The 115,260-nt window shown below is 51.0% G+C and overlaps 1 protein-coding gene across 1 annotated transcript; it reads left to right on the top strand.

Moving 5' to 3' along the window:
- The first annotated feature begins 19,059 nt into the window (after positions 1 to 19,059).
- On the top strand, positions 19,060 to 106,735 carry FAM120A (family with sequence similarity 120A). The gene is made up of 18 exons (XM_055309605.1): positions 19,060 to 19,585; positions 34,524 to 34,770; positions 37,595 to 37,677; positions 52,309 to 52,437; positions 53,057 to 53,153; positions 62,949 to 63,046; positions 63,277 to 63,557; positions 71,001 to 71,088; positions 72,703 to 72,930; positions 75,263 to 75,437; positions 82,814 to 83,063; positions 88,853 to 88,967; positions 93,654 to 93,863; positions 95,149 to 95,332; positions 95,761 to 95,898; positions 97,851 to 97,992; positions 98,413 to 98,509; positions 104,827 to 106,735. Exons 1-18 carry the CDS (start codon positions 19,112 to 19,114, stop codon positions 105,136 to 105,138), a joined length of 3,348 nt encoding a protein of 1,115 aa, XP_055165580.1. The 5' UTR covers positions 19,060 to 19,111; the 3' UTR covers positions 105,139 to 106,735.
- The last annotated feature ends 8,525 nt before the right edge of the window (positions 106,736 to 115,260 follow it).

Here is a 115,260-nt window from a genome sequence, read left to right as displayed (position 1 = left end):
AAACTAAAGAAACAGACATGATTTTAAGATGATTACAAAAAATGCTTCCAGGATACCTTTTCTTACCAAAGTTTGCTTCATTCAGTATTTTGAATAAACAGAGTAGTGGCAAAGTAGTCTTCATCTATCTTATATCAAATTTAAATATACAGCAGAAGCCAACTTGGGATTTGGAAATACAGTACATGATACTTTGAAAAATCAAAACTTTTCAGAAACATCATTAGGAAATGCTAAAGTTAAGTTCTACTGAACTGAGGAGCAAAGGGAGCAAAGGGAAAGTTTGGTATTTTCTCATTTAGTAAAAAAAAATATCACAACATTGAGGACTCACTTGCCAAACAAACTGTTCTAAAAATCCCTGTTGCTAGGGAAGGACATAAAAAAGAATGCTGAAGCCACTTAGAAAAAAATACTTGATTATCTTAAAAAACAAACTCAAGCTTAAATTTTATAAGATTTTAAAAGTTTTGGGACTTCTTGTGCTGACCAAAGTAGTGTAAGCACACTATATCCTATTTCTCCCACTTGTTACAGTTACATTTCTGGACAAAATTACATATCAACTCCCTGTGGACTCTGAAAAGTAAATAGTGACAGGAAAATTGGGGAGCACAAGCCAAAAATCAAGGAACACCCTGTACAGGAATGAGTTTCCCAATATTGTTAACTCTTCCAGCTTTGACATGGAAATGGCCCCACTTACAGAACTCCCCCCAGTTGGCATGTGCTGCAAGAACTCCAGTAAAATCCCTGTCTTTCTAGCCAGAGAACCAGAAAAAGGGTTTTTCTGTGAGCCAAAGAGATTTTAGGGAGAAATCTCTGGAAGTTCTCCCTCTCTCCCCAATAGGTAGGTAGGTAGGTAGACAGACAGACACACAGATACAGGTACAGGTATAGATGAGATTAGAGATGGAGATAAAGATAGAGATATCTCTTGCTTTGTTTCTTTCTCAGCCCTGCTTGAGGAGGACCCCAGTCCTGGAACTATGAGAAGACAGGATGGGCAACAAAACCTCCAGAAAGTTCCTGCGATTCAAACAGTGTATGTTGGGGAACTATAGGGGAGAGAGCTAGGGGAGAGGAGTCCTTGATGCTGCACAAGAAATGTTCAAGTCCTGGGCTCAAACCTAAGCTGTACACAGGTGGACAGACCCAAAGACATGAGCAAAAGCTTTGAAACCAGAACAGCCGTTGGAGCCACTGTCTGTGGAAGGAGAGACCTAATTTTTCAGCCTGTGTCTAGCTGGGTTAATTGCCTACTTAAAGTCAATATTCTCCAGAGGATTATAATAGGTTGCAGAGTCTCACAACATAGTATTAAAAATGTCCAAGACATGGGATCCCTGGGTGGCGCAGTGGTTTGGCGCCTGCCTTTGGCCCAGGGCGCAATCCTGGAGACCCGGGATCAAATCCCACATCGGGCTCCCGGTGCATGGAGCCTGCTTCTCCCTCTGCCTGTGTCTCTGCCTTTCTCGCTCTCTCTGTGTGACTATCATAAATAAATAAAAATTTTTAAAAAATGTCCAAGATATAAAAAACATTCCTGGACACACAAGGAACCAGGGATATATCCTTATTTCACAAGGGAAAAGACAATCAACACATGCCAAGTCAAAAATGATCTGGATATTGGATTATCAGGTAAAACTTAAGAGCAGCTATTATAATTCAATATTATAAGCTCTTAAAATAAATAGGAAGAATTCTTGGCAGAGATGTAGAAATCCCAAGTGGGGGGACGCCTGAGTGGCTCAGCGGTTGAGTGTCTGCCTTTGGCACAGGTTGTGATCCTGCAGTCCTAGGATCGAGTCCCACATCAGCCCCCTGGGAGAGACTGCTTCTCCCTCTGCCTATGTCTCTGCCTCTCTCTCTGAGTCTCTCATGAATAAATAAAATCTCAAAAAAAGAAAAAAAAGGAAATCTCAAGTGGGAATTTTAGAACTGAAAAATATAATTTCTGAAATTAATAAAAAATGTAATAGGTGGTTTTCATAGCAGAATGGATGTAACACAGAGTCATGAATTCAAGACAGATACATACACATTAACCAATCTGAGAAACACTGAGAAAAAAAAATCAGACAAAATGAACTGAGATTCAGGAATCTGAGAAACAATATCTAAAAGTCTAGTATTTAAGGAAAATAAAACATATGAACACACAGGGGAAGGAAAGGAAAAATAAAATAATTTAAAGACAGAGAGGGAGTCAAGTCATAAGAGACTGAACTCTAGAGAACAAACTGAGGTTCCCAGAGGGGAGGGAGTAGGGGTACAGGGTTACTGGGTGATGGGCATTAAGGAGGGCACTTGAGGTAATGAGCACTGGTGTTATATGCATCTGATGAATCACTGAATTCTACCCCTGAAACTAATACTACATTATATTTTGAACTAACTGGAATTTAAATAATTAAATTTAAATAATTTAAATAATTTTTAAAGGTTTTATTTATTTATTTATTTATTCATGAGAGACATAGAGAGAGAGAGGCAGAGACACAGGCAGAGGGAGAAACAGGCTCCATGCAGGGAGCCTGATGCAGGACTCAATCCTGGGATTCCAGGATCACGCCCTGGGCTGAAGGCAGGTGCCAAACCACTGAGCAACCCAGGGATCCCCTAAATAATATCTTGAAAGAAAAAAAAAAGTCTATTATTTTTGTCATTTGAGTCTCTGAAAGATGGGGGGGGGATTGGTGCAGAAAAAAATATTTTGAAGAAATAATTGCTGAAAACTTAAAATCTGGTGAACAAAATAAAAGTACATGTTCAAGAGACTCAGAAAAAAAAAGAGACTCAGAAAAATCCAACAAAATTCCCAATATGTCATAATCTAATTGATAAAAACCAAAGATTAAAAATCTTGAATGCAACCAGAAAGACAAAACAACATATTCAATACAGGAATATCTAATAAAAAATCATGCAGGCTGGAGCACAGTGAAACAATATCTTTAGAGTATTAGCAGAAAAGAATCATCAACCCAGAATTCTATATGCAGTGAAAATGTATTTTGGGAATGTAGTGGTTCTAAAACGCATCCACAGATCCCTTGACTTGGAGCATAATTTCCAATCCCCTTGGGAGTGATCCAGTACTAGTGATTCACACCTCATGCATATTATATACTGGAGGTGATGTGATTGTGAAGTGTCAGGCACCACCCTTGTGATTGGCAGTAGTACCCCAAGGTCATGGTTCAAGTACCCCAAGATCATGGTTCAAGTTTTAATTAGTAGCATGTTTTCTAAGTAACTTCATAAAGTACAAGCGCTGCAAACTACTCTAGCTCCTCATGAAACCACTTAAAAGTGTAAAGTTGAACGAAACCCAAAATAGCTGCACTAATGCTTCAGTGAAGCTCCATTTTAACTAAGTAATCCTTTCCCTCTCTTCTGCAAACCTCCCCATATTCTTTCCTAGCCTTTTGTTTTGGGAACCTGGTACCACCCTGAAGGATGAATGAGGTTGGCCACAAGTACACAATTCCTAAAACCAATCTAGACCCCGTATTTCCCTCTAAAATACCCTACCCCTTCCTTCAGGCAGGCTTGCTGTTTTGAAGACCTTAGCCTACTGCAGCCTCCTTTGGCTGGCAAAGCAATAAAGCTACTGTTACTCTTCATCCCAAACTCTGTCTTTGTGTTGTATTTTGGCTCCAAAGTATGGAGATCTTTTTTTTTTTTTAAGATTCATTTATTTATTTATGATAGAGAGAGAGAGAGAGGGAGAGAGAGGGAGAGAGGCAGAGACACAGGTAGAGGGCAAAGCAGGCTCCATGCCGGGAGCCCAACACGGGACTTGATCCCGGGACTCCAGAATCGTGCCCTGGGCCAAAGGCAGGGCCAAACCACTGAGCCACCCAGGGATCCCCTAGAGGTCGGTTTTTGATGACACTCAGTTCCCCAGTCCCCTGGGGGCAGATGGCATCATGCTAAATGACCAGTGATGTTGCTTCTTGCCGAGCCTGCTGGTGACTGATGGTCACAGCATATCTCAGTTTATGCACAGACAGCGAAGTATGTAGTTGTGTTGCCTCCTTGTCTCCGTTGAGAAAGCCACATGACAGTTTACCAAGTGGACCAATGAAAGCCGGAATTGAAATCCAACATAAATAGGGTTGTTGAAGACGTAGCCAATTGTGGCAGGCCAGCACTGCTGCACTGCAGATGCTCGGATATGCAGCCAGAGGGACCCAGTCAAGGCGAGTTGATCAAACATGTCAGGAACTGCTTGTGACAAAAAGAGTGAAGGTGTCACAGAGGAAGTGCATCAGCAAATACACATTCAAGGCACATGGAGGTATTTCATGACATTAAAAGCTCAAAGTAGAACATGTTGAAAGCTGATCCAGACTTAGTAAGGATTATGACAAGTTTTCAAATAAGTCATACAACTTAAGAAAAAGGTGGGCACTGCTCAAAAGAGTCTCAATGTACTTTTTGCAAAAAAAGACAAAAAGCACTTTAATTCTGTGTTGCTAATGGGAGGGTACAAAATAAATATTAATTTTACTATTTTAATCATTTTCTTATATATTTACAACTGACTATATGTTTTTAATGTTTTGATGAAGGTTTCTAGACATTACAGAAAATCATAATTTTACTCATTGGTTAGTAAGATTGCACGACACAGTTTAGTATGCCTGCCTGGTCATTTTTACAGGTTCATACTGCCATGCGAAGCAAAGACTGTCTGCTTCATGTCGGGAGTCTCCGTGTGCTAAAAGTCTAGACAATTCTCTGGAGGGGGTGGCTGTTTTTGTCTCAGCAGGCCATCACTGGGTTAGCCTCACACCACACAAACCTGTCTTGCCCTCTCTTGGTGGTGGTTGCCTCAGATGTGCAGCTCTGGGCTGAGCATGTACACATGTCTTCATACACAGAACTGGGGAGCCTCCTTTCCAGCTTTCTCCTCTCTTCAGGAAGTCCCCCAGACTCTCTGGCTCCCAGGGGCCGTTTTCCCTTGTGCTCTGGCTAGAAAGGTGGGGTTTCTCTCTGATTATTACCTGCCAACACGTCCCATGATTTTGCCAAAAGGAACTGCTCTCAGGAAAAATAACAGAAAACAGAAAAAAAAATAAGCATACATTTCCTTCACATTCTTCAGACCACAAGTCACTTCTTCCTGCCTCCAGGCTAATGAGACAGGTTTTTTCTCAGAGTTGAGCTTATTGCTATCTAGTTGGTCTCTGCAGAGCTTCTCCATGACTAGGGTAAAGTTCAGGTCTCGGGGTGGGGGAAATCAGGAAAAAACAGGGATTACTGACACATTCTCTGACTTACAGAGGCCCTATTACCAGACTTTTAAAAGAAAGTTCCAGACTCTTTTTCTAACAACAGTATGAGAGTCCCAGTTCCTCCACACCATCACCAGCACTTGGAAATAAGCACTCTTAATTTTAGCCATTCTAACAGGTGTGTAGTAGGATCTCATTGTGGTTTTTAAAAAGCTTTATTGACACATAATTCACAGATGGTTCATCCATTTGAAGCTTGGAGTTTAATGGTGTTGGTATATTACAATAGTAACTTTAAAAAATTGTGGTATGGTAAAATACATATCATAAAATATTCTTCATTATTTTCAGCCTTAATTACATTCATGATGACATGCAGCCATCACCACCAAAACTTTTATCACCCCAAACAGAAACTGTACCACTAAGCAATAACTTCCAATTCTTCCATCTCTCCAGCCCCTGGCAACCTCTAAACTAATGTCTATCTCTATAAAATTGATCATTCTTCACATTTCATATAAAAGGAATTTAAAATATCATTTTGTCTTTCTACTTTCACTTAACATAATGTTTTCTAGGTTCATCTGTACTGCTGTGCATTTCCATGCTTCATTCCTTTTTATAGCATAATAGTATTCCATTGTATTTATTTACCACATTTCATCAATCCATTCATGTGTTGATGGACATTTGTGTTGTTCCCACCTTTCAGCTCTTGTGAATGATGCTGTTGTGGACATTGGCATATTTGTTTGAGTTTGTGCTTTGAATTCCTTTGGGTAAATACATAGGAGTGGAATTTTTTTTTTTTTTTTTATTCATGATAGATACACAGAGAGAGAGGCAGAGACACAGGCAGAGGGAGAAGCAGGCTCCATGCAGGGAGCCCGATGTGGGACTCGATCCTGGGTCTCCAGGACCAGGCCCTCGGCTGAAGGTGGCGCTAAACCACTGAGCCACCGGGGCTGCCCAGGAGTGGAATGTTGAGTCATAAGGTAATTCTATTTTTTACCTTTTTTTTAAAAAATATTTTATTTATTTATTCATGAGACACACACACACACACACACACACACACACAGAGGCAGAGACACGGGAAGAGGGAGAAGCAGGCTCCATGCAGGGAGTCCGATGCGGGACTCAATCCCGGGTCCCCAGGATCACGCCCTGAGCCAAAGGCAAACGCCCAACCGCTGAGCCACCCAGGCGTCCCTATTTTTTACCTTTTTGAGGAACCAACAAACTGTTTTCCACCGTGGCTGCAACATTTTATGTATCCACCAGGTATATTATGAGTTCTAATTTCCCTACATTCACATCAACATGTAATATTTTCCATTTTACAAAATTGTAATCATTCTAGTATGTTTATTGCAATGTGGTTTTAGACTGCATTTCCATCAAGACAAGTGATGTGGAATATCTTTTCATGCTTATTTTCCATTTGTACATCTTGTTTGGAGAAAATATATTCAAATCCTTTCACTTTTAAATTGTGTTTGGGTTTTTATTTGTTTGTTTAGTTTTTATTTACATTCCAGTTGATTCACATACAGTGTAACATTAGTTTTGGGTGTACAGCATAGTGATTTGACACTTCCATACATCATCCCCATGCGCATGATCAGTGCACTCCTTAATCCCCATCACCTATTTTCCCCACTCTTCCAACCACCTCTCCTCTGGTGATCATCAGTGTGTTCTCTATAGTTAATGGTCTGTTTCTTGGTTTGTCTCTTTTTTCCTTTGCTCTTTGTTTTGTTCCTTAAATTCCACATTTGAGTGAGATCATATGGTATTTTTCTTTCTCTGACTGACTTATTTCACTTAGCATAATATTCTCTAGCTCCATCCATGTCATTGCAAATGACAAGATTTCATCCTTTTTGATGGCTGAATATTCCATTGTATATATACACCACATCTTTATCCATTCATCACTTGTTGGACACTTGGGCTGTTTCCATAGTTTGGCTATTGTAGATAATGCTGCTATAAATATCAGGGTGCAGGTACCTCTTCAAATCTTTTATATCCTTTGTGTCTCTGCCTCTGTGTGTGTGTGCGTCTCTCATGAATAAATAAATATAATCTATTCATGAAAGACACAGACAGAGATGCAGAGACATAGGCAGAGGGAGAAGCAGGCTCCATGCAGGGAGCCTGATGCAGGACTCAATCCAGGGACTCTGGGATCATTACCTGACCCAAAGGCAGATGCTCAACCACTGAGCCATCCAGGTGTCACAGATTTTATCTTGATGAAGTCCAAATAGTTTATTTTTGCCTTTCTTTTGACTCTGATGATGTGTATAGTAAGAAGTTGCTGTGGCCAAGGTCAAAGAGGTTCCTGCCTGTGTTCTCCTCTAGGATTTTGATGGTTTCCTGTCTCACATTTAGGTCTTTCATCCACTTTGAATTTATTTTTGTTTATAGTATAACAAAGTGGTTCTGTTTCTTTCTTTTGCATGTTGCTGTCCAGTTTGCCCAACACCATTTGTTGAAGAGACTGTCATTTTCTATATACTAATAATGAAGCAGCAGAAAAAGAAATCAAGGAATTGATTCCATTTGTAATTGCACCAAAAATAAGATACTTAGGAATAAGCCTAACTAAAGATGTAAAAGATCTGTACTCTGAAAACTATAGAACTCATGAAAGAAATTGAAGAGGACAGAGAAAAATGGAGAAGCATTCCATGTTCATGGATTGGGAGAACAAACATCATTAAAATGTCTATACTACCCAAAGCTATCAACACATTTAATGCAATCTCTACAAAAATAACACCAGTTTTTTTCACAGATCTAGAACAAACAATCCTAAATTTATATGGAACTACTGAAGACCCCAAATAGCCAATGCAATCCTGAAAAAGAAAAACAAAACTGGAGGTATCATGATTCTGAATTTCAAGCTATATCACAAACCCATAGTCATCAAGACAGTATGGCAGTGGCACAAAAATAGACACATAGATCATTGGAACAGAATACAGAACCTAGAATTGGACCCACAACGATATGGTCAACTAATCTTTGACAAAGCAGGAAAGTATACTTTTTGACCTAAAGCCTATTTTGTTTGCTGTTTGTATAACCACCCCTGCTCTCTTTTGATTACTATTTGCATGTAATATCTTTTCCATTCCTTCAAGCTGTGCCTTTGGATCTCAAGATCTGGTAGAAGCATATAGTTAGAGCATGTGTGTTTATCATTTTTCTGATCTTTATCTGTTGTTTGGAGAGTTTAATCCATTTACATTTAAAGTAATTACTGATAAAGAGGCACTTAACTTCTATCATTATGCTACTTGTTTTGTGTATTCTCTGTAGGGTTTTTTTGGTCATTTTTCTGCATTACTGCCTTCTGTGTTTGGAGTTTTTGTTGTTGTAAAGTTCTTGAATTCTGTATTTCTTTTTGTGCAGTTGCCATGGAGATTACATTCACCATCCTAAAATCGTGACTTTCTAATTGTAGTTTATGACAGCTTATCTCCAATAAAAATCTTTGCTCTTTTAGAATTTCATTCTGCCTCTTTTAGTAGCTGCTGTCACAAAATTGCATCTTTATAGATTGCCTGCCACAAAACATAATAATTTTTTTAAATGCGTTACTGTCCTCAGTCATGTAGAAAACATTATTTGGAGTTACAAATCAGTAGTACAGTAACACTAGCTTTTACATTAATAGTTTTTTTCTCTTTTAATGCACTAACCTCTTAACTCATGGAAGAAACAAAAATTACAGTTACAAACTATTCCTACAATAACACTACCTTTGAAAGATGCATTTGTATTTACTTTTATTGAGATCTTTATTTCTCCATATGGCTTTGAGTTACAGTCTAATATCATTTTTTTTCACTTTGTAGGACTCCTTTAAGCAGTTCTTGTAGGGCAGGTCTAGAGGTCTTGAACCCCCTCAGCTTTTGTTTATCTGGGAATGTCTTGATTTCTCTCTCATTTCAACAGTTTTGCTGGATATAGGATTCCTGGTTGATATTATTTTTCCTTAAGCATTTTGAATATATATGGCCTCTATGGTTTCTGATGAGAAATTTGCAGATAAACTTATTGACAATCGCTTTATGTGATTATCTGCTTCTCCCTTGCTGCTTTCCATATTTGTTCTTTGTCTTTGTTTTTTGAGAGTTTGAGTATGTGTTTCAGTGTGGGTCTGTGATTTCATCTTATTTGGAGTTTGTTGAGCTTCTTGGATGTTTATATTTATGTATTTCATCAAATTTAAGAAGTTTTCAGCCACTATTCAAATGTTCTCTCTGCTTCTGTCTCTTCTCCTTCTGGTACTCCCATGATGAGTATGTGGATACATTTTGTGTTGTCCCATATTTCCCTTGGGCTCCATTCCTTTTCTTCAATCGTTTTTATTTTTGTTCTTCAGCTTGGTAATTTCCATTGTTCTCTCTTCAAGTTCACTGATTATTTCTCTTGCCTGCTCAAATCTGCTTTTGAATACCTCTAGTGATCTTTAAAATTTCAGTTATTGTACTTTTCAGCTTCAGAATTTCTTTTTTAATAGGTTTTCTCTTTATTGATATCCCTATTTTGTTTACACCTTGTTTTCTTGACTTTCCCTACATCTTCCTTTAGTTCTTTGAACATATTAAGACAGTTTTTAAAAAATTATTTATTTAAAATATCTTTTTTTAAAAATTTTTATTTATTTATGATAGTCACAGAGAGAGAGAGAGAGAGAGAGAGGCAGAGACACAGGCAGAGGGAGAAGCAGGCTCCATGCACCGGGAGCCCAACGTGGGATTCGATCCCGGGTCTCCAGGATCACGCCCTGGGCCAAAGGCAGGCGCTAAACCGCTGTGCCACCCGGGGATCCCTATTTAAAATATCTTATATTAAGTTTATCTCAGGGACAGATTCTGTCAAATGGTTTTTCTTTTTTTAAAGATTATTTATTTATTCATGAGAGAGAGACAGCAGAGACATAGGCAGAGGGAGAAGCAGGCTCCATGCAGGAAGCCTGATGTGGCACTCGATCCCGGGACTCCAGGATCACACCCTGGGCCGAAGGCAGGCACTCCATCACTGAGCCACTCAGGCATCCCATGGTTTCTCTTTTGAATGGGCCTTGCTTTCTCAGTTCTTTCTATGCTTTGTGTGGTTTTTGTTTGAACACTGGAATTTTGAAGATAATAATGTAGTAAATCTGGCAATCAGGTTCTCCCCATTACCCAGGGTGTGTTGGTTGTTTGTTATTGTTTTGTTTGTTTGTTTCAGGTTGTCTCAAACAACCAGGGATCAGCCTGAGGTATAAACATAATGTCTTCTTAGATATTTTCTGAGATTTTCCTGGGCAAACGCAGTCACTTTTAAATTTTCTTTGTACATGCAGTTGTTTTTGAATATCCAGTCTTTAATGTCTGGCTCATGACAGTGGAAAGGTGAAAAATGAAGGTGAGAAAAAGGCACTTCCCTTTACATTTCCTGGAAGTCAGCTCAGCCTGGGTGTGTGTGTGGAGAGGGGCTTGCAGTGGGAGGGGGAGGTGCAACAACAATGGCTACCTACATCTTTGCACCTCTGTGATCAGAAGTAGCAACCAGCAGTGAGACTACAGATCACCAATATTTGGAGGGCAGTGCCCTTTTTGTCCATCCTTGCTCCTAAAGCCTGTATGTAAGCTGCTCAAGGAACGTGTGCACAGCTGCCTGCCATGTGGCTGGAGGTGGAGATGGGTAGCTGCTGCTGTATTAAGAGCTAAAATTGACGAAAATTAACAAACATTTACCATCCAAGCGTTCCTCTGGAAGTTTCAACGCTTCAACACATTCCAGAATTCCAAAATAGTTACATTAGACAGATTCTCCAAGTGCCATTTTTGTCTAGATGGGAGACAGATTCCTGGTGCTTCCTTCTCCACCATCTTCCAGAGTCCTGTCTAGGGTTAATTTTATCTCACTATCGAGGGAAGACCTTTTCTAGTGCTCTAGCTGATGACTTTTTAATGATGTGATTTTCCAGTCTGTTGGGAATAGGCACTGTCCCCTCCCATCCTTTCCAAATGTTTCCTCTGCCTTGGGCAGCTTGCTCACATCCATGCACTAGTGAATTCTCAGGTGAATACTTCAAGAGGATCATCTGCAGATCTCTCTTTATAGAATTCCTCTCTCCAGTACTCTGCCCTACGAATCCTAGCCACTTTGTCCAACACAAATTCCTAGTTCCATTCCCTCAACTTGAGGAGGCTACCAGGCTCTGTGGGGATTCGCTTCCTCACATCATGGCCCTGAAACTTCTACCAGGCAGTGAGCTGGGTCAATTGTCATCCTTACTCCCTTTGCTTCCCATCTTTCAAAGATCTCTGTTCATCAGCCAGTGATGTTCAATGTCTAAGAAACATGGTCTCAATTAACTAATTTTTTAGAGAGTAAGAGCAAGAGTGAGCAGGGGAAGGAGCAGGGGGAGAGGGAGAGAGAATCTTAAGCAGACTCCATGCCCAGTGCAGAGCCTGATGTGGGGCTCAGTTTCATGTCTCACTTATTTTGTTTCAGTTTGTTGTTTCAGGTTGGAGGGTGGTCAGTCCCTACTGATGTAATAATAGCTGACAGTGAGGCTGAAGCTCCAATTTAAAATTAGTGTCTTCCTCAAATGAATGTACTAATGGTACTAATCACTATCTTTCTTGCTAATAGAAGTTATATTTTCTTTGTAGACTGAGCTTCTGGAGAGGAAGATACAAATCTGAGTCACATTAAGTACTTGACAAAATGAAAAATATGAATGCTTAATATGTATCTACCTAATCAATTAAAGTAATAAAGGTTAACCTTATTTAGCATAGGATTGCTAGACTTATAGGTCATGGAGGTGTCATGGAAATATAGCATGTGTTGATAGCTGTAGAGTTCCATGACGTTTCTTAGGAGAGCCTTTGTGATAAAATACAGGTCTTAGTTTCTTAATTAAGTGAATCTGTGGTGAGTTAAATAAATTAAAAAAAAGACAGATGGATCAAATTAGAGCTGGCCAGTTATTCAGACATGTGGCTCAGCAGTGATTCAGTATATACTGGCTTAAGATTTTAGAAGGCGTGACTTTATAGTATCTGTGTCTTTTAAGGACAGGGTATAGGAAGGGTCTTATCACATATGTCATGAACACGTCTATTTTGGACATTCAGCTTCCTCTTACTTTCCTAAAGGCACACAGAGATCTTTCTCAGAGTTGTATATCGTTTTGGTGAGATGGTCAATCCAGGTACATGCTTCTTCATATTAAAACCAAAGGAGCCATATTCTTTTCACTGTGAGGTTGGAGGCATTTTACTTAAGCTTGATCTATTCAACTCTTTTTTTCTATAACTTTGCATCTTGGGCAGCCTGGGTGGCTCAGCGGCTTAGCGCCTGCCTTCAGGCCAGGGCACAATTCTGGAGACCCAGGATCGAGTCCCACATTGGGCTCCCTGCATGGAGCCTGCTTCTCCCTCTGCCTGTGTCTCTGCCTCTCGATCTGTGTGTCTCTCATGAATAAATAAATAAAATCTTAGAAAAAATTTTGAATCTTAAGCAAGTGACTACAGGACACAGGAATAATTGCAGTTATGTCATCCTCAGCACCCCAGATGTATTTTCACATGTACTAGTGCCTGCCCTCCTCTTCACTTCTGCCCACTTCTAGTCCTGGTCCCTCAACTTCATGAGTTCTTAATATCCTTATAATAAATGCCATTTTGCTCATATTATAGGGAGCTGTGTCTGTTGTTTGTGACATAAGAGCCCAAACCCATACAGTATAATATGCTATCCTGCCTGTCTGGACATGGGGTTTTAGACAGTCTTTTTAGTTGATCAGGCCATGCAGTTGGCTACAAGTCAACATGAGCAACATGGGAGACAGGTCTGCTGCAATGGTTAACACAGGCTTGGGCTGCACTCATAGACCTACCCAGACCCCAGGAAGCCGGTCTTAATGTACACTGTGTTGAGCAGGCAACAAGTTGGGTATGGCATCTGGTGTGAGTAAAGTATTCCTAAGACTACTGACACACTGGAAAGGTATCTCTTGGGATGTCCTAGATGGTAGGAACTCTAACAAACTATATGATAGAAATGGTGTGGGCTGGGAAATTAAAAATGCAGGGTAGGAGCCTTATTTTATGATGTCTGTATTTCTGCAAGTAGCTAACCATTCATCAGAGCCAAAGAGATTTTTTTAAGAGAAGGCAATTTATAAACTATAGAGCACTGTGCAAATGTGATGTTAGATTGAAGTGTTACTAAATAATTTACTGAATACATTTCCTTAAATGTAAGCCAGTATGAGGCAAGGCTGATGCAACTTCTCAGCTCTTTAGGAATTAAGTTCTTTTGATATAGTAGCCACTAGCCACCTGTAGCTACTTCATGAAAACTAAATGAAATTTAAAAATTTAGTTCCTCAGCTGTATACCTCAAGTGCTCAATAGTTATATATAGCTAGGAGCTACCATACTGGATGGTACAGCTCATTTTTCCTCCATCACAGAAAGTTCTATTGGATATTACATCTCAGGAAAAAGTAAATGCTAGGATAAGATTACTGGTCCCAGGGGCGCCTGGGTGCCTCGGTTGGTTAGGTGTCCACATCTTGATTTCAGCTCAGGCCGTGATCTCAGGATCATGAGATCAAGCCCCATGTTGGGCTCCATCCTGGGCATGGGGCCGGCTTAAGATCCTCTGTCTCTCTCCCTCTGCCCCTCCTGTTTGCACATTCTCTCTTAAAAAGATTACTGAGTCTATAATCTTTTCTATTTTAATCCTTACTCCCAGTCACATTGACGTGGAGATGGGCATCCTAGCCACTCAGCCAGGGCTGGTGCTGCCCGCACCCCCATCTGAGACCTGCTGCAGAGAGGGATGTGAAGAGGCAGTGGTGACCAGAGAAGGAGCAGCTATTCCTTGCTTTCAGCTCTTTCCCAGGCTCAGGCTATTGCTCCACCCTGAGGGCATCCGCATTTAAGGCAGGACTTCTTCCCTGCCTTCCCAAGGCACCTGTATCTCTGCAGGCAGCTCTGACTTCCCTAGACAGCAGATCTGCACAGGGAGCCTCGGCCACGTGCCAGAGAATGACTGTGTTTTACTGTGTTTGAGGCTACAGAGTCCCCGGAGGAGGTGAGGTTCATGTGTTCCCACCTGCTCAGGCCTGGGTGCTCTTCCTATTCTGGTGTGAGGGAAGTGTTCCTTCTAGAAAGATTTTTAATGGTTTGTGCAAATGTAACAGACCACTCAGTGATAACTAGACTCTAAATAATTAAATCTTAACATGTTTTTGTGCTATGAATGGGACTTGCTGGTTTAAAAAATTTTTCTCATTGGATATACCATACTGAGAAATAAAATTTAGTTTGCTAAAAAAATAAAGAATTTTGAAGATTCCATCAGGAGTATTTAAGGGATGACTGCAAAGGTCCTCTATCCAATTAAGAAAGACTATACGCCAACTCGCCAACTGCATCCCTTGGATGTTTGTTTTCTCTTCCTCAGCAGCTTGCAGCGGTAAGGGTGGAAGTGAAGACAGAGTGTGGTGCCTGAGTGTCTTGGTTGGTCAGGATGGGTCTTGGGAGGAAGAGGCCTTAGATGCCCAGGCCTTGCGGGGAAGGACGCCGGGCATTCCCACAAGTGGTGATGTGGGGATAGAGGGAGGCAGTTCTTCGTAGACTTCACAAAGAATGGACAGGAACAGCTGTTGCAGATGGGGAAGGGCAAGCGTGGTGATAAGGAGTACAGGGCTGCTTCGGCGGACGTGGTCACCAACTGCCTACAGACAATGTCACCATGCATTTGGGAACTCCTGCTGCACTTGGAGAGGGCCAGAAATGTAAATTTATGGAAAGCTACCCACACTTTTCCAGTGACTTACAGTTTATAACTGTATACCTGTTTATAAAAATTATGGTTGAAAGAGAAAATAAATCCACACCTGTGAAAAAAAGGACTTTTAATCCACATAACTAAAAACGAAAAGCACTTTCTATGTAGAATACCAAAACAACAACAACAACAATGAAATCCTCAAGACTGCAGAGGTATCTCTGTGCTCTTCCAGGTCATTGCGGTTGACAATTAGGAGATTAGAGCCTTAGTGCAAGGTAAACATTATAGGTTCAAATCCCAAGCAGGGATTACTCTGTTCTCTGGCCAGGTCTCAGATCCTGTGCTTAGCTGTGCCCACCTGCTGCTCTCCCAAAATATGCCAGTGATTATACGGGTGAGAGCAGAGCTCCAGCTCACCTTCCTTGAAGCAATGAAAACTTACCTTTTATTACCAGTGGATAGAAACCTGAATTAAGTAGACTATTAATTAGATGTGTTATTCTACTATAAAGCACTTCACTTTTGAAAGAGTCATTAAATAAGACAATATTTTTCTACTTTGAGCTGTAGATGAGTTGATCAGTAACAGATTGGCTGAAATGTAAAAGAGCTGAAAATAGTATTTCTGTCATTGGTTTTCCACGCATTGATAATTTCTGCACACCATGGGCTGGTTCTCTCTGTCTGTTAATCACAACAGTTTTCCTGAGATTTCATTTTGTAATTTTTGTGAAGCATAGGACCATGTCCTTTTTAGCGCTTTTGTTTATTTTTTAAAATTTTTTCCTCGCTTGTGCGGCACTCTCTTGGTGAAATGTAGATTTATTCATATGCTCTCAGTGAATTGTCCAAAGATGAACTGGTTAGAAATGAAAAGTCTCCAATCATTAGTTGTCATGTGCCATGAACCTGATTTATAATTCTTTAATGAATTTTAAATACAAAAAAAAAGAATTTTAAATACAGATGTTTAAAAGTAATGGTATTTTAAAAAATTTAACTTTAACCAACCCACGAATTTGAGCTAAGGATGCAAATTACACAAACATTTGTCAGCCAAACATTTTGACAGCCATTTATAATATTAGTTTAAAAAAAATGAAAGAAAAAAGAAAAAGAATTAGCTTTTTTAAAATGATGAACATAAATAGGGTGAGTAAGCATAAATGAATTTTTATGCTTTCTACTTGTGAAAATGAATTTTAAAGTTTCAAAAAGTAAAATAACTTGTCCATGTTTTCAAGCATGAAGTCAGTATAATTATAGTTATGTGGAAGTAATAGACGTAAGAGCCAACATTTACTGAGCATTTGCTGTGTGGTAAGCACACAAATTATCTCATTTTAGTTCTGTAACAGCCTGGGAGGGAAGTACTATTAACGTCCTCATCGTACAAGTGATAAAACCCGAGGTCTGAAAAGACTGAGTAATTTTTGGCACAACAGGGTGGCTCAGTGGTTGAGGGTCTGCCTTTGGCTTAGGTCATGATCCCGGGGTCCTGGGATTGAGTCCCACGTCGGGCTCCCCACAGGGAGCCTGCTTCTCCCTCTGCCTATGTCTCTGCCTTTCTCTGTCTCATGAATGAATGAATGAATGAATGAATGAATGAATGAATATATGAATGAATGAATGAATGAATGAATAAATAAATAAATAAATAAATAAATAAATAAATAAATAAATAAAAAGACTGAGTAATTTTCACAAGGGCACAGAGTTGGGAGGAGACGGATTTGGCACCTGGCTTCAGAAACTTAGTGCTCCACACCATTTTAAGGTGAGAGAAACGTATTCCCTGAATCCAAGATACTGGCCTGAAAGCATCTACAAAATTAAAAAACAATCGTGTTTAAAATAAAAACAGTACATGGTGAGGGTAAATACACCGAATGCAATGCGATGAATTAAAATACGCATGATTAAAACTATCCTTCCACTGAGCCCCGCGAGAGGACATGTGGATATTTCTGGGGTGTCAGAATTTAATGCAGTCTGAAATGGTTAATTGCATCTCCAAGTAACACACAATCCTGGCTTCATTACCAATTCTGTGCCTGGGTAAGTGGCTTAACTTGCTACGGTCTGTTTTTAAAAAATTAAACATACTTATCAAAATACCAAGAGCATTTCGCTTGTGTATGTATCACACTGGCTTGTATTTGAGGTGAAGCTATAAGAAAAGACATGAAAAAATTCAACTTGCCTTTTCAGGGACAGAGAGTATGGGGGCTTCTTGAAGCCGGCATGGGGCGGGCTCCATCTGCTCTGCACCTGCTGTCTGGGCCTGCTCCTCCGGAGAGGTTTCTTCAGAAAAAGAACAGATGGGAGGGCTGGAGGTAAGTAAAAATGCCACTTTCAAACTCTTAAGAGTTCTGAGTTTCTAAATGCTTCATTCTGCAAGACATTAATCTGTTTTTTTTCTAAATGTCTTATTGAAACATAATATATTACACCCTTAACCTCATTTTAAACGCAACTGCAGCAGAGCTCTGGCACAGAAGTCATGCAAGGATCGCCTCTGAGGCGATGCCACCCAGACAGCAAGGACCGTAATCTATGGGCTGGGGAGCGGGTGCTCGCCCCGGGAAAGCCAGGCAGGGCAGGACGCGAGGCCGCCCTTCCAGTGCGCACTGACCCCCGACACCATGGCCCGTGCTTCCAGCGTGTCTGGGCCACGCCACCTGTCTCCGTGTGCAAGCAGGTGCGGCCTTGCGGGGCTGGGGCTGCGTAGGCCTTGCCGCCCCCCGGGGCCGCCCTCCTCCGCGGGCACCCCACTCTTGGGGAGGACTGGAGTCCGGAAGGGCCGTGTTCCCCGCTCACTGAGGCGCCAGCACTACCAGGAGCGACACGCTCATCTCTGGGGCCCGGGACCTACCCCGGAGGACACGCAGCGGTGCAACCACCTGAGTCCTCTCTCCACCCGGACGCTGCCCTCGGCTGCTCCTCCCTCCCAGGTGCCCGGGCCGTGGCACGTGTCCCACCTTGGGCTGAGCGGCTTCGGGGACTGGACCCAGCCTTTTTGGGGTGTCGGGACCCCAGGGATGTGGTCTCTTCAGGGTTATGGCATCCCAGAGATGGTGGGCGGGGTCTCCCTTGGGTGACGGGACCTCAGGGACCCGGGGAGGGGAGACGGGATCTCCCCGGGGGTGACAGCACCCCAGGGACAGGGTCTCCCCGGGCAGACAGGACCCCAGGGATGGGGACGAGACTCCAGGGATGGGGTCTCCCCAGGGTGATGGGACGCCTGGGATGGGGACAGGATCTCCTTGGGGTGACGGGACCCGGGAACGAGGACCGGGTCGCTCCAGGGTGACGGGAGCCCAGGGACAAGGCCGGGGTCTCCTCGGGGTGACAGGACCCGCGGATGGGGGGCGGGGAGAGGTCTTCTCTGGGTGACAGGACCAGAGGAGGGGGGCGGGGAGGGGTCCTCTTGGGGTAACGGGACCCGGGGACGAGGACGGGGTCTCTCCAGGGTGATGGGACCTCAGGGACAAGGACGGGGTCTCCCCGGGGTGACGGGACCCGAGGGCGGGGCGCGGTCTCCCCGGGGACGGGACCCCCCCGCCCCCGCTCCCGCCCCGGGGCGCCCCTCTCGCCCCCGTTCAGCCCCCGCGGCGCCCCTCGCCCGCGGCGGCCCCCGCCCGCCGGCGCGGCCCGGCCCGGCCCGCCCGGATCCCGGCTGGGAGCGGGCCCCAGGCCGCGGCGCCGCCTCTTCCGCCCTCCGCCGGCCCGCGTGCGTCAGCCTGCGCCGCCCCGCCCCGCCCGCCGCCGCCGCCCGCGCGAGGCCGCCTCAGCCTGGCCCGGGCCTCGAGCGGCGCACGGCGCAGGTCCCTCCCGCCATGGCCCTGGGAGGCGGCAGCACATGGCGGCCGCAGCGGCCATGAGCGCGCCCGCGGCCCGCCCCGGCCCCCCCTAGAGCCCGCCGCCGCCCCGGCCGCGCCACGGCCCCGCCGCCCCCGGCCCCGCCGCCCCCGGCCCCGCCGCCCCGCCGCCCCGCGCCCGCCGCCGCCGCCGCCGCCGCCGCCGCCGCCATGGGCGTGCAGGGCTTCCAGGACTACATCGAGAAGCACTGCCCGAGCGCCGTGGTGCCGGTGGAGCTGCAGAAGCTGGCCCGGGGCAGCCTGGTGGGCGGCGGGCGGCAGCGGCCCCCGCACACGCCGCTGCGCCTGCTGGTGGACGCCGACAACTGCCTGCACCGCCTGTACGGCGGCTTCTACACCGACTGGGTGAGCGGGGGCCAGTGGAACCACATGCTCGGCTACCTGGCCGCGCTGGCCAAGGCCTGCTTCGGCGGCAACATCGAGCTCTTCGTGTTCTTCAACGGCGCGCTGGAGAAGGCGCGGCTGCACGAGTGGGTCAAGCGGCAGGGCAACGAGCGCCAGACGGCGCAGCAGATCGTCAGCCATGTCCAGAACAAGGGCACCCCGCCGCCCAAGGTCTGGTTCCTGCCGCCCGTGTGCATGGCGCACTGCATCCGCCTGGCGCTCATCCGCTTCCACGTCAAGGTGCGGCCGGGGCGGGGGGGCGGGGGGGCGGGGGGGCGGGCTGGAGGGGGGGTCAGCGGGGGCGCGGGGCCTCGGAGCGCATCCCGGCCGGGCGCGCGCTCTCCTCCCTCCCCGAGGCGGCCGGGTCGCCGGCCTCAACTTGCAGCCGACGCTCCCTCCCCGAGCGGCTGGGCTCGCGCAGCAACAGGTCTCCGCGCGGGCGAGGGGGCTGCGCGGCGCCGGGCGGGGTCCCGGGCGCGGTGCGGGCGGGGCGCGCCGCTGTCACCGCGTCCCGCCGGGCGCAGGCTGCCCGAGGCCTGCCCGGGTGGCCGCCGGCGAGGACACGGGGCTGTGTCCGGGTTCCTTCCCCCTGACGTGACGGCGTGTGCACGAGAGTTCGCACGATTGCAGGACTCGACACGATGGAATTTTGTCGGTTCTGTGACTTCAGGCCCGGGTGTGTGTGTCTGCTGGGAAAGGTGGCGCCCAGAGTCAGGGCAGAGGGCCACGACTGTGCTCGGGGAGGTCGCGGCCACTTTGGGCCGTGCACCCGAGTAATTAGAGCTGCCGTCGCCTCCGGCCGCTTCTCTGTCCCCTTGGCACCAGGCTCCTGGCCGAACGGGGGCCAAGGACAGCTTCCGGACCCAGCAGCCACTGCAGAGATAACATGTAAATCAATGACCCTCCGCTGGAGTTGTGATTGCTTGCTTCCCTGTTCCTTGCTTTTTGTTAAAAATTCGGGGGAGGGGGCTGTTTGGGTGTTCTGGCGCCTGCCACTGTGGCTTCCAACTTGTTTGCCCTTCCTTTATTTCTGCCCAAAGACTGCTTGAGCCCAAAGTTTGTGAAATTCACTCTTCCTGCCTGCCGGAGCTGAGATGGTGGTGGGTAAGCCTAAAGTGATAGCGGAAGTCCCACCCCAGTCCTGTTGCAATTGGTGACAGGGCCTCCCAGTCTGCAGGTCGTGGCGCCTGGGAGCTCGGGGATTGGCCTGTGGGCCTGGCACGGTGGCAGCCAGAGTCCCCTGGGAGTTTGGGTGAGAGCCCGGGCTCCAGGGAAGTACTTATCCACCTCCAGAAGATGTCGAGAAAGTATTCAGAGACGGAAACTAGCTCTGAAAAGGCAGGATGAGCTTTCTGGTCAGATGACTTTCAAAGGAACACTGCAAATGTTACGGAGGTTAAGCTTCAGTGTGTACACGGCCTCTGTATCTTTGGAAAGAACTGATGAATTCTTTTTTAACTGCAGAGAAGTGCTTTTATGTTGATATCTGTGCCCCTGTGAATGCGTGGCTTACCCAGAATTCTGACCAATGTGTTCGGAAACTAGATTTAGGATAATTTCTCACACTTAGGTTTCCAGACACAAGATGATGTTTTTTTTCCCCTATGGCTATTTTGCTTTAGATAAGCTTTTAACTCCTGGTGTAGAAGCATATAGTACGGTGCTAGCTGTACAGGTTAGTACAGTAATAGCTTACTTCCCTACTGATCTCTTAACCTGGCAGTTTTAAGTGCTTTTTGAGAAATGTCTAGGAAATCTAGCTACTAGAAATTTCTCAGCAGCCACACGAGAGGGCAGGAAGTTTTGGTATCATGGCCCAAAAAGAAAAAGAAAACAAAAGCTTTCCTCAAATCCTCTCCTCCTCAGTTCTGAGAAGCTTGGTCATGTACTTCTGAACGCATTGTGAGAAAAGGGTGCAGAGGAAAGTCAGCCTGAGGCAGGAGCACCAGTAGAAGCAAGAAATGACATCTTGTAAGGAAGATTAAAAACAAAAACAAAAAAAAAACCCAGCTGTAAAAATGAAACATAATTCTAGGGCCTGTCTGGAAGAATCAGGAAGACAATCTTGTGTGCTTGAGTAGCCCCTGAGGGTGGCACAGTGTTTCTTCTACAAGGATGAGTTTTGAGTTAGAAAAATTTATGTTCAGTGTTCTCTAAGGGAATGAAGCAGCATGTACTGTTTTTAAAAGATGCCCATGAAAACGGTTAAGTCTATTAAAACCTCAATGATGTGTCACCATAGACCTGTTAGAATGGCTAAAACAAGCACTACCAACAATACTAAGTGCTAGCAAGAGTGCTGAGCAGCTGGAAGCATGTCATGTGGCTGGCGGCAATGCTGGCTGGCAAGCAGTGGTAAGTGTGCGCTCACTGTGTGCTCCGGCCGTGCTGCTCCTGGGTGATTACCTGGTGAAGTTTTTGTTCACACAGGAACCGAACCATTAACAGCAGTTGTATTCGTAACAGCCAGGATGGAAGTAGCCAAAATATCCTTCAGTGGATGACTACGTAAACAAATGAGTGCATCCGTACTGTGCCGTCCTACTCCTCGTGAAAGGGAGGGTGTACGGGTATAGCACCTGACGGGATGGTGAATCTCCAAGGCTGCCCGTTATGTTGAGCAAAAGAAGCCAGGCTCAGAGGTGTGACTCTCTTTCTGTGACATTCTCGTGACCCCAGGTCAGTGGTTGCCAGAGGGCAGAGGTTGGGGGAGGGTGTGGGGATGGAGCTTTTTGGGGTATTGGAACTGTTAGGTGCTCTGATAGTGGTGCTAGGAATGTATTTTAAAACCTTAGATCTACACATCAGAAGTAAATAAAAGTTAATTTTACTGTATGATAATCAGTAGTTTTTTCCTGTAGTATTATATAAAATTGACAAAGGAATTGACGGAATTGATGTGAAATGCCACTGTGTTGTGTTGGGTCCATGAGGCACATGTCTTAGAAAAATCTACCATCTTGTCGGTCTTCTCTGGACTTCTGTAAACTGGCAGGAAGGCTTGCTTTCCTGTCAGCTTTGCTTAGAGGAATCTTCTTTGACTTTGGTAGAGGAATAATTGTAATTTTTTGGGTACAGTAGTCATTCTATTTGTTTAACCATTAGAAGTTGGCCAGTGAATTGGCTAATTTTGTTCAGGTCACTGAACTGCCTAGCCTGAGCTTGGCCTCTGCCGGTTGCTGGGAGTGTCTCCCTTTGTGTGCTTTGAGTCATCACAACCTTTGAAACTTCAGGGAGGGACTGATATGTATTTAAAAATCTTTGTGGCATTAAGTCCCTGGAGCTTCCCTGAAGGTTCCTGCCACAAGACTTGGGCCGGCGTGTGGGTTTCTGCTGAAGACCTTCAGATTTTATTTTAGCCTGTGCTCCGGCAGGTCGATTTAGGTCTCGCAAAGTGGAGCCACGCTCCTGCCTTACGTCTGCCGATGTCTGTGAGATGCGGCTGTGGCTTGAGATCTTGGGACGAGGCCGCATACCTGATGGGGCAGGGGCTGGCAGCTTCTGGGTGCCTGCCCTCGCGGGGCCATTGGCTGGCCCTGGTTTTGTGCCGTTTTTTATGGGAAGAGACAGGATTGCTGAGTAGGCGACATGCGGGGATAAGCAACCAGTAACCTTCTCAGGTGGGAAATGCTGAGCTGATGCTGAACTGAAGGCAAAGTTCAGTGGCTTTGTGTAAAAATGCCTGGGGGTGTGCCTCCCCGCACTCATGCCCAGGTCAGGTCCTGCAGGGCAGTGCCTCTCAGTGTTCTCAGGACCGTGGGAGTAGCTGGCTTCTCTCCAGGAGATGCAAAAACTAGTAGTCACACCTGTTCTCAAAGACCCAAAATTGACCAGGGAATACTTAGGTTCAAAATTGACCACATCGTCACCAAAACCAGTCATCCATTCAAAATGCTTACTTAGAATATTTATTTTCTTGCAGTGCACCCATTTTGGACTGACTGATCTCAGCCTGGTGTCTTCAAGATTCATCCATGCTGTGACATTGTGTCTGGTTCCCTCGTTTTTTAAGATTGTGTAGTATTCCATTTGATCAAATCTGGCTTATCTGTCTGTCCACGGATGCTTCGGTTGCTCCCCCTTTTGTCTGTTGTGAATAGTGAATCCCGCTGCTGTGAACGGGTGTGCTTTGTTCAAGTGCCGCTTTGGTTCTTTGGGACATACGCCCAGAAGTGGAATTGGTGGATCACATGGTAATTCCGTGTTTAATTTCTCGAGAAATTGCCATACTGTTTTCCTTGGCAGCTGCCTCCATATATTTTGTATTTTTTAAAAAAGATGTTATTATTTATTCATGAGAGACACAGAGAAACAGGCAGAAGGAGAAGCAGGCTCCCTGTAGGGAGCCTGATGTGGGACTGGATCCCGGGATCATGCCCTGAGCCGAAGGCAGATGCTCAACCCCTGAGCCAGCCAGGCATCCCCATATGTTTTGTATTATACAATACATAATATATACTACTATAATATAGCTTTAATTTTTATCATTGTGATCACACAATACATTATTCAGCAGTTTGCTTTTCTTATAAGGATGTGAAAAATCTTTCTATGTCTGTATAACTCTAATTCTTTTTGATGCCTGCATAGTGCTCCATAGTGTATCTAGCCCCCTGCAAATGGTGCACACACAAACGACATAGATTCAAGTGTGCGTGTTTTAAAAACCTTACAAGACTATACAGCCAGCATCACCAGACTTCACATTTTTCAAGTAAGCTAGAAATCCAAATTTGTATTTGACATTAACCCATTTAAAAAATGCTGTTTAAGCCAAATGAAATAGGCTGTGGGCTGGATTTTGCTCTTGAACCCCGATTTGTGATTTCAGCACTGATTTCTATGACACTCATCACCTTGTCTAAATCTCTTCCCTGTCCTTGAAGTCCAACTCATCAAAGCCAGCCTTTCTCCTTAGTCTGTCTTGTCAAACCCTTTCCAATGATCAGAGTGCTTCCGTTTCCTGGAGCTCCTGAAATAAGACTTTCCACGATGCCATGGTTCTCTGCTACCGCTCTTTCTGCGGAAAAACCCCAGCATCACCTCTTTGATATACCGCTGTCCACTTGGGCACACAGCACCTGACAGCCCCATGCCTGCCTGCAGAGATCTGGTGGGCCACTGGTGTTGGGCACTTGACACCATGTCTGCTGACCACTCAGTGCCCCCTCCCGCTGAGTGACCACTGTGTGTGCTTTATTCACCCCAGAGCAGACCCTGTGATCAGTGGGAAACGTCACTGTTAGGACTTGCAAGGCCATGTCCCCTCTGCAGCCCCACCCCGTCTGAGCTAGTCTTCATTCTGTTTCTGTTTCATCCTCTGTGCTGGGGCTGCTCTCATTCTGCTTGTCAGGTTCCCTGGTTTGAGCCTTGTCGTCGTCCTCCCTCAAGGTCTCCCTCCCTGCTACTCTAGAGGTCCCCTCCCCTAAATTTCACGACCCAGCCTGTTGGGCCCTCTGCCAACCGGGCTGTCTCCCACGTGCCCTTCCTCACTCCAGTGCGCCACCCTGTGAATTCACCAAGGAGCCAGTAGGCCTCACAAGTGCTTCTACAAACCTGTTGGTGGTATGAAACCAGATTATTGGATATTTACCAGCATTTAGAATAAATGATCTGGAATAATAAAATAGAGCAAAAGGAACACTGCTAGACTTACACTGAGGGTCCCATTTCCTTCACTGCATCGGAGCGGGGGGGTGCGGGCGGGTGGGCAGACTTGTGTCTTCATCTGACTGGGCCCCCGTGCCTGCCGCCCCACTGCAGGGACTCAGCATGCACACCTTGTTGGTGGCGCTGCCTGCAGGCTCCTCGGGTTTGTCATTCCTGCAGCGCCTTGAACAAAACCATTAATCCAAGCTCTGTACCAAGGCTCAGACCCTCCTGATCCCAGCTGCTTCCACCTGTCGGCATGGCTCCTGGCAGGACCCCATTTAGGACTTCTCAGCGCTTCAGCTATACCACGCACAGCTTCCCCACTCTGTGTTGCCCCTCCTTGTCCAGCCACTCACTCTTGGTCAGAATTTCGCTCATACTTTAAAGTCCATCTCAGGAGCTGGCTTCCTTCATGGAGCCTTTTTTGGGGTGTGTATGTGAAGATTTTATTGATTTATTTGAGAGCGAGCGTGTGCATGAGTGGGAGCAGGGGCACAGAGAGAAGTAGAAGCAGGCTCCCTGATGTGGGGCTCCATCCCAGGACCCTGGGATCATGACCGGAGCGCCCTGGGCGCCCTGCATGGAGCTGGGGGTCGTGTGCGCACAGCCTGTGCATTGCATCAAGGCTTCCTGTGCTTGGCTTGGTTATAGCTGCCTGGGTGCATCCCCAGCTGACTGAAGCTGCTTGAGGCTGGAGACTCAGTTTCCTCTTGCAGATGTATAGTATAGGCGCTGGACTTTTTAATCATATATTTGCATTGTTCAGTGTATATAGACAGATGCATTTAATTGTTTTCTTTCAACACCTGGATCAATGGCCATTGTGCAAGATTTATTTTCTCACCTTAAATTCCCGATACTATCTTTTCTGACTGGTTCCCAGTGATGATTCATCCTTCCTTTAGCAAATGTTGTATGCCTGTTATTAGCCAGGCACAGAAGAGCGAATGGAATCTTCCAAGGAACTCTTGTCTAATGCGGGCAGGGGGCTCATTCACTGAAGACTTGGCAAGTGCTGCCATCTTGAAATGGACTAGACCAATCTGAGATTCAACTCTACAAAGTCGGAAACTTAGATTTTGACGTGTTGTTTTGGAATTAGATTTCTGACAAGGATAGAATTGCTCAGAATGAGCTGAAGTATGAGGAGGTTAGTATAGTAGGCTAACTAGACACTGAGGGCAAATAATGTGGGTGTTTGCTTCACTATTTTTGTCATCTAAAATTTTTTTAAAGTTAAAGTTTAATTTGCATTTTTGTTATCATATCTACTCATTTTTTTTTTCCAAAAATTTATTTATTTTAGAGAGACAATGCATGCGTGTGGGGAGGGGCCAAGGGAGAGAGAAAGGATCTCAAGTGGACTCAGCGCTGATTGTGGAGCCTGTCCTGGGGCTCGATCCCACGACCCTGAGATTGTGACCAGAGTGGAGACCAAGAGTCGGACTCATGACTGCGCCCCCCAAGTGCCCCTCTCATTTATATTTGAATAGTGAAAGAAAATGGGTTTTATTATTGAATAAGCAATGGTGTTAAGGCGATCTATTAAAGAGATTACAGAGAAAAGACGTCTCAGCCTGTTACATGGCCAGGCAGCCACGGTCTGTGCCAGTCACGCACACTCACATCATCCTCTAAAGGAAGAGTTAAACCTCTGTCTTTTGACAAGTAGGAAGTTACCTCTTGGAGCCAAGCGCCTAGGCTTCCTTCTTAGGAAGATGGGGAGATGGGATACAACCCTCTTTTTATTATTTTCTTAATTTTATTTTTTAGGTTGGGGTAAATTAAAAATTTTTACTGTTTTAACCACTGTCAAGCATAGGGTACAGTGGCATTAAGTATAACACAGTGTTGTGCAGCCATCCCCCACTGTCCATTTCCAGAACTTTTTTGTCTTCCCATGCTGCAAGTCTGTCCCCCCTTAAACACTGACCCCGTCCCCTGCCCCTCCCAGCCCCTGGTGCCCACTGCTTACTCTGTGTCAGAGTTTCACTGCCATAGGGCCTCATGTAAGAGGAATTACACAGCATCTGTCCTTTTGTGAGCAGCTTACTTGACTTTGCTCAGTGTCCTCAGGGTGTGTCCGTGTTGCAGCAGGTGTCAGGAGTAGGCTGAGTAATAGTCCACTGTGTCCATACAGCACACGTTCTTTATCCATTCATCTGTCAATGGCCGCTTCCACCTTTTTGCTATTGTAACATTGCTATGAAAATGGGTGTGCAAACACCTGTCTAGTTCCTGCCTTCGATTCTCTCAGCACCTGGAAGTAGAACTGCTGGTTCAAAGGGTAGGTCTGTGTGTGAGACTTTGAGGATCCATAGCATCCGCACCTTGTCACCTTCCTACCCGCAGTGTATGAGGCTTTGCTTTCTCCGCATCCTCACCAGCATCTGCTTGCTTATATTTGTTTATTTTTTTGATGGTAGCCATCCTAATGGGTGCTGAATCGTATCTCATTGAGGTTTTGATTTGCATTTCCTTTATGATTAATGAAGTTGAGAATCTTCATGTGCTTCTCCTTTATTTTAAAAGAAATTATTTTTCCTTGCTTTCAAGACCACTGCAGCCAGTTCTTGTAGAATAGGCAAGGGATGCATAAGGGAAGAAGCTGTTCAGCTCTCCTTTCTTGAGGGGGAGAGAGTTCGTTTTTAGAGACTTCACTAAAATATGTCATAACTTTAAATTGCCCTTTTAAGTCAACAACAACAGTAAAAATCTTCCACCGAATTGGAGTTGATTTCCTCTGTTAGACTTGAGTGAGAGTGGGGAGCTGAGTAATCTCATCCACCCAGGACCTGGCCACTGGAGTTCAAGATCAAGGCATTATTATTATTATTTTTTTAAACAAAAGAATTTAGGTTGACTCATATCCTCTTGTGTTCAGGTTAACTTCTATCTTTTAAATCTCATAGGTGGCTTGAGGGTGTGTCACATTATTCTCTGAGCTGGTGTAAAACCGTTCTAAAGAAAAATCTCACACAGTATTTTTTTCTTGATGTCGGGAAATCTATTTATGACAACTCATAGTGTTTCAGGTCCCATATGTTGGAGAAGTATGAAGAAGCAGATCCTTTCTCATGCAGCTTTCTTAAATACAAATGGTAGCTGACTTTTATCAGTGTTTATTATTGATGAATGACTGAGCTCGTTAGCTGTCATAGCTGCCCTGTGAGGTGGGGATGGTGTTATTTTGCAGATGAAGAAGTGGAAGTGCAGAACATGTTAAAGTGGGCATTGGGTTCGCCCACCTGCCTCCAGAGACAGAGCCTTCCATCCTAGTACCTTGTCCTAGAGATCAGGAGTGACAGTGCGATGCTGTCATCGGATGGGATAGTCCCCATAGCAGTTGTCAGCATTAAATAAGTGGCCATACTTGCACAGGAAGCTTCGGGAGTTTTGGGGGCAGTGTTCCTTGTGAAAATACTGAGTTCTGATGCACCTGTCTTTTCAGTGACACTAACACACAAATGAGATAGAAGCCTGACCTGGGGTCGGGGGCGGGAACCCGCAGCGTGAAGTCCCTGAGGCTTAGTACGGTGTCCTGGCTGCTGAGGCTCTTCTGCCCCCACGGCCTGTGTTTCTGGGACCAGGTGGGTGTGGAGGCTGGCAAGGCACACTGTGCTTCCTGGGCTGATGGCGGCTCCTTTGCCGGGAGCCAGAGGTGAGGTCTCTTGGGGGGCCCCCCTGCATCTGCTGAGCAGTGGCAGCCATAGCGCATCCATGAAGGCCCAGCTCCTCTCTGGTGGCTGTGCTCTCGGCTTTTCCTTACTAAGGCCGTGCAGATTTCCAGGTTTGGCTCACTGTGGGGAAGGAGGTTTTAACCCCTGTACTACCGCTTATTGGACAATAGGTCTCAGGGCTTCATGTTTTTAGCTTGAAATAACCACCTCAGCATCCTACGTAATGGTTTTTCCTCACTTCCAAAATCAGAACTAAGAACTAGGTGTGTCCATTTCATTAGATGGCACCCAGTTAGTGCTCAGAGCTGGAGGCCAGGAGGAGCAGGGTGCTGTCTGTGGGCAGGTTAGATGGCAGGTGGGCTCCAGAGCAGAGGAGACGCTCAGAAGAGGATCAGACCCTGCTTCCCTGAAGCTTAACTGTGACGTTGAATTTTATATTTAATTAAAGACTTGCCTTACAAGTCCTGTTCTGACACAGCCTGGACCCCTTTCCTGTCCCAGCTGGACCTTGTAGCAACCCAGTCCCAGCACCCGCTCTTTGATGGGTTCCGTGGTGGTGTGCGTCTTGAGGCTTTGTCCCCAGCCCTCCGGCCAGTGGACTTTGTTCCTTGGTTTGCAGATCCGTGGTGACCCAGCTTCACCAGAGGTGGGCTCTCCTGCTGCCCGAAGCCCACGATCTGCGGAGAGATGTGTTTTCATGTAATAGGCTGTGAGACTGTGCTGTTCATGCCTGTGAATGCTGTGTTCACCTGGTGAAGTAGCTTAAAATAGTTTTCCAGCTGGTGTCTTGTAGACTGTTGAGTTTTTTCTTTTTAAAATAAACTTCTTACTGTGGAATAATTTTAGGTTTATGGAAAAGTTGCCAAGATGGTACAGAGGGTTCCCAAATACCCTTCCCTCTGCTTGCCTGCGTGCATGGTAACAGCTTGTGAGCGAGCAGTCACCAAACCAAGAAGCTTGCCCTGCTGTGGTATCATGTGTTCTTCATTCAGGCCTCATCCCTCCTTCCCCTGGGTCCTCCTAGGCTCTGCGGTGCCCTGTGGCCTTTGGGTGTCAGCTCCCTGGGCCCGTCTGGCCCTGGATAGCACCTCTGTCTCTGCCTCTTTGGTGACCTTGGCACCTTGGATTACTGAGCAGGTATTTTCTAGGTTGCCTGGTGTTTTCTCATGTTTCAGGGAGAATGCCGCGGAGGTGCAGTGCCCTTTGTCACACCGTACCATGCGGGAGTCTGTTGGCATCTGCTCTGTGACACAACTTCATCCCTTTGGTGGTTTGCTTTTTGGGAAGCGGTCCTTTTGGCCCGGCCTGGTTTGGGGGGACGGTGGGGATGAGCTTTGGTTCCTGGGAGGGATTTCACATTATGGTTGGAATTTTTGTGCGGGGCACAGTATGTTTATGTGATCATTTGTTTGGACCAGTATGGGCTTTTGTGTTTGTTTTATACTTCAGGTGGTGACCTGCTGTGATGTTCCTGATGTTGTTGCATATGGTGCTCCAGCTCTGGCGCTGGGAGTCTCAGGTGGGCTCCTGGGTCCTCACGCTCCCCTTCTTCATGTTGTGAGCACCCCTTCCTTTCTGGTATGACAGGTGCATGCTGCAGGGCCGTCTCAGAGGTCCTGCCCTAGCATCACCCATTTTTCTTAAGGGCCCTGATTCCATTTCATGGAGAATGGAATTGAGAAACCATGTCTGGGTGTGGGTGTTCTTGCTTCTGGGGTCTTCTGCATTTCAGCCCTCTTGACAGCAGGGACGTGTGCGTGTGCACGCCTGACCGTCTGTGAGATCACCTGTATGCCCGTTGGCAGGATGTCTTCATGGCTAAACCGGCCCCACAGGGTGGGTCTGACGGATGGGGAGACACTGGTGGTCTCAACACTGTCGCCTCACCCCTGTACCTTCGAGATGTACGTCCCCAGGGGAGGTCAGCGTGTGTGCAGTGCCTGCCCTCAGGAGCCAGCTTCCACTGCAGATATTGTGCTCTGGGGGTCCTTAGGGCAGTGCCCCCACCAGCTCAGAGAGGTCGGTTCAGACTCTTGTAGTTGGATCCCTACCTTTGCCAGTCTGCATGAGCCCTGGGCCCCTGATGCCCGGCGGGTTGGTTTGTGATTTGTATATGTTAGGAGGCATTCTCTGTGTGGGCCATTTGGATGTAGGGGCTTGGCCAGAGCGCACAGTCAAATGTGTCCACCAGCAGGCCTCTCGCCCTGACCTGGGTCTCGGGCTTTGTGCCTCGGCCCCACCACACTTTTGGTACCTGCCTGTCAGGAGGATCTGTTACCTCATGGTCTTAAGGCCTTGTTGCTTTTCCTCGGGTCAAGGCCTGTGGGAGAGAGTCCTGGAAATCTGATGTTGAAGGGAACTAGATGTCTCTGAACTGTACGTTTTTGGTGGGCAGGTGGGTGTCGAGCCAGACCCTGGACCTGGCGTCCCGCTTCTGTGCCCTTGGCTGGCACTCAGGGCGGGAAAGGTGAGCAGGACAGGCACAGTCCAGCCCACCTTGCCCTGAGGCCTGATGCCCGAGCCAGTGCTTGTGGCCAGCGTCTCCCGGGAGGGACGTCAGTTGGTCAGTTCTCGTGGGCAGCTGCCCGAGCCGGCTGTGCTCCGCCGGAGGGGTAAGGTGTGGTTAATCATTTGTAAATCAGAGTTGTAATGAATTAATAAGAGCTTGTTCATGTTGCTTTTTAATGCCGAGTGAACCCAGATGTTCTGAAGGACTGGGAGCTGCGGGACGGTGGGTGGAGGCTGTAGGGGAGAGCCCCAGGCCTGGTGTCCGGCCCGCAGGCCGCTGGCTTCTGTTGGGTGCATGAACCTCACTGGCTGTGCGGACAGTCCCACAATGGGCTTCCGGCGTGCTCCTTCCGTTTGGTGCTGGCCACGGGCCTGATGCCAGATTAGGCCCTAGGTTGGCCGATAGCACGCCTTGTCGTCTTTAGGAAGGAAGAGCATCCGTCCCCGGTGTGGGGACGCTGAGGTGGCCAGTGTGGGTGCTGCTTCAGCTTCTTTATTAATTTTTTTTTTGTTTAAGGAGGTTCTCATGAAGCATAACTGCACCATCCTGATACAACTGTGGTGTTTGCTTTGTCCCTGGCAGCAGCTGTGCGCGGCTCTATGTATGGGGCAATGGTCATGAACAGATGAACAAAACAGGGTTTTGTCTAAAGCTCTCTCTGTTTCTGCATAGCCCATGGGCTCTGGGCCTACCCAGCTCCCGGCGTTTGCTCACATTCCCCCGGGTGCCTGCTCTGACCTCTGATGCTCCCAGCACTGCTGCAGTGCCTTGGCTTCTTAGGCTCCATTTCCTGGAGTGAGATCACCGGGTCAAAGATCACGAATATTCACACTGTGGAAGTGTGCTGCCGATGGGATGATTGTTGTATGTTGTAGGTCTCCGAAGCCTCCCTTCAGACCTGCCACAGGAGCCCGTCCTGCCTCCGTGCTGCTCATCTCAGGCCAGTGCACCTGCTCTTCTCCTTGGGGCGGTCGTGCAGCCCGGTGACTGGCACGGGGGCACTTAAGGGGGACAGTGGCCCCGGCCCCAGCGTCTGGGACACTAACTGGTTTAATAAACTCCCACAAGATACATATCTTGAGCGTGTAGTGTCCCCGTCCTGCGCTTAATTCTGCCCCCTGCCCCCGGGATGCCTGGCTCTGAAGCAAGTGGCCACGTAGCCTCTTCTGGAACTCCTTGGAGGGGTGGGGGCAGAGGGGTCACTCACAGCTCCTCTCATTTCAGGGCTTCGGGGAGGGGGGTGGATTGTGCACATTTATGATCATGGTGCCTGGACCACAGCCAGGGATTGCTGGTGATTCAGAAACGCTGTAAGACGCTGTAAGACGTCGCTGTTGTTACAAAGTTCTGTGTCCCGAAGTTGTGGGACGCCCAGGTTGTGGGAGGCCCAGGGCTCGGGCTGGGAGAGATGGAGCTGGCCTCATTTCAGAATTTTCTTAAATTAGGGATCCCTGGGTGGCGCAGCGGTTTGGCGTGTGCCTTTGGCCCAGGGCGCTATCCTGGAGACCCGGGATCGAATCCCACGTCAGGCTCCCGGTGCATGGAGCCTGCTTCTCCCTCTGCCTGTGTCTCTGCCTCTCTCTCTCTCTCTGTGACTGTCATAAATTAAAAAAAAAAAAAAAATTTTCTTAAATTATACTTTTCTATTTTAGTGAAGGCGCAGAGTTTTTAGATTAAGGGCTGAAAGTGCGTTCTAAGAAATAGAAATAAATTGACTAAATGTTAATATTTTTCTTATGAAGTAAACCATTTTTATAAAAATATTTATCAAGAGAATGCAGTAAGTTACTTTTCCTTGAAATATGCATCTTTAAAGGGTTTGCCTTGCTTCTAAATGAGATGTCATTATAACTGACTTTCCAACCAAACACGGCAGTCCCCATCCTGTGAAGTTCAGTGAGAAACGGGAGCACTCCAAGGTGTGCCCAGCAGATGACCCTTGAACACTTGTACTTTTTGGATATGGTTTAGTTTCACATTGGGCAGCATAGTTCTAGACACTTAGGGTTAAGGGCATGTGTTTTCTGCCTTCAGGGCTCTTTGGAGAGCCAACTTTCTTTCCACTGTTAGGCAAGTCACCTGATTTAGATGGAAATTATACGTTCTCAGATACCTTATCTATTGTTAGAAACAAAGTATCTGCCAGATTTCAGTTGGTTAAATGAGTTTGGGAAACAGCAGAAGAATTGATTGTCTTCGACTTTATGTATTTTAGGAAAGTGTTTTTCAAATGCCTTTTGGTAAGTTTTGGGGAGTAGAGAGGTTCCCAGGGCCTTTTACCTTTCCACGTGTGTTGCCCCCTGCCCTTCCTTCCTGTGCTACTGTCCCCGGGACACCTGGGTCCTGGGATGACTGGGTTCTTGAGATGCTCTGGTCCCATAGTGCCCTGGTCCCTGAAACACCTGCGGCGGACCACTCACCCTGGGAGAGGCAGGACAGAGGGAGAAGTTGTGGCTTGTAGGTTTTTTGTTTTTTTTTTTTTAAGATTTTATTTATTTATTCATGAGAGACACAGAGAGAGGCAGAGACACAGGCAGAGGAAGAAGCAGGCTCCATGCAGGGAGCCCTATGTGGGACTCGATCCTGGGACTCCAGGATCACGCCCTGGGCTGAAGGCGGGCGCTAAACCGCTGAGCCACCCAGGGATCCCCATGGCTTATAGTCTTGAGCGCTAAGCAGGCAGTGAGTTCTGGCCTGGCCTGCGGTCTGCCCTGGGTCTCCGGCTGCAGCACCAGGTCTGATCCTTTGCCCAGGTTAACCATGTGACAGTGATGTTTGGGGTGAGTGTTCACCCTGACTACTCTCCCCATATGTGGAGTGTTTTAGTGTGAGTAGTAACTGGTAGATCTGTAGGTGATGGGTAATGCTTGGCTCTTCTGTAAAAAAAAAAATTAAATAAAAATCCTTCTGATTATTTTACCTATTTGGCATATTTCTACTTTGAAGAAGTTACTTGGTTTTACTAGGGTGGCTGGCTTCTGTCTCCTGCTTTGACACTTCTTTGTTTTCCCCGTGTCCCTGTTTCCTGTCCCTCATTTCCCTCAGAATACAGTTATGGTGATCAGCGGACATTGGGTATTTTTTGGCAGGGCCATTTTTGAATTTGACAAGAAATGGGCAGTTAACTGGCGGTCTTGATGGGATTATTGTCACTAACTGGGAGGCTCCTACATAGACTGCTCACGTGCGCAGTGTGCCGCACCCTTTATTATGGTTCTTGGACACTTTGGCTCTTTTGGGTGTTTCTGTGCCCAGGATTTGCAGATTCTGCACAGGGGGGTGTACGTGGGTACTGTGGCGGGCTGGCTTTGACCACATGCTCCTCTCGTTTGCACAGGTGGCGCAGAGCATTGAGGACCATCATCAGGAAGTGATCGGTTTCTGCAGAGAGAATGGTTTCCACGGCTTGGTCGCTTATGACTCCGACTACGCGCTGTGCAACATCCCTTACTACTTCAGTGCCCACGCCCTCAAGCTGAGCCGGAACGGGAAAAGTCTCACCACGAGCCAGTATCTGATGCACGAGGTCGCCAAGCAGCTGGACCTGAACCCAAACCGCTTCCCTATCTTCGCCGCTCTGTTAGGTAGGTGGGCAGTGTGAATTGGCTTCTTTTGGTAGGATTCTTTGCCGGGAACACACTGGAATTTTTGAGTCAGCGCTGGGATGCTGTGGAGAGTCCCCCTCCTTAGTGCTGCTCCTTGCCTGGTATTAGTTTTTAGTGTCGTTGATAATGTGCTTCTTCTGTTTTTAAGTATTTGTTTCCGTGTTGTTCTGTCTGGGGCGGAAGACTGATTTTGTGAATAAATTCACTAATGCTTTGGGGAAAGTGCTATTTTAAAATCACAAATGTTAAGCACATTTTCACTATGAAAATTAGACATTTAATCCTTTGGCATAAGTCATGTTCATTAGAGAAGAAAATGCTGTGAGCTCAGCGCTGCTGCAGGTTTCAGCATGTGGAGGACACTCACCACCTTGAAAGGAAACAGCAGACCTGAGCTGCGTACCTTGCCTCCAACACCTGCATTTCACATGTCTCTAGAAACTCCCTCAGAGCAGTTCTTCATGCTGGATACCTAGAAAAGAGGAAGTTTTACATATTAGTTCATTCATGTAAAAATGACTTCCTAGTAGTTATATATTCATCTATCACTTTTGTTTGCATTTTTCAGTTTTTTTCTGCCTTTTCTGTCCTGTCCTGGTCTTGTACTTGTAGCTTGGACACCCAGCACTAGTGGCTGGTTTTGTAGGAATTGTGCCCACAGGATGGATGGGCCTTGTGCAAGCTGGGCCCTCCTGGGGCTTCAGTGAGGGGCAGGGGGTGCTTGGGACATGCTGGCCCCATGTGACTGCCCCAGGGCCTCCAGATGAGTGGGATTGTACATGTTCCCCATGTGTCCTCTCTGGAGTATGTAGGATGGCAGTCCTACTGTGGGCTGATCAGGTCTTGTAAACATTCCAAAAAGTTTTACACAGTTAAAAAATACACTGAGGTAGCCATGAATTCTTGTGTATTTGGTGATGGCGTTTTAATAGGTGTTGTTCATATGGCTTTTTCTGTCCATTTTCTCAGGGAATTCTTAGGACTCAGGATTTGGAGAATTAAAACTAATTTTCTAAATATACGTTCATATTTCCAAATATCAAAATCTAGAAAGCATATTCTCTGATGTTAAAAGTGATTTTTTTTTTTTAAAGCAGGGCTATTCTGAAAAGTTTCCTGTTCATTTAAATGTTACACAAAATGACTTTGGCAGATTAAGTGACTGGAAAATCAGATGCTTGCAGCGTATTGGGATTCCCCAGCTACTGTGACATACAGGAGGGTGTTTGTTTATTGTGTTTGAGAGATGTTGAATGTATTTCTTTTTTTCTTAGATTTTTATTATTTTTTATTTTATTTTTATTCATGAGACAGAGAGAGAATGGCAGAGACACAGGCAGAGGGAGAAGCAGGCTCACTGTGGGAAGCCCCATGCAGGACTTGATCCCAGGACCCCGGGATCACACCCTGAGCCAAAGGCAGACATTCAAGCCCTGAGCCACCCAGGCATCCCTGTTGACTGTATTTCTTAGGAGATAGTCTGAACTCTGTATTTTTCTCGCTAAATTATCCTGTGAAGTCTTAAAATGAATGAAAAACAATAACATTTTGAATAGTAATGAATTTATGGCTTGGGATTTCTTTTAAAAATTTAGACAAGTTATAGGTAAACTCTTAATTGGGTGAGCATTTTTAGATTTTGTGTAAAAGTTTTAGTGTCCTTAAATGAGATGGAGTATTTTCCTTTTCCTCTTTGTGATGGGCAATGTAGCCAGAGGAGTTGTTTTGTTTTAGAGAGGGCGGGGAACATATTCAATGAGTATGTGACCCAGATTTTAACAGACGACTACTGATGTTGGAATTGGTTTCATATTTTTTCAGATAGAAGCTTTTAAAAAAAAATCTCAAGTTGCATCATGCTTCCCAGTAAAGCTATGTGCAGCCTGTGAGCCTGGGAAGGCAGTACGAAGCTCAGTAGGGCAGGGAGGACATACCTTTGCTCCTCTGGACGTCTGCGTCGAGTTCTGGCGTGTTTAGAATATTAGGATTAATTGGTTAATTACTAAGAATTCAGCTTGTTCTGCTTCCTTTTAGTAGCTAGTTAATGAATCTGCCTTCTCAGTGTGGAGGGGACTAAATCATATAAAACTCACAGTCATTCAGGACGTTGCCACTTTTAAATGGCACTGAGGGCGCGAACACATGGAGGATGTTGGTGTGCTGGCATCCACGCACTACCTGACGGGAGAGTGTTCCCCAGAATACAGCTCCTGACCAAACGCAGTTCTGATTTCTGACACAGCCCTGGTAAGAGGGCATGCAGTCGAGTGGCATTCGTGACACTGGTGTGGTCTATGCTTCATTGTCTGTGGGTGGTGGCAGGAGTGACGGAGGAGGTGTGACCCATATCATGTAACCTTGCTTAGAGAGATCCTGGCATTGGGTGGTCTGCCCCTGCTGTGGAACCTGGTTGACAGGGTGCAGCGTGGAGCCTAGGGTCTCATGAGCAGATGGAGGTTCATATCCTGGTACCCTGGCCTCGCCAGCCTGCCCTTACCCCTGCCCAGCCAAGTCACTTCGGTTTTTATGCAGTCAGTTGAGATGGAAAGCCGTTGGAACCGTCCTGGAAATCCGTGTCGTCCTGCAGCAGCTGCACAAGCTGTCCCCACTCTGTGTGGCTCTGTGTGAAATGACGATGAAGTACTTCCAGTTGTGTTGTAGAGGTTACATGTGCTGTGTCCAACCGAGGAGGCGACCCCAGTGACTGCAGGGTGTGGAGGGAGCCCCCAGGTCACCTTCGGGTTCTGACATGCAAAGCTGTCACTGCTGGGATGTTTCTTACCATGCCGTGTCTGTGTTGCAGGGAATCACATTCTGCCTGACGAAGACCTGGCCTCCTTCCACTGGAGCTTACTTGGCCCAGAGCATCCACTAGCCTCACTGAAGGTACACGTTCCTTTCGTCTCCAACATTGGTGGCCGCCAGCTGTGGAGTTGCTGTCTCTTTAACGATGCGCGAATGATGTTCCATTATTGTAGAAGGAAATAGGCCGCACAGTTAGCGATACCACGCTTCCCTCACTTCGGGACCAGCACTGCCTCGGGAAGCGCGCCACCTGCTTTATCTCGTTTCCAACACTTATGCTTTAGGGAGATTTAGGAAAGTCCTTAAAAGTTTCCTTAGAGGAATTCAGGCCGTGTTCCTAAGTAGGTGGAAATCTTTAGCTAAAGGTTTTTTGTGTTTGATGCATATTAATGTTTTCAATAGAGTAATAGAGTCAGCTGTCACTTAGATCATGTCTTAGCATAGTTTGATAAATTTCATACCTTCTGTAATTTTCTAAAATTATAAAAGTCTAGTTAATAATTAAGTTTTCAGAGTTTGGATGATGGAGGAGACCTAACCAGGTTCATTAGAGAAATGTTCCCTTTGTATGTTTCATTAACACTCTATGTTTTTATCTTTCTTGCCTTCCCATTGTGAAAGCAAGGCATGTCAGGAACACATATGGTTTTCTGAAGTGGGAGGGCCACGGGGACGCCATAGGCGTATTGCTGGCAGCTCTAGGACTCCGAGTCCCCTTTGCTGTGGTCACTGCTGCTTTTATAGAGGGCACCCAGGCCTGGCTTCCTGAGTGAAGGGGGAGCTTCGGACGGTTCCCAAAGGCACTTCTGTGAAATCCTGTCTCCCGCCAGATGCAACACCCCCTGCCCCACTGTAAACCGTCTCCTGTGGTGGGTGGTTTCAAATTGGTTTTGTGTTTTAACTGGGAGTGAACTTTGGAGAAACTTGGTTGTTCAGGTGCATCTCTTTCCTGCCTCCACCTCTGGCTTCTTGCCACCTGGACCCTCTCTGCTGGTGTGCTGGCCATCGGGATACTTTCCCAGTCGTTCTAATGGTTCCCCAGGCCAGGAGTTTTCAGCTTCTGTCTGAAAGTTAGTTTTTCTCCTGTTTTCCTTTTTTGTTTAAGATTTTATTTATTTATTCATGAGAGACCCAGAGAGAGGCAGAGACACAGGCAGAGGGGAGAAGCAGACTCCCTGCAGGGAGCCCAATGTGGGACTCCATCCCAGGACCCCCGAGTCACAACCTGAGCTGAAGGCAGATGCTCAACTCCTGAGCTACCTGGGCGTCCCCAGAATCACTTGTTTTCTATGTGTTTTCTGTCCTTGAAGGGGAGAAGCTTTTTTCCTGCCATTGGCCATAGTATCATTGCTGTGGCCCTGGTGGTTCCACTGCCGCCCGAAGGCAGGTGCTGTGTACATCATGTTTGCCGGGCACGAGGAGAAGGCTAGCTTTTTCCAGGGTTCGGGCAGCCTTGGGGTGTGGGAGGGCTCCCGGGATCCCAGGCCCCATGTGCATCCCAGCTGAGCTGGCCTTGGTCTCAGTCAGAGGTCACACAGCAGCGCTGCTTGTGGGGTGAGTGAGCAGTAGGCTCAGTCTTCCAACAGGTCATGAACATCATTATCATGTGCTTTTCCCAACTTTGTGTTTAGAAAAATACCAAGTATGTGAGAAGGTGAAATATACGACATCCATCCATGTACCTGCTTGGTCCTACAGTTAATGTTTTGCCATAAAGTCTGTTTACATCTATCTTTGTTTTTTAGCTCTGCTCTTTGGAAGTAAGTTGCAGAGACCCTAACACGTCACCTGTGAAAACCTCAGTTTGTATCATAAAGCTGATCTGTTCCATGCTCACGTGACTGTTAGCAGTAGATCCTCACATCCTGTGGGGTGAAGTCCATGCTCACGTTTCTCCAGTGTCCCTGCAAGTCATGGATGGTGTGCGTGTTGTTTCTAAGTCAGGATCTCTCAGGTCACGTCCTGAGCGCCGGCACATCTGGCTTGCAGTGCACATGCTGCACTGTGTTTATGTTTTGGCCTCTTGTGTGCATGTCCTGTGTGCAGCACCATCTAGCTTCGTGGCGGACATGGGGCAGTTGGATGGGATGGTGTCCCTTCTCACCAACACCCTGCACCATTCATATCCTGTCTGCTTCATCCCTCTCACGGAAGTAACCACACATTTTGAGACTTCGGTTAGTTGTTGTGACACTTTGTAGTGATTTTTAACCATCTGTGGTCCATACAGCTTTCACAGGCCTCTGACTCGTGCCCCCACAGGCATGTTCCTGACCCTCTCTGCCCCACCGTGCTGCGTTTCGCCAGGGTCACTCCCACCAGATTGCTGGTTCCAAAGAGGCTGTTCTGTGAATTGCTTACCTGGCGAGCCTGGAACATCAGTCTTCACCCTCCCACTGCGACCTCCTTGCCCATGGCTCTGGGTTGCTAGAACAGCGTGTCTGGGCTGGGCCTGTGGGCACAGACAGCCAGGTTGCGGGGTGGTACCTGCAGACGGCAGCTAGGAGGGGACAGGCTCTGTGTGGCATGCTGCTAGTCAGGGTTGTGGTCACTGGGGTGGGAGGGCTGTGCTGGACACATGCGGAACCTAAAATCTCAGGGAGTGGCAGAAATTGCAGGGGGAGGAGGTGGCTGGGCAGGTGCTGAGTTTTTCAGTTGTTCAGTTTCCCTGTGAAGTGATGCTGGTAAGGTGACATCAGATTTCTTAGACTTGATTTCATTTGTGCTCAGGACAGTAGGCAGCCATGTTATGTGATGGAAAATTCTAGAACTAAGGGTGAGGCCTTTGGGGGTTGTGGTCGGCCCTGGTGGGAGCACCTCCCACCTGTAAGCTTGGCTGAGTGAGCGCCCTTTCTTTGGGATTTTCTTGCTCTGTGATTTGAGCCCTAGTAAGTGGTAGGATTTTTATTTTGGGTAAGCATTTAGTTTTAATTTTAGAAATATTTTTAATTTGGACCATTAGTTACAGGTCTTTGTATCATTTTAATGGTTTTGTGTACTGAAAGTTCATGTTTAGTTCATGCATTTGGAGATTTATTATCGTGTTGTTCTCAGAAACAACCCTAGGTATGTCTGGCACGGAGCCCCGTCCACTGCTGTTTAGGGGCCCCCCAGCAGGTGTGTGGTGGTCTTGCCGCCCTGGGCTTCCTGCCCGTGCTGGTGTCCCGCGTGGATGATGGGTCTCTGCCCATCCACCATGCATCACCTGTAGCAGGCAGACGCCAGGGCCCCCCAAGTTCTTGGCCGTTGGAACAGCCCCCAAGCTCCCTGGCCTCTGCCTCTTCTTGGAGCTCTGACCAGCTTGGCCTGTGCCTGGCTCCCTTCCTGGTTCCAGTGTTGTTCGGTGTTGGTAACCTGCTTACCTTTCTCGGGCGAAGCTGGACACCAGGATGATCGTCAGGTCCCATCAGGAACATGGAGTTTAAAATTTTACCAAGCATTTCCCCTAAAGTTTCTCTGGCTTTGTATTTTTTTATGTGTCATTGTCTGCCACCAGAAGTCACTGAGGAATCCTTTGTATAAGGGTCTTTAGGATAGGGTGCAGCCGTTGACCCTGGGGAGGAGGGAGTCGGGTTCTGGAACAGTGTCCTGGCAGGGTCCTCAGGGTCACGAGGTGGACAGTTGGGCTGTCCTGTCTCACTGTGCAGCCCACACGACTGCAGTGCTCCTGACATTTGGCCGTTCTCCCCCTCCTGGCTTCCTTGATGAGGCAGCATGAGGCTGGGTGTCCGGCCAGCCTGAGTCCTCAGGCCGTGGTGCCTGGCCCCCTGTGGGTTTCACACCATGCACAGAGCAGCAGCATTTCGGGCCTGATGAGGTTTTATGGTGTAGCGGACATACCGGGCAACCTTACTGAACGAGGCTGGCGATCAGGTTCTTTCTGAAATCCTTCTCGAAAGTCATTTGGATATAAATTGTACATAAAGAGAAGGATGGGCTGGTTTACTCTGGATTCCACCTCATAAGGCATTGCTGGGGGTGGTGGTGTGGGCACTGCAGGCCTTCCAGAGGAGATCCCCTTGCACCTTTCCACTAATTGAAGTTAACTCACCTGGAAGTCATCCTAGCATTCCCAAGGGCTGAGAAGCACGTCGTTGACTCTGGAGAACATAACAGCAGGAGCTGGAGGGTTGGAGATGTCAGCCATTGTGCCCTATGGAGGTGGGAGCTGATGCAGCCCCGCCCAGGAGACACCCACCCCAGCAGCCTGACTCCAGGTCATCCAGGGTCTGCAGGCATGTTTCTGTTCACACCGTGGCCGTCTGCACAGGGGCTGCACGTGTGCAGCATTCCACGTGGAGCTTGTGTGCACATTCACCCTCCCGGGCTCCACACCTGTAGGTCATTGAAACCTGCAGGGAGGTCTGCGCTGTGATCAGTTCAAGTCTGCGTGGAGGATCCTTAAAGGGAAGACACCAGGCTGAACTCAGGAGGTGTCTGCTTGTTTCTGTCTTCACTCAGAACCCATGAGTGTGTGCATGCACCTACCCTGTGACCTCCACGTGCATACACCTCTCCATGCATGCACACCCTGCACACCTACCCTGTAACCTCCACGTGCGCGCGCGCACACACACACACACACACACACACACACCTACACCTACCTGGTGACCTCCATGTGCATGCACGCATCCCTCCATGCACACCCTGCACAGGTACCCTGTGACCTCCACATGCACACCCCTCCATACACACACACCCTGCATACCTACCCTGTGACCTCCACGTGCATGCACACACACAAACCTGCACAACTACCCTATGACCTCCACATGCACAAATGCACACCTATCCTGTGACATCCATGTGCACGCACCCTTCCATGCCCATACCCTGCACACCTACCTTGTGACCTCTGCATGCACAGACCCCTCCATACACACACACTGCACACATATCATGTGACCTCCACGTACATACATACATACCTACCCTGTGACCTCCATTTGCACACATAAACTTTGCGCCACCACACCCTGCACATGTATCCTGTGACCGCCACCTGCGCATGCGCGTGCGCACACACACACACACACACACACAGTGAGCTGTGCACAGTAAGCATTCCAAAGTGACTTGACCAGAGACATTGCCCTTCTTGAGACCAGCCAGGAGTGGGACCAGAACGCTACGTGACATAGTTGGGGTTTGCTGGGTGGTTACTCCAAAACTGCCACTTGATTAGAAAGCTTGTTTTTCTTTCTATAACAGCCTTATTGAGTTATAATTGACATGTCATAAAATCTCTCTTGTCAGAGTATACAGTTCAGTGATTTTTGGCTTTCACAGAGTTGTGTGAGCATCACCACTGTCTAATTTTGGAATATTTTCATCACCCCAAAAGCATCCCAGTGCCTGTTGGCAGTCACTCCTGCTTGTCTGCCTGCCAGCCCGTGGCAACTGCTGACCTACCGTCTCCGGACGAGCCTCTTCTGGACACTTGATCTGAGCAGACCTCTGTGTCCTTTTGTGTCTGTCTTTCTCACTGAATGTGACTCTGCGGATTGTCATGCTGGGGCAGCTGTCGTGCTCACTCCTGTTTCAGGCAGGACCTGCCTCACGGGGGTGGACTCATCGACTGGTGGACATTCAGGTTGTGCCTGCTGTTTGGCTGCCATCCTCTCAGGTGTGTGCCTGGAGCCAGACTCTGTGGTTCTGCCCACCTTCCTGCGTGGCTGCCCTGTTTATTACGCCAGCGGCAGGCATGACTTCCTCACATCTGCCCAGCACTTGCCATCGTCTGCTGTACTTTCAGCTGTCCAGCGGGGATGAGGTGGTTTTCGTCGGCTTTTCTCTGATGGGTAATGGCGTCGAGCATGTTCTCTGTGCTCACTGACCATTTGTTTATCTTTTTCGGAGGAATGTCTGTTCAAGTCCTTTGTCCATTTGTAAGTTGGGTCATCTGTCTTCATTATTGAGTTGTAAGAGCCTTTTTTGCTCTTTGTGTCTTTGTTTTGTATTGTGGGTCCTGTGTCAGAGACAGAGGGTCCGTGGCCTGTTCTGCTCCTTTCCTAATGTGGCTTGTTGGTGACTAGAGATTCAGGCCATCTGAACACCACCTTTCACTGGTCCTGGTGGCTATACTCTGTCAGTTTTTGTCACCTGGGAAAGCCTGGGGCCTTGCTGGTCTCCTCTACCTTCCAGAGCCCTGGGGAGCTCCATGCCTGGGGGCTGCCAGACAGCTTAGCTGCACTTCCTTCGCCTCTTCTTGGGTCTGTGGTCGGCCCTGCTGGACCCTGGCCTCCCCAGCCCAAAGGCCTGGTCTGGGTCTCCTCCCAGAAGAGCTTCATCTCCACTTGTAATCTTCACAACCCTCACCCTCGGTCAGCACCACCTTCTGCTGGTGGTAGTTCTCAGTGTGGACACCTGCGGCTGGGCCTCCGGGGCCTCTCCACTCACCTCCTCTCAATGTCTCCCTTCCCAAGGAGCCCTCTTGAACTGGTTTTGGCACCACCTGCCTCGGGCCCCACGTCCACCGCGCTGCCCACGTCCTCCTTCCTCGATGGTGCTGCACCATATCCAGAGAACTGCACACCCAAGCAGATGGTGAATTTGCAGTTGTGATTGGAGAGGGTCCTGAATAAATGGAAAGAGCTGTATTCATGGATTAAAAAACTTTTTTTTTTCTAAGTAATTGAAAACTGATTTTAAGATTCACGTGGAACGGCAAAGGACCTAGAGTAACAAAATGTTGAGAAAGAAGAACAAAGTTGGAAGGCCCCGTGTCTCACAGTGAAGCCGTGAGAGCCTGAGTGTGGCTCCGATGCTGGTGGTCCTCTAGGTCAGCGGAGCAGAGCAGGGTCCAGCAAGGGCCTGCATAGGTGGCCAGGTAATGGGAGGGGGCACGGACAGTTTGTAGAGTAACTGAATACCCATGTGCAAAAATGACAAGAACATAAAAATCAGATCTAGGAGAAATGTAAGAGGAAATCTTTACGCCTTTGACAGAGGCAGAGATTTCTTGGTGGAAAGAAGGAAAAGCAAGCAGCTGAGGGAAAGGATCAGAGTGTCTCTGGTAGTGGACCCGTGTCCAGAACCTGTAAGAGACACCACAGTAAGAAGACATGGCCCAGCAAGAAAAGATGGAGACCAGTGTGAACAAGCATTCCTTGGAACGTTCAGTAGGTGTGCAGAGGCTGTCCATGTCATTAGGGAATGCTAGTCACGGCCAGCCCAGGCAGACGCGGTCCAGAAGGCTGCCAGAGGGCATGGCTGAGCGGCCACCTGGACAGCAGCGCCAGTCTCTTAACAGCCCTGAACATACACCTCCTGTGTGACTTGCATTCCTGCTGGGTGGCACTTGCCCCAGATGAAGCCACGTGTCACATACGTATGCCTGGGCATCCCTGCCGCTCTGCATGTGGCCTCAGATCCAGCCCGTGGCACCTGGTGGATGACAGGGGGAGGAGCGTCACCGGGAGGCCCTGGGAGCGGGGATGGAACAAAGTTGTCTTCAGAGAGGTCAGACACAAGGGATGCCTCGAAGACCACCTTGGTGTGGACCCCAGAAAGCGCCGAACTTGAGAGGGGGCGCCGCAGGCAGGTGTTGCGTGGGGCTGGCTGGGAAGGGCCAGGGACCGTCTTCCCCCTGGTGGCACAGGTGCATGGCCATATGCTTTCCACACAATCAGTGGGTTGTGTGTAGACCTGGATGGGTTTTACTGCTCAGAGAACACGTTTGTCCAGCAGGTTGATGCAGCAGGGAGCCCATCCCAACCTGGGCTGCCCGCATCTGCAGAGGAGAATCCCCTCCTGGACGTGTGTCCCAGGGTCTGTGGGTTCCACACTGCTCACTCACACAGCCTTCACCCCGGTGCCGGGCCCTTTCTGGTCCAAGACTGGTGTGTGCCGTGTTCTCGAGCCAAGCTGCTGTCACTGTGTGCGACCGGGGCTCCTGTGCCCTCGTGGCCCTCGGTCTGTCAACCTGCTCCCATCTCTCATCCCCTCCCAGCCCCTCTGCTCACCCCAAACCTCCGGGGGGTGGGTTTGAGGCTTAACCTGTAGTGACGTTGGGCGGCCACGTGGGCCTTTGTCCAAGGCCACTGAGGACTTGCTTGATGTCTGTGAATGGGTGAATGCCTCTCATCTCCCCGGGGTGTGAAGCACAGCAATAGCCAGCCTGTTCTCGTCAGCAAGCAGACCCCTCCCTGCCTTGCTTCCGGGATCCCAGCCTGGTTCTGTGCATCCCCTCCCTGGACCCTGGAGTCCATCCACATCTTGCTGTGGCCTCAAGCCTCCTGGAACATCTCATGTGCCCCTAGGGTCTCAGCTGCCATCGCTGTGTTGACCACGCTGCAGTGCGGTTCCACCACGAGACCCTTCCCTGATGTAAGGGTGTAGCCTGTCTGCTGAGGTGCCTCCCCTGGGACGTCTACCTGTGTGCCCAACGCGGAGTTCCTGTTCCCTCAGTGAGTCTATCCCCGTGTTCTGTGTCAGCCCGTGGTGGCAGCTGTCTGTGACCGCGCAGGTTACAGCTCTGGGGTGTCTCTGAGTCTTCCCCTCTCCTGCATCTGGTCTGACCCTTCCTGACCCAATCCTGCCTGCCCGTAACGGCAGTGCTGAGGGGTGTGCCGATCCCTTGGCTCCCACGCCTGTCCTCACTGTGTCTGACAGAGCCGGGCCCAGCCTCATGCTCCCCACCCCCACCCTTCCCCTGTGGCTCCCTTAGTCAGCAGCATGGATTTGGGCTTCATGGATCTGTTAAAAAAAAAAAAAAGGTCAGGGGGGCTGCTACTATAGTGTTGCCAACTCAGGTGTCCAAGTGGAAACGGCACAGGGGAGAGGAGCTTGCCATCTGCTATCAGTTGGTAGAGAGGACGTGAGGACGTCTCAGCCCTCGAGGCGTCACTGAGAGCTGTTGGGTCCGCCATGAGTGGTGGCCGCGCTGCTCGCCTGGCAGCTTCCACCAGCACCTTAGGGGGCTCTCTATGCTGTAGGACATCCACAGTGCACTATGTAGTGGTGTGTGAGGGTAGAGCGCCACGGTGCTCCTCCATGCGGTCCTCTGAGCAGCCCTCCTGGGGCCTGGCAGTAGTTTGTCTCCAACAAGAGCATGACCCTGATGCCAGGGTGTTCAGGGCGCTGCTCCATCTTCCTGTTTTCACGCACAAGTGAATGAGCATTGGCAAAGTAGGCTTCAGGTTCCTTTCCTGACCACCAGGGTTCACATTTGCTGCCATCACACTGTGCTGCTTTCCTAATGGTGATGCAGGGTTCAGATTCTGCTTCTGCACAGCCATAGTGTGGAATCGTGTTTTGCTCCCCTGTGACCCAGCGAGCATCCGGGAGGCTGCATGGGAGCAGTACCAACCCCAGAGTCCTGGTTTTGCGGGTCCACATGGGCCCCAGAGCTCAGGCCAGATGCCCTCTGACGGCCTGCAGGGGACTGAACGGCTATGACAGGCACATGGTCCCCATCGTTGATCTGAGAGGTTTGCTCACAGCCTCGCCTGAGCACTTAGACCAGAGGATGAAGAACGAACAATGTGGGCTTGCAGAGACGTGCAGGGCGGATGGAGAGCATTTATGCGAAGTTCAGACATGAGCTGGGAGAGATCATGAAGGGTGTGTTGTTCTTTTTTGTTCTTGTTTTTTTTACTTAATCAAAATTTATTTCAGACTAACCAAAATGGAAATGCTGTAGTCTCCTGTGTAAACACTTCATATAAAACTTTCTGAAAATGCTGCTATTTTTTAATCCCTAGCAGCACGCTATAAGATTTTCAGAAGCAGGGACGCCTGGATGGCTCAGTGGTTGAGCATCTGTCTTTAGCTCAGGGGATGATCCTGGAGACCCAGGATTGAGTCCCACGTCAGGCTCCCTGCGTGGCGCCTGCTTTCCCCTCTGCCTGTGTCTCTGCCTCTCTCTCTCTCTGTCTTTCATGAATAAATAAATAAAATCTTAAAAAAAAAAAAGATTTTCAAAAGCAAAATACCAGTGAACTTTGACATACTTATGACATAATTAGCAAAATTAAAATGCAGTTACAGTATGACATGAATCCGTTATAGTTTGCATCTTATTTTTTATTTTGTTTCATTTTAAAGCACTTGGGTTTCTAACATGTCTCCTAAGTATCTTTATAAAGAAAATACTTTAAGTTACAAATGTTTGTCTACCGTAAACTGCTGTGCTGCAAATACCGTCTGGCTACTGGCAGCCACCTCCCCTCCGAGCGTCAGCTTTCTCATGTTGTTGTCAGTGGTAGCTCCTGGAAGCAGGTGGGGATGAGGTGGGCAGCGGACTGTGCCCCTAGTGGCTTCCCTGCAGCCCCACATGGTGCTGCAGGGGCCCTGGGCTGTGTTCCCGTTTCCCGACCATCTGAGGATTTCAGGTCCCCATCAACGTGAAGAAAAAGACATTAAGTTGCCCCAGGTCATCTACTCTGTGTGAAGAAAACGCACGAGAGAGAGATGACTTATCAGCATGTGAAGCCTCACCGTGGGCCCCCTTCCCCAGGCTTCTGGCACCACGTGGCCTGACTTCAAACTGCATGTGTGCACACATCTCAACGTGTTTTAGTTGGCTTTTGACTGGTTCCCTGGGTGTTAAGATGCTGGCCTGTATAAACATGTTCAGCTAAGCTGCGTGTCAGAATGCGAACACTCTCCCTAAAGATGCAACACAGATGGGCTTGCTGGTGCTGTTCACAGGGCTGCAGGTGTGGAGCACAGTGGCTGCGTGCATGGGGTGAGGTTTAGGGAAGGAGGGAACTGAAGTGAAGACATCTCCTCTGGGAGAGGATCATTCTTTATAAAGGAGAAGAAAAATTACCAACACAAAAGTACAATCTATGGATTGAAGAATGTTCGCCCATTTTCTTTGTCTTGAGTCAACAGAAGCATCGTGAATGATGAGATTGAACTGGAGCGGATCTGTTTGGACGTGGAATGTGAGCTCATGCTCTGCCCTCACCAGAGGCATGGCTGCACTGCCAGCCTCCCCTGGTCCCCATGGCTGCACACCAGGTCCATGTGGGAGCCCCAGGCCTGCCAGGCCCATGCAGTATTGTGTCTGCAGGAGGCCCATGGACTGGCTGCTGGACCCTTCGCTGCCAGGCGCTGGGGCCTCCAGGAGGGAGTTGTTATTTCAGCAGAGAGGTTTTATTCCATCAGATGAATGTTAAGGCCCTGTCAGATCATCCTTTCTTGTGGCTCATTTCAGGATGCTTCAGAAGAGTCTTCCACATCATCTACATGCCATCCGGGAGAGAATCTTGGGTTTTAGTGGAATCCTCTGTTCTGTGGCTTGATGGATTTAAGAGTTGAAATGTCACATGGTAACTGCATCGTGCCATTTAAATTAATTTGTGGAAAAGTCTTTGATTTTTGAAATGTGACCCAGACCCAGAGGTGACATTATCACGTAAGTGGTGGAATGCTAGAACCTGGCGGCTGCAAGTGTGGTGGGACCCTCATTAGCTCACCTTTGGGTGGGGAGAGTGTCTCCTCGGGGTGTCGGGCAGTAACTCGTGTTGGGGCCCAACAGAGTCGGTGCCCCTAGCTGCCTGGCAGCCAGTGCTGGCTGTGCTGGGGAGCGTGTGGTGAGGGCTTCGTGGACCTGGCTGCATCCCGGCAGAGTGGGTGTCCCCCGTGCTTACACAGTTCATGACAGCTCTAGCGCTGGGCCGGGATTTAGAAGAAAATACAAGGTGCAGGTTGTCAAGAGGGGTGACCAGGTCGGGATTATCACAGCTGGGAAAATGGGGGGTGTCTGCCAGCTTGCAGATCAGAGGGGTCTTGGGGGGGAGGCCCACAGGGGACAGCAGCATGTGGGTGTAAGCGGGAAATGGGACCCTGGAGAAAGAGGAGGCTCTATGCAGATGCCTTGCTCAGGTGTGCCTGCCAGCACCCTCCGTGGTGTCTATCTGTGAGCAGGGGAGCTGCATACTCTGGGAGGTCTTTTCCAGCTCCAGAGTTTTTGGGTTTTTTTGCTTGTAAAGCCAGTAACTAACAATTACTAAGATTGCTACCAGTGCTGTAAAAGGCAGATAATCATAAACGTTTTGCTTTTAATTAAACAGAGTTTACTTTCTATCCTTGGAGACAAAAAGTACATGTTTCCAACTTTAATTTAGGTATATTGCAATTTATTTAAATTTTGTTTCTTTCCTAATGTTAAGCTTTGAGCTAAAATAAAAGTACAACTGCTCAAAGAAAAGAAAAAAAGGAGAAGTGGGGCTTTGGTAAAAATATCTTGAAGCCTGTCTCCAAGGAGCGAACGCTTAATTTGTGTGGTTCGGGTGTTAATTTGTTTTTACGAGTTGACAGGGATGGGTTGCTGTGAGTCGCCTGTAGATGCCGGGGTGGGGGAGCCAGATGCTCCCCCAGAGCATTTTCTTGAAGATTTAGAGCGTTTTGGAACAGCAAGTCAGCATTCTAGATCGGCCGAGAGTTGGCATGCATGTGGCTGGAGATCCATGAGCCGTCTTCCAGGCGGGGATCTCCAGGGACAGCCTCCTTCCTGTTCCTGTGGCGGGTTGGCGCCCTCAGCTCTCTGTTCGTCAGCCTGTGGGAAAGTGTGGCTTCTCCCAGGTGCGCCTGCAGGGTTTGTCAAGAAGATACAAATTCTTGGTTGTCAGGAGCAGCAACAGTTTAATAAGCTGAATATTTGCAGATATATCTGGATTTAAACGTATGAGGGATCATGCTTCTAAAAGGGATTCTGTGGGAAATAGTTTTGAGACTTGTGTGTAATCTTTGGTTGAATGTTTGGGGGGTTGTGCCCCAACTTGGTTTGAGAGGCTTGATTCTGGACAGCTGCAGGGCTGTGGGGACTTGGGGCGCTACTCGGAGCTGGGGATTGGGGGCTCAGGAGACTTGCTGGCAGCGTCAGGATGTCTGCAGGATGGAGAGTGGCAGGTAGTCATTGTCACCTGAGGCGGGATGGACTGTGAGCCCCATCGTCTGCAGAGGCACGGGGTCTGGGTACGTACTCCAAGAGGGATGACCTGTGCCACCTTGAGCCCCCCACCCCTTTGCAGATTTGGCCATTTTTATATCCCATAGGTTCTGTTCTCACTGTGTTGTCATCCATCTGTTCTGTATGTAAAACCCTTGTATGGCAGCCAGCCCAGTTGGGAAGGCCTTACTGGCTTTCAGGGTGCCAGGCCCACCTTGGGGAGGCCGGGAGTCAAGGCCCTGGGCCCTTGGACATGACTGTCCCCAACCCCATGCTGAGTTCATGGAGGAGAAGGCGTTCCACAAGGATGGCACAGTGTTTCTGTCCTGGCTCCTCCCCGCTGGGCTGCCACCAGCTGGCCCTGCTCCTGCCTGGCCGTGGGACCAGACACCCCACAAGGGGGAGCACAGATGGGATCTCCATTCCTCCCAGACTGGCTGGCTCATGCTGTTTGCCAGGCTTTGTCCCTGAGGAACACACGTGTACCCGTGGGCTCTCATCTTCGCGGGGAAATTGAGTTTCCAGGACTGAGGCTGTGATGGGTGCACCAATGTGCGTGGGGCTTTCTGGGGCCTTGTGCTGGGGTGTCCCTTCATGGGGGCGCTGAGAATGCCACTCAGACATGGGGACCGGTGCCTCAAGGAAACCTGTTGCTTCTGGAAGAACAGAGTGTTGTCCACGCAGCTGAAGGTTTTCTTGATGGTGACTTAAAGGATAAACGTCACTTTTTCTGGTGGGTTCTTCCAAGTCACACACTCAGGCTCAGGTTGTTTGATTTTCTTCTGCTTTCTCTCTGTGTGTGGATATCTCAAAACAACTGTGTGATATCCACAACTGTGTGTGGATATCTCAAAACAACTCAGATTTATCATCTTACTGTTCTGAAGGTCTCACTGGGCCAAAATCGAGGTATCTGCCGGCCACTGTCCCTCTGGAAGCTCTGGAAGGGGTTTGCTGGCTCTGCCAGGTTTAGGAGCCACCGTGCTCCTCAGCTCTGAGGCCAGTTCCCTTTTGGCATCCACCCTGGAGGACCCTGTGCTGACCCCAGACGGTCACAGGCTCAGGGCAGGAGCAGGTGGCTCTGGAGGCTCACAGCCTTTTGGGATCTGTGCTGTTTTTCATCTTTGTGATCTTCATGCCCAGATGGGAGATAAAGATTATTTTGTGCTATCATCTGATTTTTTTTTAATTGCCAGAAACAAACTCAGTACCTGATTCATCTTTGTTCCTAAAAGAAGGATGTGACGATCATTATAGCTGAAGTCATATCTTTTTTTCATAGTGTTTTATTTAGTTTTTATGAAAGAGCCTAAAATCTTTTTTTTTTTTAACTTACTTTTCATGGAATCAGTATTCTGGGACAATGAAATATTCCAACGCTTATCCTATATGTCTTTCACCAGACGTGACCGTCAGCGTGAAGGGTCAGGGGCCCATCTTTGTTCTGTTCGAAGCTGACCTGGCTCTCTGGGGTACTTCCGAGCCTGAGCTGCGTGCACCTGGCACGGCCACCTGTTGGCTGGTGTAGGAAGGATGGATGTGTCTGCAGCCTCTGGTTTCTCATGACATGTTCTCTGCTGTGGGGCACGGGGTTTGGGGCTCAGGATCGACGGTGAGCAGGTCGCAGAGGTGTCAGAAGTAACGCAAGCCTGCCGGTTGCTCCGTGACCTAGCTAGGTGGAAGAGGCCAGGTTGTATTGAATAGCTGAGGGCAGCTGGATGCTGCTCACAGAGGGGTTGTGACAGGGCCTGCAGCTCCCGGGTCCTGCACTGGGGGCTCCCATACTGACCTGTACCCTTGTTCCTCAGGTCCGGGCCCACCAGCTGGTCCTGCCTCCATGCGATGTGGTGATCAAGGCTGTGGCCGACTACGTCCGCAACATCCAGGACCCCTCGGACTTGGATGCCGTAGCTAAAGATGTGTTCCAGCATTCTCAGGTACAGCGCAGGCTCCGAGCACTCTGCACATGGGGGTGGGGGTGGCGAGGCCCCTCCCTCGGCTCCCAACCTCTTCTGCAGCCTGTGCCCGGAGGGCTCCAGGTGGATGCCTGGGCAGTCTGCTGCTCCTCCGTGCTCTGTCACGATCCATGCATTTCCTGAGAAGACAGAGTAGTGTGTGGGCCGAGTGGAGTTGTGAAATGACTTGTCCATCCCTTAGGTGATGGTCAGATGTTTCTTCTTCCTTTTTTGGAAAGGAGGGAATGTGAGTGGGTCAGGGTTAATAGAGGACATGAGGTGGGTATGAGCTCTGTGTCACTCTGGAAAGCTGAGACTGCTGTCCCACTCGCTGGACACGAGACGGAAATACTCCCCAGGCAGCACCAGGGACATGGCCCCGAGAAGCCCGGGTCTCTTGACGGGGTGCCAGTCGGGTACCCACGTCACTCTGGGAGGATTAGCGTTTGACTTGTGGATTCTCCTGCAGGGTTTTACTGTCAGTCTAAGCTCTGCTCTCACTTCAGAAGCTGTAGATGATGACACCGTACTGAGTTGTGAGTGTGTTCACGCACACGACCAGTGCATGCCATTTACAAAGGTTTTCCTGCGTTTATTTCAGTCTAGAACAGATGACAAAGTTATTCGATTTAAGAGAGCAATTGGATATTACTCAGCGACTAGTAAGCCTATGGCATTTCACCCAGCACATTACTTAGGTAAGTAAATCCAAGCCTCTGAGATGGACGCTGACCGTTCAGTCAGCAGAGATTAAAGCATGGGCCCTGTTGTTGTAGGTTTATTCACCCGAGGTGAGGTTTGCGCAGCTGGCATGAGCATGCAGAGCCATGCTTCCTGGGCAAACACCGCAGTAGCCCCTGGAGGGTTGAGCAGGACAAATGGACCTCCTGGGAGTTGGGGTGGGCGCGGGGGCAGGCAGGAGGCGTCCATGAGGTGCGCTGGGGAGGCCTCGGCCTGCAGATGCCTCCGTAAATCCCTTCAGAAAAGTGGATGGGTGTCTTCTTTTTGCTGCCTGTTTTTTGGTTTTTTAATTTTTTTTGCAAAAGACTAGATTTAACTCAGAGATTTGGAATTGGGGAATAAAAGTGATTATGAGCGTTTTCCTGAAGCCTGCCTGGTGGTGTCCTCCGGGGAGGCTGTGAGGCCGTGAGCCTAAGTGCCAGGGTCCCCCCTGAGTCCCAGGGCCCCACTCTGGGTCCAGAGCCATAGGCTCTCAGAGATCGTGCTGCGTTGCTGTGTCTGTCAAATTTGCTCCCACATTCCTGGTGTGGTTAGAGTGCCACCAGTTTGAAATGTCTCAGACCATTGTCCCTTTCCTGGTACATTCACCGGTTCACTGCAGCATAGAGCGGCTATGTGCCTGGGGGGCCACAGGTCACAGATGAGTGCTGGCCGCTGGAGGGGGTTCCTGTGGGTGCCCGGTGCCTAAGGAGGGCGGGGCTGCAGGCACGGTGGCTCCTCTGCCTGGACCCGAGGTCAGGGCTTTCAATGGGGTAGGGCTCATCTCCGGGCCCTACAGCCACTGATTGGCACTGTCCCATTGTGCTGGGGGCAGACTCCCCGCTGTGCCTCCGACTCGGTCCTGGGGCCTGGTCCTGCTGGCTCCTGCAGGGGATGGGCCTCGGCGTCCTGCAGCCAGGTCTCCCTGACCTCCTGTGCTGGGCACTCAGATCCTGGGTTCACTGTCACCTGTCAGAGGCCAGCAGCCATTGCATCTCTGTACACTGCCTGCTACCCTCTCCTAGGAATGTTGGACCTGGGGCAGCTGAGTGCTTTCCCCCTTCACCCTCATGCCGCCGTGGGAAAGGATTTGACTGACCGACTAGATCTAGGAAAAGCTGTTGATCTGGGACAGTGAGAGGATTGTGATTTGGGACCACTCTGCCGGACAGAGGGCAATGTGGCAGGGCCCCTGGGGATAGGCAGGGTCTGGTTCCAGGGGTGGATGCCCTGATCCCACTGCCTCCGGCTTTGGGCTTCCTGGTCGTGGAGTGAGGTGTGTGTGACACGCTCTGGGACGGCTCGTCTCTGGCCAGACGTGGTCCTCGTTCTCAGGGAGAGTGGCTACAAGGCAAGGAACCGTCTGCAGCCATAGCCTGGGAGGAGCTCCCGAGAGGGCGTCTGCCCCTCGTGTGTGCATACTGATGGTTGGTCCTCGTGTGATGTGGGACTTGAACAGTCACTGCAGTACCCTGGGTCTGGGAGCTTTCCTTAGGAGGCAGGCAGGTTGGGATGGACACGGGCACCAGCGGCGTCTGTGCTGGGCTGAGCTGCTTACCACAAGGTGGGCTTTAAGTTAGCTTTTAAATGGGAGCCGCTTAAAAACTCAGAATGTACGAAGTCCTTTTGTGTTCTTACATCAAACAACACGTGAAGGAAGTCCTATGGGTGAGGGGACATGCCTGGAATTTGGTTTCACTTCTTCTCAGTGGGTTTTGGGGAATGGTGGTGGGTTGGGGAAGAATTTGCAGTGTTGGGGGCAGTATTTTCAAGTAGGTCCATATGGGCGATAACTCCTGTCGTGTTACGTTAAAGCCTCCTCCCAGGGTCTCCTGGCGAGACTGGAGCCATGGGTGCAGAGTTCAGGGCAGCCAAGAGTGCAGGCTGGTAGTGGCCTGGAATGTGGGGTGACCGAGGACAGGTGTCAGGGAAAGACTGGGAAGGAAGGTGTGTCTCAAGTAACAGACACAGTTTGGAGCAAGCAGAGATGGATTCATGTAAAAAGGCTTTGTTTCCCTGATAAGTATGAAGAAACGAGGTCATGTGGGATGGTGCCACCCCGTGCATGTATGTATGGCGCTGAGTGGGGAGCAGAGCCAAGGAGGAGCAGCATGGGGTCGGGAGAGGCTCTGTTGGCGTCCCTCGTGACAACCCAACACATTTGCTGTAAAAACGTTCTATGAGCAGTGGGGAGGTCCTGCGTGGTCTTTTCTGGTTTGGTCCATTATGTTCCCTAGGATGACACTCTCAGAATCATGATGACCAGTGTTGAGATGTGACTTTCTCGCCCATTAGAGCCCGTCTGTGTGAACCATGTTAGAAACTGGACTGTGTGTCATTTTGCTGACATTCAAAGCCTCACACCAGCCCCTTGGAGGCGACTGGGAGTGACAATGGGGGGTTGACTGTAACCTGGGCTCTCTGAACCCTGCTAGAGTGGACGTTCCAGCCCAGAACTGTGATGCCTCGGGAATCTGAGTCTTCCTGAGGGACAGCTTCCTGGCCTGGCCCCGGTCAGGTGGGCGGGCTGGTGGGGCTGCTGTGTTCCCGCATCTTCCAAGCCTGTGGGCCTCTGCTCTGCACACAGATGCTGAGGGTGTGGAGGTGATGGGCAGACAGGTGCACACACCTGCGCCACGGTCCCATGGCCCCCCTCCCCACAGTGTAGCGAGGCCTCCCCTGCTTGGGGCGTGGTCCTTCTCACAGTGACAGATGGGCTCCAGTCCTCACTGTCTTTGCACAGTGAACCCCAGAAGTGATCTGTTTCTACATGGGATTTCAAAATCAGTTAAGGTGAGATTAATATCCATTTTGTAAGCATTGAGAGTGTCAGAAACAGTGTGGGGACCCGTGACTTCGAGGTGGTACGATTTTGTGCTTTCATGATGAGCACATAACACCTGCACGTCCACCAGGTCCCTGGTGTGAATGTGGGTGCCCATGGGACTGGTCACACTGCAGGGTTGTCCACTGTGTGGTTCCTGGATGGAGCATGCTCCTGTGCCCTGGCTGCTGGAGCTCACCTGGGTGAAAACAGGGCCTGGTGAGTATGAAGACGTGCATGCTACTTTCCTGGCCTCTTCCATGAAAGGTAGGTGAGCTCCCACTGCACACCTGCTATGACGGTCAGCATCCGGAGCATCAATAAGAACAGATGTGGGCGAGGATGTGGAGCCGTGGGAGTGCACAGTCAGGCTGCAGGGGATGCTGACTGGTGCCGCTGCTTCGAAGACCGTGTGATGATGTCTCAGAAAACTAAAGACTCTCTTACATGGGGCCTGGCAGCCATGCACCTCCATGTTGACCCAGAGGACTAAAGACGTAGGTCCACACAAACTGCACATGATGTTTACCGCAGCGTGACTCATAACCACCGAAACTGGGAAGCAATGGGACGTCCTTCCGTGGGTGCCGACAAATAAACGGAGGTCCGTCCACGCACTGACATCATTCATTGCTAAATAGGATGGGTTCTCAACTCACGAAGACCTTGGATATGTTCGCTGAGTGAAAGTCTCCATCTTGTATGATTCTGGCTGCACAACGTTATCGAAAAGGCAGGGGAGGGATGCACGCAGGCAGAGCACACAGGAAGTTTAGGGCCGTGAAAGCATTTTGTAGACAGTGTCGTGGTGGGTACGCGTCCTTATTAATCTGTCCAAACCCAGAGAGTGAACACCTACAGGCACCCTGACATAGATGCCTGTCAGAATTAGAGTGTTCGCTGTCACGTGTATTGCACTAACGCAAGAGGGCGCTTTCTCCTAGGTTCTCGGTGGACCTAAAGCTGTCCCAGAAAGAGTTCTGTTAATTAAGACCCCAAGATCCTCCTGGCTGTGTTGGGCCTGTGGTGACACATGCTGGATGCTGGGCAGTGGGGACTGGGTGTGTTGTCCTGGCCCCTGTGTAGCGTGTGAGCAGGCAGTTCACGGATGACCCCCATCCACTGTGAGCAGGAGTGTCGCCGGGGGATTGGGCGGAGGAAGTGTGTTCCACGTGGGGGTGACCCCCAGGTGGAGGCTGTGTGTGAGGAGAGACAGAGGGTGGTTAGAGCCCAGGACACAGGGAAGGGGCTGGGGGTCTGGTGGGTCCCAGGGCAGTGGCCGCTGGAGGCTCCCCACATTGTCTGGGGGCTGCAGGAGCTTGCCAAAGGGCTCCTGTGTTGAGCGTGCCCCATTGCTGTGGGCGTGACTTGGAGCCTCTCCCCATTGCTCCATCAGGCCCCCATGCCCACCTGCTCCCTGAGTTGTGATCATGTATGTACCCCGAGTACTGAGTGGGGATGTGGAAGCAGACGGGCTCCCTGGAGGTTCAGTGGGTGGGGGGGCTTTCCCAAAGAGACAAGGGGACGCCAGCAGCCGTGTGGCAGGAGCATCTGTCCTCGGGTAAGGAGGGGGTTCCTGTGGCCCATGTGGCCACCAGGTCCTTGTGCGGCTCATCCCAGCAGTGATGGTTCCTGTGGCTGGGTGGGGGTGCGACGGTGGCCAACTTTTGTGGCTTTCGTACATGCGGGCTGACGCTATCGGATGGGGGCTGCTCCAGGAAGCCAAGACTGGAGCGGCCACGGCCACAGGCAGGGGTCCTGGTGGCTGCATCCTCACAGGCCCCCTTCTCCCAGACCGGCTCCCAGGAGGGCACCCCTGACAGCTGCCTTGATTGCAAGGAGGGACCCCAGCCTGGGGCTGTGGCTCAGGTCTGTGTGATCCTGAAGAGAAGCGGGGTTTGTCCGTGGCCGTGCTTCCAGTTGTGGCTGTGCCACGTGCATCACCACACTGTCCCATGGACTCTGGCCGGGTTTTCAGGTGGGCAGTCTTTGCATCTCCATCATGTGCCCCCAGCCTGAGGGCGTGCTCAGCAGGTGTCACCCTGGATACGGGTTCACGGTTTGGGAAGAAAGATGCAGGCCCTGCGGGGCTTTATTGGCTGACGAGGCTGGTGTGTCTCCAGGAAAGCAGGGTTGCCCAGGCGGGACCATGCGGACCCGGCACAGGGACAGCGTGTTCATGCGTGCCACGGCCCCGAACACAGACCCTTGCCTAGCTCTGGGCCTCGGGACTGCAGCAGGATGGCTGCACGTGCTGCCGACAGGCTGTCCGCTCCCACTGGCAGCATGTGCTTGGGCCCATTGCTCTGCCTGCCCTGGGAGGCCAGGCCCGCCTGGGCTGCGACGTAGCTGCTGCGTTGTCCCGGCTGCCACCCCTGCTCGCCATCCGGTGTTTTGCTGTTGTTGTGATGACAGCCTTTTAAATTTCTGGTGTCACCATTTTTTGCATGTTAGACTGCTGTGTACTTTAGCAAGTTTTTGAAACTTGGCCTTAGAGTTCTGCTCACTCAAGCCATCATTTTCTTGTTTTTGTTTAAGCTTTTTTATTGTGGAAAAACTTTAAACGCCACCGTCTGTACGAGGGCAATGTCCCAAGCAGCGGCATGCCCACCAGCAAGGTCAGCAAATGGTGTTTGTTTCCCGTCTTTCTTGAAAGAAACACGTGAGGCTTTCCTGAGGGTCTCGTCTGTCCCCACAGATGGGTTTCTGTGTTTCTTTACCTGTGTGTGTGGAAGGGTGGGAGGTGTTTCTACATGTCACCAGAGGCTGTATTGTGTGTCATTCTGCCCTTGCTGGTTTTGGAGACGTGTCCACGTGTCCAACTGTTGGCATTTTTACCTCAGGCTGGTGCGCGTGGTACTGGGGTTGGCTCTGCCGGTTAATAGGGTCGGCTCTACCTGAGGGAAGCCATGGAGCAGAAATTGGCCTCATCTTTCTCCCTCTTGGTTCTTGAGTGTTGTCCTCAGGCCCGACATCTGTTCCCATGACCTTTCATTCAGATTTTTGAGAGTTTATTTTAGTCCCTGTGCCCTGAAGTGAAATAATCTGTCTGGTCTCACGGCTTTTTGAAAGGTCATTTTTTTTTGAAAACCTAAAAATCAGTCATCACGGTGGGGAACTGAAACTGCGTCTGCTGTCAGCAGCCATTCGCAGGGTGTGTCCCTGCGTGATGACGAGCTCATCATCACATCTGACGGCGACAGAGGGCGCAGCCACTTGGCTTAGCGGGGACTCTTATGCAGGCTGTGCATTTCTGAGGTCCGCAGCGGCTTGGGGCTCATGAGGCTGCATAGGAACCTTTCCCACTCCTCATCTCCGCCAGCCTATGTGCACACGTCCTCCGCTGTGGAGTGAGTGAGCCTGGAGCTGCACAGATTGGGATACAATTTGGGACACGTCCATCGCTTGTGAGACTCCTGCTCCTGAAGACTCACACATGGTGTGGGCTTGAGCATTGCTGTGCTGCGAGGTCCACATCACTGCCCAGGTTCTGGGGGTGGGGGTCATGCTGCTGGCTCCTGGCCGTGGAACGTGCTTGCCCACAGCCCCACGCCCTGGTCCCGCCCGGTGAGCTGCTCGAGTTCTGGAGCTCTGCCTCCTACTGGCCTTGGTGTGCTGCCCTGGGGCGCTTGGGGGCCTCTGCGCTTGACCCTTAGCCTTGTACTTGGCCGGCTGATGCTTCTCTGTACATGGCGCCTCTGACTCCTGTCGGGGGACTCGCTGTCCAGCTCAGTCCCCAGGAGCCAGTGCCCCTGCAAGGTTACGGCATTCAGCCCCTCAGAGCTGGCCGCTTCCTCTCCTCCTGCCTCTGCCCTCACGATCTTTGGCCCGTGACCTGCCTTCCAGAAGCTACTCACCTGGAAGAGGATGGAAACAAGTCCAACAACATTATCTATGTGGCTGTGTCTTTGCTTCCGTGGAATATGAACACCGAGAAAATACGTCCATTTCCATATGGTCTAACGTCGTTGGAAAATGGGACCCTTTTTTATAGGTATTGAAAATTAGTATTGGTGATATGGAACATACTGACTTACTCTTGGAGCCTGAATGGTCAAAGCTCTGTTTTTGGTACCACACTTGAAAATCACACCCCTGTCGGCATCAGAGAATTCTAAGAATTCTTACTGCGTTAGCCTTGTTTTGGCTGGCCTGATGTCCCTGCAGTGACATGCTGGGCGGTGGCTGGGGCGTGTGTGGCTGCCTGGTTCTCAGCAGAGCTTGTGGTCAGCACCGTTCCTTCTCTGGATGCGCCTTCTCTTTGGAGAGCAGTTGTGCAGCTCCACGCGGGCACCACCATGACGGGCAGCAGGTGGCCTCTCACTCACGGTGCAGCGCACTCTGTGCACCTGTCAGGCTGCCATGCGTGTGCGTTTCTCGTCATTCACAGAGAAGTCTTTGAAAATTCTTTTAATTGTGAAAATATTTTTCATCTAGTAGTTAAACAGGTTTTCCACCTTTCGGGGTCCATCTGCATGGTCTGCTGACAGCGGCCTATGTTTCTGAGCAGAGTGTCTGGGCGGGTGGGGGACAAGCTGGTGGTGCTCACTTCCATGCATGAGCTGGGGTCAGTCGGGGTCAGTCCCAAGAAAGATGACTTTGTCACACAGCTGGTGGCTTGAGGGCACCAACAGGCAGCACTGGCGCCTGGAGGCACCGTGCCCAAAGGGAGGCAGCCTTCAGAGAAGTGTAGACATATTAATTCCCTTATTGGACTAAGTTCTGATAGTTCAGTAACTAGCCTTGTAGGTTATCAAAGGTTTATTTGAGGTCAGCAATTACAAGGTGATTTACAAAGTATTCTTTCTTAGAAAATCTCTGCTTTTAAGATCTAGTTTATTTTTGTTTTTAGGGAAAGTGTGCTTTTCAGGAAGTTTGTAACACGTAGTGGACACAAGTAGAGGGAAGCAAAAGGATCCCCTTCCGTCCCAATGCAGCTGATTGGCGTGGCCGACCCTGTCCACTTTCCATGTGATTACTGAGAAGTCACGTGGGGCAGGTCAGCCACAAGAGCTCATAAACTGCACTTGTCACGGTGACTTAATTTGAAGTGGCGGAGCTTCAGTGGATGGAGGCCATAGTGTTCTTTGGGCCAAAATCTGGCCACAATCCAGAATCTCCTAAGAAGGAACCTAACCAGTTACTGCATCTTGTCTCTCAGACTCGGAGGTTCTGACCTCTGGCTCAGAACTATTTGGTCAGAAATGTGTCTCTATGTGTTTGTGTGTTCATACATGTGTGCATTTATGTGGGGAGAGTGTGCATGAACAAGCATGTGCATGTGTGGGGTGAATGCATATACATGTCTGCACTAAATGTGCACATGTGTATGTGGGGTGAGTGCATGTAGTAAGCATGTGTGTGCCTATGCATGTATGGGTGTGTGTGCTTGTATGTAGGTGAGTGTGTGTGTCTGTGTCCTGAGTGTACATTTGGTGAACATGCGTTGTGGGCACACGTACACATGTTGGGTGAGTGCACATACGTGTATGGTGAATGAGCATGTTGCGTGTATTTGGGGTGAGTGCATGTGTATGTGGTGAGCGTGCACGTGTATTTGGGGTGAGCATGTGGGTGGACATGCACGTGTGCCAGCGTTGTCATTCCCAGCTGCCCCCACAGTTGTGGAAGTCGTGTCTCGAGCTTTCTTTCAGTGCAGGCTCTGTGCCAGGCTCTCACAGTGAGCCGCAGCTTCCAGCACGTGGGTCGTCGTTGGGTGGGGGGAGGTGGCTCCACAGGCAGGGACTGGGTGGCTCTGGGAGCTTGGGTGCCAGAAGGGAAGAGGAGTGAGGGTTTGGATTTTGGGGTGCTTTGTTACTGTTTTTACTTAAATGTGTTTATTTATCTTGGCACGTTGGTGAGATGAGAGGTCGTCGTGGTTTGTGAATCCTTGTTTGGCCTGGTGTCACCCAGATTCTCAAGTGGAAGGGACGCCCTTCTTGGTCAAGGATGTTGGCATTCAGGGGTCTCTAAGCTTGCTTTTGTTCAGTTCCTAAAAGAAGCCTACAGGGGAGGAGGAGATTGTGTAGCTCGGGGTCCCCGTGTCTGCTGTGTGTTCCCACGTGGGGACCCTTGGGGCTTCTTGCAGCTGGGCCTCACAGGGACCCCATGCCTGGCTGTTTACTGGAGGCACAGAGCCCCAAAAGGTGTCCTTGCCATTTTTATTGCATTAGTAAGTAGTTTGTGGTATTCGGAAGTGTGATGTTGAGGCCAAGTCCTTGTAACTACGTGTCGGTCACTATGTTGTCCAGCCAAGGCACCCTCTCCTCAGACTCTGGGAGACTGAGGTCTTGGGTGTGCAGGTGTGCAGGGCCGTGGGCCAAGCTGATGGCCCCGAGTTCCATGTGAGCACTTAGCTCAGCCCTGACGTGTTTCCACAGCACTTCTGCACACACTTATGCTAGGGGCTGCGCTGGCATACGTCAGCATGGGTGGAAGTAAGTGCAGTGCACACTAGGGCAGGTTTACAGTCCCGTCCTGAGAGCTCAGCGTGCCCTGTCACATCGTGCTACATGCAACCTCATCATGGTTTTGCTTAACAGGGAAGAACTGAAAAGTACCGGCAACAGCTTCCATGCTTCACTGTTTAATACCTGAGACCTGAATTTTAGTCTAAATAGGGAGATTTCATTGCCTCACTTACCAGAGGGAAGTGTCTATCCCTGCCTTGTCCTTAGTGCTGGAGGCCCTAGGGCTTAAGGAGGGCAGGGAGGGGGGTGCGGGTGGGTGGGCTGGACACCTGTAGGTTCAAATCTCAGCCCCAGCCTGTAGGGTTGATCACCATAAAGTGAAGTATTTAATGTGAAACATGAATTTCTAAAGGGGAGGATCAGTGGTGTGTGGTCACCTGGGGAGGGACAGGGCGGGTGGGACACATGTTGGCCACTGTGGTGTCCCAGGGTGTGTCCTCCGCTAACAGTCATGCTTTCTTTCCCTGTTGATGGAGCAGCTAGACCAAATCCGTTTGGAATGCCTGGGATCGTGCCACCGTATGTCCCCCCCCAGATGCTCAACATTCCACAGACCCCTCTGCAAGCAAAGCCTGTGGTAAGACCCTCCGCCCTGCAGCCAGTTGGCCTGCCTGGGGGTGCTGCCCCCGACAGCTGCACGCGCATCGGGTTTTACTGAGAGCTGAGATAATCTCCCGAGCTGTTGGGCTTATCTGTGCAGCAGGTGCCAGTATTCCTTGAATTAAAACGTAGCTGAGACCAGGCGGGGCCAACGGGGGCCAGGCCCTGTAGCCCCCGTGCGTGCATGACGTCTGCCCTGTGTTTCAGGCCCCACAGGTGCCCAGCCCAGGTGCTGCGGGTCAGGGCCCACACCCATACAGCCTCGCTGAGCCGGCCCTTGCTTTGGAGACAACTGGGAAGAGTCTGACCGAGCACAGCACCTACGGCAACATTCCTCATGAAGGAAAGCATACCCCGCTGTACGAACGGTCGTCCCCGATTCATCCGGCTCCAGGCGGCAGCCCCAACCACGTGGACTCAGCATACTTCCCAGGGTCTTCTACATCGTCGTCATCCGATAACGATGAAGGCGGTGGAGCAGCTGCAAAGTGAGTGGGGTGAGGTGTAGCTGGTGTGAGGCCAGACATGTACCGGGTGTGAGGCCTGGCCAGTAGCCCAGTCTTGGGGAAGCCACCTTCCATCCTCCCACAGCCCAGAGTTGTGTTCAGAGATGTCATTTGTGGCAGGAAAGTGACATCCCTTTGCACAGACTAGGGCATCTTGATCACAAGGAGTGGAGGTTAGACACTTTCTCAGGGCTTCTTGGGCTGAGGGACTGTTTCAGCACCATTCCAGCTGTGGCCTCAGACCGCTCCTCTGCTGGGGAGGAGTTTTGGGAAAATTGGTTTGTGTGGCTCTTAGACATGGTGACGTTACCAGGTCAAGTGCTGCTGACTCTTCTGTTCCCTGGGCTGTGAGACCCAGTCCCACCCCCAGAAAGCATTTTATGTTAGACACTGGTGACTTCTGGTTTTGGCTTCTGGATCATGGGGAGCTCTGAATTTCCTTCTCTCCTGAATTGAATCTAGAACTCAGATCTCAGCTCAGCAGCTTGTAGACTGTTCCTGAAATCATGGCATTCACCCGACACAACCAGAGAAAGCTGCCATCTGGGTTGGAACTCCTGCTGGAGGGGAGTATTTTAGATGTGTGTCCTTGAGTAAATGAATTTTGAAATACGTAATTTGTTAGAATCTGATCAAGAAGGTCTTAAATGCACGGTCTTCCTCCTCTTTTGAAGCACTGTTCCATTTTAAGAAACCTGACTCACCAACAGAGAAGGAACAGGGAAGAGCAAGGGCCTCCCATACTTCTGGGTCTGCTCCTCATCGGTGCTCTCTGGCTAGGGACCCTTGGCGCTCCGTCAATGGAGATGGTTTCTCATCCTCTGCAAGTTCTCCCTGGGCATGAAGCCTGAGGCTGGCCCTCCCCTCTCCTCATCTGTGGAGGGGCCGTGAGTGTCCGCTGACCTCAGGTGGCAGTCACAGTGGGGTTTGCTGCCATGCAGGGACTGTGTGCTCTGCACAGCAGCAGAGCATGACCCTGCACGTAAATACGTACCAGGATCTTGTAATTCTAAAATCCCAAGGTGAATAACAAGTGTACCTTTGCATTCACGCTTCCGTGTGAACCTTTTGGAAAGGGACTATAGTGAGGATCTGTTGAGTGTGCAAATGAGAACCGCTGCTCATGTCTCTGAAGCCCTGCCCCTTTGAAATTCGGAGGCACTGAGTGTTCTCTGTTAAAAATCATCTCATGCCAGCATGACGAAGGTTCGGTCTAGCAAAAGACGCTCTTCCTAGACAGCCGGGAGCAAGGCCCAAAGCAGGGGGCGGCGTGTGGGGTCACGGCTCCCTGCCCCGAGGTGGGTATCATGTGGCTCTGTGCCCTGAATGGGCACAGCGTTACAGAAGATGGTGTATAGGGAGGCCAGAGGGTGCCTCCTGGCTGCCGCTCGGGTTCACACGGTAGCACACGTGCCACGTGTGTGTGTGTGTGTGTGTGTGTTTGTGTGTGTGTGTGTGTGTGTGTGTGTGTGTGTGTGAGAGAGAGAGAAAGACATGCTGGACAGGCCGCCCCATATCCCTGCTCCCCCTCTTCCCCTGTCCCTGCTTTAATACCATAGCGGCCCCTGGGCCCTGGAGCTGGGGAGTGCTGCAGGACTGTGAGTCTGGGTGGTCACTCCCACGGGTCTGGGTGTGGTCTGGCCCCGGAGGCGAGGCCCTGCCGAGGCTGTCCTGGGACTCCTGCGTGCTCTCCCGCTGGTTCTCTCTTGGCCCTGCGTCTGCCAGAGGATGGAGCCCGGGGCCTGCAGCAGGTCTTCCAGACCCGACGGTCATTTTCAGGTGACGGAGGAATGAAAACACACTGCTTCCCATCAGTGTGCTTTGTCTCCCGCGTTCTCAGAGTGCCATGAGTGTGTACTTCCACTGTGTTCTCGGTGCACATCTCTAAGGGAAGTCCTGCACTGTTTCCCTTCCTTCCTGCCGTTGTTGGATCCTTGTGGTCCTGTTTCGGTTGGATTTACAAGTAAGACAGTCTTCGTGGAGGTGTGAGTCTCATACTATTTTCATAGATGCATCAGGTTTTTGATCCTGCATCCAGTCTGAGTTCGCTGATTTATTTAGTTCTTTGTCGTATATGTTTCTGTAATTTCCACGTCAGTACAAAGTCAGAGAACTGAGACGTCAGGAAATACGGTCGCAGAAGCCTCTCATGAGCCAGCTGGATGGACAGCACTCTGCGGGCACCAGTGGATGTTTGAACACCCGGTGCTCTGGGGCCTGTCCTCACACAGCCATCTGAAAGTCTGTCAGGAAAGAATGTGGATGTAATTCCTGTGCATTTTGTGGGCTCATTTATGTGGATTGTCGTTTCCTACTCCGGGTTGCAATGCCTCTGTCGGGGTATGCTCTGCCCGCCTGCTGAGGGCCCTGGGGAACCAGATCTGGGTGGTGCCTGAGAGCCTGTGCACCATGTGTGGACTCTGGCCCCGGCCTCGCACAGTGGGTTCTGGCAGCCTTGTGGTTGTTTCCCACCAGGCCCAGCGTGGATGGGAAGCTTCTGGCTGTCCTTCAAGTAGATCAGCCGATGCATAATGGCAGTGAGTGGTAGATGGCGTCCCTGTGGTGTCAAAGCACCACGCCCACATCAGTGAGACACTAAAGAACGTGCTTCCAGTGCGCCTTCTGCCCTCAAGTGGTTGTACCATTGGGCTGTTCTGTGCTGTGTCCCCTCAGGCTCCTTCCCCAAGGACACATGTGGTTCACAGCGAGAACCCCGTCTGTCCCGGAGCTCTGGCCCTGGCCCTACACAGGCTGCTATGGCTATGGGTTCTTCCTTCTGGAACCAGACAGGCAGCCGCTTCACGGGGCAGTATACCTTCGCTGCCTTTGTAAAAACAGTTTGAGGGACTCTTCTCTCAATAAAATGCTGTAATCCAGGCAGCCCCGGTGGCGCAGCGGTTTAGCACTGCCTGCAGCCCGGGGCGTGATCCTGGAGACCCTGGATCGAGTCCCCCGTCGGGCTCTCTGCATGGAGCCTGCTTCTCCCTCTGCCTGTGTCTCTGCCTCTCTCTCTCTCTCTCTCTCTCTGCATCTCTATGAATAAATAAATAAATAAATAATCTTTAAAATAAAATGAAATAAAATGCTGTAATTCTCCCGCCTTCATGGAAGGGGGTCTGCACAGATCCAGGAGGATGTTCGTGTGGGGCCTATCTGCCTGTGCCAGGTGGTTGAGTCCCCTTTTGTGGCCAGATTGGGGCGTCCCAGCAGAGCGTGAGAGGCACACGCGGACGCCAGGCCGCCACTTACTCCAATCCTGACTTCTTGTGAGAGGACGTGTGGCGCGGGCTCACATCGGAGTGGATGGACAGTACCTGTGGTGGTGGGGGCCCAGCGCCCTGGCTCTGAAGTGGGAGCCCCTGGCCTCAGGCCCTCAGAGCTCTGTGGGTCCAGGCCCTTCCCCCCGTGGAGGAGCACAGGTTGATGATAACAGACGCAGCTTGTTGCAGGCCAGCTGCACTTGTGCTCACCTAGTGACCTCCCACACATGGCATGCTCTTGCTGGGGACTCGATCCTTTACCCTGCTCTCTTGTCTTGTTGCTTCCTACCTGGTTTCATTTGCCTTTGCTCTTTCTTTGCTGTTGACCAGTTAGCCGCTTGTGGTCAGCATCCCACCCTCACCCTCACCTCACTCTCACCTCATCCTCACCCTCGGTGTGCATAGATGCCTTTACCTCACCCTCACCCTCATCCTCGATGTGCAGAGATGCCCTCACCTCACTCTCACCCTCACCTCACCTTCACCCTGACCCTCGGTGTGCATGGACGCCCTCACCTGACCCTCACCCTCACCCTCACTCTCACATCACCCTCACCTCACCCTCACCCTTGTCTTACCCTCATCCTCACCCTCGGTGTGCATGGACACCAGCACCACCACCCCCGACTAGGCCCACATGTGGGAAGGAACGCTGTGTGGAGGGCGGTTTGCTGTCTCTCACTAGCTTTGGTGTAGGGGAGCCCTTGTGTCAGCTGTAAAGTGAGGCCCGCAGAGCAGGGTGGTGTGCTGGCCTGCTGCCACTCAGCCTATCTGTATGGCCCCTTGGCCGTGTGCAGGGCCTACCTCCCTGAGCCTGCCTCCTGTCCGCAGGGTGCAGCGGGAACATCAGGCTTCCTGTGGCTTGTGTGGGTCCCCGCAGGTCGCTCCAGAGCATCGCCAGCACCGGGGCCCATTCTGAGCTGTTGTAGAGTGAAACAACTAACTACGTGTTCTCCAGGGGGAGGCATCTATCATGTGCCGGGAGCTTGTTTCAGGTTGTAAAGTGACATAGTCATTGTAGTGAAATGAAATGCTCTGGACCTGAGAGAAGTTGGCTATTGTCAAGACACTTTTCAGACAGAATTTCAGGTTTTACGGTATGATTGTTGGGAGGCCATGTGCTCACCCATAGATTATAACGTTACTGTTAGTTTGGTAATGATTCACATGCAACAAAACAGGTGTTTGTAGATGTAGGTGCTGTGTGATCTCCGGTGGGATGAGTTTCCCACTTCAGTGGCGGGTGGGCAGTTTTCCCACCACTCTGCCCTGTGCGTGCTGGCCTGGGGCCCCTCGCGTGCTCATGGGGCTGTGTAGGGAACGAGTCCCCACGTAGAGCTCTATGTCACGTGGAGAACTCCAGTTTCTGCCATCTTCACCACATACCTTGAGACTGCGGTTCCGTGGTTCATTCCTTCAGCTGTTGGGCTCCTGCTTGGCAGGGGCTGCGAGCACTTAGCTTCCTGGAATATATAACTGAATGATGGAAATAGACAGTCCGTGCCAGCGTAACGCATGCCACAAAGGACACGGCCTTGAGAATAGCAGTTGGGGGTGGGCTGGAAGCCTGCAGGATGAGGCGTCACTCAGGAACCCATGTACCCCGAAGTGGGCCTGGAGTGCGGAATTCCTCTGCCTGACTGAGGACTTGTGTCCAGAGCAGAGGACGTGCTAGACATCCATAAGAGCCCTCTGTGCACTCCTGTGATGAAGGGGAAGGCATGTGGCCTGTACAGGCAGCCCCAAGAGGAGACGCTGCAGATGTCATCAGGGAAGCACAGACTTGACAGGCTGGGGCTCACCACATCCCAGGAAAGGCTGATGTGGGTGCCACAGAAGACGCTGCGTGTCAGTGGCGGGAGCTCCCGAGTCTCTGGCGGGCTGGACAGTAGACGCGGTGGTGGCATGCCCCCTGCAACATGTCTGCACTGAGGCTGAACCAGTGCAGTGGGCAGGGATATTGCAGATCCCAAACCCTGGGCACAGGAAGTACACATTCCATTTATGTGGCATCGGAAGCCAAGGAAAGAGCACGTTTGCTGTTAGAAGTCGGGTAGCTGTTCCCCTGGGGAGGAGGTGTGCAAAGGGGCGAGGCCTGGCTTGCCAGCCCTCGCTTGGTTTGGCTGCTCACATGCATGCTCAGATTGTAGGCATCCCTTAGGCTGTTCCCTTGTAGCGCGTGCATTTTTTGTTACAGGTGCATTATACTTAACTGTTTAAAATTGTAATTAATAGATGTTATGTCTCTTTATAAAACTCATAAACATTCAAGTATTTGTTCTAAAGTTTCACTAAACGTCACTATGTCACTGACTTTCTAGTGAAAAAGTACGTTAGCAGCTCTATTTGTGCCACATTCTAGACCACTTCGGTGCCACCGGCCTTTCCTTCCCGTGCTTGGCATGTGTGCTAGACCTGTGTGGTGGGACCGAGCCCTCTGTCCCCCGATCAGGTGCCTAGTGTGCCGGCCATGTCCTGAGTCCCACTCCAGCCTCCTCTTTCTCTGGAATTTGAACAGAATGGTCATTGTGTTTTTGGGATACTTGTGTTTATTGTGATGCCTCCTCGTCACTAGGCTTCCTCCAGTTTTGCGAAGCTGTGGACTGAGAGAGCTCAAAGGAGGAGCAGACATGAACAGAGCCCTCGCTGACTGGGGACCTGGGTGCTAGGCAGCTGTTGGGGTGCCCCAACCTGTGGCTGGGACTGAGGATCCCGGATGGGCTCTGAGAGGCACACTGTAGGGCGTGACTCTTGGCTTACCATGGGCAGCCTGCTCCTCAGCTCTTCTTTCTGCATTTGTTTTGTTTTGGTAATAACTAAAATGGAGCCAGTTGATAGATAGGAAAATTAGTGGGTCTTTTTTTTTTTATGATTTTATTTATTTATTCGTGAGAGACATAGAGAAGCAGGCTCCCTGTGGGGAGCCTAATGTGGGACTCCATCCCAGGACCCTGGGATCACGCCCTGAGCTGAAGGCAGACACTATACCGCTGAGCCACCCAGGAGCCCCAGGAGAATTAGTGGTTCTTAAAGACATCTCCATCTGTCCCGTGAGTCAGTTAAAAAGGCCAGTCTAATAAAAGTGCTCTTCCCTGGCAGACCTTGTGGCCAGCACTGGTTTTACGAGCCGGCTTTGGTTCCAGGAGGGATGAGGGAAGGCTTGCCTCTGTGGGGCTGTGTTCCCAGCTCCCTCCAGGATAGTGGCTTTCACTAGTCTTCCCCGAGACCACAGTAAACTTCCTTGTGTGTTGTGGTCTGTGATAACAAGGAAACAAAAAATTTATGAGATGATGCCATGTGTCCCACATTTATTGCATTCTGTTCCATTTCGGTGTTTAAAAAATGCTGCTTAAGGGCGCCTGGGTGGCTTAGCCAGTGAAGCATCTGCCTTTGGCTCAGGTCATGATCCCGGGGTCAGGCTCCCTGCTCAGTGGGGGTCTGTTTCTCTCTCTGCCCCTCCCTTGGTTTGTGCGTGCTCTCTCTCTCTCAAATAAATAAAATCTTTAAAAAAAATGTTGGTTAAACCCACTAAATGTTTTCCCAAGCTACTAATGGGTCACAGTCTACAGTGTTTTCATGGTGTTGACTGATATAGCCAGTTTTGGGCTGTGAGCCACTCCATGCTTGTCCCCGTCCCTTTGCACGTCCTGGTTGTTCCTGCTTTGTCACTTGAAGATGTTCCTCAAATAAGATTGTGCCGTCCGTCCACTCTCTGAACCCTGAGGGCCACTCTGCCTTCCCCGATGAGTCACCCTGGCCTGTGCTCCCGCAGCCCCTCGGAGAAGAGGCCAAGCCCCCGTGTACGATCTCTGTGTGAATAAGGAGTAACACTCATCCATGTAACACTGAACCCTCCCCTGCCTGCTGGCTGTTGGGTGGTGGAGTGTGGGACCCCGTGTCTTGGCGACGCCTAAGTTCCAAGGCTAGGCGGCAAGGGTCCCTTTGTGGCCGTCCCTGGCCCTCTTTGGCCCTCTGCTGGATTCAGTGCTCTGTTTTCTCTTCCCAGAGGGTGAGGTCCTGGCGCGGGACTGTGTGGAGGGGGTCCGCTGGGGGAGGCGAGGTTGGTACCACTGAGGCCCTGGGCTCTGCATGGTCAGCTTGTCACAGCTAGTGTAGTGCTAGGCAGACACTAACCAGTAACCGTGTTCCTTTTGTTTATGTTCAGCCATATCAGTGGGAACAAAATTGGCTGGGAGAAGACAGGAAGCCACTCAGAGCCGCAAGCACGGGGAGACCCAGGAGACCAAACAAAGGTAGTAGGGCGGCTTTTATTCCTTCCAATCTTGTCTCTGACCATGTGATTTTAGGGGTGGGTTAAAACAAAGTGCTCTGCTTTTTAAAACCACGTTATGAGTAATAGACAGTGGCTGGGAAGGTGGGAAGGCAGTGGGGTGTCACACTCTTTGGGTATGGGCAGGGAATGGGGGTCAGTGGCAGGGAGGAAGGGGTCCCAGACATTGGTGTGAGGGAGGGGATCCCAGATGTCAGTGCAGGGGAGGGGGGCGGTCCCCAGACCTGTGGGGGAGGGGGAGGGCACAGCTTACACCTTCCACAGGCTGGGTGGCCCTGCTGAAATGCCTCCTGTCTGCTGACGCACACTCTGGTCAGGAGCCCTCATCAGCAGGGTTTTATGGAGATTGAACGAGAATCACAACAAATGGGAATCACATATATTCCGTTCCCCTTTATCTGGTCCTACCTGTTACTGGCGACTCCAGGAATACCTTTCAGCGGCAGAGCCACACCTGCACCAATACGTGGTCCCTCAGGACATGGCCCATCTCTAGCTGGAGAGGCCTCATGTGTACACAATGTGACTCTGTCGGAAATTCATTTAAGACTCTGGAATGCTCTTGCTGCTGTGGGTTGTCCTGTGCTCTGTGGATGCCTGCTGTTAGCAAATCATCTTCTGAAGTTGTCATCCGTTTTGTCCACAGTGTGTAGGGGGAGAGCACAGAAGACCCTTGTGGATTATCCTCGACTTAGGTCCTAAGATCAGATTTGGCAATTCTGTTTTCAAGGGTAGAAGTGAGCAGTGAAGTACTTACCACTGTGAAGAATATATTTTGTTTCCAAACAGAAATGTATGTTCCTTAGATTGGCACAAAATTAAGCAATTATTGTTTCCAGCCTTTATCATGAGAAAAAATAAAACATTTATTGTACAAATAATAGTTGATCTCCGGAAACACTTTGGACTTTGCTAAAATTTGTAGAGAGAAAGTGTAGGGGGTGCGTCTCCCTGTCTTCCCTAGCCTGCTGCCTGCGGCCTCCCATCCCCGAGGCCCCTATGTGCCCGCTGGTCTTCCCTGCGCGCCTTGTACACATTCTGTTTTGGAGATTGGCTGTTACAGGATGGGTATTTTTCACTTAACACTGTCCTACATACATATTTTTATGTCGTTATATATAGATGTGACTCATCAGCTCTAATGATTCCTTGTTTAAAACAAGGAATTAGCCTGTTTTTTTGCTTTAATTTTTGGTAAGATGTTCCCTTTGTGTACTTAGTTTGGGGTTACTGATGACCAGAGGGAACAGCTGAGTTTGGGTGTCTGTTTCTAAACGTCAGTTGTGGTGAGGAGTAGGTGTGAGGTCTGGGGAGTGACACAGCCTCTCTGAGCATCTCCTCCCATTCCCACACACAATCCCACACACAACAGTGGTAACCTGGGGGTCAGGGAGCACAGAGTGCTGCTTCCACCGTTGGGGGCCCCAGGAGTTGCTGTGATGGGGCCACCAGCAGAAGCTGCGTCCACCCCCATACAGGCTCCGGGCATCACTGCCACTGTGATGGGAGGCACAGTGGAAGGGGAGCTGTGACCTCATGACCTGACCTGTTGTCCCCTCTCGCCTGTGCTCTGCAGACAGAAGGCTCGTCTACTGCCTCCTCGGGCAGCCAGCTCGCTGAGGGGAAGGGAAGCCAGTTGGGCACTGTGCAGCCGATCCCATGCCTCTTATCCATGCCCACCCGAAACCACATGGACATCACCACACCGCCCTTGCCCCCGGTGGCGCCTGAGGTACTGAGAGTGGCGGAGCACCGGCACAAGAAGGGGCTGATGTACCCTTACATCTTCCACGTCCTGACGAAGGTATGGCAGCCACGTTCTGTCCTACCAGCCTTGGGAAAGGAGTGCATTTCCCCCTTCCTGCACTTTGGGAGAAAAGGCGAAAAAGTGCACTGTAAATGCAGTAAGCAGGACGGGGCAGAGTCTGATTTTCTCCTCCAGTTTGATAGAATGTATTTTTGAGATTTCTAATTAATGGCACATCATGTTATTTTCTGAGTTGTGATTTTATTTTTATTTCTAATTTCAAAGTTTCCCGTACCACATTGATGCCATGATGTCAGGTTTAGTGAGAGGTCCTGTGCGGGGCCTGTTTCTCTGTCCCCTGCCCTGGAGCCCCCTGCAGGGTGGTGGACTGAGCTGCGTATTTTGGGACATGGCGGGCGCAGCCCTTAGAGCCAGGACTGTGTGACGTGGTAAAGGTCAGAAAGTGCGATTTTGTGTTTGCACAGTGTCAGGGTCCCCTGACCAAATGTGTGCTTCGCTGGACATCAGTGTGGCATCGTTTATTAATCTTGTCTCAAATGGATCTACGTGTCCAAGTAAATTTTCTCAGGGACTTGCCGTTTTTCTGTTGGCGTTCATACCCCAGACCCACGAGTTAACACGTAACCTCGGTGACCCGATTTCTCACGTGGATGGGTTTACTACCATCATGTATTTTTAACATGTTTTTGTCAGTGTCTGTAGCTCCACAGATAATCAGACATTTTTCTCCCTGTTTTCCGCAATCCGTCTGCGGTTTGTATGGTGGGGTCAGTAAGTGCACAGGCCCCCAGCCCCACGGCACCCCGGGCCGGACTGCGACCATTAGCTGGCCAAGCCGAGGACCGCTCCCTCGTGTCAGTCCACGAGCACCAAGACTCACTCAGCTCCTATGATTTATGTTTAAAGTCGCCTGCAGGTGTCATGCCCTGTGTGGTACGGTCTGCACGCACGGTATCACTGTTCAGGTTACGGTTGTGAGGTAAACATTTTATTTTCCAGGGGCAACGCATGTTGTAAGGGTAAGTGGAAGGTTCCTGTTGTGGGAGAAGGATTTGCTGAGTTTGAAGGGACCCAGGTTTGGGGGAGAGTGCGCCCTTCCCCGTGGGATCGTGTGGGCTGTGAGGTCCTGACCCCTGTGCTTCTGCCCTGCCCGCTGTGGTCTCCTCGGGGCCAGGCTGAGTGACAGTCGGCCCATCCTCCACCACTCCCTCGTCTCAAGGGCCGACTTGATAAAGTGACTGTGGTTGAGAAAAGTAAATGATTCTCTCTTCAGATTTTAAAAGGCCACCTACCATTTTTCTGCATGTCAGGGAGAGCCTAGAGTGTCAGGTGTGCTGTTTGCTGTGAGCCCTGTGGCTCTGGTAATAAATTGTCAGGCCGACATGTCTGCAGTGAGGCGAGGCTTCACACTCATGCAGGCAGCCGGCCGAGCCAGGGACCCAGAGAGAGTGCCCACCGCATAGAAGTACCGGGTCTGTGTGGATAAGGGAGAGACCAGTTTTGAAATGAAATTTCTGTGAAGAAAGAGCAAATGCCATGGAATTATTCAGAGTATGTAGTGATAAATTTAATAGACATCGAAGGTCATATGTATACTCCTAGGTCACGAACTTTCCTAAATAAAGTTCCCTGCAAAATCTCTTGAAATGTGTTGGATGCCATGGAATGTCCGAGACGGGGCCATCTCAGGTGCAGATGCACAGCACCTCGCCTCGTGCCATGTTGGCTGCAGGGCGTGAGCAGATCGGGCCTTCCTTTGAGGGCTGCCTCTGCAGCTGTGCATGCCCCTCATTCAGGAGGCACGCCTCCCGAGGCCCCGTGGGGCCAAAGCAGAGGCCTGGCACCTGCCGACCCCTGCAGAGGGAGGGATGCCGCATGGCGTGCTCTCTGGGAGACCATGTTCGCACGTGGTAATGACTTATGGAACAGCTTGGTAAAGACATTTTGACCATTTTATTTTCAGGATACTCATTTCTTGGATTTCATGTAGGTCATTAAAAATTACGAATTTCATTACATATGACCATCTTGACTCATAAGTAAAATTTGCAAGTTCTCAGCATTTTCTATTCTATTTGTTATCTGTTGCTTGAAAGATTTCGGGGTCGCCTATGTGGTTTCCTTATGCTCTGGGTTCCAGATTAAAGATGAAACCATGTAGATTTTATTTTGACTCTTTGAGCATACATTTTGACAACCCGCTAAATGAACTCTCCCTGACACCCCACTGGACTCAGGTGGTTTAGCAATTGATTTGGAATAGAATTGCAATGTCGTTAACTGGAGATAATGCAGTATATTTCTGTGAGTTTGTTGTAAATTCAACATGAAAAATGTGCAATATTATTCTGCTTTCTTCCATGCAAAGGGTGAAATCAAAATTGCTGTTTCTATTGAAGATGAAGCCAGCAAAGACCTGCCTCCCGCCGCCCTGCTCTATAGGCCAGTTCGCCAGTATGTTTACGGAGTGCTGTTTAGCTTGGCAGAAAGCAGAAAGAAAACTGAGAGACTTGCTTTTAGAAAGAACAGACTTCCACCAGAATGTATGTACTGTGAAATCCATTGTTTGTTTTCCTCAGTACCTCGTAACCTCTTGTGCATTTTCCAAAGCCTTAGAGGATCGTGACTAAGTCTGCCCTGAGTGTATCCACATGAGACGGTGGGCTTCATGGGGCCCTGAGGACAGGAGGGCCAGCCACGGGCTGTTTTCCTTAGTAACATTCCAGTCATGTCATGTATTTGGTAAAACATGTACACTTTACACTGGAGGTTGATCTGGAAATGGCCCGGACGGGCGCCCTCTCCCTGTGTCAAGCGCATCCCAGGCAGGGCGACAGCGGTGTCTGCTCCAGTGTCCATGAGCGGGTCTGCGCCGCAGAGTCTGTGTTCCCGGGGAGGCCCTCGCTGTGCACAGCCCGCAGCAGACAGAGCCCTGGGCACCATCCCCCTCGAGGACTCCAGGTGATGGACCCTGGGGTGGAGGGGAAATGGAAAGAGAGAAGGTGCTGCCGTTGGACATGTGGCAGAGGCGGAGGTCAGAGCATGCAGTTTCCATCTTCCAACAAGCAAGTGTAATATTTGGGGTGAATTTGTCTTGCTGTCTTAGGTAACTTTATCTACTAACATAAGAAATGTAAAAGTCGTCGTATATTTATTAGGAGACACAGAAAATTTTCCTAAGACCCAGACTCCAGAATCAGAATCTCCTGAGCCGTGGATAGCGTAGGTTGGCAGATGGTCCCTTCCTTCGGGACTGCAGGGTCAAGGCATGGTGCACAGCTGGTCGTTTTGGCAGGGGGGTGTGGGGAGGCTGCCGCTTAGTTGTGCTCGGGGACACACGGGACAGTGGGTCTAACCTTTGGATTCTGAACATCTGTTCTATAGGTTCTGAGGTTTTCTGTGTCTGGTTACTCTGCCAAAATGTGGTTCGCTGAGCCTTAAAATGAAGCACCTGTCGGTGTTGTTACTTGAGCTCTGTAGCTACCTGTCGCGGATGCGTCTGCCACCGCTACCAGGGCTGGGGCCCTACGGGAAACTGTGCTATCAGGGGACCTAGAAGGCCAGGGTGTTCCTGGTGGACACGGGGTCAGCCAGCCTGAGCCTTGTACCCCAGCCTCCCTCTGCTCCCCAGCAGCCCTAACCGTCCTGAGGCTGTAGCCTAGACTGCCGGGTGCTGCGGAGCCCTGGACAGCCCACTTCCTGCCGTGTCCATGGCTCCCGAGCACCATTTTGGCTTTTGGAGTAAAAGCTGTTCTTTTTCTCATTTGGTTATATTCTAGAAACAGTTATCTTTACTTAGCACGCTCCCAGGAATTCTCAGTGATTGCAGCCTGGGACCTTGGGCAGGTTCCAGGGTGAGGCTGCTGTGCTCTGTTCACGCCCTCCCATCGAGGCCAGGGGAGCTGCGGGTGCGGGGACTGGCGGGAGGTTAGGAGTTGGTCCCTGCCCTGCTGCATCCTGGACCTGGGGTCTTGGACCTGGGCTGCGCAGGCGTCCCGCTGCCCCAAGAGTAGCAGTGGGGGAAGTGGGCAGCAGAGGACAGAGTGCACGGTGGTGCAGGGCCCGGTGTGTACGTCCACCATGCAGGGGGTGCTGTTCCTGATGAGAGATGGGGGGACAGTACGGTGAAGAAAGAGCCAATGTACAGACAGCTCTGTGAGGTCTAAAGCCCTTGTGCAGGGGATGTGTGGATTGGCTGAGGTTTGTTTTTTTTTAAGATTTATTTGTCTTGGGGGAAAGCGCAGGGAGGAGGGGCACAGAGAGAGAGAGACTCTGAGCCGACTGCACTGAGCGTGGGGAGCTGATGCTGAAACCTTAATTGAATGTGCCCCCGGGCGCCCCGGCTGGGTTTCTGGGCCAGGTCGGTGCATCAGTCTTTCTGTTCAGGTAACAAAAGCAAGTGGGTTCTGACCCACTTGGGGTCTCTGGGAGCCACTGAAAGCTGGGTCGGGGTGGAACGTGCTGTTCAGGAAGGTTGCTGGGTGGGGACAGCGACAAGAGCGGAAACAGCCCCGGGGTGGCTGTGGAACCTCGAGAAGTGTGCACTTCGTGTGTGTTCTGGAGAACCGTAAGCCTCCGGGGGCGAGATGTGCCCGTTTCCCTACTGCGTTTACAGGTCAAGAGGCCTTCGTTAGCTCTGAAATGAGTGGCATTAGAACTTAAGTCTGTTTGGTCTTCAGGTCTGTTTGGTCTTTTTGGGGACCTGATAAACCTGAATTTGTTTCATGCATTGTGTTAACAAGGGGATACCACCTTTGAAAGGGTTCTTAGCTCAGTAACGTCCTACTGCTCACGGATTATCCCCCTACCTGGAGGGCTGGCTCTCCTCAGGGAAGACTTCTGTCCTTGGGCAGCTTCCTGAAGGCCAGCCTGGAGCGAGAGAGGAACATGGTGCCACTCCTCTCACACTTCCTGTTAGCGGTGCGTCATAATTGCCCCGAGGCCCGCTCCCTGAGGCCTGCCCTGACATCCCAGCTGATGCTCAACCCTGACGTGGTGACGCCCCTACTGTGGGTTTCCCTGTCTGAGATGTGTGGTGATTGCACACTTTGGTGTTCTTAGGGAGGAAGCAAGCCCTCGAGGCTCTGGGAGAACGGAGCATGGGGATGCCAGTTGTGCTGGGAGCCGCTGCTTGGGAATCCCGGGCTGTAAGGTTTGAAAGTTGAGTGCTGAAACCTGGCTTTAGGGTGTGGCCACTCTGTGGGAGATTCCTAAAGCACCAACTCAGATGCCCACTGGCCCCGCCGTGCACTCCGTGGGTCCAGGTGAGCCTGCCTTTGGCAGCAGGTGAGGAGGCTCCGGGTGGAGCACGGCATCAGCTGGCTGTGTACAGACGCAAGTTCAGGGAGCTCACTGGGACAGCCGGGGCATCCCTACGAGGGCCTTGTCGTCAGAACCAGTCAGGGGCACGTCAAAAGCCAAAGGGTTGTTTAAAAATGCTGAACTCTTGCCACATATAAGGAAATGTAGTCTCTCTTTTTTTTTTTTAAAGCAGACTCCGTGTCCAGCGTCGAGCCCATTGCGACCCTGAAATCCTGACCTGAGCTGGTGAAGGGGATCGAGTCAGACGCTGAACTGACCGAGCCCCCAGGCGTCCCGGAGATGTGGGCTCTGCATCAAGGCGCAGGATAAAGCCTTTCATTATCTATAACGCGAGGTCTAGCGCTCTAGTGACTTAGCACAGTTTTGTTTTTAGAGTCATTAGGTGGCGACAGGGATATCCACCCTCAGATGCTTATAAACTCTGGCCTGTGGAAGTCAGACCGAGTGACACACATGTCTTGTTTCCTGGTTTCCTGTGTCCACCCCTGGGTTTCACTGTTTCGCTGTTAGGAAATTCATCAGAGGCTCGTTGACTAGGAGAGGGAGCTGCTTGGGGCTGAGGCAGTGGGGCTGCGGCCCCTTCCCAGTGCCATGCAGACCCTGCAGGAGTCTTTGCCCCGGGCGGGGGGAGGGAGGGTGCCTGCGTGGCTGCTGGCACTCGGCTGGGGCCTGGGGACAGGAACGCCCACCTGCTGGTGGCTTGGTAAGGACAGGCCATCCCTCACCCTGCCAGGAGGTCAGGGGAGGGAGGACAGAAGGGGGCCAGGTTCCCAGAGTACTGCAGGGTCACAGGACTCCTCAGCCACAGTACAAGAGGGAGAAATCCAGGAAGCAAAGCTGAGTGACGTGCACATGTTCAAATTACTGTCCCCTTAGGAAAACTGGCCTCTGTTTCTTCAACAAGACTCCTCAGGACCCCAAGAGAAAGTAGGAAACAGGCTTATAGAACGTGAAGGGGACGTAAGGTGAGGGGGGTTTAAGGTGAGGGGGACGTGGGGACGTAAGGTGAGGGGGACATAAGGTGGGGGGCATGAGGTGAGGGTAGGTAAGGTGGGGGGGATGTAAGGACATAAGGTGGGGGAGCGTGAGGTGAGGGGGGCGTGTGGTGAGGGGGATGTGGGGACATAGGGGTGCAGGGTGAAGGGAATGGGGTGAGGGGGACTTAAGGTCAAGGGGGCGTGGAATTAGGGGACTGTGAGGTGAGGGGGACGTAAGGACATAATGGGTGTGAGGTGAGGGGGGATGTAAGGTCAAGGGTATATAAGGGTATAAGGTGAGGGTAGCGTGTGGTGAGGGGGACGTGGGGACATAGGGGCGTAGGGTGAGGGGGGTGCGGGGTGAGGAGGACGTAAGGGATATGAGGTGAGGGTGTGGGGTGAGGAGCATGAGGTGAGGGGGACACAGAGTGGGGGAGATGTGGGGTGCGGACACAGCAGATGAAAGTGTGCACATTGTAGCTCTTCAGGCAGAGCTGGGGAGTGTGCGCTTGTTCTGGTCCCGTGTGCTTTAGGGTCTCACGTGTGCTGAGTCCTGGGCCTCGCTGGTCACACAGGAAAGCAGCTATGTACCCTGAGGTTGGCAGGCATAGTGGTTGTCCACCTTGCATGAGGGCACAGCCCGGCAGGCCGTGGTCATGGGAGCGGCCTATCTCCCATCTTCTCCCGCAGCCATACCCATGAGCCGTCACACCCCCTTGCGCACTCAGTCCTGTGCAGGCCCAGCTCGTGCTCACGAGTGTTCCTCATGTGGGCCAGCTCCCAGCCACCGCCAGGTGGTTGAAAATGGCTTAGAAAACCAAACATCGTCGTTACTTCTGGCCTGGGAGGATCCCTGTCGGCGTTATGATGGATTGGCAAGGTCGCTGGCTCCCCGTGTCCTTTGTGCCACCAAAGACGACAATTCCCGTCTGAGGGAAAGGCTGGATTCTCAGCCGCAGTCTGAGTGTACACGTCATAGATCCTGGCTTGCACTTAGTGTAAAGAAGGTGCGTCCCCAGCGAGGTCTCAGGTGGCGCCAGAACCCGCAGCAGGAGCTGTTTTTGCTGATGTCAGTGTCCCTTTAGAGCAAGGGAAGGAAGATAGTGTCCCGTCCAGTGTTTTCGGGTCTGCCCGAATGGGTGAATTTCTCTGTGAGGGGAAAGGCCTCGGTGAATGTTGGCTGATGGTGGTTCGGCTGGGTCCCTGGAGCCCTGGGCCCGAGGTCATGTTTCACCTTGTGGGCCGTTGTGGCCACACTCCTGTACCCCTGCTCTTGTCTGAGTGCCAGACGTGTGTGCCCAGGGGTGATGCTCCAGCTTCCCTGCTGGGAGCCCATGTGACTTGCTGGTCACTCCTCTGTTTCTGCTTGTCCCTGTGAGTGGGGTCACCAGGGCTGCCGCGTGTCACTCTGGAAACTGACCCTCGAGGCTTCTAGGCGTTAACTGTGGTTGACCTCATGTGCTCGTGGCCGCATCACGGGTGGGAGGCATCTGTGCTCCTCGAGGTTGTGGTACTGACTGCTTGACCCCTTGCTGTGGGGCCTGCTCCCAGGGCTGGGCCTCAGGGGTCAAGGACACCGTCTGTCTGCATAGTGCAGGGGTTGGGCCCCAGCCTCCACAGCTTCCGCTCTGCCCACCCTCTCCTGGTCCATAGGGGGTGCTCAGTCAATACCTGGGAGGCGACGGGCCACAGGCTCCCCACCAGTAAGTTGTGATGCATGGAGTGAGTTCCGGGAGCAGCTTTGCTGTAGGACAGACTTCTGTGTCCTGCATATGTGGTGGGAGGACATGGAGAGCCTGGGGAGCTAACCCTATAACCAGAGGTAAAGCCTCACTGGTGCCTTTGAGTTTTGCCACCAGAATGAATGTTACCAAATAGATTTGAGTGTCTTTGTGCTTTTTTGGTGTGGAACTGAACTTAGTGGGTTAACTGGTAGACACCCAGCCTGTTGGTTAAAGGCTTGTTCTGTGACCAACCTTGGCCCGTGTATTAGGGGCTGACGACTGCCAGCCTGCAATACGAGTTGGGCAGAGGGGGTCGTGGGAGTGATGGCCACCCTGTGTGTGTGCCTTGTGTGCCAGGGCTTGGCAGGCGTGCAGCTGGATTGTGAGTCCAAGGACGGGACCCATGTGGGTGCGTGACTGGCTCTCAGAATGCAGATGAACACAAAGGTTCATGTACTGCTATACGCTCTACTTGTGTGTATCTCTGCACTCAGTGGACTTTAAGCATTTTATGTGTTCTAGATGTTTCTATAATACTTAGATGCTGATACTCAAATGGGAATGGAAGAGATTTTCCCAGTGACTAAAGTGTAGCTGTTCTGTCAGAGGATGTTGGGGCGCTATCTTGACCTGCAGTCTCCTCCTGGGGGTGGGGGTTCCAGGCCCCCTTGGCAGCACACCTTTCCCTGCCCCATGTGAGGCTGTCCTGTGGCTGATGCCCTGTGTATCCAGGTGTCTGGCTGCCCACCTTCTTCCGGACCCTGTGCAGGCAGGACGGGGAGAGCTCACTCCACCAGAGTTTGGGCCTTGAGTCTCCCCCGTCTGCCTCGGGTGCTGCACCAGGGGAAGTGAGCCCATCCTGGGTGCCGTTGTTTGGATGGGTGGCCCCGTGGAAGGTGGCGGTGGGGTCCCAATGCCATCCTGGTTCTGGGTGGGTCACGAGGGCTCCTCACTGGGTCCTGGGCTCAGGCATGCTCTTGTTGCCTAGGAAATGCACAGCCAGAGCCCCGCACCTGCTGGTACCCTCAGCGCAGTGAGGAGACCTTGGGTCGAGCTCCCTGTGGCGTGCCGTGCCATTGCTGTATCGCCTGCCACGCTTTTCCTTTGCTGTATTCAAAATTATATGGGAAAAAGTGCTTGTTTGTGCTTTAAGAATTAACGGACTCCAGTAATGGTTGGACAGTGACGGGTAAGAGGCCGTTTTGCTAGAGCTTGCCTCCTTGGAGGTAAAATGGGGAGTTTTATGCTTTGTCTTCAGTCTTTCTGAGTAGAATTACCATGTGCTGACATCACCTGGGATTTTAAAACATGGACTATTTATTGCCTGTTTGCTGCCTTCCTGGGCTCTTGGGGTCTCACTGCAGGGAGCTTGTTCTTACCAATCTTTAAAAACACAGTTTAACAGGTGTGTCTGTTAAAGGGGACTCTCAACAAAGTGGCACCAAGTGTAGATTACTTTTTGGATCTGATTAGTCAAAGTGTGTGTCTGTAGAAAAAGATTAGATATCTAAATTGGATTTCCTTTGGATTTCTGTGATAGTCATGTACTTCTGTAAATTTTACTAGTTGTTCCTATTAAAACTTAACAGACTTAATAAATGTTTTCTGACATCTTTGATTTATACATATGAGTTATATGGGGAAGTGAAACCGTGATTTGATTGAGGAAGAACTTATTGGTGGCCTGAATGGAAATCTGATTGAGCCACCGCAGTGCACAGGGGACACGACGTTCTAGACCTGAGGACTGGTGGCCGGTGGCTTGCTGATGAGAGAATGCATTGCTGTGTGAGCGGTGGCATCCTCAGGCTGTGCTTATTGGAGGGTTGGATTTGTTTTGGCTTCCGGTGGCTGAGCTGGGCACAAATGGGTCTCCTCTGCTTTTCCCTCCTCCAGTTCCACCTGTCATCATTAAAGAGTGGGCAGCGTACAAAGGGAAATCTCCACAGACACCGGAGCTGGTGGAAGCCCTGGCCTTCAGGGAGTGGACGTGCCCCAACCTGAAGCGGCTGTGGCTGGGCAAGGCCGTGGAGGACAAGAATCGCAGGATGAGGGCCTTCCTGGCCTGCATGAGGTCGGACACACCAGCCATGCTCAACCCGGCCAGCGTGCCCACCCACCTGACGGTGCTGTGCTGCGTCCTACGGTAGGTGCAGCCTCCCACGTGACCACATGGCTGTGCCCGAGGGTGCCTGTGGTCCTGGGCCACTGTGCTCATCCGTGTTCATGTCTGAGATGGAACACAGTGTGGATTGGAGTGCATCCTACGTGGTGTGTTTGATAGAAATGTCATGATCTTAAACATACTTTATCCTTTAAAAAGTAGGGATTTGGGGGCAGCCCCAGTAGCGCAGTGGTTTAGCGCTACCTGCAGCCCGGGGTGTGATCCTGGAGACCCGGGATCGAGTCCCACATCGGGCTCCCTGTATGGAGCCTGCTTCTCCCTCTGCCTGTGACTCTGCCTCTCTCTCTCTCTCTGAATAAATAAAATCTTAAAAAAAAAAAAAGTAGGGATTTTAAAGGCTATACGTGTTTTATTATGTGTCATTTGGAGTTCTTTTGGGAAAATGTATCTGTTCTTTCCTTGCATGCACTTAACCTAGGGTGGACCATGTGGATGCGTGGCTGTTTCATTCCTAGGGTTATAACCTCAGGTGACATTGTTATTTGGTAGCTCAGATTGTCCCAGCTTCGGCCTCAGGGCCTGTTTGGGGACTCTCGTGTCCTCTGTCCCCAGCACATATTGCTTTCTGGCACCACCGGAGGCTGAGGCTCACCCTGGGCCCTGCCCTCTCCTGCCCCTGGTCAGGGATTGAGACCAGGTCTGGGCGCTGCGTGCTGCCCTGCCCTCCACTGCCGGGCCCCAGATGCTGGGGGGATACTTGGTGTTGGCAGTAAGGCAAGCTGGCATGCATACGTGGATTTGGTTCTTTTGTTTTTTGAACCAGTTTCCAACATAGGGAAAAGATGCAAGTGCAATACAAAGAGACTTTAATTTTTTTTTAATTGGAGTATAATTAACCTATGTTCTGTTAATATTAGGTATACAGCCTGCTGACTCAGCAGCCCTGTGCATGATCAGTGCTCCCCACAGACCCTACAGAGAAGAATCGGGGCTGCAGGCGGGGTGCTGGAGGGTGGGCAGGATACAGCCTTTGTAATTAGGGGCAAACAAGGACCATCCTCAGAATCAGTCTGCGTCCTGCCTTACTTCCATCTAGACTTGAGGGTTCATGTCTTGTGTTTGGAGGTTAAGTACTATTGGTTGTTCCACCAGACACTGGAAGGTGTGGCGCCCCCCCCCCCCCCACTGCCATGGTCACGCCCGGGCTGTGCACCTGCACCCTGACCATCAGGCCAGGCAGGTGTCCACAGCACTGCTCCGGCGGGGCCTCTTGGTCCCCTTGGGAACAAGTACCTGTTACATGGACTCTCCTTCCCCTGAGACCTACGTGGACTCACAGCTTCTGCCATCTTCTATGGCTGTCACTAACTTGGTGCTCCATTGTCCCTGCTGAGTCGTTCTCCAACACCCTGGCAGCACCTCCCTGCTTCCTAGGGGCAGAGACGGCCCTGCCTCCCAGGCCCTGGACCCTCCCCACTGGACGGCCTCTGAGTGGCATCAGAGCCTGGGACCCGGCCCTGGGTGTCCCTCATCCTTGGCCCTCGGCTCCCCTGTTTCTTCCCCTTGGCTTCAGGCAAGTGTTCATTTCCTCACGTTTTCTTCGCTCACCCCAGGCTTTACGGTTAGTGACTCGTGCAGAAGCCTCTTCTTTGCTGAATTGAGGTTGACTGACTCAAGTGTATTGAGGATTGGCTCATGGGAGAAGCTAGATCTTTGCTTTAAATTGATTTTTGTTTAGAATCTTCTGGTTTCCTTGAATGGAAAATTCATTTATGGAGCTGTTTTTGTCAATAAAAAAACCTAAAGTAGCCAAACATTAGAGACAAAGGTTTTGGATCCTCTAAGATCTAATTATCAAGAATACATTTGGTTGATCATATTTGTCTCTTCCAAATCTAAGTCATCCTGTGGCCTTTACCCCATGGATGGCTGTCTGTCCACCAACCTGGAGGCCGCCACCCTCACCTGGTCTCCGTGCTCATCCTCGTGGTGCCTCCTTGGCCATCACCCCAGCATTGCTCAGACGGCCTTTGTAGAGTCTTTCAGATTTCAGGATTGTTTTTAAGACAGTCTTTATGATTGATTTGTGTGTATGTGTGTGGTTATTTGTAGAAAATACACTTGTTTTAGAACTTGGAAAGATTAGTGTGACTGGCCATGTCTCGGGGCTGTAGCACCCCTGTGGGAGGCAGGTGGCCTGCTTGGCTATGGAGATGGGCAGACGTAGGAGAGCTGCTCACAGTTTTAGGTCCAGGGAAGTGGAGCTGGTTGAGAGGAAGTCCGGGAGCTGTGAGGGACCGCGGCTCACACGACAAGCCCCAGGACACCAGGAACCATACTGGTCCACATCCACAGAGAGAGTGTGTTTGACCTTCTGCATTTGGGGTTGGGCCAAGGCAGGTGGCCAATGCACTGCACCCCCCTAGGGCTCTGGCATGATCTCAGGCGAGGGGGTGGGCTAAGGAGAAGGGGATGGTGTGTGGAGAGGCCAGGAGGGTGGGTCGGGGTCGATGTGTGCCTCTCGAGGCCCTGGGGTCAGGCCTGGGTCCCTGGGAGGGAGGTGATGAGGCCCTGTCGGTGCCCAGGCAGCAGGCTCCACATCTACAGGACCCCAACAGATTCATTGGCATCTGTGGCAGGTGTTTGCGGATGTGGTCCAGCTTTGTCTCCTGGGAATGTGTGGTCCTGCACTCTTGAGGCCCATGGTCTGCAAATCCAAGGAAGGCGGTTGTGCTGCGGACTGAGGGACAGGGATGTGGGACAGGGAGAAGGAGTGCAAGGGTCTGGCTCATTGTGGGGGCTACAGGAGTGCCCCTGCCACCCTTGGCTGTGGTGGCTGTGCCGGGCTGGGGTTTTCTCTCTTTAATTTTCTCTTTTCCTTTTCTTCCCACTCCCCTCCCCTGCCCCCCTTTGTTTTGTGTAACTTTAGACTTGAACAAATTGTGGGGAGGGATTCAAGGAGTTTGTGGCTATCTTTCATCTTCACCCCCACATGGTCGTGTTTTACGGCCACGGCTTTGTCCTGTTCTGTCCATGTGTCCTGGACCCTTGGGTGCAGGTTGTGGGTGCTACGCCTCTGCTCCTGAGCTCTTGGGTATGTGTTTCTAAAAACAAAGACATCAAAATCAGAAAGGTCCTCCTAGCAAAGCTCCTGCACACATCTCTGACATTTGCTGGTTGTTGCAGGGACGTTCTGGGTCAGCAGCAGATCTCAGCTCCCGCCAGATCTGGCCGTTGAGTCTCCTCCAGCCCTGGTGGCCCCTCTCGAGGGGTCCTCTGGGTTGATGTGGGGTGAACGCTGGCCTGTCCGTCTCTAGATCTCCCACAACCTTGATGAGGCCTCCAGACCCTGGCTGCCGCTCGTCTGCCCCCGACTAGACGGTTTCTCGATCCGTGTGTGCCGGGGTCTCTTTCCAGTGAGGTTTGTTCCTGCCTTGGGGGCAACTGCCCCGGCCGCACGCTGGTGTTGATCTCCATGTCTCTGTCATTTGTGCTCTGCAGTCGACACGGTGACAGCTCTGGGGGATGGGAGGGGGGCAGCCAGGTCCCTAGAACCATCCTCGCGAAGATGGTGTAGGGTGGGGTGCAGACTTGAGCTCGGGTTCAGCGTGGGGGTGGAGCGCAGGTGCAGAGTACAGCGGAAGGTGTCCTTCCTGCAGTACAGCCAGGACAGACAGGCCCTCCTCCCAAAGAGCTTGGGCTCGGAGTGGCAGGCTGGGTTTACACCTGGCAGCACCCAGGTCTAGACAGTTGAGGTGGAGGGCTGAGTCCCCACGCAAGATGCAGGCAGTGGGCAGTGTCTCTGACCTTTGCAGGGGTCCTGACCCAGCCCAGCCCCACAGACAGCCGCCCACCATCTGCTCGGGGGGAGCAGGCCAGGCCGCTGCTCCTGTCACCTCTACTCAAGACCATAATGCTGTGGGCATGGCCCATGGCTGTGGTTTAGTCTGACCTTGCCATGCGTTCCTCACATCCTTGTGCATCCAGGAGAGAGGTAGATGGTGGTTCTGGGAAACCGTGAATAGAAAACCAAATGGAGCAGATACCAGGCATCCTAACCAAAAACACAGTTCAGAGAGTCTTTGCTGCCAACAAAAGCAGCCTGTCCCCTAGATGGCTGTTTTCCTCATTCATCATCTTAGAAGGAGCATGTGGGGGGCCTGGAGGAGGCGTCTGTCTCCCAGGCACACAGGTGACTAGCGGCTTGCACACAGGCGCTGTCTACGTGCACATGCTCAAGACGGCAAATCTCGTGTTCTGTGATTTCATCTCCACCTTTAGGGAATGATAGATAAATACAAGGTAGCCAGACTTGCAGGCCGAGGATGTACACTGTGCATGGTGCTCCCCACGGCTGCTGTTGTCAGATGAAGGGAACTGTGCACACCACAGGCTCTCGACGAGCCCAGACTCAGACCAAGGCCGTTGTACCGCAGGCGTGCGGTACCTGCACAGCTGCAGGGGTGCTGCCTTGGTCACTGTGGGCATCAACAGGGCGACCATTTCTGTTAAGTACATCTAGCTTAATCTTCATACCATGGAGATGTTGTCTATCCTTCATTTGCATTGAAATTACTTTTACTTCCTCCTCATACCAGGAACCACGTAATGTTCCTGCAAAATGTGTGTCCCCCGTGTTTCAGGGTGGCCCCTCCCCTGGGGTTCCTGGAGCCGTGGGGTTTGGTGCAGTGCAGTATGTGCCAGTGCCTGGCACCTAGCAAGCATTTACCGTGTTCTCTTGGGGGTTTCATTGAAAATACCTCTAAATCTGCTAGATGGAACCTCCTCTTTCCGGGTTCTTGCACATTCCCATGGACGAACGTTCTTGCACATTCCACACCAACTTGCTCCACCTCTTGTTGACTTAGATTCTCAGCTCTGAGAGAACTTCTCACAGACGGGACTGGAAGGAGCTTTGTCGGGATGTCAGGGCTGTCTGCTCTTGGAGCTGCCCGCCAGAGGTTACAGGGTTCTGACACCCACGTTATTTTTAGTGATCAGCAGCAACTTGACTGGGTGGTCCTTCTGGTTTGCTGAGTGTGGGGCCGGGGCTGTTGGGCTCTCGGGAGGACTCAGGCTGTTCTCGGTGGTGGCCACACCTTGGCTGGGCTCCCTGTGGCTGTCATGAAGGCTGTGTGTATGGCAAGGTGAGTAAGGGGAAGAGGAGGATGCCTGGCAGTTCCCAGGCAGACGGCACAGATGGATGTTTCAGATTTAAAAATCAGTTTTGCCCACAGCTGCTCCCACCAGGGCTGCCCCCCCTGCCCGGGAGGTCTGTGTGTCCGAGGGTTGAGGGCACCAGTTTTGGAGGCCGCAGCGTCAGTTTGGGTCCCTCAGGCCCCTTCCTGCCTTTCCCCCCGCGCTCACCTGCAGCACTGGAGCCTCTTCTGTGCACATGTCTCTGCACAGCGACACTCACTGTTCACCAGGAGCTGCGTCTTTCTTATTTGGACCTAGCATCTGCCTCCCAGGTATACAGTCTTGAATTGAAATAAATTGTGTGAATTGGTGCCTAAGATGTATTTTCAGGTTTGAATACCTTACCTGAGTGAAGTATCAGAAATCACTGCGCAGCTGGTTTGTAGCATGTGTAGGTGTGGGGTGCGACTTTAATCCCTCTGAAAGCAAATACTGTTGAGCCCAGGTGGTGACACACGCATTTGTAGCTGGTGTCTTGCTGGGCACATAGAGATGCTGGGTGAGAGCCCTCAGGGGTTGCCCTATGCGTGTCACCCATGTGTCCTTACAAACTGGATGGTGGCTTGTGTGCGTCCTGACGCTGACGCCAGACCCTCTCTGTCCACCCGCAGGTATATGGTGCAGTGGCCCGGAGCGCGGATCCTGCGCCGCCAGGAGCTGGATGCCTTCCTGGCTCAGGCGCTGTCCCCCAAACTCTATGAGCCCGACCAGCTGCAGGAGCTCAAGGTAATGGACAAGCCTCATTCTCTGTGTCGGGAAGTGCTGCCTCGGAGTTCTGTGATGGGGTGACCTCACCGGGCCAAGCTGCCCAGAGCGTAGACTAGAAACCCAGCCGCAGACTTGGTAGCCTTCAGGGCAAGAGCGGCATCCTTCCCGGTGACTGAAACAATCAAGTCTCCGTGTGTCCGAGACAGGTTTTCCCTCGTTACCAGGGGGTGTTTTCTCTTGTTTTCACATCAAGCAGTAAACTTGCTTTTGTTTCAGGTGGGGACCCCGAGCCCAGGGGAGGGCTTGGTCTTCAGGATTTTCTCACATCTGGCCAGGATTCTTTTCTCGTTTCGTTCTGTTGTTCCTAATGACCACATTCATTTTCTCTAAAAAATAGTCTTGGCCCTCCTGTATGTGAACCCCTTTAAAAAACCACTTGAAGCACGGTGCTGCGCCATCATCCCTTTGCCCCTTTTACTTAACATTTAACATCATATTCCTTTTAATTTTTCCTCCCAGTAAGTCTTTTTGTTCTGTAATTGTTTTGGCGATGTTAATTTTCTCCAAGTGGTCCCCTGATTTTTCGGGGTGCTTATCTTTTCAGTGCACTTGGGTTAGTCGCTGTGTGTGCACAGCGGTACTCGCTTTCTGTAAGGTCTGTACTAAACTTTAGAAAGTTTAAGACTTTCCAGAGTTAGCCAAATCAGTGGAGCTGCCTTTTCTTTTTAATGTACAGGGTTTTGTTTTTTTCTTTGAGGTTGTGTTTTTGTTTACTTTTGTTTTTGTCTTTTTTTTTTTCAATATTTGATTTGTAATCAAAGAATCTCTTTTGACAAATCGCCTTCACTTTTAGATCTTTTTGCCATTCTTTACGAAGGCGTTCTTTCCCTGCAGGGGCATTCGAGGCTCACTTTATAGATTTTCAGTATTCCCCGGGTGGGGCCCAGTCAGTGTCTGGTTCCCCTGAATGACTGAGTTAAACCCAGTAATTTGGTGTTGAGCGGCTCTCGACTGTGCGGAGCCCAGGTCACGTGTGGTCGCCGTAGGCTTCTGATGCTTCGACGACACAAGCCCAGTAAGACAACAGAACTCAGAACTCACCCCAAATTGTATTCCAGATCAGGCTTTTCCATTTGTTAGAGATTATTTTCATTTGTAATGTTTTTGAACTTAAGTTTTCGTTCTAGAGTATTTGGCTGGGGTTCCCCAAAAGGCCAGCCTTCCGTGCAGGCCCTCCCTCCGGGCCCCCAACTGGTGGCGCCCTCAGCGCGGTCTAGGTCCCATCCTGTGCTCAGGGGTGTTGTGAATACTCTGACTAGCGTGTACTGCCATCCCTCTACCTCTACTTCCTGTTTCTCTTATTTAGATTATTACATCAGTATTGACATCCCAGTTCTGAAAATCAGACCGCCAGGTATCAGGTACGCCCGCCGAGCCCTGCTCACCATCAACTTGCTTTTCCGCAGAGTCCATCTTCTCTCCCATACCCTTTTCATTTCGGATCAACACACAGGGTGTAACCTTGGAAAGTCAGCCGCACTCTCAGCTTGCATTTTGATTCTTTTGAGGCCTTAGTGCTTTCATGGTTTTCTCCTGATCCTTCATCTGAAGCCTGGTGTTTCTAGAGCTGTGTTTAGAAAGACCTAGTTTGTGTGTGGTGACCTGCGGCCCGCCCTGTCCCTCCAGCTCTTGCTGGTCTGGAGGCCCACCTTCCCCTGGAGGATGGCCCGTACTGCGGGTGCTTCCTTCACAGCAGCCCAAAACTAGATGGAGGATTCTCTCAGCTGCCAGCTGGAGAACTGATAGGAACAGTCATTGTTTACATGCTATGTAAACCCCTGTGCAGAGCCGAGAGTCCCAACATTCAGGGGTAGAAAAGTACATTTTTAAATTGTTTTTTCATCTAACCACTAGAAATTTTTATACATTGAAAGCAAGGACTATGCTTTTCCATGGAACGCTGTTTCACTGTCTTGGATATAGTCAACTCTTGATTTTGGTAGTTGTCTTGGGGGCCGTTATCCAGTTTGTGGATTGCCCAGACCGTATTTTTCTTCTCCCATTTTTGTCCATTACATGCTTTTTAGAATAAAGAGGAGAGGAAAAGAAAAAGAATTCTGACAGTTTGACCTCTCCTCTCGCTGGCTTTTCTGATGGGAGGTTTGCTGGGGAAAGATGTTGCAGGTGTTACTGTGGGATGACTCTGTCAGAGTGCCACCTGGCCCGTGTGTGCTATCTGCCCGCCATGGCTGTGGGCAGGCGTGTGTCCGGCATGGTCCATGCAGACCTGTGACGGGGCTCAGCGGCCCTTGTGTTTTCCTGCTGTGTTTCCAGCACTTCTCCTAGGCTACCCACATGAAGGGAGTGGCGTAGGTTGGTCAGCACTGGCCCTGTGTTTGGAGATGGGGTGGGGAAGGATCAGGACCAGTATGTCTATATAGGCTCAGGGTTGGTCCAGTTTCGTTCTCCCTCACTCTTGACATCCCTGAAATTGCTTTACATTAACAGTTTCACTACTTGGTGCAGAATACAAAAGATGGAGAAGGAGCTATAAGACTGTACGGGGCCCCTGTGGCTCTAGAAAGAGTTTGGGTGCGTGCGGGTGAACGTGGCCCATTAGGGGTCTACAGCCTAGGAGTGAGCCACGGGGTGGGGCAGCCACCACCATTGCCCAGGGACGGAGTTCCGTATTTGTATTTCTTATAGTCAGAGAATCGTGACACTGTGTCTAGTTGAGGAACTTTTTGGACGCTGCTGATAGTTTTGTCTTCTGGTGGTGAGAGAGTAAGGCTGGTATATGACAATTGCAGGCACTCCTGCAACTAGGGGATCAGACTCCTGTGCCGCTGGTGAGCAGTGTTAGGACCTCGTGCATCCTGTGAGTCCATGTTCCCGTCCTCCTCTGTGAAGTGGAGTGCTGGGAGCCACGGTGGTGGAGACAAGAATGACATGCACGTGAAGATGTACACAGTGGCCCCAAGGCCTGTGTCATGGGTCCTGGAGGGTTGTAGTCTTGTTTGTATAATGAGCGTGTAGGGAAGAAACATAAAACACTGTATGAAGTAATTTAGAGTATTTTTTGGGTGAGGCAAGATCTACACAGCAGTTGAGATTTTATTTACATGAAACAGTAGTTGTCATTACTGAAGCCAAATGACTCGATCATCATTTTGGAAACCCATCCAGACGGCTCCTTCACAGATGGCGTGTCCGTCTTATAAATAAGTAGGTGTGTGTGGGTGAGGCCGATCTGCCCCCGCCTCCCGCCAACTCTCCAGAGAGCGCTGGTCCTGGGCAGGGGGTCTGTGTCCACAGGTGAGGGTGGCATGGGCACATGGTGGGCTCCCAGCAGTAGCACTGGCTCCCTGAGCTCCGCTAGGTGGCGGGCAGCAGCCGCGCCACCCCAGCTTCCCTGGCCCACTTGCTGCAAGGCCATGCTCCCAGCGTCAGCTTTCCAGGAAGAATCTCCCTCTTTTTGCTTTAAGACTCTCGGAGGAGAAGAGACTTTTCACTTCGAGTGAATTCTTCCTCCATTTTGATCCTCTCCCCACTTTCTGCTCATAAATATAAAAACGCATGTGGTCCCATCCCCCAGCCCCCACTGCCCTCAGTGGAGCATGGTGTCCCTCCTGGCGGGGCTGAGGGCTCCTGAGGAGCAAGGGCCGGAGCCGGGGCTGGTGGGGCTGGGCTGCGGGCATGGACAGGCTTCTCCAGGTTTAGAAAGTTCTGAAGTATGTTGACCGAAAATCCAAAACGCAGAGGTTGGGAAGCAGTATTAGCTGGTTGTGGAGATGTGGGCACTGAGCACAAACAGCAGGTAATCATAAATTCATCAGCATTTGGTGTGGGAATTTTTTCTTTTTAATGGAGAGCCAGTGCACCTGCTGCACTTAGGCATTGCTTAGGTTGGTGCCCATAAAGACTGCGTTCTCGAGACACTGTCGCCTGAGGAAGGGTGCAGGCAGGCTGGGGAGACTCGGTTCTGGATAATCCACAAACCAGGTCCTTCGCAGATAATCAAGAGTTGACTGTATGTGTCAGTGTTCCTTGCACGGCGCACCAGGTGCGAGCAGAGAGGCCGTACGTGTGCACGGGCGGGTGGGGAGCCAGGACAGGGAGTCTGCATGGTCCAGACACAGTGTTTTGTTGTGTTCTCCATTTATAAGCTATCCATTTCTCCCGAAACATTTGACAGTCCCATTAATGAGTTGCTATCTAGCACGTGAACATACAGGATGATGTGAACATGAAGTACAGGTTTTAGAATGAGATTATACTGAGGACATTTTTAATGTAGTGACCTGAAAAATGCAAAGTCTTAGTAGCACGTGCCTTGTCGTAATCTTCCTGTTGGTACACGAGCAGTGTATATAATTTGCAGTGACTCAGGGAGCACGGTGAAGGTGCTGCAGGCCATCCGTGACTGTGTTGCTGTACACGTGTTTGCGGCTTTACAGATTCCATGTTGAAACAACCAGTATGTTCATGAGACAGTCTCAGATATTTAAATGTATTAAGTAACATGAAAAGCCCTTGCGTTCACACAGCCAGTGTCAAGGGTCACTGTGAGGTAGCAGGAAGTGTGCTTAGGGGGCCTTTGGTGGAGGGGTGTCCATGGTCAGTGTGGACAGCTGTAGTCAGACGTGGCAAGAAGCAGGTGCTATAGCAGCTTACCCCACGGAAATCACTCTTTTCCATTTAAAGATCGAGAACCTCGACCCCCGAGGCATTCAGCTGTCAGCTCTCTTCATGAGTGGTGTGGACATGGCCCTGTTTGCAAATGACGCGTGCGGCCAGCCGGTGCCCTGGGAGCACTGCTGCCCGTGGATGTATTTCGACGGGAAGCTCTTCCAGTCCAAACTCCTCAAAGCAAGCCGGGAGAAGACCCCGCTCATCGACCTCTGTGATGGTCAGGTCAGTTGCAGGGAGGTCAGCAGGGGCCAGGGAAGAGTGGCTAGCCACCTGGGAGGGAGGAGCACTGGCAGGCTGAGGACTCGGCCCTGGACAACCACGCTGTGCTGCACCCACCTGCATGTGGAGTCACCAAACATGGAACCTTGCTCATGGGGCCCTGCAGCCCTCTGGCCACATCTATGTCAGCCACTCAGTGAGCTGCTTTGTGCTGTATATGTTTCTGTTACAAGACATGTCGATGGATTTACATGGTTAACTCATACTGTCCCCACGGCTGGTGGTGCTGTGATGCACACGCTTTGTCCACGAGGCACGTCTCAGCCTGGCACAGCTCTCAGCACTGTGCTCGGGCCCGTTTCAAACAGCAGAACCCCCCACAGAAACACGAAAATGTGGCAACAAGTCCACAGTGAACAGGACCTGTTTACACTGTAAAACGTGAATCAGGATGGCAGAGCCTCGGCAGCCGCTCAGACCTCAACCTGCTCCACTTGGGTCTGCGCGCAGCCACCAGAACGCACGGGTGCTGACACATGGCTGCAGATACATTTCAGCAAGTAGGTGAATCAGCAGACTCAGGAAGGAGCAGGGCCTGGGCCTGTTTGAAATCCTGGTATAAGTGCAAAGTGAACAGCTGTCAGGTGACCTTGTGCCGTTGCACAAAGAGGCTCACATTCCTGTGGGCTCCTGATTAGCTGTCTTCCTCGTCCGCCATGGTGGCAGGTCAGGGACAGGCTAGAGATGGATGCCTGGCGTAGGCGGGTTTTCACACATTCTGGCTGAAGACTGTCATTGCTACATGTATGTGCATGTTTGTTAGCCAAGGATGGTCCAGGCGGACATCATAGGTGGTTCTCCACGGTGGGCGAGATGCACGCGAGCTGTGTTGTGCGGGTGCTGCTGCTGCCCATGACGCGGCCCCCAGCGGTGCCTCACCACCCCTCTCATGCCTCACAGGCTGGGTGCTCACTTTGTGGGCATGTCTGTGCGGCTATGTCACCTGTGGGCTCAGCCACGGGTTCCAGAACCAAAACCACACTTTGACTTAAGACCTTCCGTGGTAAATAGTTCTCCACAGCACCGGGGCCGAGAAAGGCGGGGTTTCCGTTGCTGGTTGTGGGATTGGGGCTGTGGGAGCGGGAGGGGTCTTGCCGGCGTCTGGACAGAGTGTGGCTGAGCAGACTGTGACACGTCCTTGGCCAGCGTGTCTCCCTTCTCTTCCGGGCATTCCAGCTCGAGGGAAGCTCTCGAACTAAGTTTTCACGTGTGGGCCCTTGACTTGCAGGCGGAGCAAGCTGCCAAGGTGGAGAAGATGCGGCAAAGCATCCTGGAAGGGCTGAGCCTCTCCCGGCAGAGTCACCCCTTGCCCTTCCCGCCGCCCACAGCGCTGCCCTTCTACCCTGCCTCCGTGTACCCCCGGCACTTCGGGCCTGTACCCCCGGCTCAGGGCCGAGGGCGGGGCTTTGCAGGTGAGTTGTGAGGGCACTGTGGGGGGGGGGGGCGCAGCCTGCCATGTCGGGACCGCGTAGTCAGTCGTTGGGCAGACGGAGACGATTGCAGCGCCAGCTCTTCGCAGTAGACAAGCACACACTTGACCCCTGAAGCCCTGATGGGGAAGGGAGAGGCAAATACAGAGGCTGTTGCAGAGATTGGGCTTCACAGCAGGTCGGCTCACATCATGGGGGGGGGGTTGGGGAGTGCTCTCTGCCAGGGCCGCCCCCTGGGCCTGCCACTGAGCCCCCGAGGCACACACTTGAGAGTCACCCCTGCACTGGCAAGAGAGCTGGGAGATGCCTCCCCAGCAGCTGAAGGAGACAAGGCCACTGCTCATAGGCCCCCTGGCACCCCGGCCCCGCTCCTCATGGCTTCTCCATCTCTCTCCACCTGGGTCCCACAGGAATGTGTGGCTTTGGAGGCCCCTATGGGGAGACTGTAGCGACAGGCGCGTACCGTGCCTTCCGAGTGGCCACGGCAGCGGGACACTGCGGAGCCTTCTCTGGCGGTGACAGCAGCAGGACTAGCAAGTCGCAGGGCGGTAATTATGCCACGCCTCCTCCTAGAGCTTCGCTGCCCCGCCTGGCCCCCCTCTGCTGTCCCAGCCCAGCACCACATCCTTGCTGCTAGGCCCGCTCCTGGCCCCGTCCCCCCCGCCCCCCACCCCAGCTCTCTGCCTTCCAGGGGGCCTCTGGGTGTCCACGCGGCCCCATGTGCCCAGCCCCAGCTTCGCCTCCTGTGGTGGAACAGGCTGCAGACGGTGCCCATGGGCGGCTGCTCCCCGACGAGAGGATGAGCTGGTATAGAAGGTTCTGAGGCTGTGGCAGGATTCCTGGCACAGAAACTGCCCACAGACCACTTCATGGGAAAGATTTTTAAAGAAAGCTCTAATACCATGTAGATAAATGGGTTTATTTTAAACTTCTTTTGCTTCTCCTCTTGTATGTGTTAGCCTCACAAGGGAGAAAAAAGGCTTAACGTTTACTTCTGAAATAACGTCTTGTGATTTTCTGTAATTAGAGGGTGTGATTTGTAACCTGTCATATGTCCCGTACTTTGGGGCTGCGGAGTGAGACCCGGCCACCCACCCAGGTACAGGGCTCTCCACATACATGTGTGAGCAACGTTAGGACAGGACAGTCTTTCTCTCCTGCCCAGGAATGTATTTGCGGCTCAGCTCCTTGGGGGGCAGGAAAGACTCGCGGGCCAGCGCAGCCCCCGCTGCAGGGCCTCTAGGGCCAGGTCTCCCCTCACCAGCCCTGCATGCCCTTCCCTGCCTCCTACTGGTGCTTTCCTTCCTGCCACGCCACACAGTGTGCAGTTCGTGCTCTGCTTCACCGTCGGCTTCAGCTCCCTGCACCCGTGTGGATGCTCACATCAGCGTGCCCTTGGGATGATGCTCTGGGTGGGCTGGTGGCTGTGGACAGAAGTAGTTTCTTAGACTGAAATGGCAAAGAGGATCCTGCTCCATAACTTCCCCCATCTTGTGTCTGAAGCTCAGCTGTCCTGGGGACTGACCGGCAGCCACCTTAGCTTAGCTCTGGAGCACTCAGCCTGTGCCTGCCTCAGCAGAGTTTAGCCCCAAACACAAAACACACATCCAGTTGTAGACCAAACATGGAAAAAAAGACCACAAAGTATCTAACTAATAGTTTTTATATTAAGCTTATGTTGAAATGATACTATTTTGGGTCTGTTGGGTCAAATAAAACATATTACCAAAACCCATTTAATCTGTTTTCGTAGTTTTCAGCGTGGCTTTTAGGAACGTGAGGCTTGTCATAGGTCTCATTGGGCAGTGAACTGTCCTGATGGAGAGTTTATTAGAATCCACTCCCATCTGCCAAGAGATAAGAAACTTGAGGTTCTCTTCTGTTTGGTTTTTATCAGAAGTGTTCCTAGCAGTTAATTATTTGAGAATTTTCTTCGTTAAGTCAGAAGACCTTAGAAAACGCAGGCGGTCCATAGCTAGCAGAAGTTAGTGAATACAGTGGGTATGTGTGACCCCACGAGAGGGGATAATTAAACAGCACACGGAGAAATACCAGCCACGTTGACCGGTTGACTTGTGTGATGCTTGGTGGAGGCAGGAGGCCTGGAAGCTGTTCCCCAAGGAGAAAATGTGCTGAGTTTGCCAGCGTCCACTGTGATGTTGGAGATGGCTCACCGCGAGCATCCGGTGGCAACACCTCATGGAACCTTTTTCGGTCTAAAAGCTGTGCATTTGTAATGTGTTGTTTCAGTCGTTATAGGTCCTTTGAGAAGCCAGCACAACTGTTTCACTCTCAGGTGTACTTTTAACAGCACTTAAAACCATTGAAATCAAACGAGGTGCACATAGATACTTTACGTGATAAATAAAGTCTTCACAAAACCAGGGAGAGGGGCTTTATATGAAATACAGGCCACAATTGAGCAGAAATTGGCTTGCTTGTTTCATTTTGCTATTTTTAATTCCGTGATTGTCAAGATTTGTTCTGTTTTTTTGTGCAGGAATCCAACCTATACCTTCTCAGGGAGGGAAGCTTGAAATCGCGGGCACTGTGGTCGGCCACTGGGCTGGGAGCAGACGGGGCCGTGGGGGCCGCGGGCCTTTCCCCCTACAGGTAGTTTCTGTTGGAGGACCAGCAAGAGGGTACGTTCTGAAAATGTACTTGTGTTAATAAGAAAACCACCCCTTGTTCTTTCAATTCTGACTCTCTCAATTCTGACTCATTAGATACATTTCTGTGATGTTCTTGTGGTTACATAGGATTCCATAATATGTGGCATTATGATTTATTTCAACCATTGTTAAATAATTATCCACAATTTATTCAATTAACCATTTTTCAATACTTTAAAAACATAGCAACTTTTTGAAGCATATTGGCTTAAGAATTGAATGACTGGATGTGGGCCCCAAAATAAGATCAATTTCTCAGAATGTTGGAATAAATCCCATGTGACTGATTTGATAGACCAGTGCTACTGTGTGAGATCGATATGGTTTTAAATGTCTCAGCTGCCTGGGCAGATTCAAGCCTGTGTGTCCTGTCCCCTTCTCCCCACTCAGGCGTCCAAGGGGAGTGATTTCTACCCCAGTTATCAGAACGTTTGGAAGAGGTGGACGGTACTACGGCAGAGGCTATAAAAACCAGGGTGTGATTCAGGTAACGTGCAGTGTGGGGCAGTGCTGTGCATCCGAGGGATTGGTCTGTGGGGCTGGTGGCTTGAGGTCCTGGCCAGCTCCTCAGTCCAGGTGGACCGGCGGCGTCAGTGCTAAAGAGTGTGGTCTAGTCACAGCTGCATGGGGTGGGCCCACGACTGCTAGTGGTATTTATATTACAAAACGTTATTTAGAGAAATAGTTAGGATTTAAGAAGAAAAGTGCCATCTTTTTTTCCCTCCTGGACCATCTTGACCAGCTCTTCCCCGAAGGCTCAGCCTATAGGGACAGTGTCGAGTACCTTCTGCATGGGAGAGCTAGAGTTTCCTCCCCCTTTGGATCTACCATGTTAGGACCTGGGGCCTGATGAACTTCCCCTGAGAAGGATCTTTAAAGAATGCCAGTCGGCCCACTTCTACAGTTAGGACGTTTAATCAGTCTGCATTTCCACCCCCACTGTGCAAACATCAGAGCTCTTCTGTGTCTCACACACTGATAACCCACACACGGAGATGTAATCGGCCAGGAGAAACTGAGCTGCCTGCCTCTCCAAGCTGAACTCAGCATCTTAGAAACTTGTTTGTAAGATTTATTTTATTTGACTTGAGAGAGAGTTGTGGGGGGGTAGGGTGGGCAGAGGGAGAGGGGATCCCGACATGGGGCTTGACCCCACAGCCCTGAGTTCATGACCTGAGCAGAAACCCAGAGTCGGACGGACACTCCACCACTGGCTATACCCCCAGGTGCCCCGGAAACTTTTGCTTTGATGAAATACACCTAATAAGTGAGGTGCAAAGGCAGCCCCCTCCCTAGAAGCGGGGCCTGACAGCCCATCTGCAGTGCAGCGCCACTTGGGCTAGGGGCTGTGCTCGGCTCACTGTGGTCCCCCAGCCCACCCTGACCGGTTTCTGCCTTCAGAGACACACTTCTCAGCTGAACAGGTTTGGGAGAGGGAGGGGCGCTTGCTGTGCACACGGCCCTCGTGGTGCTGTTACCCCTACAGGTTACGGGCCTTTGATACAAAACACAGGCACCAGATGGAGCCCAGGCAAGCATGGCTTAGCCTCTCCATGACTCTGTGCTGTGTGTACTCAGGCTCTTGCACTTTGCTGTGTCTTCAGAGTCCCTGGATCTGCCCCCCCCCACCCCGCCAAGGCGGCATGCCACCCACGGACTTTGTGCGTCGTGCCGAGTCTGTGCCCCTATCACCCGACCTCCTCCTCCTCACTCCTGCTGGTGGGTCTGGGTGCTATGCTGGCCTTGGGTCTGTCCCTGTGACAAGGCTGAAATGACCTGCACACTTTTGTCAGGGGCACAAGCGTCTGTGTGTCTGCTTTTATGTTGTTAGGACCTACTGTCCTCACATGCTACTGACTGGGTCTGTTCATCCCCTGGACATTGCAGAAGGAAGATCTTCTTGGTTCATCACTTCTGTTTTCATTGTTGAAGTATTTTTATAAGGAGATCCCTCCCATCACCTCCTGTTTCGTACCGAGTGTCACAGACCTTGCGGGACAGATGCCTTGCCCACCCTGGCTATGGGCTCTTCATGTGGCCTTGGGTCTGTGACAGCCTCCTTTGCGGGCATCATCTGGCCCAGCAGAACCACAACATTACTTACTTTCTTGGGCTCTTCAGTGGGAAACCGCATTTCCAGACCACATAGCACCCGCGGGCCCCAATGCCGTGGGGTCAGTCACTGTCCTGCTCTCTGTGTGCACATGAGTGGACACACTCCTGTTTCTTTGTGCAGAAACACACACATGACACGCCTGCTTCTTATTGTATGTTTTTAAGATAAAATCCTCATGGATTCACACTAATGTTTCCAGTTTAAACCGAGGGCTTTTACTTACGGAACATCTGTTGAATCTCTTTGGTGATAACGTCTGCGTGTGGATCTCTTCCTTCCCTCATGCCGAATCACTGTTTTTGGGCTTTTCCTGTGAACAGAGCCAGAAAAAGTACATGTGCTGGTGTATGTCATGCACACGCTGCCATGCACTCTTATGTCCTGTGTACACACATACACACACACACACGTGTGCAAGCCGCTGCTGTTTTTTCAATGAAATACCTCAAGACTTTGTATTGACTCTTCTGACTCAAATTTAAGACTTTGAGAATTGGACCTGAACTTTACTGTGGGTACCTGTGTCCATCCGTTCTACCCTGAGAACCGGGGCTGAGCAGGTAAGAGTGCCCTGGGCTGTCATCGGCTTCGTCCCAGCTGCCCGCACCGTGGCTCAGTCCCTCAGCTCTTGAGTTTGTGACGGAAGTGGCGGCATCCCAGTGTACAGCCTGGGCATGTGACCTGCCAGCGTTTGTCCCACGGGCTCTTAGCAGACGCCGCAGGGAAGACCTGAGAGGAGTGAGGGCATGTTTGAAGGCACTTTGCTTTCCTGACAATCGAAAGTGGTGGTTCATCCCCACTCAGCTGTCTCATCCGTGTTCTGTCATTCTGTTCTGTCGTAACCCTTTGCATCAAAGACTGATAATACAAGAATTGTCTTTCTCTCAGAAGTCATTTGCGGTTTGGCCTAAATGCCCAAACTGTTTGTTTCTCTGCCAAGGTTTAATGATGCGCCCAATGCTGGCTGCTCCAGGTTGCTGTGTTCGGCACACAACGTGCTCTTTCTAAACGCAGTTTCAGATCTTGTCTTGCATCAGAAAGTTTTCTTGGAATACTGGTTTTTCCTTTCTGTTGTTTTTCCTTGCCTGGTTCTCATCCCTGGCGCTCCTCTTGAGCTTGTTCTCTATGTTTGGCATGTTCTCCCCTCCTTCCGAGGTTTTCTTTTCCTTCGAGATAAAACTCATCTACTATGCAGTTCACCTGCTTCAGGTACACAGTGCAGTCTGTTCTTGTGGACATGCGGCAACACTGCTCATTCCAGAACGTTCACCACCCCAAGAGAAACCCCTTCCCAGGAGCAGACACCTCTCAGCCCCGGATCTGCCTTTCACGTCTGTGGACTTGCCCTGCGTGTGTGTCCTATATGTGCATTTGTTGTGGCACGCACCCACTCGTCATTCCCTTCACTTGCTGTGTGATGCTCCATGTGGGAATGGAGTGTTTTCTTTATCCATTAATTGGTTGATGGACGTTTGGGCTGTTTCCACCTCTTTGGCTGTTATGAGTGCTGCTGCTGTGAACATGTATGTATAGGCTTGGGTTCCCCAGCTTTATGGAGATGTAATCAGCCTGTGCCCTGGTATTAGCTCCAGGTCTACAGCATAACAATCTGATACTTGGATACATTGCACAGTGGTCCCCACATAAGTAAGTTAAGTGAACGGTGAATGTGCAGCGCCTCATATTGTTAGAAAAATGTATCTTCTTGTCATAAGAACTTACAAGATCTCTCTGAGCAACTTTCAGATATGCAATAGAGTTATTGTTAACCGCAGTCGTTATGTTCACATGTTCGTGCAGATGCAGGTCTTCACTGCTCTCAGGTCATTATGGGACTAAGTTCCCGGGCCTGTGGTCATGCTGTATTCATGCACCTGAGGAACTGCTGGCCTCTCCACGGCAGCTGCACGGCATCCGGTCCCACCAGCTGTGCGTGAGGGCCCTTGCCACAGCAACTTGTCCTGCCTGCCTGTGAGGTTAGCCATCTGGCCGGGTCCCTTGGTGGGGTTTGATTTGAGTTTCCCTGTCTTTGTTTCTTCCTGACTTTAAGCTTCTTTTCCTTTTCACCATCTCACGTATCACAATGTTCACTTGCTATTGTATTTTCCTGGTTGGGCCTTCATTTCCAGAGCAGTCTTTGTTTCTGTTTTGGGTCTTCCCTTGGTTTTCCACCTCACCTGCAGGCTTCCCTTGGTCTGCCATGTGCTGTGCTGAAGTCAGAAGACAAAGTCTCAGTTTTTTGTGGACACGCCATCTGGCATATTCTGCATCTGTTGGGGTGCGGTTGCTTCCCGGGTGTTCTTACATCAGCATCTGTGTGGCTCCTCCTTGGTGCTTCCTGTCGCTCATTTCTGGGTGACGTCAGTGTTCTTGCACCTTGAGAAGCACAGACAGTGCAGGCCTGCAGAGTCTGGGGCCCGTCTCTCATCTGGGTTGCTGCTGCCTGGGAGGTCGAGTACGTGTTCGTGGGGCAGAGGATGCAGTGCTGCCCTGGCCTGGTGGGTGCACTTCATGTGGGGGTGTTCCTAGAGTCCAGGGCTCATGGGAAGAAATGTGTTTCTAGGGATCCCTGGGTGGCGCAGTGGTTTGGTGCCTGCCTTTGGCCCAGGGCGCGATCCTGGAGACCCGGGATCGAGTCCCACGTCGGGCTCCTGGTGCATGGAGCCTGCTTCTCCCTCTGCCTGTGTCTCTGCCTCTCTCTCTCTCTTTCTCTGTGTGTGACTATCATGAATAAATAAATAAAATCTTAAAAAAAAAAAAAGAAATGTGTTTCTACACATGCTCCCTCCCCTGGTGTCCTGTATTTCTGTGCCCGCAACCTCTGGCGGGGACAGGGGAGCTCCGCTGTAAGCAGGCCCTGCCCCTACTACACGCATCCTGGAGGTGGCCACACTGCTGCGGGGTGGTTTCGTGACAAGTGGACTTTTCTGTGGGGGAACAAGGGCCTGGAGATTTGGAAGCATGCATGTGAAATCTTCAGTGCTGTTTTCTTCTCCTCTTTGCCCTCTGCTAGTTTTGTATTATTTTTCTCAAGGTTCAAACAGGACCTTTGGTAGTATTGCTTTGTGGGAAAGCACATTCATATTATGAACCCAGGGGTGGGACACTGAAGTGAGGAGGCCCTGGGACTGAGCCCCAAGGGGACGCAGGGCAGGGGCCACCCCTGAGGCGTGAGTGAGGGGGCACTTCAGTCCCTGGTTTTCAGGCAGGCTCCAGGCTGTTGGGGTGGGGAAGACGGGCCGCTGCCGCCTGGGTTCTCAGGGGAGGACAGCAGAGCTGGAAGGTTGTAGGTGGCTTCCCAGCTCTGGGTCAGTTTCTTCACTGAGAAGTACAAAGACCATTAAGGTTTTCTTCAGCAGTGAGTCTGTTCTGACTGGTCCTCAGCCCTGGTGATGTTGCCCTCAAGGGCCCCTGGCTTTGTTTGGGGACACTGTTGATCACCACAGCTTGGCTGGCAGGTACTCCTGGCTTCTCACGGGCAGAGGCCAGCGATGCCCAGCCCGTGCTGGAATTCTCCAGGTCCCAGCTGTCATGGTGCAGGTGGGGGAGACGCCCCTGGTTTAGGATCTTGGGCTGTTTTTCCTGTGTCTTACTGAGAGGTCTTTTCCAGGACATGAGCTGAAATCCTCTAAAAGTTTCTATTTTTCCAGAAGTACTTTTAAATCTGTTAAAAGGAGCAGAGAGACCCGAAGAGATAAGTCACAAACACAAGTGGCAATTATCAGCTTAGACTTGTATCTTAGTGGGATGTTAAGACTTAGGTTTGCTTCATTCCCTAGTAGAGTGGGCTTCCCACAGACTGACGGGTGGACGGTGAGGTGTGAATACGTGGGGGAGTCATCATGTGACATTTCAGAGAGGATTTATTGGGGTGGTGTTAGTATAGAACCGATGCTATCCAGAAGGACTGGTTAGAGCTCTTTGAGTGGGGGACTCCTGCATGGTCAGGATACTGACTAGGAGATACATAGGGAAGGGGCCCCAGGATGGATCTGCCGAGATAAGCTGCTGCCAGCTGCAGGTCAGTCAGGAGTAAGACAGAGTATATTAGAATGTAGACTACAGAGGCCACAGGCTACAGAGAGTGGAGTGTAGACAGTATGGAGACTGTGGGCCACGGATAGTACAGACTAGACTCTAGAGGCCATAGGCTACAGAGTGTGGAGAGTGTAGATGGTATGGAGACTGTGTGGACACATAGAGTACAGACTAGACTATAGAGGCCACAGGCTACCGAGAGTGTGGAGTGTAGACGGTATAGACTGTAGTGACAGAATGCACACACTGAGTGTATAGATTACGCAGACTACATGAAGGATAGACCCAGGAGTACGTAGGACGTATGGGGCTTATATAGAGAATACATGCACCTGCTGAAGCACAGAGGACAGAGAGCGCACAGACCATAAATACATGCAGTGTACGGACGATGGCATATGCAGACTATGGAGAGTATAGATGGGGAGGGGAGTATGGAGAGAAGAGTGGGGGAGTGCGCAGTCATGGAGAGTGTAGAGATTTGGGACTGTGCCCTCTGCAGGAGGTCCGAGAGCTCAGTACACACCCACACAGTGTGTTGTGCTATCCAGTATGAAACAGGCGTTATCAGGCCTCGGTAGGCACCCTCGCCCCACCCCCACTGTTGGGTCACAGCTGCTTTATCGTGTGTTGTCCTTGATTTTGACCAGGGCAAGCCTCCTTATGCTGCTTCAGCAGAAGAAGTGGCCAAAGAACTGAAGTCAAGATCCGGGGAATCCAAGTCGTCTGCCGTGTCTTCAGATGGGTCCCTGGCTGAAAACGGAGTGGTGGCTGAGGAGAAGCCTGCTCCCCAGATGAACGGGAGCGCGGGCGATGCCAGGGCCCCCAGCCACTCGGAAAGTGCCTTGAACAATGACTCTAAGATGTGCAATACAAATCCTCATTTAAATGCACTAAGTACAGACAGTGCTTGCCGCAGAGCCGATGCTCTGGAGGCTGCTGTCTTAAAGAAAGAAGAGTAAACTTATTTTTTATAGAGGGTGAAGGATGCTGGAAGGGTAGGATTCAGGAATATCTGGAGAGAAAGAGAGCCTACAGTTATGTACATTTTTTCCTTTCCGTAAGAGAAAAATGAGGACTTTGGAAATTCGGATCCCTCTTTGATATCAGAGATTTAAACAACACATTTTTAGTTTTAACCAGTTGTAGTCAAAATGCTACAATAAAACAAAAAGAGAGAAAGAAAATGAAGAGCATTTGACTCCCACACTTAAAATGAAGTACACACAAAGTTTAAACTGGTTATGACAAAAGCCTATAGTTGTGTTTCTTGAACTATAAAGAAAACAAATTTTGGCAGTCTTTATATATAGCTTAAAATATCATTTTTAGCATTTGGCACCATATGTATGCCATTATCTTTGATTTTGCATTACTGTTCACAAGAAAGCTTTGTCTAAGGCTTTGATTTTATGATTATGAAAGAAATAAGGCACACCACGGTTTTTCTTTCTTACTTAAATCTCATCACTGTTGATGTGGTTCTTTTGTGTTAAAAGAAAAAGTGCAACTATCAAAACTAAAAAATTATAGAGTAATATTGCCGTTCTGCTGATTTTAAATATGCAGTACATCATACTTACTTTACAAGCAAGTTAAATGGAGATAAAGTTGAAATCATAGAAGATGCAAATGACCTTTCAAAATCAACACAATGTGTTCTGAAACTTTTCGTGACTTAATACCATGCATCTGTGATCAATGAACTATGTGGTTTTGAATCGGATGTAGACCATTAGTGCTACTACTACTTGAGCTAACCTTCTGCATGGTTCATAATTTTTAAAGTGTGTAGTTAATATTATGCATGTTATTGTCCTTCCATTCTTACCAGTATGTGCCCATTTGCAAAACAAAATGCTAATAATCAGTAATAGTCCTATAAAAGATGTTAACTCTGTTTAGTCATTGACTGATCTTGCTCTAACCTTAAAATTTTGTGATTATTGACCTCTGTTGCATTTATTCTAAAACCCCCCCAAAAATTATCTAGCTGTTTCAGATATCAACATTACCCTGGTGTACTCACTGCTGTATGCATTATTGTTCTTTGTTGCTGTTTTATGCCTTCATATTAGCAAAATATGAAATTCTGTGAAAAACAAAAAAAATCCCTTTGATCTTAAAAAAAAAAAACAAAAAAAAAAAAACCAACCCCCCCTTCTGTAGCAGGAAACAAATTGCTTGTTCTTGAGAACTTTCCCATCAAGAATTTAGTAGAAGCAGGTATACTTATATCATTTTGATGTTTTTGTTACTGTTTCCAAACAATGTACTTTGAAATCAGAATCACTTCTTATTCGTTTTCATATAATTCTCCTGATGCTCTTCATCACACATTAGTGATCAGAAATGAGATGTAATTCCCCAGTCCCTGCCCGCGAGACCTGAGTAGGATCTTACTGTAAGTTGAAGGGAGTTCTGCCCTAACTCATGGATTGTGCAAGAATGAACTGCTGTTGGGTCTGACTGATTGTAGGTGGGTCGTGGCGTGCTGTTCCGGAGGCTATCGAATGCAACTTACAATGCTTAATAAAAATCTTTATTCTTTTAGTATAAGCACGGCGTGGCTTCTGAATGGCGGGGACTGTGGAGTGTGCACGGGGGAGGGCTGGGGGGGTGCGGGGGGGGCACCCGGGGCTGGGGAGGGGAGCGCGGGAGGACGCCCGGGGGCAGGGGTTGTGGGGGGCGTCCGGGGGCACCCGGGGCTGGGGAGGGGAGCGCGGGAGGACGCCCGGGGCTGGGGAGGGGAGCGCGGGAGGACGCCCGGGGCTGGGGAGGGGAGCGCGGGAGGACGCCCGGGGCTGGGGAGGGGAGCGCGGGAGGACGCCCGGGGCGTCCGGGGGCACCCGGGGCTGGGGAGGGGAGCGCGGGAGGACGCCCGGGAGTGGGGTGAAGGCGGGTGGGGAGAGCCCCGCTGACACACAGGAGACCCAGTAGAGCGCACCGAGTGCCGCGGTCGCCGCTGCCCACGTCAGCCCTCACCCGGGCTCCCTGCCGCCCCGCGCCGCCCCGCGCCGCCCCGCGCCGCCGCCGCTCTGGCGTCTCCAAGGCCGCACAGCCCGCAGTTGCCGACAAACCCTGCCGGCGGCTCGGAGAAGGCCGGCCACACGACCCCGACTTCGCGGTCGGAGTACTAGCCTGCTTCCGGCCCGTGCGCGAGGCGGGGCCTGCGCCGCTTCCGGCCTGTGCTGGGCCCGGGCTGTGAGCACTTCCGGCCTGTGCTCTGGACCGCGCGAGGCCTTAAGCGCTTCCGGCCTTTGCGTCGGGCTGGGCGGGGCCGCGGGCGCTTTCGTCTTGCGCGCGGGGCGAGGTGCACTTCCGGCTTGTGCTCGGAGCAGGGCGGGATCGCGGTCGCTTCCGGCCTATGCGCGGGTCAGGGGGGCGAGCACTTCCGGCCTGTGCGTGGGGCTGGGCCGCGAACTCTTCCGGTCTGTGCGCGGGGCGGCCCCTCCCCTGCCGGCCGCTGCCCCCGAGCGGGTCGTACACCCGCGGACGCCGTTTCTCGTTTTCCTCCGTAGAAATGAGCTCCCGTAGACCTTGTCGCAAAAGTAACAGGTTTATTGCAGTAACTTCACAGAGTGCGCTCAGACAGGGAGCGGTCCCTGGGGAGGCTGCCCACGGACGCCTGGGGACCTCGGCGGCGGAGGCCCGGCATCGCACCCAGCACCACCTAGGTGGCTCCCCACCACTCTGCACTCCGCTGTGACCCTAGCCCCTCCCTGTGGCCATGCGCGTTCCTGCCCAGTGTGGCTGCACACGGCGGTGCCTGCCCGGCTCTAGGGCCCCAGACTCGGAGGGCGGCAGAGGCCGCACTTTCGTGGCACTTACCTTTCGGGGTGCAGTGCAGGTGTGTGTACATGAGGCTGTATCAGCTAAGGACACCAGAAACAACAGGCTGACGGGCTGCTGGGGTGGGGAGGATGGTGGTCTGCAGAGCCAGGTCGGGCTCAGGGCCAGGGCAGCCATGAGCGCCTAGAGCCATGAGCTCATCCCACAGATGAGGGGAGAAGCCGCTGCCCGGGGTTGTGGGGCGCCGTGGGGCGCCGTCTTGTCTCCTCACTGGAAGGCTGGCCGAGGGGCGGGAGGCGCGGGCTGGCCAGTGGGATGGGACAGCGGGCTTCGGGTTTCCCGGACCTGCTCCCACGACGATGTTTCCCCTCGTATGTTAACGTGCCCTCAGTTGGTCTGGGGATCCAGTCACAGATTAATATCCTGGCTTTTTTGACCTTCAAAACCCATGCAGGGGCAGACATTTAAGAACTAATTCACCGCTCCCACCCTCGCCTGTTAGCCCCTGCAAGTACAAGGGGAGCTGCAGACTCGTCCTCGCCCTCTGTGTCCTCCTGGCTCCTGAGGAGGCCTCTCACCACCCTGCGTGGGCGGGCCCAGGACCCTGGCTCTCCTGATGTCGTCCCCTCGGAGTGGCTCTCTCCCAGCGGTCTTACTCTGCTGTGGATCCTTTGGGCAGTGCCTAATGTACGCCTTTCAGTCTTTGCTCCTTCCTCCCCACTTGGTGGAGCGAGCCTTGCAGAGGCTGCTCTGCTGTCACCACGAGGGCCCCTGGCTGCTGCCAACTAGGCCTCCGCCCTACCTCTCACCAGCATCTCACTCAGCCAGGACCTGAACACAAGGCAAAGCAGACTCTGCACCAGGCATGTCACCCTGTGCTGTGTACTGGACTGTGCAGTGACATCTTGGGAAGTCCACTGGGGGCTGGCTGGAAATTCCCCAGGCAGAGTGCTAGCTGCGATGGCCCTGGCCCACTGTGCTAAGACCTGGTGGCACCACAGCAGACCTACCCAGACTTTGTCACTCCAATTTACTCCTGATGTTTGTAGAGACCCATCTCTCCACCCTGACTGACCCACGTGTGGGTTATGTGTCACCCTGGTGCCGGTTTTCCCAGAGTAACCGGTTTGCCCTGTTCTGTTGTTTTATTAACAGCACCATTTTGGATGGTAAATTATAGAGTCGCTGAGCTGAGGGGCTTTTGTCTACAAACTTCCTGATTCCAAACATCACAGGGCCATCCCAGAGATGGTCAACAAGAAGAGCATACTCATTACCTACCAGAAAAACCCACAAGGCTTCCAAAGTCCCCATGGGTCAATGTTCATTTCAATGGGTTCTGGACCAGATTGGCTTGGGCCACAACTCCCAAGGGCCTGCTCTGACAACTCTCCTGGCATTCATCGGGTGGCTTCCTGTGTTACAAAAGCACACATCCAACCCCAAACTAGTAGCTCCTTTCTGACATCTCCCACCCCCAAAGCATTACTGCCTGGCATCTGCTCTGGCACCTGAGCTTCTCGGAGGTGGGATGTATCTGCCTGGGTCACCGCTATAAACCCTGCACCTGCTGTGTACTGATGTAGCAGACAACCTAGATGGATGGGCAAACCCCTCAACACGCACAACCTGCCCAAGCTGAATTGTGAAGAAATAAGACATCTCATAGTCCTGTAATTACTACAGAGACTGAATCAGTGATCAAAAGCCTCCCAGCATGGGGTAGCCTGGGTGGCTCAGAGGTTTAGCACCGCCTTCAGCCCAGAGCATGATCCTGGAGACCCAGGATTGAGTCTGTCGGGTTCCCTGTATGGAGCCTGCTTCTCCCTCTGCCTGTGTCTCTGCTTCTCTCTACCTCTCTGTGTGTGTATCTCATGAATAAATAAAATCTAAAAAAAAAAAAAAAAACCCACAAAAACAAAAGCCTCCCAGCAAAAGCCCAGGACCACGTGGCTTCACTGGTGAATGCTGCCACGGATTTAATTTAGAAACCAATGACTACCAATCCTTAAATTCTCCCCAAATGTTGAGGAGGGAACACTTCCCTAACACTTTCCCTGAAGCCAACATGGCCCTGATACCAAAGCCAAAGACTCTACAAGAAAAGAGACCTATGAAAACAACCCTCATGAACCTTGAGGCAAAATTCTCAGCAAGTACCAGGAAACTGCATGCACTCCTGAGTTAGAAAGATGGTACGCCCCAGCCAAGTAGAAGTGGTTCCTGGAATGCAAGGATGGTTCAGTCTCCAGCTCACTCCCTGTGACAACACGCTAACGGAACAAAGGGGTAAAGCCCACAGGATTGGCTCAACCAATGCAGGAAAAGCACTTTTCAAAATTCAACACACTGTCATGATAAAAATGCTCAACAAACAAGAAATACAAAGAAACTTTTTCAGCATAGTAAGGCTACATATAAAAAGCCCAAAGCAAACATCATACTCAATGGTGAAAAAGCTAAAAAAAAAAAAAAAAAGTATTTCCCCAAAGATCAGAAATGAGAAAGAGGCCACTTTTACCACTTCTGTTCAACACAATATTGGAAGTTCTAGGCAGAGCAATTGGGTGTGCATAAAAAACAGCATCCAAATTAGACAAAAGAAGTAAAATTATCTTTGTCCACCAAGGACATGATTTTATGTAAAATCATCAAACCTTAGGAACTCAGAAGCCTCCACAAAGTACTGTTAGAAGTAATAAATTCAGCAAAGTCACAGAAATTAAATCACATAAAAATCAGTTTTGTTTCCATACACTAAGAATAAACCAAGGCTCACAATTCCATTTATAAATCAACAATAACAAAGAACCCCCCCCCCCCAGAAACAACCTAGAAATACATTTCAGCAAGGGGACAAAAGATTTGTGTGCTGAAAAGTTTAAAACATCACGGAAAGCAGTAAGACACAAATAAATGGAAACACATCACACGTCCATGGATCAGAGTACTAACATTGTTAAGATGGCAATACTACTCAAAACGACTTGCCAATTCAATGCAGTCCCTGTCAAAATTTTAATAGCCCTTTTTTGCAGAAATGGAGAAGTCAATCATCAAATTCAGAGGAAGATGTAAGGACCCTAGAAGATGCGAAATGAAAAAGAGCAAAGTTGGAGGTTCATGCTTCCTGATTCTAAACATTTGTTTTTAAGATTTTATTTATTTGGGTATCCCTGGGTGGCTCAGCGGTTTCGCGCCTGCCTTTGGCCCAGGGCGCGATCCTGGAGTCCCGGGATCGAGTCCTGTGTCGGGCTCCTGGCATGGAGCCTGCTTCTCCCTCTGCCTGTGTCTCTGGCTCTCTCTCTCTCTCTGTCTGTCTATCATAAATAAATAAAAATAAAAGTCTTAAAAAAAGAAAAAAATATTTTATTTATTTATTCATAGAGACACACACAGAGAGAGGCAGAGAGAAAAGCAGGCTCCTTGCAGGGAACCTGACATGGGACTCGATCCAGGGTCTCCAGGATCACACCTTGGGCAGAAGGCAGCACTAAACCGCTGCACCACCAGGGCTGCCCATGCTTCCTGATTCTAAAACTTACTACAAAGCTACAAAAATCAACACAGTGTGGCCTAAGTCTGGACATACAGACCAACGAATGACAACAAAAAGCCTGGAAATAAATGGTCAATGGATTTTGACAAGGGTGCCATGATTGTTTAATGGGAAAAGAAGAGCGCTTTCAACACATGGTGCTGTGAAAACTGTGTCTCTACAAGTGAAAGCAGGATGTTGACTCTTACTAACACCAATACAAAAATTAACGAAGAATGCATCAAAAGCCTAAACCTAAAACACAGGATCGATCTTCAGGACACTGGATTTGGTGATGATTTCTTGGATGTGTAGTCAAAATGCGCAGGCAACAAAGAAGAAAAAATAGTTGAACTGGATTTCCTCAAAATTAAAAAGTTCATGCATCAAAGAATATGATGTATCAACATTGTGCAAAGATGACTGATTGAGAAAACATCTATCTGGTAAGAGATTAATATCCAGAATATATAAAGAACACCTACAACTAAACCAAAAAACACAGCCCAAATCAAAAATGAGTAAAGGATTCAAGCGGACATTTCCCCAAAGAAAATATAGAGATGGCTAATAAGCCTATGAGAAGATGCCCAACATCATTACTCATTAGGGAAGTGCACATCGAAACCACAAGGATTCAAATTTTTGCCACCCAAAACGAGCATTACATTGAACTGCACATTGAAAAATCAAAATAAAAATTTTTACTTCAAAACTTAAAAAAAAAAAAAAAACCAACCCCACAGATAGCACTGCAGCCACATTAGGACAACAGTAGTGAGCACACCACACACACACAACCAGACAACAGGTGTTGGCAAGGATGCAGAGAAAGGGGAACCCTCGTGCCGTTGGTGGACACACAAACCGGTGCAGCCGTTCTGGAGAACTGTGCAGAGGCCCCTCAAAGGGTGTGAGAGAGACACACTGTATGATTGACCAAGCCCACTGCCAGATACACATACACGTAAAAGCAGGAACACAAACAGGTATTTGCATGCCCACGTTCACAGCAGCATCATTCCCGACAGCCAAACAGTGGGAACAAGCCGGGAGTCCTTGAACAGTGGTGCACATGTGAGGCATGGGTTGGATACAGGAGGGACCAGCACCCTGTCTTACGAAGGAAGGGAGTCCTGATAGTTGCTGTGGCTTGGGTGAGCCCAGAGGGCTTGGAGCCTGTGGAGTGAGCCCGTCACAGGGCCTGTCTGCACAGGCCCCACTGCCACCAGCCCCCAGAGCAGTCAAGTGCTCGGACGCAGGGAGCAGGGTGGTGGGCAGCGGGGCGGGATGAGGGTGGGGTGGGTGGACAGTGTTTACCTGGACCGGGATTTCGGTGGGAAGACAGAAGTTGCAGGGGTGATGGCTGCATGACAGGGCGCATTTCCTGCCACAGGGCTATGCCCTGGAGAAGGCCAGCTAGTGAGCTGCAGCCTGTGTCACTGTGCTGAGCGGCCAGTCCACCTTTGCTTACCCTGTGGACAGGGAGGGATCCCCTGGGCCAGGAGGTGACAGCAGGGCCTGCCCTTGAGGCTGGCTGCAGGTGCCCACCCTCCTGGGGCCCCTCGGGGGTGCTGAGGTCTTGATGCTTACACAGATGCATCCCCTGTGTGCCGGGCGCGGAGGGAAGTGGACTGTGCCCCCAGGAGCGTGGTGGCGTGGTGGCCGCAGAGGCCAAGAGCCAACCATGTGGAAGAGCCGCAGTGGGAGGGGACATCTGCCTCCCTAGGCCACCGCCCCCTGCTTCCTGGGTCCCCCCTCTGCGTGGCCTGTGAGCTTGGGTCAATTCAGGCCCCCTCTGTGCTGGTCCCCCCAGGGCAGTGGGACACGGGTCACCATGCCCTTTACAGCAGGAATGCGGGCGCTGCAACATGGCAGGGCATACAGCAGGTGCTCAACGCACAGCTGAGGAAATGAGGGAGAGACAGGAGAATGGGGAGGGGAGGCGGGCTTTCTGGAGGGTGAGCACCCAGAGCCTTTGGGGCCCATGTAGTGCTTACTTTATGTGCAGTCAGCTTGCAGCCTCCGAGGACCTTCGAGGAGCAGAAGAGCACGTGTGCAGAGCCTTCCAGACGCTGCGACGTGAGCGGATGGGCAGGGCTGGGTGACCGGAATGGCCCCCCCCCCGCCCCGCTCAGGGGGGCTTTCCTGCTCCCGGCCTCAGTGGCCCCGTGACACCCACCTGTGTGCCTGCTCCCGTGCTTCCCTGGCCGCCGGGTGCTACAAATGACGAAGCACAGCACCCGGAAAGCCTCTGACCAGCGCTGGTGACGTTGTCATTTGTAATCCGGCAGGGCTGCCCAGTGGGGGTGGCCTCCCTGGCCCCAAGGGGCCTCCAGGAGTCTCTGACCTTGCTGGACGGCGGGGGTGGAGGTGGACAGCGCTACTGTGAGCGAGTCAGCACCGTGGGGGGGACTGTCACCCAGCCGTGCCCAGGCCCTCGAGCCTCCTTGCACATGCAGCTCCCCCACCTGCACTACTTCACACAGGGCAACGGCAGGTGCTTCCTGGGGCCCTGTGCGCCTGGTCCAGGAGGGATGGAGAGGGCTGGACCATGGCCCTCTGGACCATGGCGGCTCAGGCGCCACCTGGACCATGGCGGCTCAGGTGGGGGATATGGGTGCTCAGTCCCTAGTGTCTTCTCCACTCTCCCCCCCACCCACCGCCCCAGCTGGGGCACTGCCAGGCTGCAGCCAGGGCCCCCTCACTGGGGATGGTGGGTGACCACGTCAGGCGCGCTAGCCCCAGAGGAGGGAGGGCTTCGCTGAGTCACCACAGGTGGGACAGGAGGCCCTGAGTGGGGGGTTGGCACCCTCAGGAGGAGGGCACAGGGCATAGGCAGGCTCCCTAGTGCACCCCCAGAGGGGCACGGGGCACCCTCACAGGAGCCTGACCACCCAGGAGGCCGCAGGGCCCGGAGCCAGGCAGCAGCATCTCGGGGGCCTGTAGCATGATCCCTGGTGTCGGGGGCGGGGGGGGGGGGCACATGGATGGGTGGCCGGGCTCCAGGGCAGGGAGCCTATGTCAGCCGTTCTGCAGGGACGGAGCATTCTGACAGGGGTCCTGTGTGGGCAGCTGAACCCTGGGTCAGGGAACAGGGATGGGGGGGACATGCGGGAGACACCAATGGGGATGTCCCTCTGCTCGAAGATCGCGGCCACATTATTTCTTGGCCGCCTGGCGGGAAGGACATGGTGCAAGGGCTCTCCCCACACCAGGGGCTCTCCCCTGTGCCCTGCTTCCCCCTCCCAGGCCGGTCCTGCTTCCTTCATCCCTCCTCCCCCACCGGGTCCCCCATGGGCTCCCCCACCCCACCTCTCTCCCACGGGTCCCCCCTTCCTCCCTCCCGCCACAAGCTCCCCCCATTCCTACCTCTCTCCCATGGGATCCCCCATGGGTTCCCCCTCCCCACCTCTCCCTCACGGAGTCCCCCACCCCATCTCTCCCCCAGCGGGTCCCCTCACTCCTCCCTCTCCCCCACCCCACCCCTCCCTCTCCCCCACAGCCCCCCACCCCACCTCTCCCCCAGCGGGTCCCCTCACTCCTCCCTCTCCCCCACCCCACCCCTCCCTCTCCCCCACAGCCCCCCACCCCACCTCTCCCCCAGCGGGTCCCCTCACTCCTCCCTCTCCCCCACGGCCCCCCCACCTCTCCCTCTCCCCCACCGGGTCCCCTCCCCCCTCCCTCTCCCCCCCAGGCTCCCCCGGCCCACCTTCACCCGGCAGGTCCCCGGCCCGCCTTCTCCCCCGGTCCG

This window comes from Nyctereutes procyonoides, unplaced genomic scaffold (assembly GCF_905146905.1).
Source record: "Nyctereutes procyonoides isolate TBG_1078 unplaced genomic scaffold, NYPRO_anot_genome, whole genome shotgun sequence".
NCBI classification, from domain to species: domain Eukaryota; kingdom Metazoa; phylum Chordata; class Mammalia; order Carnivora; family Canidae; genus Nyctereutes; species Nyctereutes procyonoides.
This window is presented reverse-complemented; position numbering and strand designations above follow the sequence as displayed.

What these genes read in the sequence shown, in the direction of transcription:
- FAM120A (XM_055309605.1), top strand. Translation starts at nt 19,112, where the DNA reads ATGGGCGTGCAGGGCTTCCAGGACTACATCGAGAAGCACTGCCCGAGC. An exon ending in TATCTTCGCCGCTCTGTTAG is followed by an intron (nt 34,771 to 37,594) that starts GTAGGTGGGCAG and finishes TCTGTGTTGCAG; the next exon opens with GGAATCACATTCTGCCTGAC. An exon ending in GTGCTGTGCTGCGTCCTACG is followed by an intron (nt 83,064 to 88,852) that starts GTAGGTGCAGCC and finishes GTCCACCCGCAG; the next exon opens with GTATATGGTGCAGTGGCCCG.